General features: G+C 42.8%; 3 protein-coding genes across 3 annotated transcripts; 2 read left to right on the forward strand and 1 right to left on the reverse strand.

The window, feature by feature from the left end:
- Positions 1–1,408: 1,408 nt before the first annotated feature.
- Znf398 (zinc finger protein 398) lies at positions 1,409–33,516 on the reverse strand. Its single transcript, XM_027428514.2, has 6 exons — positions 33,350–33,516; positions 28,975–29,370; positions 12,698–12,824; positions 12,255–12,368; positions 7,477–7,590; positions 1,409–5,572 (listed from the first exon to the last, which is right to left on the reverse strand). The coding sequence occupies exons 1-6, from the start codon at positions 33,371–33,373 to the stop codon at positions 4,416–4,418; spliced, it is 1,932 nt and encodes a 643-aa protein (XP_027284315.1). The 5' UTR covers positions 33,374–33,516; the 3' UTR covers positions 1,409–4,415.
- Positions 33,517–46,319: 12,803 nt separating this feature from the next.
- Znf786 (zinc finger protein 786) lies at positions 46,320–60,104 on the forward strand. The gene is made up of 4 exons (XM_027428518.2): positions 46,320–46,422; positions 49,220–49,346; positions 54,310–54,465; positions 57,838–60,104. The coding sequence occupies exons 1-4, from the start codon at positions 46,405–46,407 to the stop codon at positions 59,871–59,873; spliced, it is 2,337 nt and encodes a 778-aa protein (XP_027284319.1). The 5' UTR covers positions 46,320–46,404; the 3' UTR covers positions 59,874–60,104.
- Positions 60,105–63,890: 3,786 nt separating this feature from the next.
- On the forward strand, positions 63,891–84,105 carry Pdia4 (protein disulfide isomerase family A member 4). Its single transcript, XM_027428519.2, has 10 exons — positions 63,891–64,201; positions 69,910–70,081; positions 72,253–72,458; positions 74,867–75,005; positions 77,784–77,989; positions 78,105–78,263; positions 79,570–79,721; positions 81,738–81,894; positions 82,599–82,832; positions 83,342–84,105. Exons 1-10 carry the CDS (start codon positions 64,114–64,116, stop codon positions 83,755–83,757), a joined length of 1,929 nt encoding a protein of 642 aa, XP_027284320.1. The 5' UTR covers positions 63,891–64,113; the 3' UTR covers positions 83,758–84,105.
- Positions 84,106–144,179: the final 60,074 nt, after the last annotated feature.

Consider the following 144,179-nt stretch of genomic DNA (forward strand, 5'->3'; position numbering starts at 1 on the left):
TATGTAGCCTTGGCTGGCCTTGAATTCTCAGCAATCATCCTGCCCCAGCTTCCCAAGTGCTGGGATAATAGGTGTGAGCCATCACACCTGGCCAAACCTTGGTTCCTAACACTTGGCACTTCCAGTTCAGCCTGGCTTTGTGATCACTTTTAAGGTTGGTTCTGTAAAATGTGTTGTGGTTGTTACGCCCTAACACATGTGAGATACAAGAAGCATTACCACTACCTTATAAAGAAACAAAGTCTTCAGAAGGTAAAATAATGTTCTATTGCTTGAGACTTGACTCTAGGTCTGTACTAATGATGAGCATTAAGTCCCTATACACTCCTTAACCCCACTCCCAATCAATCTAACCTTTGTGTCTTTGTGGAGACCAGAGGACTTTGGGAGCCATTGCTTAGGAGCCACTGACTTTGTTCTTTGAGACAGGGTCTCACTGACTTGAGGCTTACCTTAGGCTAGGCTGACAGGTCAGCAAGAGCCTCCCCAGTTCTGGGATCCAAGCCCATGGCATTGATCCTGGCCTTCTCACGAGTTCTAGGGATTAGACTCAGGTATTCATGCTTGTATAGCAAACACTTTACTGAAATATCACTCCAGTCAGTCCCTAATTTTGAACCTCTAAATATCTTATTTATAGAAACCTGAAATGTGCCAAAAGATTAGTCTATTGTATATGTCCCATATAGTAAGAGACTGGCCCATTGCTCCAGTGAACCAGAGTGAAATGAGCAGTCAAAAATATCCATCTAATGGCACATGCCTTTCATCCCAGAACTTGGAAGGCAGAGGCAGGAGGATCTCTGAGTTCAAGGCCCGCCTTGCCACTACAAAGACCAGCTTGATCTACAGAACAAGTTCTAGGACAGCCAAGGCTACATAGAGAAACCCTGTCTCAAAAAACCAATGTGTGTGTGTGTATATCCAAATATATATATCTATATATATATAGATATATATAGATATATATGTTGATATATATATATATATATATATATATATATATATATATATATATCAACATCAGGTCCTCATCTGAATGCCTAATTGCTACTCAGGCAACTGCAAGAGGCTGCTTTTTGTTGTCTAAGGAGCTGAGGCTTAATAAGAGGGAGGAATGTCCTGTCTCCCTCAAGAAATAACTTGGGATTTCCAACCTATTGAAATGAAAGGAACTTAGGTACCTTTGTTTCAGTGAGACTTTTTGAGACAGAGACAGTATTTGTTATTGTCTCATAAGCCATGGGAACTGGCTGAGGTAGATATGGATATCATCTCAAGAGAAGCCTAGGGGAACCCCTATCAGAAACTTTGTAGAGTTTATTAATGAAGGAAGTGATTAGAGCATGGCTGTCTCTGGAGGTCATGACTAAGGTGTTTCCATTATTAAATGGCCTGCAGGAAGGGATCAATCATCTTTCACTTTCTAAACAATTAACCATTTATTTTCATATTTGTGGCTGAACCAGAGGCTCATTCAGTGTTGACAATAAAAACTCCAGCAAGTAAAGAGTAGTTCTGGTTAGAGCCAACTCTTGGATGCACTCTGAGGAACAGTTTTTGGGCCATCATCTAGGGGACAGAGAGATTAGTAGGACACTTCTGGGGGTTCCTCTTCCCTATAGGAACTAGTCATGAGCACAAGGTTCCAGGTGCCTCTTTAGTTACAGGGTTAAATGTATAGTTTCTCTCAAGACACCAGGTAGACATTCTACTTGCTGAAAACTTCTGTTGAATTTTACATTTTCCAATGGGCCTCTTTTGAACTTTGACAAATAGGTTCTACTTGATAGATTGGTGAATGGAAAGAATTGATTATACAACAGCTGAAGTCCCTACTTTGAGCCAGACTAAGGATTAGTATTGATTCCACATGCTTCCAAGTTTCTGGGATGGCCCTGCACATTCCCTTTTATTTGGTTTTATGGCTCTTGTTTGGTTGGCATTTGAGCTATATTCAAGATCCCTGCTGGCTATGGCTCCTAACAGAACAGGCACTGGGATCCGTTGGTATCACTCTGGTACATAGGCCTCTCAATAACTTTTGCATCCTTGGTAAATCTGTTGAGTTCAGATGAACTTTAGATGTTATCTAGCCCCACACTGCAGCTTCAGTAGGTATCTCTTCTTCAGCTCACCCTGAGGATAATACTTTGATTCCTTCTTTTTCAGGTGCAAATATCACATTCAAGCCCCTAGTGGGCCACTAATGAAGCTGAACCTGATTTTGGGATTTCAGAATTCCCAAGTTTTCCTGTGGGATGGTCCAGATTCTGGCTAAGCTCTTTATCCCAATAGACCACAGTTCTGCCATCATCTGTCTTGTTTATCCCTTTGGGATTTTCCCTGCCAACAGGCTGAAAGTTAGAACAGCAGGCTAGGTCTCACACATACTTCTTATGTTTCCTGGGATCCTTGGTATTATTAATGTCATGAAACAGTGATTTATATATATGATTGTCCTGAAGAGCAGCATGTTCAGGTAGAACGTTGACAGGAGCACAGTAACTAGGCAAACACCATCATCTATCATGGTTACACCAACTATGAAAATTGAAGGTTGGGCCTAGTAATAAGGAGAAAGCATTTTCTTCCTTACCCAGAAAGTGTCATGTGTAAACAAACAGTTATAGATCGCATTCTAGATATCACAGAATATTCTGGGGGAATGCAGGGTGTGGGAGTAAACAGTTTCCTGTCCCAAATACAGGGCCTCTTCTACTGTAGGGCCCACTAAGCAGAACAACAAGACAAACTGATTTCCACCAAGTTTCTACACGAGTTTCTCTGCTTTGGTTTTTCTGCCTCATTTGTCTTTGTCTGGACAGAAGCCAAAGGAAGGACAGGATTTTGGCAAAAAAGAAAGTGTGTCAAGAGATTCTTTCTTTTTAAAAAGATTCTAGAGGTTCACCTTTTCTTTCAACAGCTTCATTCTGGTGACAGAAATGTGAGAGCTAAAAAAGGAAGAGGACACACCCGTTTGCACAGATACTTAGGGATAGAACTAGGTTCAGGTGCTCTCAGATGACTGAGTCCAAGAGAAGAACACATGGTAGCCATGACCCCTCAAAGTACAACAGATGGCTGAGCATGATAGTTCATGCTTTTAATCCTAGCATTCTGGATGCAGAGTCAGGCAGATCTGAGTTCCAGGCCTGCTAGGGCTACATAGTGAAGTCCTGTCTAAAAATAGCACAACAGGTAAGGCAGATATGATTGATATCTAGTTCTCAGTGACTGAGGAGGGGTCTCACTCTGTTCACTGCCAGGGGGGGTGGGAGCAGGCAGAGATGAAAATCCTTTCCTCAAGCACGTCACATTACAACACTGCTATCACACCAGGAGGGAACAAAAGCCCTGAGCTCAGTGGCACTTTCTGAAGTGTTGGATGCCTTGACAAAGTACTGTAAGGATTGTAAAGATTGTAAAGAGGTTGGGCATGATGGTGTACCCAGAACATGAGGCAGAGGCAGGAAGATCTCAGAGTTCAAGTCCAGCCTGGTCTATGAAGCAAGTTCTAGGCCAGGATATACAGGAGAGAGAGGTGGGCAGAAGGGAGGAAGAGAGATTGAGAGAGAATCAAACATCAGAAATGGAAAAACAAGATCACCGGCTTGAAGAAAAGGGATGACTCTAAACTCATGATTCAGGCAAACTTTTAGACCATGATCTCACTGTTGTATCTGGGATTTCTGGGATAGTTAGCTCCTAAACCTGAAAAAACTCTCCTCCTAATTTTCTAACTAGGACTGTGGTAAAGTTCTCTACCCTTTTAAAAGCTGATACAAGAGTCTGAATGTTTCAAATCAAGCTAGTAAAAACTAAGAACTGTCCCCTTAAATAAGCTAAAAAAGTCAGCTTTCTTGTTCATCAACATTAAACAAAAATGTATTAGCAGAATCTAGGCCTAGGAAGGCAGCCTCCAATAATCATGTTTAAGGGAAAGGTGTGAACACAGGTGTGAACAGAAAGTAGCTAGTTTCACAGTGACATAAGAAGCTAAAGCGCATTCTCCCAACAGTCATCTCATCACTGAGGGGTTAAAGAAAGGCTCGGAGCATTCTCATGCCTCCAGATGGCTTTGAGGTTTGGGGGCTCTTTCCATGCATCTGTTTCTACCTAGAGGCAACTCTTACCTGCTATCCTGACAGAATGACCAGAAGCTAAATCTCAATCCCAAACCCTGATTTTGTGGTATCTGAAAAGACATAGGTGCTGGATTCTCTTCCAGTTTTCAAAATATGGTATTCTTGTACTGTTGTGGACTTCCAAAGCACAAGCATGTCTCTAGTTGAGTATAGACTCCCAAATTCCTTTATGTACCAGATAATAATTACTGTGGGTTGTGGAGCTTGTAGGCTTTCTCCTTGACCTTCTGCTCTGCTGTGAACATAAATAACCAATGGGCCACAGGTCTACAAAACCACCCCTCCATTCCCTTCCCCATACCACTGACTAGATTCTAGACCTTCAGTGCTAACACCTAGGCCAGAGGTTTCCAGGGCCGTTAAGAGTGGACCAGGTGGGTCTGGTGGCTGTGTGGAAGGATCCCTATCACCGGCACAGCCTCCACTGTGACCGGTCCGCAGGTGGTCCTTGAGTGTCTGCTTGTAGCGGAAGCTCCTTCCACACAGTGCGCAGGGGTAGGGCCGCTCGCCTGTGTGGATGCGCTGGTGCTTTATGAGGTGGTGTTTGCGGATGAAGCTCTTGCCACAGTGCAGACACTGGAAAGGCCGCTCACCTGTGTGCAGCCTCCGGTGGTTTAACAAGTGTTCCTTACGCATGAAGCTCTTGCTACAGTCTGTGCACGGGTATGGACGCTCGCCTGTGTGGATCATCTGGTGACGAATCAGTGCAGAGTGGCCATTGAAGTCAATGCCACACTGAGGACAGGAGAAGGGGCGCTCCTGTGCATGTCCCCTCTGGTGCAGCAGGAGACTGATCTTCAGGCTAAAGCTACGACCACACTGTGGGCAACGGAAGGGCCTCTCGCTAGCATGGGCTCGCCGATGGCTGGTGAGTCGAGCCTGGTCAGCAAAGCGCTTGGGACAATCAGGACAGGGGAAAGGGCGGTCAGTGCTGTTGTGGACCCGAAGGTGGTATGTGAGTCTTGAGGGGTGAGTAAAAGTCCGGGCACAATGAGGGCAGGTGGGTGGTGTTTCGCTGGCATGGTCCTGGGAGGTGCTACCGAGATCCATCTGTGGGGCAAAGTGCTTAGGACACTGTGCACAGGTTAAGGGGTGTTCAGCAGCATGGCTACATTGATGTGTCATTAACATGTCTTGGTTGAGACTCTTGCCACAATGGTGGCATGAGAACATCTGCTCTCCAACTGGAGGTGGAAGTGGGTAGCTTCCTAACTGAGTAAAAGTCACTTGTCCTTCTGAGGCTTCAGGCAAGTCAGTGGCTGTGCGTCCAAAAGGTGTCATGGGTGCACACTGCTGGCTTTTGAAAGCTACATCTGAAAACGTATCCTTGGCTGCTTGTGGTAGGGGGGCAGAAAAGGCGACTGGAACTTCAGGACACAAGGAGGCTCTAGCAAGGTCTTCAGCTTTGATGACAAGTTCTTCATCTGAAAGAAGAGACTCAAGAGTTATGTCACCAGTACCTCTCACATTCCAACCAGTTCTAGCAGGTTACTCTAGGAGCTAACTGTTCAGATAAGCTCAGGAAAGAGTTCTCATTACTAACAAGGCCCCTGTAGACTGTGTGCCAAATCATTACAAATGTAAGACTGAATGTTGATGCTCCATTTTGAAAAGGAATAGCCTTAGCACCAATCTTCCCTTATTATTTTCTTTATGTTTCACTTCTATTCAATAACTTTCTCCATTGCCTGTCCTAAAATCATCTCTTTATTTCTATTCTACATCCTATAAGATAGACTCTTCCTTGAAGTCTGCTGACTCTGTCTTCCCAGAAATAAGAACACTTTCCTCCTTTTTATCTGGCCATTCTGTGCTCTCTCCCTTTTCCAGGATGTTTCCCATCTCTCTTCCTGTCTTCCTAAATCACAGTCAAGTCTTTTAGGCCCATTCTAACCTCACACTCTTTACTAGGGATGGGATTGGTGGTGGGGGAGGTAGCAGGGCATGAGACAAGGTTTCCTGTAACCCAGGCTAGCCTCAAATTTGAGTCTAGCCTTGAATTCCTCAAATGCAGGGATTACAGGTTGGCTTTACACACCCTTGGTTATGCATTATCTAAATACCTAAACTAAAACTGACACATTTTCCAAACCTCAAATGTCTTTAAGTCATACATCTAACTCACTGTGGTACACCTAACAACAGACATGCCTAGTTTGGTATGTATGTCTGTGGCATAAATTTTCTAAAGAGCAGAAACCATCATATTCCTCAGCTGTACTTCCTAGAGTCTAGAGAAACACTGGGCACAGACATATTAAAAAGCAAAAAACAAAACAACAACCCCCCCAAAAAAAAACCCAATAGATTCTATTATGCTATATAAACAATGGAGTCCTTTCTGATCTTCAGATTCTCTTTTATAAATTACATTGTTTATCTTATGGAACGGGGGATTTGTGCATGCCATCTGCAAATGTGGAGGTCAGAGGACAACTTGTAGAAGTTGGTTCTCTCCTTCCACCCTGTGAGTCTTGGGAAATCAAGCTTAGTCAGGTTTGGCAACAGGTGCCTTTACCCACTAAAGCCATCTCATTGACCAAGAATCTCTTATATTTCAAGAAGTAAATCACAGTTGACCCTAAATTTCATTATAGAAGGAAACACTTGTTTCTTTGTCTATCATTATTTTTTCTTTTAATGAAAATATTTCCATTTGCACTCCTCCAACATTTTTGCCTATTTCTCTCTACCCCACTCCCCATTTTTGTTCTATTATATTTTGGTTGATTGATCTATTAGATTGATTGACTGAGATAGAGTCTTGTTATATAACCCTGATTGGCCTAGAACTTTCTGCCTTCTGAGTGCCGGGATTACAGGCCACCACACCTGGCTCTGTTCTTTCTAAGTGATTTTCAAATGCTCTGTTTTTCTAATTCCCATATTTCCTTATTCACATATATACACTTACTATTCTTCCTTTAACAATCCCATTTTTCTTTTGTGCATGTACCACACTTTTATCACTGATATACCCAGTCCTAACACTTCTAATTTGCATGTAAGAGTATGTTTTCTGGGCTGGTAAAATGGCTTGGTGTATAAATGCATTTGCCATTGAGCCTGACAATCCGTGTTCAATCTCTGGGACCCACATGCCCTTGGATTTCTGCATGTGCCTCCCCACACCCTAATAAATTAATGTTTTTTAAAATGTGTTTTCCTACTTAAAATTTATCTTGGTGACCTTTTGGTTTCATTTCTAACCATTATCTTTCCTTTCTTCCTCCATGTTCCTTATCTTTCCAGCAACTTTTCAACTGCATTTTTCAGTCACTCCTAGTGTGAGCTGGATCTACACATCTCTGTTCCCTCTGTCACTCACCAGCATAGGAGCCTTTGTACAGCTCATTCTCTTTGGACTCCTGGGGGACTCCAACCTGAGGCTCTTCCTCTTGTTTAATCCAAGACAGGATATCTGAGGTTGAAAGGCCAGGCTCTGTTTGTGGAGAAAAAGAGAGAATGGTTTTCAGGGACTTGATTCAGAAGGTAAAATTGTGCTGGAGAGTTGACTCTAGTTAAGGCACTTGTTGTACTTGCAGAAAACCTGGGTTTGGTTCCCAGCACATAACTATTTGTAATTGTAGTTTCATGGGATCCAGTGACCTCTTACAACCTTATTGGGCATGCAGTACACAAACATAGATGTGGGCAAAATATTCATATACATAAATCACTTAAAAAGGTAATATAATCAAGTTCATTTGATAAGCATGACATTATTAATTTTTTGGTTTTTGTTTGTTTTGGGTTTTTTTTTTTTTTTTGAGACAGAGTTTCTTTGTACAACAATCCTGGCTGTCCTAGAACTTGCTTTGTAGATTAGGCTGGCCCTGAATTCACAGATATCCACCTGCCTCTGCCTCCCAAGTGCCACCACTTCACTTGGCATTATTAATTTTGTACTTTTTTTCCTTTTCTTTTCTTTTCTTTTCTTTTCTTTTTTTCTTTCTTTCTTTTTTTTTCTTTGCTATGTGACTCTGGTTGGCCCTGAATTCACACCTGCCTCTGCTTCTGAAATACTGGGATTAAAGGCATGCACCACCACATCTGTTTACTACTGCTTCTTTGTTTTTTCTTTTAAAGACATAATCTCATGTATCCCAGATTGGCCTCAAATTTGTTATGTGACCATGGAAGTCATTTAACTCCTAATCTTTCTGTCCCCACTCTACCTGTATTGCTGAGAATACAAGCTTGTGCCATCATGATTGTGAAATGTGACTATAAAACCCATATTTCTGATGAATAGAATTTCATTCATTTGGGACCTTCTCATAGCAACCAGCCCTCTACATTTTTTTTATTACATTTTTAGTGTGTGTGTGTGTGTGTGTGTGTGTGTGTGTGTGTGTACTAACCACAGTTTCCCCTCCCTCCTCTACTCCTGTTCACCCCCCACACTCTCATCTACCTCCCCTGCTCATCCTCTCCTCCTCCATCTCTATTCAGAAAGGTGCAGTCCTCCCATGGGCTTGAACAAAGCATGGCATATCAAGTTGAGATAGAACCAAGCTCCTTCCCTGGATCCCAAAAGCCAGCTAAGTACCAGGGACAGGTCCTGATCTCACTGCTAGGATCCTTATAAACAGACCAAGCTACACAACTGTCACACACATGCAGAGGGCCTAGGTGGGTCCTATACGTTCCTTAACTGTTGGTTCAGAGTCCATGTGCTCTCATGAGCTCAGGACAGCTGTGATTATCTACTTTCACTCTATGGGTTTTTGGGATCAATTTCAGAGCATTAGGCTTGACAGCATATATCTTTACCCACTGTCTCAATGACCCTACCTTTCTCTTCTTTCTTTCTTTCTTTCTTTCTTTCTTTCTTTCTTTCTTTCTTTCTTTCTTTCTTTCTTTCTTTCTGGCTTGCTTTCCTTTCCCTCCATTCCTTCCTTCCTACCTCTTTCTTTCTCCCTTCCTCCTTCCTTCCTTCCTTCCTTCCTTCCTTCCTTCCTGTCTGTCTGTCTTTGGTGGGGAAGGGAGGCAAAGTCTCAATTTGTAGCCCTGACTGACCTAGAACTTCCTATGTAGACAAGGCTAGCCTCAAACTCACAGAGATCCACCTGCCTCTACCACCACACCCCACCTTCGTATGTATGTATGTATGTATGTATGTATGACCAAAAATCAAGGAAGGAACAAAGATAAGGCTGTACTTAACTTACTAGTTTTGTTTGTAGCACACAGTAGGAAATAGAAAAAAGCAGGTTGCTGTTGCTGAAATTGACACTTTCCTGTTTTCCCTATAGCAGACAGTTTTTGGGCCCTATTCTTACTCAATCTCTTCTTTCTGCTCTGGGCACAGTTATATTCCACTAGTTTCTGGCTGATTTAAAAGACAATGGAGGAAGCAAGAGAGATGGCTCAGCAATCAAAAGCACTGTCTGCTTTTCCAGAGGACCTGGGTTCAATTTTCAGCATCTACATGGTAGGATAGTAGGTCACAGCTATCTGTAACTCCAGCCCCAGGGAATCCAATGCTCTCTTCTGTCCCCCATGGGCATTGCACACATTTGGTACACCAACAAACATTCAGGCAAAAGACCCATACACATAAAATAAAAATAAAGATAAAGCACTAAAGAAGTAGAGGCAGGCAGATCTCTGTAAGTTCAAGACCAGCATGGTCTACACAGAGAGTTTAAGGATACACAAGGCTGCAAAGAGAGACCCTGTGTCAAAAAAGGAGAAGAAGAAAGAGGAGGAATAAAGGGAGGAAAGAGGGTGAGAGGAAGGGAGAAGGGAGAATGTGTGTGTGTGTTTAAAAAGGCATTAAAAAAACTTAACATGGTGGTATATGTCTATAATCCTAGCATTGGGAGCTGGAGATAGAAGATTGTGAATTTGAGGTTATGAAGAACTTTATAGCTGAAGAACATAAAAAGACTGTTTCAAGAAACAAAACAGGGGCTGGAGAGATGGCACAATGGTTAAGAACACCGACTGCTCTTCCAGAGGTCCTGAGTTCAATTCCCAGCAACCACATGGTGGCTCACAACCATCCATTGTAAGATCTGGTGCCCTCTTCTGGTGTGCAGATTTACATGGAAGCAGAATGTTGTATACATAATAAATAAAGTCTTTAAAAAAAGAAACAAAACATACAGTAGTTATTTGTTTTTATTTGCAAGAAATAAAACTATAATTAACCTACAAGGCCTTTTGAAGAGCTAACTATAGAGAGCTTGCATTATTCTCTGGATATTAGCAGCTTTCTAACTAGCCCAATTTAGCAAAAAAAAAAAAAAAAAAAAAAAAAAAAAAAAAAAAAAGAGGCATCCCAGGCCTCGGCTATAATAACGAACACAACAGCTGTGAAAGAGTATGTGTGTGAGGGAAAGTGGAAGAAGGACTGGAAGAGACAGACAGACAGACACACACACACACAGAGTGAGAGAGAGAGAGAGAGAGAGAGAGAGAGAGAGAGAGAGAGAGAGAGAGAGAAAGAGAGAGAATGATGAAGCCCTTTGAAGGGGGAGAGTTCTTTCAAAAAGAATCCTTAAGTCCTAAAGGACTTAATATATCTCTTCCAAGGTTCTGAAAGCAGTGACCTGTGCCATTTAATAAGCAAATATAAGGATCAATCAAATGGTACACACTTATCAGCCCTTGGGAAGACTGCTAATTGCTAATCAGTTATCATTGCTTTTATATCTTTTCAGTTGACAAGGCTACAAAGTACACACCATTTATTTTGGATTCATATTTAAGATTACTGGATGTGATGATTAGCTGCAATTGTCAGTCTGACATAACCTAAGAAGAGTCTTAATAAGGAATGGTCTACACTGGGTTGGCCTGTGGTCATATTGAACTGTGTAAAATGAATAAATCAAGCATGCACTCTTGCATGCATGCATCCATTTCTTTTGCTCTTGACTATGGATGAGATGTGACTGACTACTGCAGCTGGAGCTTCTCCACAATGATCGACTGCCGCCTGAAACTGTAAGCTAAAATACATGCTTTCTCCCCTAAATTGTGTTTTGTCAGGACATCTTATCACAGTAATAGAAATGAAACTAGAACAAGAGGTTAGTAGTCTTCTCCACTGGAAAGAACCAGGACTCATTTCCTATGTCAGAAGGGAAATTCAGCACAGGCTGAGACTGCTCATCTTGAGAAGGAACTAGAAAGCTGTTCTTTATACACACAACACTTCCCTACATTGCAAGAGCATCTTACTATGTATGCCTCATCTGCCAGCAGTATGCTTTCTTCTGACTGCCTGCTTTCCTTTTACAACTCTGTAATTTGAGTACTATAAGCAGAATAGGCCTGTGTGGTAACTCCCAGGAAACCCCGAGTGTCTAATAAGCTTCTGTAATGGCATTTTGTATTTGTTGTCACATTCAGTGCTGGGGAATTAAATGTGTTTGGGAAGCTTGCTTCTGCTGCTTCACATCAATCTGCTGTAGTACATCTTAGCTGTGAGTATGACTGCAAGCTGAGTCCTGTGAGAGTTTTTTTTTCTTCAATGTTACACATTGATTGGTTCAAGTTACATGAATCACATTCTCAAGTTTTCATAAATATCTATACTGATAATCACCATTGCAAGCTAAAACTATAAACCATAAAAACAGTATTAAGAAAATCAAACATGACAGGTGGCAGCCTCAGTGTAAGGCTTTAATACTAGCACTCAGGAGGAAGAGGCAGGTGGATCTCTTTGAGTTCGAGGCCAGCCTGGTCTACAGAGTGAGATCCAGGACAGCCAAAGCTACACAGAGAAACCCTGTCTCAAAAACAAAAAGAAAGAAACAAAGAAAAAGAAAATCAAACACACTGTTTGATCACTTTCAGCAAATATGTACTGAACTAAATATATGCAAAAAAGAAAAATATATACCACAAAAGAAAAACAGGGAAGGGGCTATTGCTCAGTGGTAGAGTACTTTATTAACATGTAGGAGGTACTGATGTGTAAAGGACAATGTGATCATTGTGCTCCCTTAGTATTCAAATGTCCATGCAAAGTGTAAAGTATTTTAGCACTGAGTGTCTCTGGACACCTCTAAACCACACTTTCTTCATATTAAGCTCCCTTCTCTGACCAGGAAAAGGAGTTTAAGAGTATATACTCTTTTCTCTTACCTTCACTGGCATCTGCAGGAATCTCACTTGCCTCTGGTCTTGGCTGGTCATCTGTACTGTGTTCTCCTTCTGGTTGAATCTGAGATAAGACATCAGGTTGACTCATGGCATAATCTAGGAGAGGGAAATGGAAAGCAGGTATGACAAAGAGATAAATCAGCATGGTAACCAAGCAGCAGCTGAATGTTTGAGCTCCACAGTCAAGGAATTAATTCCCTTTAGATCCCTTATCACCTCTCTTCATCTATGAACCTCCAACTATTTACTCAAGAAAGGAGGTAAAAGAAAATGTAACATATGAGAAAATAACACAGCAGGTTAGCTCTGTCCTCTGTGGCTTAAAACCAGATTCTGAAATGTATGAGGACACTGCAGGAAACGCAACTATTTAAACCCTCTGGGACTGTCGGCACCTCCTTCAAAAGGTGCCCGCTCAGCCTCACCCATGGAGATGAGAGACTCGCAGTTGCCCTTCATGATATTCTTGTAAAGTTCCTTTTGCCAGTCTTCTAATTTTTCCCACTCCGGGGTGGAAAAGTAGATGGAGACGTCATCAAATGCAACAGGCACCTGAAATTACAATCACGTGGGTTAGACGGTCTCCCACCCAAGTCAGTCACTCAGTAAGGGCTTTCCTCCGCTCACTGGCTACTTCACTTACCTTTTACAACCTCAGAGGAAGGTCAATAAATACTCTAGGGCCCTGAGATGGCTCAATGAGTAAAGGCATTTGTCATCGAGCTTTGTGACCTGGGTTCAAATGCCACAACCCATGGTAAAAGGAGATAAGTACCTCCTAGTTATCCTTGGACCTTCATACATGTGCTGTGGTACATTTGCACCTGATATAGACACACAAAACATAGATGTAATTTGAAAAACACTTTAAAAATATTCTAAGCTGGGCATGGTGGCACATACCTTTAATCCCAGAACTTGAGAGGCAGAGACAGGCGGTCCCTGAGTTTGAGGCCAACCTGGTCTACAAAGTGAGTTCTAGGATAGTCAGTGCTACAGCCTGTTTCAAACCAAACATAATTTTAAATAACTTATGCTGTTTTTCCTTGGGTTTTTAAATACTATTTTTATTAATTGAGAATTTTATTTATTAGCCTAGTCTTTTTTTTTTTTTTTTTTTTTTGAGGGTTTCTGTGTGTAGCCCTGGCTGTCCCAGAACTTGCTCTGTAGACCAGGCTGCCTCTGCCTCCTGAGTCCTGGGATTAAAGGTATGTACCACCACCACTTAGCATTGAGAATGTATACAATGTATTTCAATCATATTTATCCCCTCTTCACAGATCTACCCCCACCTTCCTATCCACCCAACTTTTTGTTCTCTCTCTAAGTCCAACTTGTGATGTTCAAATATTCTTGGGTGTGAGGCCTGCCTGAGAAGCATGGTTGACCTACCAAGAGTCATACCTTTTCTTTTAATGTTCCCAAACTTATCACTGATCATTAATAAAACCCTAAAACCCTGACAAAACACAAAATAATATGTAGCTGGAACTCTTCCTGAAACATATTTAGATGTCTTGTAAACATGTGACATTGAGTGAAAACATCTCAATGTCACATGTTAAAACCTCAAGCTGTACTATCATGTTACCTGTTTGTATCTGCCATTTCTTAAAAACAAAACCAAAAAAAAAAAAAGAAAAAAAAAAACATTCCTCAGGATATCTGACTTTTCTAGTATTATGTTTGCCTCTAATTCTTCTAATCTTTTACCAATATTTCCCCTTGATGCAGTTTTCTCCTGCACATGGAATAAAGGAACATTCCATGTGTCATGACTAAAAATCAATAGGATTTATGTTAGAATAGCATGTATTGAACCAGAATTTAAATTTCTCTATATATCCTAAGTCTTTTTCGAAGCCTTGCATATTCTTTTCTTGCTGTTGCTTTTACAAACATTAATTTTCCTCCATATTTGTTGTGTTTTTCAGTCACTATGTAAAGTCTTCATTTGCCTTTTCCTAAGGATTATGTTGCTCAAAATGTCAGGTCTTAATCATAACCTTCACTCCTTCTATATCTTATATGTTGATTTAGCTTATATAAATATGTGTCTATATAGTGATTGTACTTTATTTGTATCTTCTTGGGCTGGGGTGTTACTCAGTTGGTAGAGTATTTGCCTAGCTTGTATAAAACTCTGGGTTCAACCCCCAGAACTACATATGCCAGGTATGGTGGTGTACTCTAGTAATCCTAACACTCTGGAGGTAGAGGCAGGAAGTCCAGTCATTCCTGTCTCATGACTTTATGTCAGCCTGCCACACATGATCATTTCAAAAAAAAAAAAAAAAAAAAAACATATATTCTTTCATACATCTCAACACTTGACAATATAATTTCATGTTTTACATAGCTGTTCTTCTTGGTAAAGTCATTTGTAAAAGAAAGTTTCTTCATTGGGTGAAGGAGCTGTGGAAGGATTCTCATTAGGTTTTTGCTTCTGTTCTGATATATTGGATCTGGAAATAGAAAAGCTTTGATGTCAGGACCAGTCCCCATGGCCAAAGAAACTCTTGCCACTTGTGTCCAGATTTTTCTTTTAAAGAGCATGCAGAAGGAACTAAGAAAGTCCCTTCTCAAAAGTATCTGGAATTATTTTTGCAACAGTGTCAAGCTATATAGTATAGGCTGGCTTCCAGTTCTCCATCCTCATGCCTTAGCCTCTCAAATACTGGGATTACAGGAATGCACTAACAGCTTGCATACTATTTTGATTTTTTAATGTGTTCATCTACTCTTTTCCTTAGGATGTCTTCCAAAGACATATCTTCTTTTTCTCTTAGTTTCTGTTTTCCACTCTGAGAGTGCTCACAGGAAAGGTCTAGGATGTGTCACAGGCGAGCTTGATATAGTCTTAAATGAAATGTTTTGCCTATTGCTTTGTTTTTGTTTTTTTGTTTTTTTGTTTTTCAAAACATGGTCTCACTATGTAGCCCTGGCTATCCTGAAGCTAGCTATGTAGACTAGGTTGGCCATGAACTCACAGAGATATGCCTGCCTCTGTGCACATGAATATAGGTGCCCTTGGAGGCCAGAAGCGGGTGTCAGATTCAGAAGCAGGAGATACAGGTGGTTGTGAGTTACTGTATGTGGGTCCTCTGAGAAGCAGCAAGTAGGCTTAACTGCTGAACTACTCCTCCAGTCCCTCTAATTCTTCATGGGCCTCTAAGACTTGTACTTTCTCCTACTGTCTCTTGAGTTTGCATTCATGAGAAGATTTTCTCTTTCTAGTCCACTGTAGTTTGTCTTCATGACTACACGTTTCTTCTCTGATGCATTCATTCAGCCCAGACTTTTCATTCAATCACTGTGTCTGTTTCTTTCTCTTTTGATGTCTTTCCAACTTCTAGTGACACTTTTTCAGCTTGGCTTCTTAAATTTTAGCATCCCTGTTTCATCCTCCTCTACCATGTCCTCTACCAACCAAACATTGGTTTATGTTTGGCAATTCATTCTTTGATTAAAAAATTAGGTCACTTAAATCTACAAAATACCTATTTGCTATATTGAGTCATAATTTTCATTGTTTTCAATGCATTTTCTATTTCCTGCATTTCAATGTTTGCAACTTGTTGATGTTTAACCAACACTCTGAAGTTCCTTTATGGCTAACTCTATGCCATCTGGAAAGTCTACAATTTTTTCACATTTAACTTTTTCAGATTGCTTCTAGACATCAGGCTCCACTTTCATTTTCTCTAAGTACACGAATCTGTTTTCATATTCTATTTTTTTTTCTTTTGGTGGGTGGGGTGGGGTGAGGTGGAAAGATACCCGTGGGTGCTGGGAACCAAACTCTTATATTTTTGGTTTCAAGCATAGCCTTTAACATCTAAATCACTTCTCCAACCCTCAAATTTGTTTTTCACTTATAATATAAAAGTACCACAAAGTACCATAATTTTTGATAAATGTCTACCTTTGTAGCACATATTTTACATTGTTTTAAGATTTTATTTATTATGTATACAACATTCTGCTTCCATGTATATCTGCACACCAGAAGAGGGCACCTCATAACAGATGGTTGTGAGCCACCATGTGATTGCTGGGAATTGAACTCAGGACCTCTGGAAGAGCAGTCGGTGCTCTTAACTTCTGCACCATCTCTCCAGCCCCACATATTTTACGTATTAATTCATGATCTTTTTTAAGAAATGGAGGTTTTACTATGTTGCCAAGGATGCTCCTCAGACTCCTGAGCTCAGGTGCACAGCACTGCCCTAAGTCCCTTTAAGAATGCTATGTAGAGCTGGGTGGTGGTGGCTGCAACAGGTAACCTTAGCACTGGGGAAGCAGAAGCAGGCCAATCTCTGTGAGTTCAGGGCTACACAGAGAACCCTGTCTCAAAAAAACAAACCAAACAAAACACAAAAAAACTCACCATGTAGTATTTATCAGCTGTTTTTGCACATTTTATTATCTGACTAGCTATCCATTTTATCTTGAATCTTATTCCTTTCTGTCCAGTTCACACCTAGGTCTTGTTACTTCCAGTTTTTTTGTTTTGTTTTGTTTTGTTTTGTTTTTATGGTTTCTGGGACTTGGGGTGTGTTTTTTTATTTTTTTTAAAGATTTATTTATTTATTATGTGTACAGTGTTCAGCATCAAATCTCGTTACAGATGGTTGTGAGCCACCATGTGGTTGCTGGGAATTGAACTCAGGACCTTTGGAAGAGCAGGCAGTGCTCTTAACCGCTGAGCCATCTCTCCAGCCCCTACCTCCAGTTTTTTGTTTGTTGTATCTAGTTTGAATTTTTTTAAAGTTCATTAGTCAATGTATTTCTTGTTCAGTTTTATGTGATTTACTGACTTAAAAGACATTTTGTCTGGCAGTTCTAAGTTTTGCTTTTTGCGATGCCTGGGGTCAACCCTAGGGCTTTCCACATGCTATACAAATGCTCTACCACTGAGCTACATTCCAAGACTCTTTTGTAGCTTTTTTTCTCCAAGCAGGTTAGCTTATAATTTAACTGACATTATCAGATGTTAGAGAACAAACTCATTTATTACATTGACAGTCTTTGAAGGACATTTTGGGTTGTTTTTTTTTTAGAGATGGAGTATTTGTATATAGCCCAGTCTGACCTAGAACTTGCTATGTAGCCAAGTTTGACTTGGATTTGGTGCTCCTGTTTCCACCTCCTGAGTGTTGGATTCTAGGGATGTGCCACCAAGCTCAGTCTCTTTGGAGATTTTCTACTTGAGTAAACAGAATTCTAACACTTCAGCCTCTGAATTTTTTAATTTCTAAAAGACTTAAGTTACTCACTCTATTTTATTACCTATTTTATTATTTATTTACTTAGTAATTGAGACAGAGTCTCATGTAGCCCAGGCTGGCCTTGAAGAAATGATCCTCCTACCTTACCTCTCAAGTGCCACAATGACAGGTCTATGTCACCATGCCCAGCTCATTGGGGTTTTCATTGTTTTTTTTTTTTTTTTTTCTCTTCCAAAATTCATTTAAATTCTTTCTGGCATTCAGATTTTTGGGTTTTGTTTTGTTTTCCTGTATTACAAACCCTTGCATGTACTAGGTGAGGTGCTCTACCACTGAACTGCATCCAATCACCGGTGTTAAGATTCTGATTTAAGAAACCTATATCCTGGGTAGTGGTGGCACATGCCTTTAATACCAGTGGCCCAGCCAGGAAAATAAAAAATAAATGAATAAAAAAAAAAAAAAGAAACCTAAGCCCCTGAAAGACACATAGAATAAATAAAGTTAAAAAAAAAAAAAACAGAAAAAAAACCACAAGTGTTAGCTGGAGGTGGTGGTATGTTACATGCTTTTGCTTTTAATCCCAGCACTTGGGAGGCAGAGGCAGGCAGATCTTTGTGAGTTCAAGACCAGCCTGATCTACAGTGTGCTACAGGGAAAACACTTATCTCAAGAGAGAGAAAGAGGGAGAGGGAGGGAGGGAGGGAGGGAGGAAGAGGAGGAGGAGGAGGAGGAGGAAGAGGAGGAGGAGGAGAAGGAGGAGGAGAGGAGGAGGAGGAGGAGAAAGAAAGAAAGAAAGAAAGAAAGAAAGAAAGAAAGAAAGAAAGAAAGAAAGAACGAAAAGTGCATGGAGAGCCCTGTTCTTTCACTCACAGGTCTATGCTAGATCCCTAGTTTTAGGTTCATGATAATTCAAGTTTTTATGGAGCTAGTACCTTATAGCATCATTTCTTCTAAGTCTTCATTTTTTTGTACTAATTCCCCCCTGAGCTCTTCAAACACAACAGAAATTTTTCTTGGTGACTTTGAGTTCATTTCATAGCATGGCATGTTCATTCCACATTCACTTTCAGAGTCTGATGCTAGTTTTACTTTATTCTTTGGTAGTTGGTTACTTATTATTTTATTTTTGAGACCAGGTCTCACTATGTAGCCCAGGCTGGCCTGGAACTTGATATGAACTCACTGAGCTATGCCTACCTTGAGTGCTGGGATTAAAGGCCTGAACCAGAAGTTGATACCTTTAGAAGCCCGACTAAGAATCTGTCAGCCCACTATCTTTTCCAGGAGAAAAACTAAGGAAAAGTGTCCATATTGAAAAGTGAGCTGGCAGTCATGAAAACTTCTGGCTTTCCTTCTTTCTTTTCAGTTTTCTTTCCAGGAATATTTCCTATTTCCTTCTTACTAAGGCAGAACCTACAGGCCACACTGTACCAGTTTATACATAGGCTTACCCAAGGGTAGGGAAGGGCACTTCCACAGCTCTAGCTACTCACATTCACGTAATCCATCTCACAGTACACTGGGGTTAAGCAATGAGACAATGGGTTAAATGATGTGGTCCTATACCTAACAGGTCTCCCAGCACATAGAAGGTACAGAAAGCAAGAAAGGAAAACAAGAGGGCATAGAAAGGAGGAGTCAGAGTAGCAAGAAGGAGAAAGTGGAGCAAGGAGGCACAGCAGCATGATGAGGAAAGGCAGAAGCAGGGAATAGATAAAACTCAAGTACCAAAGAAACCAGAGAAGTGAGGAAGAGCAGCAAGGGGAAGGCCTTGAAGCAAAAAGGAGGCAAAAGAGCAGCCAAAGATTCCATCTGCGGCACAGATGGAATCCCCAGAGAGTTCTGGAGGAAGAGAAGATGCCACTGGAGAAAGCCCCTTTCCATCTCAGCAGACCAGCTTCCGCAGGAGTCCCCACCCCAGACTACTGTCCTTCCTCCTCAACCTCCTTATTCAATAATATTTTCATTGTTTTATTAATTTTTCAGATAAGGTCTCATTATATAGCCTGGCTGGCTTAGAACTCACTGTAGAACTTAACTTGATCTGGAATTCATGACCCTCCTATCTCAGCCTCCAGAGTATTATGATTACAGGACTATGCCATCACTCCTGGCTTCACTAAATAAATCTTAGTATCTACTTAGCTACAAAGCATTCTGTGAGATAATGAAAAAACATGCTGGAAAACTTAAGGCACAGCCCATCTTCTAGGTCACAATGGAAAAAGGAGTTAACCTGTAGATCTATGCATTTTGGGAAGGTAGAAACCATTACTTACAGTCACTTCAAAACAGTTCTTTTTTTTTCTCTGTTCTGTACTTTTTAAAAATTTTTATTTATGATGTATACAACATTCTGCTTCCATGTATATCTGCACACCAGAAAAGGGCACCAGATCTCATAACGGATGGTTGTGAGCCACCATGTGATTGCTGGGAATTGAACTCGGGACCTCTGGAAGAGCAGTTGGTGCTCTTAACCTCTGAGATATCTCTCCAGCCCCTGTACATTTTTTTAATTCTTTAATTACTACTCATATTTTCGTATCCATACCCCCATTCCCTCACCCTCCCATCCTCCCATGTCCCCCACCAGCCCCCCAACCCACCCCCCACCTCCTCCCCAGGGACCTTCAAAGTCTGTCATATCATTTGGGGGAGGGCCTAGGCCCCCCTTGCTGTATCTGGGCTACAATAGTGTCCCTCCTTCTGAACATCCACTACAGGCAAAGTTCTCCCTAAGTACCAAAGTTATTAAAGTATAGTTTCTGTCCAAAAGAAACATATGATTAAAAGCAAATTGATAATAAAGACATGAAATTTTAGAAACAGATTTCTAATAGAGATGGGATGACCATGAAAGAGATGGAATTTGTATTTAGTCTATAAGTTTCAGGCTAGCCTGGTCTATATAGGGAATTGCAGGTCAGCCAATGATACATAATAAGACCCTGCCTCAATAAATCAAATACAGAGGGAATGAAGCAATGTCTCAAATTCTCTGAGAAAGAAGTATTTTTACAAAATCTTAAAGCTAGTTAAAATACCAACCTCACATTAAATAATTATTACTCTGTGTTTTTGTTGTTGTTTGCTTGTTTTATTTATTTATTCATTCATTTATTTATTTATTTATTTTGGATACTGTCTTGCTATGTAGCTCAGGCTATTTATTTATTTATTTATTTATTTATTTATTTATTTTGGATACTGTCTTGCTATGTAGCTCAGGCTAGTTGAGAACTCACAGCAATCCTTCTGCCTCAATCTCCTGAGTACTGGGATTACAGGTTTGTGCTACTATGTTTGTTTGGCACTCCCACATTAAATTAAAGACATTTCCCGCCAGGCGGTGGTAGTGCATGCCTTTAATCCCAAACTCAGGAGGCAGAGGCAGGCGGATCTCTGAGCTGGAGGCCAGCCTGGTCTACAGAGTGAGTTCCAGGACAGCAAGAGCCATACAGAGAAACCCTGTTTCAAAAAAAAAAAAAATAGTTAAAGACATTTCCAACATGAAATATGCCTCCTATGCATCTTTTTCTTAGGAAGTTTGAGGATGTACTCCAGGAAACAAATGAGTAAAAAAGTATACTGGTGCTGGAGACACACTACATGCCATAAAGGAATGAGTCTTGGGACAAGATAAGTATAGTAGGCTAAGAAAACAATGAATCCAGATTAGACTTAAGATCTGAGGAGAGTGCAGAATATGAATCCAGGCCAGCAAAGGTGAAGGACACCAAGAAGTCTTAACGAGAATATGCAGTAACAGAATACACAACAAAGAACTTTCAAAGACTTGAGAATACAATACACGTAGTGAGTTGAAAAGGATCATATCTCCTGGGAGATATAAGAACTATGTGAGCCATTAGAGAAATGACAGCAAAGGGGAGATGGCTCAGTGGTGAAGAACACTGGCTGTTCTTTCAGGGGACACAAGTTTGATTCCCAATATCTAAACAGCAGCTTGCAATTATCTGTAACTCCAATTTCAGGGAATCCAATAGTCTCCTCTGGGCCCCAACAGGCACTAGGCACAATGCACAGACACACATGAAGGCAAAACACCCATACAGAAAACAATAATAAAAGAAACAGGGCCAGGCATTGGTGGCACTCGCCTTTAATCCCAGCACTCGGGAGGCAGAGGCAGACAGATCTCTGTGAGTTCGAGGCCAGCCTGGTCTCCAGAGCGAGTGCCAGGATAGGCTCCAAAGCTACACAGAGAAACCCTGTCTCAAAAAACCAAAAAAAAAAAAAGAAAAAAAAAAAAAAAGAAAACAATAATAAAAGAAACAACTGCAATCCTAGCACAGACATTCTCTTACCTTTTGGTCTCAGCATCCTTTATGACCTCTTAAAAAGTTCTCAGACCTATGTCCAAGGAGATGAACCAGCATGTGAAAGTGCCTGACACTTGTGGTACAAGCCTGACAGAGTTGGATTCCTGAAACGAGGTGGAATTGGTGATCTTTCCACTATGTCGCCCTAGTCCCACCACCACGTGGGTGCCCAAAATAACACACAGAGATTAATATTAGTTACAATGCCAATGACTAGGATTTCTTACTTGCTAGCTCTGTCTTAATTATCAACCATAACTATTAATCCATATATTTTATAAGATTTATCTTATGGAGGACACCGGCAGAATGCGTCCTGTCTTTCTGGGATCATATGGCAGCTCCACAGAGAGGAGGAGGAAGAGAGCAACTTCCTGCTTGTCCCTGCTTATATTCTGAGTCTGCCTGCTATGTCACTTCCTGCCTGGATCACAAGACTTCTCTTTTACTACATTTCCCAGAATCCTCCTTGACTCCTAGTCCCGCCTAACTTTCTGCCTCATTGGCTGAGCAGTGCTTTATTCAACAACCAATAAGATAAACACATACACAGAGAGAAGAACGTCCCCATCAGATGGACCAGCAGCATGTGAAAGTGCCTGACACTTGTGGTGCAAGCCTGACAGAGTTGGATTCCTGGAAGGAGGTAGAATCGGTGATAAAACAATGAGACTCTGCCTTAAAAAACAAGGTGGAAGGAGAGAACTGACATCTGAAAAAGATGTCCTCTGACCTCTACACATGGGCTGTGACAAGCATGTGCTCACCTGACAAAATAAATATAATGATGCTTTAAAAAATACATTAATATAAATAAATAAATAGTACAGCATTCATTAACGGGAGGACCTGGCACACTAGAGGAAAGTGCTCTACCAACAGAGACACATCTCTCAATCCAAATCTTCAGTGAATTTTGACTAGAATTAAATGCATTTTAATTTCATAAGGAAATAACTAAGAGAAACTATTATTTTTATATATGTTTTTGGTGTTTAAAACAGTTTAAATGCTACTGACTTGTCTAGGTAGGATACTAACTTTAAATTACCTTTACTGCTATTCCATTAATATTAAATTTAAGTTATCCCAATGAACATCTGAAGGGGTCCAAGAGATGCAAGTAAAATACACAATAGAGAATTTTATATCAAAACCCAGCTCTGCCTGCTTCTGCCTCCCAAGTGCTAGGATTAAAGGCGTGAGCCCAGCCTTTTTGCTTTTTGTATTTTGAGGCAGTCTCATGTAGCACAGGCTAGCTTCACACTTTCTGTGTAGCTGATAATAACCTTAAATTCCTGATCTTCCTGTCTCCACCTTCTAAATGCTGGGATTACATTCATGTGTTAGCATATCTAGTTTTATGTAGTGTCAGGGATCAAACCCAGGGCTTCATGCATACTAGACAATCACTCTAGCTGCATTTTTGTCCAGTTTTTGGTGTGTGTGTGTGTGTGTGTGTGTGTGTGTGTGTGTGTGTTTGCTTTTGTTTTTTTGTTTGTTTGTGTTTTTTTTTGAGACTGGGTATTTCTGTATAGATCTGGTTGGCCTTTTACTTATTATCAGATCAAGCTGGCCCTGAACACACATAACTCCTTTTGCCTGAGCCTCCTGCATTCTGGGATTTACAGGTATGTGCTACCCTGCCTGACTCTGGTGAAACTCCAAGCCCTTATTTCTTTATAGAATACTAAAGTTATCAGATCTCACCTCAAAGGATTATTGTACTAAGCGAAAATATAAGAACCCCATCAGAGTACTTAATATTAATAAGACTTCAGATAACAGTCATGGAGAAAAGTGATTTGAAATTTCCTTTGCTATAACACCTTGGATAATTAAAGTTAGTTTTACTAAAGTTAATAATGGTTATGTCCCCATTTCATAAACCAAGATGTTAGCATCTCATAACAATAAAACACCGTACACTAAGCAAAAACAATGTGAATAATCTGTATTATATACAATTATGTAAAAGTTATATATCTCTAAATTATGTATGTATATAATATACATATCTGCTGCAGTATTAATAAATTCTCTCTGGAAAGATAAGGGAAAAATAATACTTACTTCTGAGGAGTCTTTGGAGTGTATTCTATGCTTCTACTCTCACTTTAAAATTTTTTTTTTATGTATATAGATTTTTGCCTGCATGTTTGTCTGTGTATCATATCCATGCCTTGAGCCTGTGGAGGTCACAGCAGATGCCTGGAATCTACTTGTGGGCCTCCATGTAGAAGCTGGGAATCAAACCTGTGTCCTCTAGAAGAGCAGCCAGTGCTCTCCAGCCCCCTGCTTTTAATAGCTCTACACTTAGAAAGAGAAAGAGAAAGAGAAAGAAAGAAACTAACTCTAGTCTTAGCATCCTTTTCTTCTCTTCCTATTTATTCTACAACTGTGTAATTCTGTCTTCTATCTCTATCTTGCCAGTTGAGCAAATTGTGTCACAATCTCCTCTGATAGCCATGTTGCAAATCACGTTCACTACCCTTACTTTTCTAGACCTCCCAGTGTTGTAACTCACAAATCACAGCCAGACTTGGAATGCTGCTTTCTTCCTTAGCCCTGTGGCACCACACACTCTGATTTGTTTTCCTGCTAACTCACTGGTGTAACCTGCTCAGGCTTCTCTACTTGTTTCTTCTACCTCTGAAGCTTGGTCTTTTGTTATTCAGTCTCTCTAGAGACAACTGTTCCATCTCATAACTGACAAGACTATCTCTGTGCCAAGGACTCTTCACCCTTCCTTGAGCTTCTTGAACCTAAACTTGACTGCCCAGTGATAACTACTCATTCCTTTTACTCCCTGAGGTACTATAATGAGGTGAGGCAGTGCATAGTTTCCTTCATCTTATAGTCTTGCTGAAGCCATTCCAGATTAAGCTAGAATCTCATCTCCTTGACTGTGAATCCCATGGAAAACAACCCAACTCTATTCTAGGAACCAAAGGTCAAGATGTCCCAGCTAACTTATCTAAGACTTTGTTAAAACTGTTTGTGAGGAACCCCCTCCAGCTGTTTATCTTAGCTGCCAGATTGTGAAAAATCCCCTCCAACTAACCACTTAGCTTCTGTTAAACTGCTTACTTCTTCAAAGCACCTCCCCCTGCACCTACTGAACAGGGTGCCAGGGTGTAGTCTTAGCCTTTAAAAACCCTATGTACTGGATGGGAATGCAGATGTAACAGGGATACTCAAGTTCCTGAACACTTGGATGTGGTCTCAGTCTGCCAGAATAAAGACTTCCAATTGGCTATACACAGTGTCTAAGTGGTCTGAGTGGGTCATCTCTAGTAAGCTCTCCTCAACAGTATCCTGAAGGAAATGTTACCATCTATTCAGTTCATTTTTTCTTTTCTTTCTTTCTTTCTTTCTTTCTTTCTTTCTTTCTTTCTTTCTTTCTTTCTCTTGGTTTTGAGACAGGGTTTCTCTGTGTAGCTTTGGAGCCTATCCTGGCACTCCCTCTGGAGACCAGGATGGCCTCGAACTCACAGATCTGCCTGCCTCTGCCTCCCCAGTGCTGGGATTAAAGGCATGCGCCACCAACGCCTGGCTCAGTTCATTTTCTTTTTCTAAAGATTTACTTTTATTTTATGCATCAATATGAGTATTTTGCCTGCATGTAAGTTAAGTGTATTGTGTGCATACCTGGTGCTTGCAGAGGTCAGAAGAGGGCACAGGTCCCCTGGAACCAGAGTTATAGATGGCTGGAACCTGAACCCAGAACCTCTGTAAGAGCAACAAGTGAGCCATCTCTCAACTCCCTCTCCCTCTCCCTCTCTTGTTTTGGTTTTTTGAGATAGGGTTCCTCTGGCTGTTCTAGAACTCACTCTGTAGACCAAGCTGGCCTTGAACTTAGAGATCTGCCTGCCTCTGCTTCCTGAATGCTAGGACTAAATATGTACATCACCACCACCCACCCAGAAATCTCTCAGTTATTAAAATAAGAGCCAAAGAGTCAGTAAATCTACAGAGTATAGGCTTCAGATCCAGATGGTTAAAAATACAACTCTGTTGTTTATTGTTAGTAGCCATAACTGGGTAAGTTATGACTTTTAAGAAAAGTATAAGCCTTGAAATAAGTAAAACAGAACACTAAGTTCTAAGTTAATTATCCCACAGTTAATTTACAATGATCATTATTCCTCATTTCAAATTCCCAACAAAAAAAATCCTATTGTCAGTCCCCTTGTTTCTGTCTACTTCTCTTCATCTTATTGCCATTGCTTTCTTCATTCAAAACATTCTCACTTTCTTGTTATTAATGCTCCCTCTCGATTTCCACTGTTTCTGTTCTTTCCCTGACAAATCTCCACAAAGCAGCCAACATAAATCTTTAAAACATAAGCCAGAAATAATTCCTGCACTCAAGTCCTGTAGTTTCATCCCATTGTACTTAGTTTCTAATTCAAATTCCTTTCCTTGGTCTTAAGGGTCATAATCTCAATCATATATTATAATGTCTATAGAGTTTATAAAATTATTCCACCTTGAACTCCAAAATAAAGTAAACCAAGCCAGTTGACTTTCTGTTGTTGTTGTTTTGTAAAGTCTTGACAGGCAGATCTCCATGAGTTCGAGGCCAGCCTAGTCTACAGAGTAAGTGCCAGGACAGGCTCCAAACCTACACAGAGAAACCCTATCTCAAAAAAACAAAACAAAACAAACAAACAAAAAAAAAACAAACAAAAGAATAAAGTCTTGGGGCTGGAGAGATGGCTCAGCAGTTAAGAGCACTGACTGCTCTTCCAGAGGTCCTGAGTTCAATTCCCAGCAACCACAGGGTGGCTCACAATTACCTTGAATGAGATCTGGTGCCCTCTGCTGGCATGCAGGCAGAAGACTGTATACATAATAAATAAAAAAATCTTTTAAAAAAAAAAGGTTTCAGGATAAAAAAAAAAAACAATAAAGTCTTGCTTGGGGGTGGGAGGACACACACCTTTAGCCTCAGCATTTGGGAGGCAGAGACAGGCAGATCTGTGTGAGCTCAAGTGTATAGAGCAAGTTCCACGACAGCCAGGACTACACAGAGAAACCCTGTCTCAAAAAATAAAATAAAATAAAGTCTTATTTTGTAACTCAACTCATTTCAAACCTTCATTTTCAGTACTGCAGTACTTGGGAATCAGAGGCAGGTGCAGGCAGACATCTGTGAGTTCAAGTCTAGCCTGCTGTATATAGTGAGCTCCAGACAGCCAGGACTAGGTAGAGAGACCATGCCTCGAAACAAAACAAAACACCAATTTCCATTCTCCTGCTTTAGCCTCCTAAGTGCTAAGACTAAAAGAATGTGTCATCATGACAAAGCAGGTGATTCCTAGGAACAATGAGAATTAAATAATGATTTCACTATCTATTTCTTCAGCCAACCATGCTTTTATTCAAGTATGCATACAGGCTAACTGGCCTTTTTCCTTTTTCTGTGTTATAAATCTACTGTGCCCTGGGGACTTTGTACCAATTACTCTTTTCTACCTGGAAAGCTCTTCCTCAGATCTTTTCATAGTTTTGGCCTCTTCCTGAAGTTCAATCAGCTCTAATACTCTAATACACACACACACACACACACACACACACACACACACACACAATGTGTCTATATGTCTATGAATTTTTTGCCTACATGCATGTACATTTGCATGCCTGAGTGGTCCTATAGAAGAGCAGCCAGTGCTCCTAACCACTGAGACATCTCTCCACTCCTGCATTCCTACCCCTCACTGTATATCCTTGGCTGGCCTGGAACTCCCTATATAACATAGGCTGGCCTCAAATTTAGAGAGATCACCTGTTTCTGACTTCCATGTGCTGGCATATGCTACCATACCTGGCTAAATCAAATTTTCTTAGTGAAACCTTCTCAGGCATACATATGAAAACAGACCATTAGAAAGCACCTGACTTTATTTTTAGCAAAGTATTTAAATATGTTTTACACATTACAGTTTTTTCTTCAGGAAGATATGTAAATAAGCAAAAATGTATTCAAGAAATACTTGTGGAAACCAGGCATTGTACCCCATGCCTGCAATCCCATTACTTGAGAGGCTGAAGCAAGATTCAAAGTTGTGAGCAGGTCTGGGCTACATATCAAACTCCTAAGCCAAAAAAAAAAAAAAAAAAGCAAAAACAAAACAAAACAAAACAAAAAACCCAAAAACCAGTTTTTTGAGGTTTTTTGAGACAAGGTCTCACTATGTATTCCTGGCTGTCTTGGAACTGTTATGTAGATCAGGCTGGCTTCAAACTCATAGAGATCCTCCTGCCTCTGCTTTCAGAGTTCAAGGAATAAAGGCATGCCTACCCTAAAAAATATATTTTTTAAAATTCTTTAGAATTAATAAAGGTCTGTGTCTATGAACAAACGTGTGAAGGAAAGAGTATGTTTGGAAACTAGGTGTCTCACTGTCAAACAGTGATCGTCAAAAGCTCCTTTCTGTTTTATGAACTAGCTCCTTCAGAAGACAGAGTGCTAGCATCTCAGTGTGCTCCCTCTATGAATGACAGCCCAGAGTCACAGGTGACTCCAGCCCTTATAAGAACCACATGACCATAATCCCTTACATTGTCTTCCTTCTGGCTTTTCACAATTGTCAACCAAATTCAAATTCACTGATTTAAATGAATTGAATTCAATTTTCTCACTAAGATTGCAGCAGTTTTACAAAGAGAGAGAAGTGACTCATAAATGCAAAAGCGAAAGAAAGTAAAAGAGGAAAAAGGACTCGGAGAGTTAACTGTGGATGAGAAAGAGTTTACTATCTGAAGCTTGACACTCTAAATGCGCACTGAGCCACTGATATCCAACTGATATCCACTGATATCCACTGATTTCCTGTAATCCTAACACTTGGGAGGTAGAGGCAGAAAATCAGCAGTTCAAGGCCAGCCTTGGCTACATGACTGTCTCACAAGCACAAAGAAAGGAAAGAAAGATATGAACATGGCATAGTTCTTAAGTGGACAAATATAAAATACCTTCAGAGTTCCATCAACCTAAGAAATCTTAAGAGGAAATTAAAAAAAAAACCCAAGTAACTGATTGACCAAGACTATGTTTTAAACTGCTAGTGTCCAAGCTAGGGGGACTGCTGTAACCTAGAAGTGGGGTATTACCTTTGGGATATCTCCTTTAATACCTGGGGGCAGCCGCAGGATCCAGAAGTTCCTATTTCTCAACAAGTTCTCCAGGTTCTCCAGCCGCCGCTGCAGCAGCCCATACTCCTGCAGCAAGGTCCCCAGCACAGCCCACTTGCCATCCAGCTGGTTCCCAAGCTCAGTCACTGTCTTTTCACAGCTGGCTAGTTTCTTCTCTGCTGTCCCTGTCCTGCCTTCTAGGTGGAGAAGTCGCCGGCTGTGGACCTCCACCTTCCTCTCTATGGCCTGCACAGCAGCCACCACTGTCCACAGGGAGATGGCTGCAGTCTGCAGATGTGCCTCATTCGCGGCTGGAGGCGGAGGAAGAGGAAGGGGCTGCAGGGACGTAAGGCATTCCGAGTCCCATTCAGAAGTCTACGTGCAATGGAGAGATGGGGCAAGACATTGAGAGTTAGAAGGAATCCTGACTCTAAACCACAAGCAGAAAAGTACTTAACTGTCCAGCTGATAGTAACCAAAATAGTTTCAGAATAGCTTTACAGTGTCTGTGTCAACCTTGTGGTCTGAAGCCTGTTGGCATCGAAAGCCAAGGGAACTGTTTTGGTGGGTTCAAGAATCGATTGGGAAAGTTAGCAAATAAATAAACTGGCTTCTATGGCCAGCCTGGCCCATTTCTCTAATAAAAGGCCCAGAAGTCCAGGCTGCTGCTTCCTCCTCTGGAAAAGGCAAACTTACACAAGTATTCTTACCAGTTTCACTGGCCTTAATGCCCTCTGACAAATCTCTCAGGAATTTAGACTGGCCCTGTCAATCATTCAGTTTATACACTACAACGATACCAATTGGTAATAATTGAACAGGCTGAGGATGTCTAGTCTAGAGAAAACAGGACAACTATTTTCAAATATTTGAGGGTTATAAAACTGAAGGGAGAACAAGTTTGTTTAGTCTTATACTATAAAAATCTAAAGGACACACTAGAAAAATACATGGAAATTTTCAACCTGGTAACAATGTTTCAATTAGATTTTTATTCCCAAGAAAGTCATAGGCTATTTGTTCATTACTGAATGTACTTTGATACAGAGTATCATCAATGGAAGAAATCCTACAACAAATAGGAGGTAGAACTAAGGCCCTGCAAGGCGGGGTTCTCTGAACCTGACAGCCCACTCTAGCCACTTCTGTGCTCACTTCATGTACTACCACACCCCATTTCATCTGATCTCCAATGCATTCATCGTAACTCCAACTCCAGCCCTATGACGACTCCTTCCATTTGCCCCTGGCCTACCATCTGTGTATGGCTTTGCTTTCTTCCCTGCTTGATCATTTCTGCCACTTTTCAACCCATTTCACTCATGTCTCGAACACCTCACTTCCTCATCTGACCTCCTACTCTGAATGAGTTAAATCATTCACTTTTTTTTTTTTCTTCTACAAGCAGTCAGGTGAGATCTACAAAAGAAAATCATACAACCATGTGAGATGCTGTCAGCATACACTAACTGTCAATGCTCAGTGCCTGGAGGTAGTATTTTCTACAAACTCTCAAACTAATGTGCAAAAGAATCAACTAGAAAAGGCTGGGCAATCAGTCAGGGAGGTACCATAGCAGATAAAGGCACTTGCAGTCAAACCTGATTATCTGAGCTCAATTCCTGGGACCCAAATGGTGGAAGAAGAGAATCATGCTATGCTCTGCACTGAGGAAACCAAGTCAGGAAGACTGCTGTGAGTTTGAGTCCAGTCTGGGCTACCTAGTGAGTACCAAGCCCAGCAAAGGCTACAATAGCAAGACCTTAATCCCAAGTCTCAATGAAAAAAAAAAAAATTGAAAACCCAGCTAAAACACATTTTTTCATTCAGTAAGTGTGAGAAAATGAATGGAGATGGTGTATTTTAAGCAAACTCTAAGGAAATGGATGTTGCATCTGCTGACCCAGGAAGTACACAGGAGGACAAAGACTTGTCAATGCTGTACCTTTACTCTCCAGAGATGACAAGGTGCCTTACTTTAAGAAAATGGCACTTGGGAGGCAGAGGAAGGTGGATTATCTGTGAGTTGGAGGCCAGCGTGTTCTACAAAGCTACACAGGGAAACCCTGTCTCTGAAAACAACAACTACAAAAAAGGAAACTGAAGTAATTAGACCTAACTTTTTCTTCATACTTCTTCCCACAACAAACCTATCATGGATTTATTTCTCAAAGGATTTCGATCTTATTTAAAGCCAGTCCACTTGTACTCTGAATGACAACCCTTTTGCCTTATAAGGTACATTTAAAAACAAACAAACAAACAAACAAAACAGCTAGTGTGATGCACATGCCTTTGATCCAAGCACTTGGAGAGGCAGGAATACTTCTGTGAGTTTGGGGCCAGCCTGACCTATATGTTGGCCTGTTAGGGCTACACAATGAGATTCTGCTCAAATAGACTCAATAGTAGTAGTAGTTGTTGTAGTAGTAGTAAAAAATTGTCAGTGAAGTGCTCAATCACAAATGGGGGCATCCACTCCACTGCCCAACCCCCAAGCTCAGAGACCGTTGAAGAAGAAGAAGAACAAGATTCTAAGACCCAAGGTTGGACTGGAGTGAATCAGTGTCTTCTGGACAGGACAGACTTGCTGCACTCATGAACTCCTATCTGCTGTGGCTGCCTGCATAAGATCAAGCTGGTCAACACAATAGCACAGAAGGGGAGGGGACAGGAGGGTCATAAGCCCCCACCCATAACTGGGGAGCATCTGGGGTAGGGAAAGTCCATGTTTAGGGATGTGGCCCCTGGTAGGTCAATGACATTCCAGTGGATGGCCTACACCAGAGAGTATATGAGAAGCAAATATTGGACTCCATGGATTATTTTAAAAAAAGAGACAAAACTGGGGGACACTGGTAAAGGAAGGAGGAGTGAATCTGGGAGGGGTTAGGAGGGTGAGTGGGGTGAACATGATCAAAATACATTCTATTAAATTCTCAAAGGATAAAAATATTTTAAATCATTTAGATGTATTTGTTTTATGTGTATCAGTATCTTGTCTTCATGTATACATGTGGCACCATGTGCATGCCTGGTGCCCTCAGGGGTCAGAAGAGGGCATCAGATACTCTGGAACTGGGTTACACATTGTTGTGAGTGCTGGATCATGTGAGTGCTGGAACTAAACCCCAGGGCCTCTGCAAGAGCAACAAGTGCCCTTAAATACTGGGCCATCTCTCCAGCCCCTAAAATTATTTCTTAAAATTAAAACAAAAAAATCAGTGTCTCCCAATTCTTCTTCATAAAACAGACTTGCCCTGGTCAGTAACCATAGCCACTGATACCATGTGATCAGCGAGGACCTGAAATCTGGTCAGTTCAACTGAGATATGCTGAATATAAAAAACAGTGGTATGAAGACTTAGTATGAAAATCTGTAAAATCTCATTAATAATTTTGTAATATTGATTGCTATTCAAATTTTGCATACATTACGCTAAATAACACATATCACTGAAACTAATTTCCTACTTTTACTTTTTTTTCTTTCTTTCTTTTTTAAGATACATAATCTGGCTATTTGGCCAAGGATATCCTAAAATATCTGATCCTTCACTCTTAGACTCCCAAATGTGAGCCATGGTTTTACCTCCTAAACATGACTACCACAGAATTAAAAGTATGTACACAGCTTTCAGCATATACCTATAGGATAGATGACGGTCTCTACTGTGTTTTAAATTATTTCTTAGTTTTGAAAAAAATAAATAAGTCCAGGAGTAAGGATGACATTCTCCTCTGCTCTATTCCCCACCCCGTTTCCTTCTTCCTTCTCTTCTGAACCGTTTCTCAGCGGACCTGCCTGGCTTCTGACCTACTAAAACGTCCCTTGGATCTGACCAGAGGCTTCTTAGGTGGCAAACACAAGCAATGCTTTCCAGTCAGAACGCTGCGTTGGACAACCTCTTGCTCGGTGGCTGTGTGCAAGGACTGTCCGGGTGCCCCGGCGGCGGCTCTGCCATCGTCTGTCTACCTGGTGCTCGGCTGGGCCGGCCGCAGGCCTGCAGCAAAGCGGCGCTCGCAGGACTGCGAGCCTGCGCTCGGGTCGGCCTTCCACGGTCCCCGCGGGCCTCGGCCTGTCCCGGCCGGCGGGCGCGCGCCTCGCCGCCGCCTGGCAGGTGACTGTCCCGCCGTCTCCCGCAGCCGCACGTAACGTCCGGCGGATTTCAAACCCGCCTCGAGCGCCTTCCCCGCGCCGCAGCTACGCGCAGGAAGCGGCACGGGCGAGCCAGGAACCCGGTGCGCAGTCCTCCGCGGCCCCTCCGGGCGGGCGGCAGGGCCCGCGGCCGTCCCCGGCCCTCGCCTCCCCCGGTGCCCGGCGACACCGACGCCCGCGCAGCATCGCCCTTACCGGAGCGGCGGTCGCCTCAGCCATGACCCTCCGCGGCCCGGTCTGGTCCCGGGAGTCGCCGCCGCCGCCGCCGCCGCACGCAGGCCGGGCTGCTCTGTGCTCTCCGCGGGCAGCGAGCCGCGGTCTCGCGCGCGCCGCTCGCACTGACAGTCCGGCTTCCGGGAGCGCGGGGCCGCGGAGGAGCTGAGGAGCCCGCAGCCTCCGCCCGCCACACCGCTGCAGCCACCTCTCAGCGGGCGCTTTGTGGACAGCGAGTACCGTGCTCGCTGCGCCGGCCTAGACGCGCCCCGCTCCTGTCAGTCCTCCCCGGCCAGCGCGCCCCCTGGTGGTCCTAGACTCTGCAGCACCCGTCCACCAGGGGTCGGCTTCTGGGAAGAGTTTTGGGAAATTCGAACCCCACTTCCTTTGCGCGTCCACCCAGAAAAAACAAAAACAAAAACAAAAACAAAACCCGCAAGTGATGGGTAGTTTAAGGCCCAGACGGCAGCGTTTGGGCTGGACAATAGCACAATCTACCACCAGTGTAGAATGAGTGAGTTAGGTGGGAATGATGAGGTTGTATCATTCGTAGAAACTACAAATGGGTGAAGAAAATCACATTCCACGTGGCTTGTATTGTCAACAAAGACCATTCTATTTGGATTACTGCTTTCCTTGGGCTTGGCTGAGAAGTGGAATTTTTATTAATATTTGTTTATTTTTGTTTCATGTGTGTGAGTGTTTCCCTATACTTGGGTGTCTGGTGCCCATGGAGGCCAGAAGGATAACTTGTCATTGGAGCTACAGACAGTTGTGAGCCATCATGTGGGTGCTGGGAACCAAACCCAGATCCTCTGCTGAGCCATCTCATCAGCCCTGAGAAGTGAACTTTTTGAAGCCAACAAAATAAAGCCTGTGGTTATATCTGCTGTATCTGCACTATGGGACAAGAGAAGACAAAGTTGTGTGTTTAACAGACTGTGGGGTAGAAAGATAACCGTATAGCCCTAACTTTCCAGCATACCTCTCCTTTTGAACATGTATGAAGCAAAGTCTTCTCAAACCTGTATTTCAGTTAAATGAATCCAATCAATGCCTTTAACAGCAGAAGTGTCTATAATTCCCCAAAGTATGAGGATCACCCTGTTGGGCCACTTCTACTTGAGCATACTGTGTTATTTAGCGTGCATATAAGGTGAGGACCTTATATGTAATTTGAGCGTGAACTGTGGTCAGATGGTGCATAGTTGAGAGTAAAAAATCACCATTCTTGGAACCAGAACATCACCATAGCAGAATGAACTTCCACAAGAAGAAAAGAAGACAAAGACGAAGAAGACTGACCTCAGGAAAATTATTTAGTGATTTTATTATTAAAAGTCATAATTTTAAAATTTGGACTTAAAAGGTAAGAACAAAGCCTGGTATGGTGCTATTTGCCTAAAAGGGTAGATCACTGAACCTACTCTGAAAAGAAAAAAAGGGGATACAGATATGATAGAATAAAAAGGTAGATTATTGAATCTACTCTGAAAAGAAAAAGGGGAGGCTGTAGACATGCTAAGACAAAAAGGTAGATTATTGAATCTACTTTTTAAAAAGCAACTACTAATTTTAATATTTTACATTGCCCTTCCCATTCTGCCGACCAATCCAAAACAAGAGCCCTCATCCAGTGGCTGATGGAAGCAGAGACAGTCATCCACAGATACACACTGAGCTGAAATCTGGAATTTAGTTAAAGAGAGGGAGGAATGAAGAGTGAAGGAGTCTGCACCAGGTTGGAGAAACCCACAGGAACAGCTGACCTGAACAAGGGAGAGCACATCGACCCTAGATGCTGTCTGGGAGGCCAGTACAAGACTGATCCAGACCCCTGAACATGGATGTCAATGAGGAGGCCTCTGCACTCCAGGGAGCCTCTGGAAGTGGATTAGTAATTTTCCCTGGTGTAAGAAGGGACTTTGAGAGCCCATCCCACATGAAGGGATGCACTCTGGCCCTGGACACATGGGGAAGGGCCCAGGCCCAGCACAGGAAGATTGGCAGACTTTGCAGAGCCCCCATTGAGGGCCCTACCCTGCCTGGGGAGTGGAGGGTGGATGGGGTAGGGGGTAGGTTGGGAGTGGAGGAGGGATGGGGGTGAGGGGAGGGAGAGGGAAAAGGGACTTACATGTGAAACAAGCTTGTCCCCTAACTTGAACTAATTAAAAAAAAAGAAAAAAATATTTTACATTGGATTGGACTTTTCTATATTCTATACAAATTTTGTATATTGATACAAAGTTGCAATTAATTTTGTTAGAACATGCTGTACATACTTTTCTAATCTTGTTCAAGGTATTGAACCTATACAGCTCATTTAACAAATGCAAATCTCTAGGTCTTTAAAGTTATTATTACCAACTGTTTAGGATAATAAGGAAATGCAGTTTAGTAATTAGTCACTTATTACAATTAAATTTGCAGTTTTCAAGGTCAAAAGAGATATAATTTAGATAGAAGGTCATCTTCAAACACTTCAGAGTTCTATAGGATGTGGCATTTAAGATGTTTTAATAACAGATTCTTTTTTTTATGACAATGAGACATGTCTGCTCCTGGCAGCACCAATCTACTTCAGAGATGATGGGCATTGAAGAAACTCCACATGGAGTTTACTTTCTTTGTGGCAGAAGTAAGCCACTGCGCAAGAAAGTGCCCCTGCATTGACTGCTGTCCACGTTGGACAAGCAGGACACAAAAGAGAGTGGCTTCAAACCTTGCCAAGAAAAGGTAGGACTGTCCTTTAGAAATCCTGCATCATATAAAAGCCTGTCCAATAATCTAGGCTTGTAGGCTGAAGATGGATGTCCCAACATTGCAGAGAAACCATGCGTGACTGTCCAGGCAGCCAGAAGTTTTTGTCATTTCTCATATTTTTTGCAAGTCTCTTGCTTGTACTTCCTGCTTACCCAGTTAATATTATTTCCTTCTCGGGTCTCTGAGGAAGTTGAAGACTGGATGGTTATAGTTTTCCTTGTTTACCAGATGCAGAAAAGAAACTCACTAAAGAGGTGCAAAGTGTAAAAGCTTGAGAGACATGAAGAGATAATTTTGAGTTGATAATGTAAGTTAGAATAGGAAGTGAATTAGGTACAACACTTTTGGGTTCACCAAGCTAGGATAAATATGGAGTATTTTCTCTGAATTTGTTAAATGCAAATGGACTAGACATTGTTGATACATTTATTGCCTGTATATATTATATATAGTTATTGTACTTATCGTATGTAGTTTTTCTTATATTAGTTATTGTTATGGTGGAAGCTGTGTCCCAGCCCCTACCCAAAGAGTCTGGAATGTTATGGTGGAAGTTCTACCCAAGTCCTCCTCCCCTATCTCTCTCCAAATCCTGCTGCATCTCAGAAAACCTGCCAAATGATGACCCCTCCCCCAGAGGAGCTCAAGACCACTGCCACAGGGTATTTTTAAATACCTGCCTCCCAGAGAACAGACTCATGGTTTTTCTGGTCTCCCTTTCCTGTCTCCTCTCTGGGGGACTGGAAAGCCATCCGGGAGTGTTGTATTCATTAAACATGGGCTTTTTCTTTTTTCTTTTTTTTTAAAAAGATTTATTTATTTATTATGTACACAGTGTTCTGCCTGCATGTATGTCTGCAGGGGAAGAGGGCACCAGATCTCATTACAGATGGTTGTGAGCCACCATGTGGTTGCTGGGAATTGAACTCAGGACCTATGGAAGAGCAGGCAGTGCCCTTAACCACTGAGCCATCTCTCCAAAATGTGGGCTTTTTCTAATTTGGTTTGATTTGGTCTGATTTGGATTGCTGCATCAGTGGAGAGGCTTATCTGGGTGTAGAAACTTTTCAGTTATAACCTTCTTTTTTATTTTAGACAAAAAGGGGGAACTGTGATGATATTTTGTTTATGATCTAATAATTAAAGCTTGCCTGAAGATCAGAATACAAAGCTAGACACACTAGTTAGCCTTAGAGGCCAGAAAGTGGTGGTACACACCATTAATAACCAGCACTTGAGAGACAGAGGCAGATGGATCTCTGTTAGTTCAAGGCCACCCCAGGCTACACAAGATTGAATATGTCTAAAAGAGGTATGGAGCTCGAACAAAGGTGATCGCAGCACTTGGGATCCCACTCCTTTAATCCCAGCACAGGAATGATATGGCTGGATGGAAAGAGGAATATAAGGAGGGAGGAGATAGGAGCTCAATGCAATCTGAGTCAGTCTGAGGTTTTATAGAAACAGATATAGTCTGAGGACAGGATCGCCCTTTTGGTTTGAACATTGGTAGAGGTGAGAACTCTTGAGTGGCTGGGTGTTTGCTTCTCTGATCTTCAGCATTAACCCCAATATCTGATTCTGAGCTTATATTATTAAGAACAATTCGAATTTGTATTACAGATTTCTTTACGTTTAAGTCTAGCCTGGCCTACATAGCAAGTTCCAAGTCATCTAAAGCTACACAGTGGGACCCTGTCCAAAAGAAAAAAAGGAGTAGTAATTTCTATGCCCTTTGTTCCCCTGTTAAATTACTAGATGTCTCTGTGGACACTGAATATGGGCATTTGTATTACTAAATAGGATTCCTTATCTTTCTATGTATTTTTGACTTTTGAAGTTTGTAACACAGGTCGTGGAGGATAACCTTAAACTCCTGATCCTCCTGCCTCCACATCCCAAAGGTTGGATAAGTGTAACAAGTCTCCATCCTGATAGACAGCTCCCAAATAATAACATGGACACTTCTTATTAATTATGAAAGCTTGGCTTTAGCTTAGGACTTTGTAAAACTCTTATAACTTAAATTAACCCATTTCTATTAATCTACATTCTGTCACATACCACCCTTCCTGCTTCCTCTGCCTCTCCAGTCTCTCTTGTGCATAGATTCATCTCCTCTTCCTTTCTCTCCCTGGAAATCCCACCTAAACCTCCTGCCTAGCTATAGGCCATTTTTTACACCAATCACAACAAATACATCTTCACACAGTGTACAAATATCCCACAACAGACAAGTAAGACACTTTCAACTGAGCTCCACCAAGTATCAGGACTAGCTCTGCCTGTTGGAAATGATGATACTATCACAAGCTCTTAAATGTTTCTTCCTCTAACAAGAATTATTAAAGATTTTCCTCATATTTAATTATTTGTTTTAAATATTTTCCAGGGGTGGGGCTGGAGCTGGAGAGATGGCTCAGCAGTAAAGAGCACTTGCTGCTCTTGCAGGACTGGGATCCCATTCCCAGAAGGACATGGCAGTTGGAAATCTGTAACTTCAGTTCCAGAGTACCCAGTGACCTCTTCTGGCCTCCAGTTCCTACACTCACGTGATGCACAGAAATTTACAAAAGGTCACACACATAAACAAAAAATTAAATATAAAAACAAGCAGATGGCTCAGTGGTTAACAGTACTTACTGCTTTTGCAGAGGACTTAAATTCTGTTCCCAGCACCTACATGACACTAATAACCATGTGTAACTCCAGTTCCAGAGGATCTGATGCCCACTTCTGGCCTTTTCAGTTGATTCAGACAAATAGGAAGGCAAAACACCTATATACATAAAAATTTTAAAAATCTTTTAAAAAATCCATGACTATATACTCACATTTTAATACATAATTGTAGCCTAGGGTTGTCATCTCAGAAAGTGAAAGCATATGCTTACCCAAAGACCTCTAGTGATTGTACTTGGTTTGTTTTTGTTTGTTTGTTTTGTACCAGATAGAAACTTGAAACAGGCAACTATCCCATGGCTGGAAAATGGTTGCTTTTAACTATACCTTGTAATATTGCTTACCAAAATAAAGGAAATAAACTATTGAATATAACAGTATACCAGTATCAATTAGAATGACTGCAAACCTTGCCAAGACAAGACAGGACAGTAGAGCATAAGACTCTTAATCTCAGGGTTCTGGGTTTAAGCCTCACGTTGGGTGCCAATTTGTAACATGAATTACTAAAAACCCAGAGACAGATATTGGGGCTCAAGCTGATAGTCAGGTAAGCAAAGCAGCCAAGCCCTAGCTCTTACTTCTACTTCAGACCAAAATGGGTGATCTTGTCTCCAGTTATCCTCAGAGTACAGTCCAGACTGCTATGCTCTCTTCAATGTGGCTGGAGAATAAGTCTCTAAGGTTGACTTTGCTTCTTTTTATACCTCTCAAATCCTTATATTAAGGGCTGGGGATACCTTTGTGTGAGCTGTTTCTCTTTTGGATTGGATCAATTTTGTGTAGTTCAGTGTGTCCTTGAACCAACAGATCTGTCTGCCTGTCTCCGGAGTCCTAGGATTAAAGGTACATGCCACCACTGCCTGGCTCTATGGCTTCCTAGTATGACTGCTGGAATTAAAGGTGTGTGTCACCACTGCCTGGATCTGTGGCTTGACTCTAGTTTTGCTTTCTGTACCCTCAGGCAAGCTTTAATATATATTGTGACCTCTGGAGGAAACTTGGTTCAGAAGATTCTTTTTTCCGAGACAAGGTTTTCTGTGTAGCTTTGTACACCAGGCTGGCCTCTAACTCACAGAGATCTGCCTGCCTCTGCCTCCAGAATGCTGGGGTTAAAGAGGTGCACCAACACCACCTGGCCAGAAGATATTTTTTGTACAATCTTTGTAACTTCCTGGGTCTCTGTAGCTATTCCAAAATAAAAAGGGTTGGTTTTTTTTTAAATTAACACAGCCACTAAATATTGGTCCCAGTCTTGCATGGCAATGGTTACTTTTCTAAATAAAGTATCTCCTTTTAGATGGGGTGTGTGTTCCAAGGCTTGCTAGTCAATCACTTTCTGTGCTTTATGTGTATGATTCTTTTATTATGTTGTTCATTGAGTGGAACCATTTAAAAGTAGCTATAGATATCTTATATAAGCATAAGGATGTTTTCCTGTCTTCTACTTGTTTTAATTTTATGTGTTGAAGTGTTTTGGCTTGTATGTATGTATGTACACCATGGGCATGCCTGGTGCATTGTAAGCCAGAAGAGGGCCCTTAGAACTGGAGTTACATAAGTTGTTAGATGCCATATGGGTGCTGGGAACCAAGCCCAGATCCTCTGCAAGAACAATGTCTTAGTTGCTTTCTTATTGCTGTAAGAAGACATAATGACCAAGGCAACTTATAGAAGAAAGAGTTTATTTGAAGCTTATTTTTTTCAGAGGCTTACGAGTCCATGACCATCACGGCAGAGAGCATGGCAGCAGGCAGGCAGACAGGTGTGGCACTGCAACAGTGGCTGAGAATTCATATCTGAGTGTACAAAAAGAATGGCCAGCATCTTTTGAGACCTCAAAGCCCACTCCCAGTGACAGACCTCCTTTACCAAGGCTACACCTCCTAATCCTTCTAATCCTCCCCAAACAGATCCACCAACTAGGTCCAAGTATTCAGTCGTCTATGGGGCAGTTATCATTCAAATCACCACAAGTAGCAATTGCTCTTAGCCACTAAGCCATCACTCCATCCCCTAAAACTCTGATTTTGTTGTTGTTGTTAGACAAGGTCTCACTACATAGCCCTGGCTGGCCTGGAACTCACTATATAGGCCAAGCTGGCTTCAAACTCATAGAGAACCACCAGCCTCTGACTGCCAAGTGCTGGAATTAAAGGTGTGCACCACTACACCTAGCTTTTACCTAGCAATTCTAACTCTGGGAAAAGTGAAATGCCCCGGCCTGCGGGGCTCCAGTAATTCATGGGTCCGAGGTGGACTAATAACGGGGGAGAAAGAAAGAGCAGGACCAAGCAGGGTCTTTGTCAAGGTCTCACTTTATTGAAACCAAGGGGCTTTTTAAAGAGAAAGGAGGAAGCAGAGAAAAAGGAGGTGGGGGGAGGAATGAATGTTAATTGCCCTCAGGCCAGGTATCCGGAATCTCCTGTTTATCTCAAGCCCTAACTAAGGAAATGAGGGAAGGTGTTAGTTGCTTCTCAGGCCAGGTCCCGGAACCTGAGGGGTGGGATGCTAGGCTAGCTGGCAGCTAGCTAGGTATGGGAGGTCGCCAAGGCTGGCTTCTGACAGTGAAAGAGGAATGAGGTGACTGATAAAGAATTCAGAGTTGAGCCAGGCATGGTGGTGCACACCTTTAAGCCCAGCACATGAAGGGCAGATGCAGGTGGCTCTCCATGAGTTTCAGGCCAACCTGGTCTACACAGTGAGATCCAGGCCAGCCAGAGCTATATAGCCAGTCTGTCTCAGGGAAGGGGGGAGAATTGCAACATAATCTAATTGCCCCTATAAGTGTATTCTTTTTATTTCCTTAACTAATACTTGGATGCCTGCTCATGCTGCCAGAATAAGACTAATTTTCTACTTAAGGAGTAGATTAAATAGAAATTCGGGGAAATTATACCTCAATGCTTCTCAAACTCATTATTTAATTCTTGTATTATGAAGGCTCTTTTTACTGATAAAAATTAATAAGTAATTCCATTGTAGCCTGCAGGCTATTCCTGTTTGGGGATTTATACTTCCTTTTATCAGAAATATTAATGGCAGTTAACCATGTGAAATCAGAGAGAAAGCATTCTTGACAGAAGGAAGAAACAATGCAAATGTGTGAAAATAGTTTTAAGGAGCTGGAGACATGGCTCAGTGGTTAAGAGCACCCACATTAGGCAGTTGCCTGTAACTCCAGATGATCTGATATCTCTCTGACTTCTTCCTGCATATATGTGTGAATACATGCCCATGTATGTGCTCACACACACACACACACACACACACACACACACACACACACACACACACAAATTTAAAAAGAGAATGGTATTGAATCATATTTGGTAGGCTTTTTTCAGGGAGCACTTCTTGATGCCACAGCTATGAACCTAGATAGAACAATGGAGAATGCTATTATTAGGCAGAGACCAGGGGTATTGCAACAAAACAAACTCGGCCGTTAGGCCTTGTGATGATGACCAGTTGGATTTGAAAAGTAGAGGTGACTCATCACTCTGTGATAAGATGAGCTTAAGATCACGAATCACTGAGTTTTCCCAATCTTGTTTCCTGGATCTTTCTTTCTGAACAGTTGGTTAGAATTAATAAGAAACATCTTGTTTGGTTGTTAGTTTGTTTTGTTTTCTGGAGACAGAGCCTCACTGTGCATCCCTGGCTAGTCTGGAACTCTCTATGTAGATCGGCTCACAGAGATACATGTGCCTCTGCCACAAAAGTGCTAGGATTAAAGAGATATACCAACACAGCTGACAAAAAAAATAATATTTTTAAATGTCTTTTTAAAAACAGGACCTGGGTTTGATCCCTAGAACTCACATAAAAATGCAGACATGATGGTAAACCAGAACTCATGTAAAAATGCCAGGTGTGGGTTTTTTTTTTTTTTTCTAGATGATTTGTCCTTTTTCTTCAGATGTGTCATTGTCCAGTGGTCTTTAGATTTTGTAGCTGGATGCTTTTATTCCCCTGGAAAGACAAAAACAAAACCCTGCCCCAACCCTAACTTTGTGGAGTGTCCCTTTTTCGCAGCTTATGTCTGATCAAATGAAAGGCATTTGTTAGTCTTATAAATTAGTTTAGATGGAACGGCCACACTGTTTGGTGAACTATTGCCTCTCCTAATCAAGAGGTCTCTCCTGCGTGAATCTAATCTTTATCAATTTTGATGGTATCCATAACTTTTCTTCTGTAGAAACAAAAGCCAGACCTCTCCCCAACATATCCTGGTTTACATTCTGAGTTCGACACATCTTTAAATTATATGAGCAGATTTAATTCAGCAGTTTTTTCTACTAGCCAATGTGTCTCTGCAGGTGTTGTTCCTTTCTCATTAACATTTAAAAAATTTAAAGTTAATAAAGTATTGTGTAGTCTATCTCCAAGGGTCTCTATTGCTCCCTTCATTTGTTTATCTTTTCAAGTGTTTATCTTTTCAGATATCTTTTCAAGTTATTTATTTATAACTGCTTGTCCTGTAGAATTGTGTGGTATACCTGTGATATGCTTTATGCTGTAATATGTAAAAAAAAAAATGCTTCATTTTACTTGAGATGTATGCTGGAGCATTGTTAGTCCTATTTTGTTCAGGTATTCCCATGATGGCCATAATGTCTAATAAATGTGTAATTTCACAAAGTAGTTGCCCATTCAAATCCTTAATAAGTGTCTATCGTATAATGCACAGTTGCCTCATGATCTTGTGCCCTGACCTGTACGTCAGATGAAGAGTTTATCTAACTATTCTTTTATCAATAAAAACTCAGGAATCAGCTATTGGGGTGAGAACCTGATTGATCAGAGAAGTGGTGGAGAAGAGACCAGTGACCTCCTCTCTCTCCTTCCTATATTCAAAAGTGCTGAGCCTCTTTCTAAGCCCCTCCCTACTACTCCCTTGTTTCTCTATATGTCCTGGGTCCTCCAAAACTTCTATGGCTAATTTTGGTTCACTAGTAGCTAGCTCCACTCTCTGTGGTAATATTTTGTTTATGATCTAACAAGATCAGGTTGCAATGCCACACTGGTTAGCCATAGAAGATGGGTGGTCACATGGATTTCTGTGAGTTCCAGGTCCCCCCTGGCCTATGTGACAGTGAATCAGTCTAAAGAAGAAACAGAGCTCATGCCTTTAATCCCAGCAGTAGAGAGAGTAAAAGGAGTTCCATGTATTCAGTGGAGTCTGAGGATTTGTATGTTTCTGAGTAGTCTGAGGTAGATAGAGGTAAGAGCTAGTGGCTTGCTGCTTTGCTTATTTGGTCTTGAGCTTAAACCCCAATATCTGTCTCTGGGTCTTTATTATTCATGTTACAGCTCTCTAATTCAAGGTAAACTTTATTGCCAGTCTTGGGATTGTAAGAGTGCAACCAAAATAACCCAAAACAGATTGCAGAAATGGCTCAGCTGTTAAGAGTGCTTGCAGAAGACCTGGGTTGGATTCCCAGCATCCATGTGTCAGCTCCTAATCATCTGTAACTCTAGTTCCATGTTATTTATACCCTTTTCTGTCCTCTGAAGGGTACTAGGTACATGGTGCACAGACATACAGGCAGCCAAAACACTCATAATAAAATAAATCTCTCTTTAAAAGGGAGGGGGTATTGGACATAGTGGTGCTCATATTTAATCCCTGAACTCTGGAGGCAGAGGCATGTGAATCTTTGTGAGCTGGAAGCCAGCCTAGTTTACATAGTGAGTTCCAGGGCAGCAAGGGCTATGTAGAGAGACCCTGTCTCAAAAAAGGGGGGAGGAGCATGGTGGTGCCTGTTTTAATTCCAGTACTCAGGAGGCAGAGGCAGGAAGAGCTCTGTGGGTTGAGGCCAGCCTGGTCTACAAGCAAGTTCCAGGATTACCAGGACTACGTAGAGAGACCTTATCTCAATCAATCAGTCAATCAATCAATCAATCAATCAATCAATCAGCTAGTGACATGGCTCAGCTGGTGTTTTGTTTACACATCTGCTCACCAAACATTGGATCCCATTGTGACTATAATTACGTATGATTGTGAGCCACCATGTGGGCTCTGGAAATTGAAATCAGGACCTCTAGAAAAGTAGCCACTCTTAACCACTGAACCATCTCTTCAGCTATCCCAACTGAGTTCAAAGATAGAACCCATTATACTTGGAAAACAGGGAAACAGGCCAGATAAAATGTTGCACACCTGTAATCCCAACATTTGAGAGGTGGAGACAGATTAGGAGTTCAAGGGCACCCTCTGCCACAAAGTGACTTTGAAGCAAGTTTCACCTAAATGAGATACTGTTTCAAAAAATCAGGGCTCTGGAGAGATGACTCAGTGGTTTTGATTCTCAGCACTTACAGCAGAGGAAGGTGGGTCTCTAAATTTAAGGCCACCCTGAGATTCATAGTGATTTCCAAGACAGCCAGAGCTACATAGTGAGACCCTATCTCTGGGTGGGGGGGGGGAATCAGTTTTTACTATACATTTAAATTATTTTTATTATTTTGTTAGGCAGGGTGGGTGTTGGAGGCTGGGTGCCCGAGAGTGATGACATGTGGGAGTCAGAGGACAACTTTGCAGAATTGTTTCTTTCTCTCTCAATCTCTACATGAATCCCTAGGATCAATTTGAGGCCGTCAGGCTTCAGCAGCAGGTGTCTGCCTACTGAGCCAATTCACCAGTCCCCATGTATGATATTTCTTAAACAAAGCACTCAAATAGCAATATGTATGTGTACATGCCACTATTCCGTGTCAAACAGTTATGTGCACACTGACATAACTATTTAGGGGCTATTTTATTTCTCTATTTACTGGCTCTATGCTGCACAGTTTTTCTTTACGATACTTTAGCCAATTACCTACCACACCAGGAAATATTTTGAAGTTAATCGTCCGGGGATACTGGCTGTCTTCCATTCCTACTCCCTTTCACACTTTTCTGTCAATGTCTTACTCTCTTGTTGTGTTTACATTTCTCCCATGTCCCCCTTTCTGTGTCTTTCTCCATCTCGCTGTCTATTGTCTTTAGAATCCAAGGCTTAGATGTTGTAGGTTCTCCGTTTTCACTCGTAGGGTCCACTTGTCACCTATAGCAGAAGCTTGAGGCCTGAGTGGCCACCTTCATTTTCTAAAGCTTCTCTGATCAAGGAGGGAACTCCACCCATGCTCATGGACAGTGCTCATGGGAAAACACGCACCTCTGGCCCTGACCAGGTATACCCCTTTTCTCTGTTCCCGAGGGGAGGCCCTTTTCCCAGCCATCTCCTTGCTAGTCTTAGTCTCCGTCTCCCCGTGTTGATTCCTGGGCCCGTTTCAAAGACGGACCTTGTGGGCCCAGTCTGTCTCAAGTCCACTCTGGAGGTCTCCGCCTTCTGTCCCCTGTCTCCTGCGTGATCTCTGTCACTGCAGGGAAAAGTGGGCTGTGGCCATGCGAGGCTCGGGGTGCTGACCCGGCCGCTCCTCCCGCCCGCAGGGGGCGCTGTGGGGCGCGGCGACCGCCGCCTCCCACCCGCGCTGGGGCTGGGGCTGGGTTTGGGGCGAGCCGGGGCTGCGGCCTGGGCTCGGGGAGGAGGGTGCCCGCCTCGTCGCCAAGGCCCAGGTTAGGCGAGTGCGCACTGGCCATGGCCGGACCTGCTCGGGTAGGGTCCCCGCGCGGGCCGGGCGCGGGCGGGGGCTCGGGCGGGGGCTGCACAGCCCCGGCTCCCAGCGCGGCCGGCAAACGCCTCCCGGTTCGCGTTGAGTGCCAGAGGGAAGGACCTCTCGCTAGCAGGGTACTGCATGGAGCACGCGCTGTTTGAGTGTTTTGTTGAAATCAGGGTGCGGAGGGAGTGGCTGCTTTTTTATTGTGCTGTCCTAACTGCTCTATTAAGTAGGGCGGAGATAACTAATTTTAAAACACTGTCCTTTCTTAATGAATGTACAGTTTTTTCATTCAGGGTCGCGTATGCAAAAAGATAGGCAGCACATTTATAAATAAAATTTTGGTAAGTGGGAGATGGCCATTCCTGTACATGGAAAAATAAACAAAATGTTCTTTCCATAAATCCTTTTCAGTTTCATGAAATGACAGTTGTGAATTTATTAAAATACATAATAAAGCTCAGTTGCAGAAATACAATAGTTCTTCCTAATCCACAGGATATGTTCTCCAGCCCCCAGTGGCAGCCTAAAATGGAGTGCGGGTAGAGCTCTAATGTAATACTTGACTATCTTAACCAAGCACTATTGCTGTGGAACTCTTGCAGTTTAAATTCTGACGGCAAAACTGGCATGGATTTTTGTTGTTATCATCATCACAATTTTACAGGTTGAATGTTCATTCTTGCTACAAATTTTAGCGACTTCAGCATAGAAATTTTTTTTACAGTGGGAAAGTGTGAAACTTTAACTTTTCTCCTGAAGGAAACACTTTGAAGCTGGACCTGGCTCTGGGGAGGCCGAAGCAGGAGGATTGCTCCAAGATTCGGGCCAGTTAGACTTGGGGCGTGAGACCTTGTCCCAAAAAAACAAAACAAAGTACAGCTTTACAGCTTTCCTTTGGCATTTTTATCAGAATTACCACAATACCTACTCTTTCACTTTGGTGGCATTATTAAGAAAAGTAAGGGTGTGTGAACACATATTTTGATATAGAAGAGTAGTGGATAATTTGTGTGTGTGTGTGTGTGTGTGTGTGTGTGTGTGTGTGTGTGAGTGAGAGAGAACTGGGCTGTGTTTTCTTAGCTGAAAACCTCTACATGCCAGTAGCACACCTTCTGGAATTGTTATAATCAAAACTGTCTCCAGGCTTTGCCTATGTCCCACGGAGGGCAAATTGCTCTGAATGAGATCTGTTAACCTAGTGTTTCTCACAGAAGAAACTGCACATAAGCAGATAGGAAATTTTCTTTTGTTTTTCCTTAATAATCAACCACGTTAGGACAAATTAAAGGGTTTGTTTTTGCTTTTGTGTTTTGAGACAGGGTCTCTCTACATAGCCTTGGGTGTCCTGGAAATCACTCTGTAGATCAGGATGGCCTGGACTCCAGAGATCCTCCTGCCTCCCAAGTGCTAGGGTTAAAGACATTTGTTACTACACCCAGCACAAAATTATTGTTTTAAAATAAATGTTGCTGGGTGTTGTTGGCACACACCTTAATCCCAGCACTTGGGAGGCAGAGGCAGGAGGATCTCTGTGAGTTTGAGGCCAGCCTGGTCTACAGAGTGAGTTCCAAGACATCCAGGGCTAAAGAAACCCTGCCTCTAAAAAAACTGAAATACATACTTTAATAGTCATAGAAAACAAATGCATGCCAATAACAAATGAAGTTAAACTAAGTTAAAAAAATCTGCAAGGTGTAGTAGGGTTATAGTCATATAGGAAGAGTATTTTCAACTAAAAATATATAATTTACATAGTTCTAATTATAAACTTCAGCATCTATTTTTCTAGTCAACCATGATAAACCCAATTTTGAGCTAGGGATATCACTCAAAGGTGAAGAAGTTACTTACCATGTGCAAGGTCCTGGGTTTAATCTCTCTCTCTCTCTCTCCTTCTCTCTCTCTCTCTCTCTCTCTCTCTCTCTCTCTCTCTCTCACACACACACACACACACACACACACACACACACACACTTTAAAATTCAGGTTGTTTATACCCGTTAACTTAATAATACTTCAATTTAGGCTTTATTCAATGAAAGTAAATACATGAAATTTCCAGAAAGTAACAGTGCATGGTATGGCCCCCTTAACAGGCTCTATCTCCCTGTGGAATATGATGTAATCATGCAATTTACCCCAATGTGAGTTTACTTCCTTGTATTGATCTGAAAAAAATGCCCATGACACATTAAGTGAATGAAGCTTCCCACTGATTTGGTTTCAGGTTCATGAAGAGCATACCATCCCATACACACAGATGTGTAGTCTGGAGACAAATCCAAGATGGATATAGTGGTGATAGTTGAGCATGGATTAGGGAAACAAATAATTTTGTTGATTTAACTAATTTTTCCTTCATTTTTTTATTTTATGCATATGGGTCTTTTGTCTACATGTGTATCTGTGCACCGTGTGTGTGCAGTGATTGTGGAAAGCAGAAGAGGGCATTGGGTTCCCTGGGACTGGAGTTACAGGTGGCTATGAGCCACTGTGTGGAAGCTGGGAATTAAACCTGGACCCTCAGGAAGAGCATCCAGTGCTCTTGACTGCGGAGCCATCTCTCCAGCCCAGAAACCACTTTGTGCTCTGTGAGACCATGGTCTCACTGTGTAGTCCTGGCTGTCCTGGAACGCGCTCTATAGATCCACCTGCCTCTGCAAATCCCTTTTGTGGAAGAGACTGCTGAGTGAAAAACAGCTGTTCACTACATGAGTCTCAAATGACGATGAGAATGAACTGGAGTCACCTGTAGCAATCATGACTGTATCTGTATAATGTCTTTCACTTCAGTTTCCGCTGACTTTTGAAGATGTGGCCATTTATTTCTCTGAGCAAGAGTGGCAGTATTTAGAAGCATGGCAGAAGGAACTTTACAAGCATGTCATGAGAACCAATTATGAGACTCTTGTCTCTCTAGGTAAGGAGCTTTCAACTTCTGGGGTGAGACTTGCAACTGGATTTTTTTTTTTTTTTTTTTTTGAGACAGGGTTTCTCTGTGGCTTTGGTGGCTGTCCTGGAACTAGCTCTCGTAGACCAGGCTGGTCTGGAACTCACAGAGATCCACCTGCAGGCGTGTGCCACTACCGCCTGGCTGTAACTGGATCTTTTGAGAGCTCCTCAGTCACTTGATACTCCAATTAGGCAGCAAGATTGCTTGGGTACTAACTCAGAAAGGCCCTTTATCTCTTTGTGTTGGTGTTGTTGCTAATAATAAAGTGCACATTACCCTTCTTTATTCTGGTGGACGTTACAGGACAGTATTTAAGACATGTGATGTCACATAGTCAGAGGTAACTAAGGCATATGTTAAAATGCTTCCCATTACAGTTTACTCTGAAATTGCCTGATTTTTTTTACCGGGAAGCACACCTGCCTCATGCCCATAAAGTACCTGTGTGTCTTACTGTAGAAATTGGCCTCCTTGCAGCTTTATAGTGGGGTTAAAGACTTCAAGAATCTAATGGTCTTCCATGTAGTGTAGTCGTGTAGTCAGAAAGAGTGCATACTCTAGATGGGATAATGGGTGTTTTCTCGTTTGGTTCTCTCATCCTCATCATCCTCACACTCACCCCACCTCTTCCTGTGTGTGATTCTAGAGATAACATCCTGGTCTTTGCCTATGCTTTACCACTGAATTAAACTTACATCATCTTTATAGTTCTTGTTTTTTGGATTTTTTTGCTGTTTTATAGTTTTTTTTTTTTTTTTTTTGAGACAAGTTCTCACTGTATAGCTGAGGCTGACTTGGAACTCACTATATAGACCAACCTGGCCTCTAATCCACAAAGATCTATTTGGTTTGAGTGCTGGGATTAAAGGTGTGTAGCAGCCAGTTATGGTGGCACACCCTGGTAGGGTATGCTGATGAGGCAAAGGCAGGAAGATTATAAATTCAAGGCTAGCCTGGGCTGCACATTTGTGGGCATGGTGATTCACACCTTTTAATCTCAGAACTTGGGAGGCAGAGGCATGTGGATCCCTATGAATTCGAGGCCATCCTAGTCTATGTAGTGAATTCCAGGACATGATGGGCTAGAAAGAGATACAAAAAAAAAAAAAAAAAAAAAAAAAAAAAAAAAGGTCTGAACTATATGCCTGGTTAGTTTTTCTTATTTATCAAATGAATTTTTAAATGAGTGTGGAGCTAGAGAGATGACTCAGTAGGTCAGTAGGGAAAGCACTTGCCTTGGCAGCATGGAAATCTGAATTTACATCATCAGGACCCACATAAAAAGATGGGTGCAATGGCACAGGCCTGTTTATAGTCCCATCCACGGGTCAGGTGAGAGGTCAAGACAAGCAGATCCCTAGAAGATTGAAGGCCATCTACCCTGACCCACATGGCAAAAAGTCTGGCTAATGACAGATGCAGTCTCAAAATTTAAAAGGTGGAGTGTAACAGGTCTTTCTTTGGACTGCCAGCTCCCAAATAATGACACAGAGACTATTTATTAAATGTGAAAGCTTAGCCTTGGCTTAGGTGTGTTCTCAACTAGTTCTTAAAACAAATTAGCCGACTTATATCCATCTGCACCCTGCTTCATGGCTCTCCTCAGGACCACATGTCTGATTCCCTCTGAGTTTGGTTGGTGAATTTCCAGCCTCAGATTCTTTCCCAGAGTTCGTATCTCTCCCAGAAGTCCCACCTATCCTAGCTAGGAGAGCCTAGCTATTGGTCATTCAGCTCTTTGTGAAACCAATCAGAAGATGCCTTAGGTGAGTGAGGAAGGGCAGAGACACATCTTCACAGAGTTTACAAAAGGATTATCCCAACAGTGGAAGGTGTCCTAAAAACCAATACCCAAGTTTGTTCCTTGACTTCCACATGCGTGCCATGTTACCCCTACATACACACGTACAAAATCACGCATAAAAGTTGGCCTGTTCAATAGGAGTCAAGGGCATGGTGGGAGACCCAAAGAATCAACTGACCCAAGCTAGTAAGAGATCACTGACTCCACACTGTTAACTAGGGAACCAGCATAGGGCTGAACCAGGACCTCTGAATACAGCTGACAGTGGTGTGGCTTGGGCAGTATATGAGACCAAGGTCTAACTATAATCATAAACTGACTTTGCAGAGCCCATTTTCTCTGGAGAGATACCTTGCTCAGCCTAGACAGACATGAGTGGGTGGTGCACTTTGGTCCTGCCTCAACAAGGTGACATCCTAGGGGAGGCCTCACCCTCTCTGAGGCTCAAACGGGAGGTGGAATGGGGCGGGGTTGGGGGAGCATGAGGAGACGAGGGGAAGGGCAACTGGAATTGGAATGTATAAAATAAATTAAAAAGATGATTTTTTTTTAAAAAATTAGTCTGTGCAGAGAAGCATAAAATATGAAAGACTCCTGTTTGGTGTTTTTTATTTATGTTTACAAGTGTTTTGGTGCACCACATGCATGTTTGGTGCCCACGGAGGCAAAAAGGGGGTGTTGCTGTCCCTGGAACTGGAATTACAGGTGGTTGTGAACCACTGTGTAGATACTAGAAACTGAACTGTGGTCCTCTGGAAGAGCAGCCAGTGCTCCTAACCACTGAGGCATTGCTCTAGCTCCAAAGCAGGAATTTACCATTTGTTTTCACTGGTAAAGCAGTTCCTTTGCACTAAATATGGTAACACTCATTTCTTGCCTTATTAAGTTTAGTAGCTTAATTAAGTAGTTGATCAATTACTTTGAAAAAATGAAATATTGCCTTATGCCATCCCTCTTTTATTTTTCACTTTCCCAGTTTTTGATAGGTTTTTGATATGTGTCTATTGGATACTTTTATAATTTATAATAATATATTTAAATGTCTAGACTATATCCTATTAACTTTTTTGCAGGATTTTAATTTTATTCTTCTTCTTCTATGTGTATAAATGTTTTGCCTGCATGTATATCTGTGTACAAATGCATATGTTTTGCACAGAGGTAAGGAAACGGTGTTAGATGCCCTAGAATGGGAATTCCAGAAGGTTATAGACTGCCATGTGAGTACTGGGACCTGAACCCTGGTCCTCTAAAAGAGCAGCAAGTACTCTTAACCTCTGAACTATTTCTCCAGTCCATAGATTAATTTAAAAGGATTTGCAGAGATTAAGCTTAATTTATTGTTAAATTTTTTTCTTTTCTTTTTTCCCCTTTTATTGAAGATAGGTGTTTTTTTTTTTTTGTTTTGTTTTAGTTTTGTTTTGGTTTTTTCAGACAGGGTCTCTCTGTGTAGCTCTGGTTGCCCTGGAGCTTGCTCTGTAAACCAGGCTAGCCTTGAACTCACAGAGAGCCGCCTACCTCTGCCTCCTGAGTGCTGGGATTAAAGGTTTGGCCACCATTGATTGGGAGATTCTTATTTTACGTGCATGCTGGTTACAGTTTCCCTCCCTCTATTCCTCCCAGTTCCTCCCACATACCCTCCTATCTGGATCAATGTCCTTTCTGTCTCTTATTAAAAAAAGGGGGGGAGGGGGCTAAAGAGACAGCTCAGAGGTTAAGAGCACTGGCTGCTCTTCCAGAGGTCCTGAGTTCAATTCCCATCAACCACATGGTGGCTCACAACCATCCATCTGTAATGAGATCTGGTGCCCTCTTCTGGCCCGCAGGCAGAACACTGTATATAATAAATAAATAAATCTTAAAAAAAGAACAGGCTTCTAAAAGACAATAATAAAATATACATGTTCTATTAACTTTATATCATGTAACTCAGTGTTTAAAGATGAGATAATTCCTTTGACATTCTCGTCCAGGTCTCCTGCTTATTCGTGGCAGTCATATCTATTTTCATATTCTAAAGTTTCTGAAACATATTCTTTCATCATAGTTAAGTTTTCTAGGTTCTAGCTATGGATTATTCCTGAAACATGTAATATAACCCATGACATTATTTTTATATAAGAACCAGTTAAAGCAATTGAACTGATAGATAAAAAAATGTAATCTACACTGTCAGCCCTGGGCCATCCCCAAATATGCCTCCAAATCATCAAGCACAATGGATACTCCTCGGTTATTAAAAAATCATGTTTTGTTTTAATTTGCTTTATTGTTAGGTAATGACTTGCTATGATTTTGATTTTTAATTGCTTTCTCCTTTACTCATGCTTTTATTTATTCCCTTAGATTATCCATCCTCTCTCTCTCTCTCTCTCTCTCTCTCTATATATATATATATATATATATATATATATATATATATACACACACACACACACCTTTATGCCTCTGCCAGTTATATATTCAAAGCAGTTCTACTCAAAGCCCAAGACTGACTTCTCATGGTCTATAAGCTGATCATAAGAAGCACAGAACAAAGGGCCAAGAGCAACCAAGGATACCAAGCCTGTGTTAGAGATAGGAAAATGTCTCACAGGACCCACATGGCCAGCATATGTTGCAACTGATGTGATAAAGCCCCACAGCCACCTGGAAAAGCAAGCTGGGGACACGTGGTAAAGTTGACACACACAGTTATATAGCAGCTCTCTTCAATGAGTATCAGTACCTATGATATTCTTTTTTAAAAAATTTTATGTGTTCATGAATATGCTGTCTCTAGAGCTATAGACAGTTGTGAGTTGCTGTTTGGGTGCTGGGACCTGAACACAGGTCTTCTGGAAGAGCAGATCTCAGTGATTTTGAGGTTAGCCTGAACTCCATAGTGAGACATTATCATCATCATCATCATAAAGCAATTGCCCTTTTGTTTTTGAATTAAATAAAATATCATTAAATATGTGGGGACTATGAAAATGGCACAGTTGGTATAACATGCCCTGGTTGATGGGTAAGTCTATTTGTTGACATCTCACATGTTGTTCCAGAAGTAGATTTTGAGAAATTTAAAAATGATGTGCTTTATAACACTCAAGCCAAACTACCTTGTTTGACTTCTCTGTACAGATAATGGACTTCCAAAACCAGAACTGATATCCTGGATTGAACTTGGGAGAGAGCTCTTCGGCATCTGGGGAGAAGAGCAGAAACTAGAGAAAGGGCTTTGCTCCTCTATAGATGGTGTGCACTTTCATCTAGTCATTGAGGAACGGTTATTTGAGAGTGAGTATTAAGAACCTAGTGTCAGCCGGGCGTTGGTGGCACACGCCTTAATCCCAGCACTTGGAGGAAGAAAAAAAGAAAAAAAAACATGGTCTTAATCTAAACACATCACATTCAGATTTCTTGTTTTGTTTTTGTTTTTGTTTTTGTTTTTGCTTTTGTTTTTTCCTTCTCTGATCTTTTCTTCCTGTTTGGCGGACCTGAGGCCTTTTAAAGAAAGGCAGTAAAGCATAGTGGTTAGGTCTGTAAACTCTGAAGCCTGAATCTGATCTCCTTTTGCAGGTGACTGTCACAGTTACTTTTCTATTGTTGTGACCAAGACAGCTGATAAAAGAAGGCATTTTCTTAAAGACATTTATTTACTTATTTTATTTATTTATTATGTATATAACATTCTGCTTCCATGTATATCTGTACACCAGAAGAGGGCACCAGGTCTCATAATGGATGGTTGTGAGCCACCATGTGGTTGCTGGGAATTGAACTCAGTCAGTGCTCTTAACCTCTGAGCCATCTCTGCAGCCCCCAAAGAAGGCCTTTAATTGGGGTCTGATGGTTGTAGAGGGCCAGAGTCCATGACCATCAGGACAGGGAGCATGGCAGCCGGCATGGCCCGGGAACAGTGGCTGAGAGCTCACGTCTCATCCACAAGCAGAGGCAGAGAAAGCCAACTGGGAATGGCATGGGCTTTTGAAATCTCAAAGCCCAGGGACACAACTCCTCCAATAAGGCCATACCTCCTAATCCTTGCCAAAAAGTTCTATCACCCGAGGACCACATATAAAAACATGAGTCTTTGGGGCCATTCTCATTCAAACCAGCACAGTGGCTTTGGGTCAGTTGATAGTGTTTAAATTCCTTATGTATAAAATGAAGCAAATCCAAGAACCTACAGTCTAGTGTTAGAAAGGAATAATCTGAACAGTGCTGACGTTCATTAATGGAAGTTGTTCTCACTAGTGGATGGGGAAGAACAAGGCTGAAATTGGCTTTCCTTGTCTTTGTGACCAAAGCAGTCTTTCATCTGTGAGCCCCTAAAATATCGAAAGAGAAGTTACATACTACCAATATACCATGGCACAGTGTAATAATTACTATTCCAGAAATGAAGAATGGGATATAGCAAGAAAATAGAGGACCAAAGCAAGACCCATATCCAGCAGGGCAAACTCTAAACCCTGCAGTTCCATATCTATCATCTGGGGATTATGATAGAATCATCTGGACTCCATTGGCCTGGGGCAGCTCTACCTCTGTAGTACATATGAACTCTCTCTTGGGCCAGCTCCAGTTCGTTCCTGAAATTTTCCTAAGTTGTGGCATCTCTAACATTATTGAGTCTGCGCTATAATCTAGGCTTTACCTTCCTAGCTTCACACAATGACCTGTGGAGACTCCTTGCAGGAAATCTGACTCTGCCACACATTGTCTGACCTCAGTAGCTTTCTAGAACTGTGTGGGGCAAACTTTCATCACCCTTTTATTCTTACATCATTCATGCTGACAAAAACCAGTAACATATGAAGAACACTGCAAAAAAAAAAAAAAAAAAGAAAAGAAAAGAAAAGAAAAAGAACACTGCCAAGTTCTATTGCCAACTTGAGTTGTAGCCCCTTAGCCCCCCTCCACCACATTGACGACAGCCTCTGTGTGCTGGCCATGTTTCTGTTGGCATTCTGGTCGGCCAAATTCCCAGCAGAATGGCCTATTAAGTTCTTCTTTTGTCATTCTATGGCTTCACTTGTCTGAAACTCCATTCTCTTCCACATTCCTCCCACAAACCAAGTCTGAGGGCCTAAGAACTACGTGGTCAGATTTATCACAGCAATGATCCCAATCCCCAGTGCCAGTTTTCTGTATTTGTTACCTTTCTAATTGTTGTGATTAAATACCTTACAAGAAGCAAGTTAAGAAATGAAGGGTTTATCTTGACTCTTGGTCTGTAGGGTTACAGTCCATCATGTGGGGTGGCTGATCACATTGCACCTATTGTCAGGAAACAGAGACAGGTGAATGCCTGTGCTCAGTTCTTTCTCTCTCTTTCATATTATTCAGTCTGGGATCCCACCCCATGAAATCATGCCATTCATATTTAGGGTGATCCTTCCTTAGTTAAATCTTGCAGAAATCCCCCACATATATCCAGAGGTATTTCAATGGTGATTCTAAACCAGTCAAATTGACAATAAAGAGTCACCATCACAAACAGGGACAAAGAACCACAAAAATAGCATGTGTCTGTGGTAAATGTTAGGGTTATGTTAGGTTCTCATTGCTGCTGTTACATTCTGATTCTAAGACGTTCGATGTTCCTGTGGTTCTAATACTGGTCAACAGTTATGAAAGATACAATATGTCAGGCACCATATTAACTAATTTACAACCCTCTTTATGTATTTTTTCCTGTTTTTATTTATGTATTTTATGTATATGGATGTTTTGTTTGCATACCAGAAGAGGGCATCAGGGCCTATGGAACTCTAGCTATAGATAGTTGTGAGCCCCCATGTGGGTGCTGGAAATTGAACTCAAGACCTCTAGAAGAGCAGTCAGTGCTCTTAACCACTAAGCCATCTCTCCAGTCCCATATATATGTGTGTGTGTGTGTGTGTTCTGTTTTTATTTTATTAGGCATGGTGGTGGATGCCTTTAATCCCAGCACTTGAGAGACAGAGACAGGCAAATCTCTCTGATTTTGAATCCAGCCAACACTACATAGCAAGTTCCAGGTTAGCCTGGGCTACATAGAAATACCATGTCTCAAAAAGAAATCAATCATTTATTGTATTATTTATTGTATTGTATTATGGTATGTATGACTGTCTGAGTTTATGTGCTTTGTGTGCATGCAGTGCTCATGGAGGCCAGAAGATGGAGTTGAATCCCCTGGAACTGGAACTATCATGTGGGTCCTGGAAACAGAACCTGGGCCCTCTGCAAGAGCAGTCAGCATTCTTAAACCACCTATCCATCTCTTCTGCCCTGTTTCTTTATCCTGTTTTTACAGGATAAAGAGCCCCAAACCAGAAGCAATCAGCTTGGCAAGGTTCTCACTGTGGGCAGATGGGGGTTCATACCTATGCTCTTCGTTTCCAGGCCTTAGATCCCACCTTTGAGACTTATATTTTCATTTTCTCACTTTAGTCATAGCCTAGACCTGCTCAGTTTAGTTTCTGAAAATCGTTACCGTGAAAATCATTACCGAACTCGTTTTGGTCATGAAGTAGAATCACGTATTCATGTTTTGTGGTTTAGTGGGAGCAGGGTGCTCCAACCACCACAGGCTGACTGTTCCATGGATTACTTTACTGGTAATGACTTTCAGTCATACCACAGACAAAACATAGACTGAATTCTTGTTTTCATTTCCAGGTAGCCAGCAAGCTGTGAAATCAAGAGAAACCACATGCCACCCCCAGTTAAACCCTCCTGAGAGTCAGCATTCCTTTGGACTTATTTTAGGAGAAAAGGAAGAAGTTTCCTTCAGGCATGACCAAGGCGTTGATCTTGTAAATGCACAGACACGCAGCCTTGGGGCTCTAGTTTCAACCATGCACAGTTCCAATGCGGCTGCCCAAAGAGAAGGACTCATGAGTCATAGAACTCCGGATCTCCCTGGCTTACAAAAAGTCCCCTCTTGGCAGAGTACCCAACACTCCTGTCCTGTCTGTGGGGAAAACTCTTGGGAGAAGAATCACGTAGTGAAGCACCAAAAGGGCCACCCCAAGAGCCCATCATGTAGGGTTTGGAAGAAGCTCAGCAAGCAGACTGATGCACAACAGCAGAGGCACTGCTCATGTCCTGAATGTGGGAGGAGCTTCTGCCTCGAGCAATATTGGGTGGGACATCTAGATGCTCATACCAGGAAGACCCCACCTCAGTGCGCTACGTGCAATGTGTACTTGAACCGTGAACATACCCTTTTCAGCCATCATCTCAAGCACAATTCTTCCCAGCACCCCAAATGTGACAAGAACTTCCCAATGGATAGTAATGTTCACCAATGCCAGCAGAGCCAAGAGAGGCCAGCCTCCTCGAGGGAAGACACCATTGTGCCCTCGAGACAAAAGCCAGATCCCAGCCTGGACTATGAGGGCTGCTGCCACAAGGGTAGCAAGCCGAAGGCCCTGCAGTGTGGCTGCTGTCTAGGGAAGGACAAACCCTGCTCATGCACAGAATATGGTACTTGCTTCCTCTCACAGTCTAAGCAGGCCAGCCTCTTCAGGGCACACAAAGGAGAAAAATCCTTTCAGTGTCCAGACAGCAACAAGTGTCTCTGCCTTAGAGACCTGCAGAATGTCCACCGGCATGTGCATAGCGAGGAAAGACCCTTCTCCCGTAGAAAGTGTGATCAGGGCTTCACCAAACATTGCAGACTCACAGAACTCACCCAAGACCTCAGCCAGGTGAAATCTTTCTGGTGTGCCCAATGTGAAAGGAACTTTAGCCAAAAGGAACAGTTGCTCAGGCACCAGCAGCTTCACCCAGAGGAAAAGCCCTTTCAATGCACAATGTGTAAGTTATGCTTCTGTTTGAAAACCAGGTTGAGAGCCCACCAACTGCAACATGGTGGAGAAAGGCCATTCTCCTGTAGTGAGTGTGGCCGAGCCTTCACCCATCAGTGCAAGCTCCGTGAGCATCTCAGAGTACACAGTGGAGAGAGGCCCTTTCAGTGTCCTGAGTGCCACAAGAGCTTCCGCTTGAAGGGCATCTTGAAGGCCCACCAGCGCACTCACAGCAAGGAGAGGCCATTCTCTTGTGGGGAGTGTGGCAAGGGCTTTACTAGACAGTCTAAGCTCACAGAGCACCTCCGTGTCCACAGTGGAGAGAGGCCCTTCCAGTGTCTAGAGTGTGACAGGAGTTTTCGCCTAAAGGGGCAGCTGCTTAGTCATCAGCGCCTACACACGGGAGAGAGACCCTTCCAGTGCCCAGAGTGTGGCAAGAGCTATCGTGTGAAGGCTGACATGAAGACACACCGGCTGCTGCACAGCGGGCAGATGCCGTTCTCCTGCCAGTGTGGGAAGGGCTTTGTCAAACAGTCTAAACTTCTGGAACACATGAGGACACACACAGGGGAGAAGCCTTTTCAGTGTCCCAAGTGTGACAAGAGTTTCCGATTGAAGGCTCAGCTGCTCAGCCATCAGGGCCTGCATACAGGCGAGAGACCTTTCCACTGCCCTGAATGTGATAAAAACTTCCGGGAAAGGGGTCACATGCTGAGGCACCAGCGCATCCACAGGCCCGAGAGGCCCTTTGCCTGTGGAGACTGTGGGAAAGGTTTTATTTATAAGTCCAAACTAGCTGAGCACATTAGAGTACACACAAAATCTTGCCAGGTTCCACATGAGCCTGGCATTAAGAAAAGGCTTGTCCAGCTGTTTGCAATGATAGAGGCTGACTGGAGTTGAGGTGGGGGGGGGGGGGCGGACATCAAAGCTGTGAGCAGAGCTTAGTTGTCAGGGTAGTCTGAAGAATGGTGGCTAAACCCACCGGCAAGCAGGGTTTAGGAAAAGGCGCTCTACATTGTTCAAAAAATAATACAAATTAAAAATGGGGAACTATGAAGAATTTTTTTTTGAAATACCACCAATTATCTTTTCTCTCCCTTGGTAAAAAGAAATATTTGTTCTTCCTACTGATTTGAGTGCTTTTCATCCAAATGCAATTAGTCCAAAAGTTCCGTCTTACACCAGAAGGGAATCTCTCCAGTACCACTGTCAAAGCTAAAAAGGGGAAGTCTGTTTAATATCAAATCTACTCTTTCGTTCTTTTCAGACTATGGTTCTAAATGGTTAAATGCAACAAATTTTATTTCTGTTATGATACACTTTTAGATTTGCTTTGGATTCATTTATTTTGAAACTGATAGCAGTAAGATGGTTTCTCTGAATTTCCCGTGAATGCTGAAGTTTCTCACAGGGTGCCTGGTGATTACTGAGTCGAAGAAACAAAAAAAGGTGTTGAGAGGTTTGGATACAGATCAGGGGTTAAATCGGTGGATAGAGATTTGAGAGTTCAGAGTGGAGATGCTATTTGGAACAAAAGTGAGATTCTCAAGAATGAATGAGTATTTAAGCAACTTATTAAAGTATACACAGAACACAAAACAGATATCATGATATAGGAATGACTTACACTCTCAAATCTTTTAAAACTATAGAGATCAGAAAGGGAATTTTTTTTTTTTAATTTCAAACTCTAATGTTATAGAGTGTGGCCGCCCACTAAGTCCGAGTATCGGACAAAAGCCTGGAGATTTGGATAAAGACAAGACACCTGGTCCTTTTCTGAGAGAATGTCTCTCACCTTTATTGTGGAGCACCCTTATATACAAACTTACAAAAACCCCAGGTGAAAGGTTCACAACAGATATTGATGCTAGCGGGGGTGAGGTCAGGAAAACAGGAGGTACCTGGGATTATGCTGGAAAACAATACTTAGAGACCCCGTGGGGGCTGGGTCCCAACAATAGAAAAGGAATCAAAAGCCACTATAAAGTCCCCCAGAGCCTCAGGCTCAGTTGGTGACTGTGTTGAGGTTCCCCCATCCTACCTGCCCAACAGATCCTATGTAGTCCTGGCTAGCCTGAGATTCACTATGTAGACCAGTCTGGCCTCAACTCATATACATCTACTGCCTCTGTCCCTCATGGGATTAAAGGCGTGGGCTACCATGTAGAGCTCACTGGACTTTTTAGAGATCTCATTCCAGGGCAGGGATTTCTTGCACTGTACTTAATTGAAAATCTAGAAATTTATGTGATGTTTTGTGGATAGTAAATACCTCAAACCAAACCAAACCCCACTACCTAACTAGTTAATTACAGAAGGAGAGGTTTTTTTGTTTTTGTTTTTGTTTTTTGTTTTTCAAATACAAAAGAATAGTACAGGGGAGAAAAGAATGGACACAACCAAATACTCAATGTGAAATCACAGGCACAGTTACCAGCAGCATCTCGTATGAGACCAAAAGGTGGGTAAGAGAAAATCTTGAGATAAGGAAGATAAGTCAGTGATTAATGAATTGTGATTTGGGATACAAAGAGAAGGTTTAGGGACAAAATGGAAACTTCTGTCCGCTTGAATGCAATTCCTTGCCTCACTCTTCATCAAGACAGGTTTTTGTTATTGTTTGTTTGTGGGATTTTTTTTTTTCTGAGACAGGGTTTCTCTGTGTAGCTTGGTAGACCAGGCTGGCCTCAAACTCACACAGATCTGCCTGCCTCTGCCTCCCAAGTGCTGGGACTAAAGGTGTGGGCCACCACCGCCCAGCTGTTCCTTTTTTTAAAATTAATTTATGTGTATGGGTGTTTTACCTGCATGTATGTCTGTGTACCATGTGCATGAATGGTGCCCACAGAGGCCAGAATAGGGTGTGTAGTATGCTCTGGATCTGGAGTTATGGACTTCTGTGAGCTGTCATGTGGGTGCAGGGATTCAAACCCAGGTCCTCTACAAGAACAGCAAGTGTTCTTAACTGGTGAGCCATTTCTCCGGTCCTCTTTATTGGCTTAATATTTACTTATTTTTCTGTATGTGTTTGTGTATGAGGGCCAGTGCATGTGCCGTGGTGCTTGTGTAGTGTTTAGGGGACAACCGTTTGTGTCCATCCTATTTTTCTACCTTGTTTAGGAAGGGCTTATTTTTGTTTGTCTCTGTGCTGGTTACTCCAAGTGAGTAGTCCCTTGAGCTTTAGGGTTGACCTATCTCTGCCTTGTACCTCACAATGGAAATGCTGGGATTACAGACATGTACCATGGTGTCCAGCATTTTTAAAAAATAAATCTAAAAGTTATTACATTTGTTTTGTGTGGGGAGGGCTGCATGTATATGCTTATCTGTTTTGTTTTTGTTTTTGTTTTTTTTGTTTTTGTTTTGAGACAAGGCATTATTGTCCAGCTTGACCTTGAATTCCTGGGCTAAATCAATCTGCTTTGTCTCCAGAGTGGCTGACACTCCAGGCACATGTCATCATGGGCAGGTAAAGGAAACTGTTTCTGAAAATAAATTCATTTCTTTAGGCTTCATCTGTTTCCCTTTCTACTGAAAAGAATCTCATCAGCATTTTTTAAAAAGAGTGGAACCATGGTTGAGTTCTTCAGGAAATACAAGAAACTTGTCATCTCCTGTGTCATAACCCTCATGAGTTCAGAGCACATAGGCTGTGTGCCTGTCTGGTCTGAACTTCTAATGGTGTACATGCATGCCAGAACTGTCACAGATTCATCTGCAGATAGGCAATATAGATGGTAAGGACTCTCCCAATTGGCTACTTCTCTAGAGAGTTCTGTAGGAGCAGAGGAAAATACACATTGAAATTGGCCTAGGAAACTAGCCTAATAATGTTACAATGACAACCCAGGAGAGTAGTCATATATATAGCTCACTTTCTCCTCTTGTATATGTAAGAAAATACTGCTGGACATGCATTTTATTTATTTAGCCTTGGTGGTCTTCTATATCGCTTCAGAGCTATTGAACCACAAGTGTTAACCCTAATAGCAGCACAAGCTTCTTCTCCAAAACAGTCACTGTTATCTCTAGATCTAAACCACTAGATTGGTTATCTATTTTTTTTATTTTTATTTTTTTATTTTTATTTTTTGGTTTTTTCGAGACAGGGTTTCTCTGTGGCTTTGGAGGCTGTCCTGGAACTAGCTCTTGTAGACCAGGCTGGTCTCGAAATCACAGAGATCCACCTGCCTCTGCCTCCCGAGTGCTGGGATTAAAGGCATGAGCCACCAACGCCCGGCTTATCTATTTTTTTTTAAAAAAAGAAAATCATAACACTAAGTCATGGAGTCCCAGTTCTGATTTCTCTCTCTCTCTCTCTCTCTCTCTCTCTCTCTCTCTCTCTCTCTCTCTCTCTCTTCTCTCTCTCTCTAAGATCTCACTAGAAGTCATGAGTCTCTGCCTCCAGAGGCGTGGTTCACCACTCAGCTTTGAATTAATTTACTTCATATTCTTCTCTCCCAACCTAATACACAGGAAAGAAACTCAAACTTTAATATGCTCAAACAGAAAAACCAAGAAGCCAAAGAACACGAGAACAGAGGTAGGGGCCCCGAACTCTCCTTTTTCCACTTTAGTTTCCAGTCTTCGCGGACAAGGGCAGGCGGGACCCTAGGAGACTTAGACTTGCACCCCACCATCCCCCTGAGTTACTTACACGTGTTCTTCCTGTCTAGCTTGGCCGAAGGGAGCGGACCTCCCACCCCTCCCCTCCCCTAGGAGGGCCCAAGCCCCGCTCCCCAGGCAGGGCTGGTCGCCTTTGTTCTGCGCGCACTCCTTCTAGGCCTGTGCGCTCCCGGCAAACCGAGTGGCAGCCGGTGATTGGTGGTCGCGGCGCAGCCAATCAGAAGGGGGCACCTCATGCTAGGGCTTGGAGGTTTAAACGCCGAGCTGCCAGGCGCGCCGACGCACTGAGCTTAGGCAGCGGGGCGAGCGGGCGAGTGGGCGAGCAGGCGAGCGGAGGGCGTCACGGCTCTGGTTCCATTTCGCGCGGGGATTGGCTGGCCCGTGGCTTCCTCGCCCCTAGCCAATCGGCGGGCAGAACTTCCTGGAGGTTTTGCTCCACTCGGCGTTGCTCGGGAGGTCGGTGAGAGCTCGGCGTTGGCTGGTGCCTGCAGGCCCCGCTCCGCACCCCACCATGAAGCTCCGGAAAGCCTGGCTGCTGGTCCTGCTCTTGGCGCTGACACAGCTGCTGGCTGCAGCGAGCGCCACAGACGCGCACGAAGGTGAGCGGGTGGGCGGGCCGGAGCTGGCTCGGAGCAGGTAGCGTGGGTTGCAACCCTTGTAGGGGCCTGACAGGGTGGTACACACACACACACACAGACACACACACACACACACACAGACACACAGACACACACACACACACACACACACACACTCGCGCACACACACACACACACTTGCGCGCACACACACACACACACACACACACACACACACACACACACGTAAATATACACACACACACACACACTCGCGCGCACACACACTCACACACACACTCGCACACACGCACACACAGACACACAGACACACACAGGGTGGTTCACACACACACTCACACACACACACAGGGTGGTTCACACAGACACACACACACTCACACACACACAGACACACACACACACACTCGCGCGCGCGCACACACACACACACTCGCGCGCACACACACTCACACACACACACACGCACACACACACAGACACACACACACACTCTCACACACACACTCACACTCACACTCACACACACACCCTTGCGAGATGAGCGACTCGGTCGCAGCAAACTTGCTGGAGTTTCAGTGCGGCACCCAGTCAAGGGGCTTGGCCCTCATGAGTTCCTACTCGTGACTAAGACGGGGAAGGACGTGCAGAGTGCCTGATTTGCAGCTTCACCCTCGCTGGTGAGTAAAATTTCCTGGAGAATACTCCCATGGAGGGAGGTCAGACGCTGTTTCCAAAGCCGTTCTAGAAACGGCACGTAGGCGGGAGAGTCACTGGGAGGACCTGTACGGTGCAGTCGCAGACATCGGGCATTTCCTTCAAAAAGTGGGATTTGGAAATAACGCAAGCTTTGTTTTCGTCTTTCATGGAAACGGGAGCCACCGTTCCTTCTAAAAACTTGTTCGGCGCCTGTTTGCATGTACTCTAGTAGGAGGAGTGTATGTAACTTACAGACCCCACCTTTTCTTCCAACTCCTGTAGCAGAAAACAGGAGAACTTTGAAATTAGGAAGTACTAGTTAAAATCGCTGTTCCTAGAGAGCAGATCTGATCGACACCTTTGTCCTCCTTCCCACTAGCTTGTTTCCTGCTGGGTTTATTCTAATACAAACAAACCCCATTTTCTAAGATTAGTGTATGTGGAGAATGTGAACTTTATACTCATGATCCGTGTGGATTCATGAGTCTTTGCTCAGTCAGAAAAGAGCAGAAATGAAAAGGCTGCTTTTTTTTTGGGGGGGGGGAGCCAAGTACCTGTCCTGCCTGCAAGAATATCTTGGCACTTTTATTCAAATCTGATGAGTGCTCCTTTGGTATAGAGACCCAAAATACACAGAACCAGGAAGAGGGCAGACTGCATTTTAAGCAAAATTTTCACTTTTCATGGCAGAATAGACTTGGGGGGATTGCACCTTAAAGTTTGAGAATCAGTGTGATTTGGTGGGTACTTTTAGAACATAGCTAAAAAAAAAAAAAACACTTGTTTTTTTTTTTTTTTTTGAGACAGTAGTCTGTTTTAGGATGATTTTTGCTTGAAACAGGGTCTCATTATATGGCTTGGAGCTCAAGACTGGCCTTGAACTCAAGAGATCTGCCTGCCTCTGCCTCCAAGTGCTGGCGTTAAAATTCCATGCAGTGTGGATTCTTGAGAGGCCTGGGTGAATGGATTTCAAAGACTGTTTAGACTAGCCAGTGTTGTATCTTTTCGGTCATTGGTGTAGTTCCTGGGAAACAGTTTGCTCCTGGTGAACTCTGGAATCCCTGGGGTGTCTGGGCCAAGGACAGTCCTCCTGGGCTAGGTCCTCAGGTTTGGTAGGGCTTCAGTGATATATTGTTACTTATCTGATATGTACAAGGTATTGGATTCCACCCCCAGCACTGCAAAGGAGGGAGAGAATTCAGTTCCACTCACTGGTGTGTGGTCCATACTAAGTGTCATCTGTAACGATCCATCATTAATTACCTTTTTGTTGTTGTTGTTCACTGTTTACTGTTTGATGTTGGCCTAAAGGTTGTTTGTCCAGCTGATAGTAGCTCCTCCTTGGCAAGGTGGAGTGTGGCCACTGAAGAAGTGGGCATCCTTACAGTAAGTTATTGCCGGTACTTGGCCTGGTCAGGATACAGTGTTATCTTTAGGTTTGTTCAGTGGATTTCAGTAACCTTGTAGGTTTCCCACCTTGCAGGAGTCTCCAGCCTTACCTTGTGGGCTAACTAATGTCAAGGGGATGTGGAATGTTTCATGCCAAGGAAGACTGCACCCTTTCGGAAGGTGCTGGGACGTTTTGGATCTATTTTCTAGGCTAGTATGTCAGACTTTAAAAGTGAAATCCAATCTAGAGTTGTAGCTGAGTTTGTGGAGTGCTTGAATAGTGGGTGTCATGAAGCTCCTGAATCCAACCCCTAGTCCCACTTAAAATAAGCATGGTGGCACACACTTGTATCTCAGCCCTCCAGAGTTGGAGACAAATTAGTTCAAGGCCAACTTCTGCCGCATATGAAGTTCAAAGAGAGCCTTGGATACTTGAGATTCTCTAAGGAAAAGTGAAGCCTAGTGAGAAGTAATTGGTACAGTAAGACATGGGGTGGTTAGCTTGCAGGAATGTGTTGGTTTCTGATAGACAGGATTAAAAAACTGTTGATTGAAAATGCAATTCTGTGGGATAGCACTTACCTCAAATGTACAAGGCCCTGCCTGAGTTTGATCTCTGTCATAGCAAAAACAACAAAAAAGACTAATAGAGCTAGCCCCCTTCTCAAATTGCAGAGGAATCAACCTTTTAGCTTTCTGAATTGGGGGCAGGGTTGAAAAGATGAAGTGCTTTTAACCACTAAACTGTTGGTCCAGCTCCTAAAACCATCTTTTTAATTGTTGTATTTATTTATATATCTATTTGGTATTTTGAGCCAGGTTTCTCTGTGTAACAGCTCTGGCTGTCCTGGACCTCGATTTCTAGACCAGGCTGGCCTTGAACTCACAGCGCTGGGATTAAAGGTGTGCACCACCATCATCCATATTTATTTTGTAAATTTTTTGTGTTTGGGTATTTTGCCTGTCTGTATGTCTGTGCACCATGTGTGTTCAGTGCCTGCAGAGGCCAGAAGAGGGAGCTGGAACCCCTGGAACTAGAGTAAAACAGTTGTGAGCCACTATATCATTGCTGGGAATTGAATCCTAGACCTTCCAGTGTTCTTAACCTTCCTCTGGAATGTTTAATCAGGAGAGGTCCCCTGCTAGTAGTGGTGATGAGAGCCCACTTTGGGCTAAGCATAGGCAAAAAGTCCCCTGGGTTTAAGGAGTTGGGCCACAGAAAGGCTGTTTCAGAAAAAGAGAAAAGTCTTTGTATTACTTTTTCTTCATTTTTAAAATTCACTCTGAGGGCTGGAGAGATGGCTCAGCATTTAAGAATGTGTTCTGTTCCTCCAGAAGACCTGAGTTTGATTCCCAACATCCAACATTAGGTAGCTCACAAACACCTGAGCTCTAGCTCTGGGACAGCCTTTGGATACCTGCACTCATGGGCACATACTTAACACATAATTTTAAAAATAAAAAATAAGCAACTTGGTTATAGTTTTAAAATTTTAATCTGAGATAATCAAGCATGCAGCTGTGTTTTAAGTATTTTCTTTTTTTAAATTCTGATTTTTCTTTTAAACAAGTATTTATTTATTTTGTTTGTTTGTTTTTTGTTTTGTTTTGAGGCAGGGCTTCTCTGTGTAGCCTCAGACTCAAAGATCAGCCATGTTTCCTAGCTTGAAGAGTGGACCAAATTCCCTAATGCTTTCTTTCTGGTCCCTGAGTGGAGCAAGTACCCTGCAGCCAGAATGAATATGGTTAACCACAAACCCTGCTTAACTTCAGCCTCCTTAATACACAGAGGAGATGCCTACCAGGCATCTACTGGAGCAGAGAGAAACTACAGTTCATCCTTGCATCCAGCAGATCACTTAGGGAGTGGGAAGTATCGGTCTGCCTTTTAAAAAGTCACTGACTAGTGGGCCATTTGTGTAGCATACTTGAAGTCCTAGCATTGGCCAGTAAGTGCTTTCCCTGTTAGGTTGTTGTAGGCAGAGCTCTTGAAGTACCAGCAGCATTGGGCTTGGTGAACTTAGTGTTAAATATTGAGGGTCCCAAAGGATTGGTGGCTGTGATTCAGGAACACCAGTACATATGGTGTGGACTGTCAGTCACAGTTGGGAGTGGATTCAGCCTGATGTGAGTATAAGGGAATAAACCACCATACTCAAGCAGGGACCCATAGTCTCTCCACTCTGCTCTTCCTGGGTACCTGAGAATCTGTCCCCTTGGTTCTTCCCTATCCTTAACACCTGTTTTAATGGTGCCCAGAAGGAGGAAGAAATGGGCAAGAGAAGCACAAGCCAGCTTGGTTTCTACTCTGAAAATGGGCATTTTAGAGCTATTTCTCTTACCTCTAACAAAGGAAGAATGTAGGCCCAAATTGCAGGAGAGGGTTTGCAAGGCAGGAAAAGGTAGTATGGAGTTGTAGAAAAGTGAGTAAAATGTGACTAATAGATGAAATGAAGGTAGAGTTCTTATAATCATTTTACACATTGGTAAATTTCATTGATAATGATCAAAGCTGACCCCACAACTCCAGAGCTTCAGAGTTGTGGAAAAGCGTTATGATGGGTATGTGGGCGTAACACAGGGTCCCCTTGTACCCACAATTATAGAGCCAACATTGAATTACTTAATATATTCCACAAATCTCGGGGTTCCCAGGATCGGGGAACGGGTTTCAAGCCTTGAGTACACTCACAGTTCCAAACAGTAACTAGCAGTTTTCTTGACTGAGCTTCTGAAAAAAATAATTGGCCCTTTGACACATTGTGGCTTTAGAGTGAAAGGAATAGTGTACTTGCTGAATATAGATCTGTTTACTGCCATTTCAGTCGGTATAGAAACTAGTTAATGAGAACTGGAGTTCTGTGCTTTCTTGTATCCTCAGTTTAGAAACAACAAGAACAGCTTGAAGTTAACAGCACAGCTGGGTGGTGGTGGCTGCGGCAGTGAAAGCAATACACACCTTTCATCCCAGAACTTGGGAGGCAGAGGCAGGCGATCTCTGAGTTTGAGGCCAGCCTGGTTATAGGAACTAGCTCCTTTTAGTGTATATTTAATGCACATTGGTTCCATAAGTCAGTAAAGTTGTCATTGTCTCAACATCTCTTTCTGTATTACTCAGAGTTGCTTTTCTAAGAAAAGCAAGATATCTCTGTCTTCTTCCCCTTTGGCCTTCTCCTAAAGAATCAGACCTATGGGCTATTTTTAAAGAATATGAGGTAAAATATAGCTTTTTCAGAAGTAGAACTTAGGTACTTACAGAGAGAATCTTGTGTTTTTGCAAATTTAGGGGGAATAGGCAGGTAAAGTATCACTGGGGAAGGTTTACTGAGGTCCTGGAAAACAGAAGGACAGTGGGCTTTGAGTCCATGGCATGCCAATCCTACATGAATGTCCTCGGACATTTGGATTATATGGAATTCAAAGTGGCCATACAGTATGCAGACATGGAACAGAATGTCTAGGGTAAGGAAATTACACACACACACACACACACACACACACACACACACACACACACACACACACCCGTGCCCCTTGACTTGTTTTTTGAGATTTGGGCTTCTAGCAAAGTTGTGGAAGAGTTGTGAGTTTCCTAACCAGCATGGATATTTTCTGGTCAGATGCTTCAGACACAGAAAATGCCATTGAGGATGAAGAGGAGGAGGAGGAAGATGAAGAGGAAGATGACTTGGAAGTTAAGGAAGAAAATGGTGTTTTGGTCTTAAATGATGCAAACTTTGATAACTTTGTTGCTGACAAAGATACAGTGCTACTGGAGTTCTATGCACCATGGTAAGCACCAGCATTTGGCTCTTACAGCTGGACATCCTATGTTATGCTTGGCCTCAGTCATCCAGGGGCATGGTTGAAATGAAGGGTCTGATTGCAATAGTCCCAACTCTTTCCTTTTTTCTAATGCTTTACAGCTTGCAGGAGTCATTTCTCCTACCATCATGGGTCCAGGGGATAGAACTCAGATCATCAGACTTGGTAGCAAGTGACTTGACCTGCTGTGCCATCCCACCAGCCCTAGAACTCCAACTGTTGATGTCAGAGTGTTGGGAACTAGAGCTTGGTCCTTCATCCAGCTGGCATCCGGTAGCCTTACATAGGATGGCAGTCTCAGTTTCCAAACAGGCTGGCAAGGCAGCCCCAGGTGCAAGCTGTTGACCATGGGGTTATTTTCTTGTTTTGTTTTTGTTCTCCTGTACAGAGCTTTGGGGAAACAATACAAATTCTTTTCCTGTTTTGCCCCTTATGATTTAGTGTGTGGAAACTGTTGTATCCCCCACACTTCTCTTGTCCTGTTTTGCATTTCATAGCCCCTTCTGTTCTTTTCTCTTCCTCCTGTGATCTCTCTGTTTCACTTCTGAGGTGGTAAGATGTTTTCACATTAGTTTTCTAATATGTCAGGTAAAAACATAAAATATATATATATATATATATATATATAAATAAAATATATATAAATATATAAAAAATATATAAATATATATATATATATATATATATATATATATATATATATGAATGATAGGGTTTCTCTGTGTAGCCTTGGCTGTCCTGGAACTTACTCTGTAGACCAGCCTGGCCTCAACTCGAAGAGATCCGCCTACCTCTGCCTCTGGAGTGCTGGGATTAAAGGCGTGTGCCACCACCGCCCGGCCCGTATTTATTATTATAAAATGTGTGAGAGTATAGTGTACATGTACCATATAAAGTGTGTATAGCAGATAGGACAACTTTGGGGGTCAGTTTTCACCTATCTCAGGATCTGACTGAGATCATCAGGCTTGCACAACAAGCTCTTTTACACACTAAGCCATCTTGACAACTCTGCAAAAAAGATGCTTATTAGTTCATTTTTAGCAACTTTCTTTTTGTGATTCCGGGAATTTAACTCAGAGCCTTGAGCATGTTAGACAAGTGCTTTACCACTGAGCTGTACTTCCAAACCTAGTAGTTCATTTCATTATTATTATTTAAAGATTTATTTATTTTGTGTATATGGATGTTTTACCTTCGTGTACATTTGCACACCAGAAAAGAGCAACAGATCTCACGGGGCTACAGTTTTATAGACAGTTGTGAGCCTCCATGGTGGGTGCTGGAAATTGAACTCAGGACCTCTGGAAGAACAACCAGCGTTCTTCACCTCTGAACTATCTCTCCTGCCCAGTAGTAGTTCATTTTCAAATAACAGTAACCTTTTACATGTTAACAGACTGCTAATGTCTTTGTAAGTCGGGAAGCATCTGGAAAATTCCATCGTGTATTCAGATTGAATGTAAAAGATTTTCTATGTGAAAAAGCTAACCTCATAGACAGACACCATAAAGAAAGTCAGTGAGCCAAACTTTGAGATAGAGTTGCACATTAATCCAACTTTCCCTGTCCCCTGTAAACAACAAAATATATAGATGCTTAAATTCCTTTCATAAAATGCACTGTTACCACATATGACTTGTCTATATCTTCTCATATTCTTTAAATCATTTCTGGATTATTATCTAGCTCAACTTGTTTCTTAAATAGTTACACTGCTCTAATTAAGGAATAATGATAAGAAAGTCAAAATCTGCACAGATGCTGTAGTTTTTCTCTGTGCTAGAGATCAAATGTGGGGCCTTGCACACCAGGCAGGCACTCTACCACTTGAGCTACAGTTACAGTTCTCATTTAATTTTGAACCATTCTGTGGATAGTTTTGATCCATTCTGTGAACAATTTTGATTCATTCTGTGAATATGGGTCTTATGGACATGGAGGATCAAGTGTAAATGGAAACAATCATTTAGGTTTAGAGTTGAAAGTATTTGCCTAAGGCTAAAGCTAGCATTCACAGCTCCTGTGGTATGTCTCAACCACAAGTCTTTCCATAAAGCCTCCACTTTTTAAATGTCTTGTTGTATTTCAATTCTGTGGATACCAGTAATTCTTTTCTTCTTCCTTAAAATTTCTAGGTGTGGACATTGCAAGCAGTTTGCTCCAGAATATGAGAAAATTGCCAGCACTTTGAAGGATAATGACCCTCCCATTGCTGTTGCTAAGATTGATGCAACCTCAGCATCCATGCTGGCCAGTAGATTTGATGTGAGTGGTTATCCCACCATCAAGATCCTGAAGAAGGGACAGGCTGTTGACTATGAGGGCTCCAGGACCCAGGAAGGTGAGTGCCAGGACATAAGGACACACAGTTAAAAGAAAACACATGCATATGTGCTCTCTCTCTCTCTCTCTGTTACACATACGCACACTGTTAGTCTTTTGTTTAAAAAGAAGAAAAGAGAAATGCTGAGACATGAGACATATTGACTATAAGTTTATTATAAGGCCCGGCAGAATGGGGAGACTAAGAGGAGGAACAGGGTAACGGCTGACCACCATGGCCGGTTGCCATACAGAGAAGAGAAGAAACAGAGAGTAACAGAGAAGAGAAGCAGGAGAAGAGAGTGAAAGCAGAGTTAGTTGGAGCTTTACAGGGAAGACTGTGCATGCGCACTGAGGTTCCACGCATGCCCTGACTTGTCAGGGGGCAGGGTCTGTCTCTTAAAGAGGTAGAGCCAATCACCTTTCACACACTGCTGTCACACACACATTCCTCTCACACTCCTCTCTCTGTCTTACACACACACACACACACACACACACACACACACACACACACACTCCTCTCTCTCTCTCTCTCACACACACACACACACACCTCTCTCACAAACACCTCTCTCTCTCTCTCTCAAGCACACACGATTGCCTTTAGCCAAAAACATGCTTCCTTTCATCCTTTAAAAACATACATCAGATGCTGCTAGAAAGAATGTTAAATAGGTCTAGATCTTTATAGCCATGAAATAAACACATGACCTAGACAGGCCCCTTCTGTATAATTTTTGTTTTGAGACAAGATCTCTTTAATTCAAGCTTCTGTCTGAGCCTTTGGATCACTAGCATTGTAAGTATAAGCTGCCATGTCTAACTTCCTTTCTGCAGAGAAATGGCTCTTCCACTGATGCAGAGTGTGTTTGTCTGATGATTAGGTAGTGTTTATTTGCCTCATAATGTGAAGTGTTTGATTAATGAAGAGTCTGTATTCCCTCAACCTGGGTGATGGAACTTCCTTTTATGAAAAGGAAATAAATTGGTTTAGTAAATTGCTTCTGTAGTCTGCAATGATATTTTTACCCCCACCTCCCAAAGCAAATATTTTTGCGTGAGTATAAGAATAATTTGTCTCATTTTTACACAACTGTTAGAGTATCTTTTTACTTATTTATTTTCCACTTCTGAGAAATGAAGTCACAAGTAGGTATTATCATATATATATATATTTAAAGATTTTATTTATTTATTTATTATGTATGCAACATTCTGCTTCCATGTATATCTGCACACCAGAAGACGGCACCAGATCTCATTACAGATGGTTGTGAGCCACCATGTGGTTGCTGGGAATTGAACTCAGGACCTCTGGAAGAGCAGTCAGTGTTCTTAACCTCTGAGCCATCTCTCCAGCCCCTTACCTATATTTTTAATTAAAATTTGTATTACATGTATTTGTGTGCATGTGTGATTATGGGCATGCAATGGTGTATATATGGAGACTGAAGACAACTTGTAGCGTTTGGTTCTCTCCTGCCATATATATGGGTCTTAAGGATTGATCTCATGTCTTCAGGTTTGGTAGCAAGTGCCTTAGATTTCGAGTTGTCTAACTAGGCTCTAGGCATGCATTTATAGTCACTTTCCAGATGATTCTGCTGCTGCCTGTGTGGTAGGAGCTTCTGCTCTTCTTTTGAAATTTCCTAGATTTTTTTGGCCCACATTTCATGATGCCTGTGATGCTTGTGCTATATACGGTTGAACACATACACAGTTTATATGTGTTGCAAGATTGATTAATAGCCATCTGTCTTAGTCACTGTTCTGTTGCCGTGAAGAGACATCCTGGTCAAGGCCACTCTTAGAAAGCATTTCATTGGGGGCTCACTTGTGGTTTCAGAAGTTTAGTCCATTATGATCATGGTGAGGAGGGTGGTGCCTGATCCGTAGGCAGAGTGAGACTGGGCCTGGCATGGGCTTTTAAGCCCACAAAGCCCACCCCCAATGACACCTCAGCCAATAAGTCCACCCCCAATGACACTTCGTCCAATAAGTCCACACCTAATAATCTTTCTCAAACTGTTCCACTAATTGCAGACCAAGCATTCAAACCTAGGAACCTATTGGGGCTATTCTTATTCAGACCACCGCATTAATCTTAATGAAACTCAGCCGGAGATGACCACTGAGGATTCTCCTACAGTTGGTTCAGTCTGGGAATAGAGGAAATTACTCACTAAAGAAGATTGCATACCACCAAGAGAATACTACAGTCAGCAGTGACAGTGGAAATGAAACCTTTACTCTCTTCCCAAATTCTGAGGTGGCTCTGATTAAAGACCAGTTCAGCAAGTCACACACTTTCTACTATGACACCTTCTCCCCACTCCCCCTCAGCTTGTGGGATGAGGTAAAGTGCCAGCTAGCTTGGGTGGCAATACATTCAGTCTCATTTGTTTATGTTGTTTTATTTTTTAGAAATTGTTGCCAAAGTCAGAGAAGTTTCCCAGCCTGACTGGACACCTCCACCTGAAGTCACGCTTCTATTGACTAAAGATAACTTTGATGATGTTGTGAATAATGCAGACATCATTCTGGTGGAATTCTATGCCCCGTGGTATGTTGGCAGTCAGATTCCTGATACTAAGATAGTGAGTGTTCAGCACCCTGCTAAACATTGGTAAAGAGTTGCAGGCCACAGCCAGCACAGGTTAACACAGGGGCAGCAATCTGGCAATGGTGATGGTTATAGGGGAAATCATGGGAGTGCATACAGAAGGAAGGAAGTTCTCCTTTTAAACTGTTATTGTGTGGGTGTGTGTATGTGTGTGTAAGAGTACAGGTGCATGTGTCACAGCATGTATGTGTCAGTAAGAGACCAGCTTTGTGGAATAGGTGTTCTCCTTACACCTTTGTTCTAGGGAATTGAACTCAAGTTGTCAGCCTTGCACAGTGAGCACTTTTACCTACTGAGCCATCTTTCAAGCCTGCTTTTTGGTTTGCTGTGTAGCCCAGGCTGTTCTCCCAACTTGGAACTGTCTTCCTGCCTGGACCTCCTGAGTTCTGGTATGCAGGCATGTGTTACCACACCTGGCTAAGAAAAGACTTGGGAGATGAATATAACCCTGGGGGGCCCTGAACTCCCCAGTAAATGGACTGTGGCACCATTTGTCTTGGTGAATTCTTCAGCCCTCAGCCAGGGGTTCTGATTTTTGAGCAGGCTTGGCATTTTTCAGGATAGTGTTGCAGTGTGTTTACAATGTAAAGATGTGTGTCTGCCTAAGGCACCTTCTGATTGGCTTAATAGAGAGCTAAGTGGCCAATAGCTAGGCAGAATAGTTGTGACTTCTGGGCAGAGAGACATAAATTGGGAGGAGGGATCTAGGTGTGATTTCTCCAGAGATTCTGAAGAAATCGGACCTATGGTACAGAACAGAGGTAATGTGGCAATACGTATATTAAAAGAGAAAGTTTAAGTTATAAGAGCTAGTTGGAAAAAAGCCTAAGCAAAGGCCAAGCTTTCATAATTAGCATTAAATCTCCATGTCGATATTTGTCAGCTGGTGGCCCAAAGAAAAGTCCGACTACATGAAGGGCCATACAGACTAGAATAGATACTAAATTATGAATTCTGGATGTGAGCAGAAGGCATTAAAAGTGCCTGTATGGGTGAGGCCTAGAGTATCAGCAAGGAAAGGAAGCTTGTGGGCCTCGAATGAGCAGGTGGAGCTTGTGGCTGATACACCGCAGAGGGGTACGGTGCCTTGTGATGTTCTGGATTCTGCAGCAGAGACCACTGTATCTGTTCATTCTTGGGTGTACAGGTGAAATGACAGCACAAAGGGGTGGCAGAAAGCAAAATGAACTGTGGAGAAGGAAGGAAGCAACCTAGTGTATTGGGGGAGCAGAAAGCCCATGGCCCCTTTGTAACCCTACTTCAGTGCTGGAGAGCCTCAAGTCCTTACATGGCTATAGAAGGGACCTGGGATGGTAGATGGGACACGGCATTGTTCCAAGCGGCCGCTTACCCATTGTGACTATTTTTTGTTGTGAAGAAACGCCATGATAATGACAGCATGAAGAAGAGAGGGTTTATGGTTCCAGAGAGATAAGCGTCCATATGATGGCAGAGTAGGGAGCTGAGGGCCCACATCTTGAACCATAAGAATGAAGCAGAGAGCAACTTGAAAGTGGTGGGAGACATTTTAACTCTGAAAGCCTTCTTTAGTGACACAAATTCCTCCAACAAGGTCAAGCTCCTAAGCTTCCCCAAACAGCACCACTAAATAGGGACCAAATTCAAATGTCCATTCAAACCACCTCAGTGAACCTTCAGGAGCTATGTATAGCAGACCCTGAACCTAACAAGCTCATTAAGCACCTCATAAGCTCATGGCACCTGAGAGTTACTCTTTACTTGCAGATAGTTTACATGTTATAGGATGCATCCTTTAATTAATTGAGTTTCCTAAAGACCTGGACAAGACTGTTACTGAGAACCTGAGGTGTCTGGGGAAGATAAGAGTCATCAGGTCTGATGGTGCAGATTGTCTATTTTGTTCGTTTTTAGTGGTGTGTGTGCTGCCACAGGTTAAACCCTGAGGGCCAGGCCTGTGCTCTGCTGCTGCTCTGGACCCTAGACAGTCTATGTTAACCTTAATAATCTTAATTGCAAGTGCCTCTGGCTCATGGTTATCTCCTGCTCTGGTTGGTTTGTAGGTTAAGAACTTGTCACATTCTAATTCTCTGTGCCTTTGTTAACATTGTTGCCTCTCTCTCAGCCTTCACATTCAGCTAACCTGTTGCCATGTCTACACTTGATAAAGGTCAAGAAAGTAATAGCTGTCAGTGAAGCCTTTCTTGACTTGTATCAATGACAGCCTCCAGTTCCCCACCAAGAAAATCTTCTCCCTTCTTAGGACATTGGCTCTCTTGGCTTTTCCCTTCTTTTACCTTGTACCACAATTATGCTTCTGTCTACAAACACATGGGCCCCTAGCATGTGGATGCCATGGCAGAAAGCTCATGTTATAAAAATTGGCTAGCTAGGCAATAGTGGTGTAGTGGTGCACACCTTTAATCCCAGTACTCAGGAGGTAGAGGCAGGAGAATTTCTGAGTTTGAGACTAGCCTGGTTTACAGAGTGAGTTCCTGGACAGCCAAGGCTATATAGATAAACCCCCTGTCTTGGGGGAGATAGGGGAACTCAAAACAAACCAAAAACTTGGTATGTACTGTGGGACCTGTCTTGCCATTCTCACCTAGGAGATATTCCAAGATTTGGTGGGTGTAACTGAGTTGCTTGGGAACTTGAGATTGGTCTATGTATCTCATTTAGCTAGTAAATGAATTCATGCTGGGATAAGTCCTAATGGAATTGACTTCCTTTTGGCAGGTGTGGACACTGCAAGAAACTTGCCCCTGAATACGAGAAGGCTGCCAAGGAGCTCAGCAAGCACTCTCCTCCAATTCCTTTAGCCAAAGTTGATGCCACTGAACAGACAGACCTGGCCAAGAGGTTTGATGTCTCTGGCTACCCCACTTTGAAAATTTTCCGAAAAGGAAGGCCTTTTGACTACAATGGCCCACGAGAGAAATATGGTATGGCTGCTACCTCCCTCATACTATGTGGAAAGGGAACTTCCTTTATACAGCTGGGAGCTAGAGGATGTGGTCAGCTGCAAGGACCTCCCTCAGACATGTGCTCTGCTCCTAGGAATTGTCAGCTACATGATTGAGCAATCTGGGCCTCCCTCAAAGGAGATTCTGACCCTGAAGCAGGTCCAGGAATTCCTGAAGGATGGAGATGATGTAGTCATCATTGGGGTCTTTCAGGGAGACAGTGACCCGGGGTATCTGCAGTATCAGGATGCTGGTAAGTACTGACGAAGGAGCATGCCCTGCCGTACTCCTGAGTCTTGGGAAGTAGGCTGTTTTGTACAAAATTAGTCATAGGGTCTAGTACACATCAGGTCCTGGACTCAAACTGTAGCACCACGGAAAGAGTAAGGTAGCAAATGGCTTGATGGAAGAGCCAGGGTAGTACCTGTGGGAATAAGCTTTCTAGCCTTGGCCTGGGGCTATAGGTCAGGTCCCTATGGCTGTCATGGTTGGTAGGTTGTATAATCACATGCTAACTAAAGTCATAAGACCAGCTGCACCATCTCCCACATCCCACACATTAATTCAACTGTGTGCCTCCCTCCTCCCCTGAGTCCCTCTGCAAAAAAGAACAGCTCTGACCGTGAAACAGCACCTCTGACCTGGGTTCAAGTCCTGCTAGTTATTAAAAGTGTGGCCACAGACTCAGTCCATCAGCCTGGTGTTTGTGAGTTTTTAGGATCCTCCTTATCACCTTTTCCTCAGCTCCCCTGTCACACACCACAAAGCTTACTCTACTCCATTACTGAGTGACCTTTCAGCTTAGCGCTTGCCACCTCATACTGATTTTTCTGTGGTAGAGCAACAGGTTGTTCCTACTGACAATTTAGGCTGGTGATTTGTTTGTTTGCTTAGAGACATGGCCTCTCTGTATATGTAGCCCTGGCTGTCCTGGAACTCATTATGTAGACCAGGTTGGCCTCAAATTCACAGAGATCTGCCTGCCTCTTCCCTCAAGTGCCCAACTCACTCTGGTGTTTTGTCAAAACTGCAGAGAGAAGCTCAGTTTAATTCATGTTTCTTTGGTCCTAATTGGTTAGTTAACTATCATCTGTTCTTGACTAATCAGGAAGAAGTTACCCAAGGAAAGTCCAGGGCTTTGGCCAAATGCAGAATCCCTAATCTCAGAATGAGCACTTGAAACCTCTGTGAAGGGCACTGGGTATGAAACCTTAGTGTAAGGTCATAGGAGTTATGTGGTACTTCCATGTCCTCTGTGAGGTACTGTTTTCCTGAGTGCCAGTTTGCTACTTGTCATAGACATGAGGTGACATTTACTCAAACAAATAGCTCTAAATTTTTGTGAACATGATTTTTATATTTATGAAAAGTTCTAAGATGGAAGACTTAGATATTATATCTGTGCTGGGTTTTAAAAACAGGCTCCTTTGTATTCCTAAGCTCTGGATATTCTCCATTCAGAATTTACAGTGGCAGTCATACCCTTCAGACCCTTGCTTGGCAAATGAGGGTCATTAACCTGTTATTTAACAATTTAATATATTCTGTTAATTTGTCAGCTAACAATCTGAGAGAAGATTACAGATTTCACCACACTTTCAACACTGAAATAGCTAAGTTCTTGAAAGTCTCCATGGGGAAGCTGGTATTGATGCAGCCTGAGAAATTCCAGTCCAAGTATGAGCCCAGGAGCAATGTGATGGATGTTCAGGTGAGTGGGGGCTCTTCAGGGATGCTATGCCTGGGTACTCTACACGCTCAAGCATCTGGACTTTGAAATGTGAGTGTGTTCTCTGCCCACAGGGTATGTGGCATACCTATCTTAGTTATTGTTTTATTGTTGTGAAGAGACACCATGTCCAAGGCCATTCTTAGAAAGGAAAGCACTGGAACAGTTACTGAAGCTACATCCCAATCCATAGGCAGAGAAAGAAAGACTGGCCTTCCATGGGCTTTTGAAATTTCAAAGACCATGTCCAGTGACACACTTCATCTAACAAGGCCACACCTCCTAATCCCTCTCCAGTAGTGCAGCTCCCTGATGACCAGGCATTTAAGTATATGAGCCTGTGGGGGCCATTCTTACTCAAACTGCCACACATTCCCAGAAAGACCGCAGAGCTCTATGTATTTGGCTCTCCTGTCATGGTCGGTGTACCATTGGTTCCTCTGCCATGCAAGCTCTTAGGTCCCTCGTCCCTAGACTCAGAGTGCTGCCACCACTCCTAGTCACAGACCATGTGACCAAAGAAGGGTCCTAATTGGGGCTACGGGCCCTATGGTCAGACATAGCCCTCATAGATGTGTGTGCTCCCAAGAAAGAGTCTAGAACATTACATTTTTTTATTATTGATTTTTTGAGATTTTTGAGGCAAAGTTGAAGACTATTTTAAAAGGAGATGGATTTGTTTGTTTGGTTTTTCAAAACAGAGTTTCTCTGTGTAACAGCTCTGGCTGTCCAGGCTGGCCTCAAACTCACTGAAATCCACCACCTGCCTCTACCTCCCAAGAGCTGGGACTGAAGACGTGTGTCACTGTTCCTGGCAGTTGAGTACATTCCTGAAGGGATCTTTACCCCAGAAAGGTTACAAGGGTAAGGTCCCTGTCATCTTGCCTGCAGCCCATCATTGCTGCCCTGCTCTTGAGTTTGCTTCCTAGTTGAACCTTGTCTCAGGTAATGGTGATGTGATTACAGACTTAATGTGGTCTTTTGCCGCCTGGACCTAGTTTATGCCTTAGTGCAGCCTCCAGGGCATCTTGCTTGCTTTTGTAGCACGTGTGACACTCCCATTGACATCAGAGTAGACCCTCCGGCCACCTTGCCCTCTCTGCACTGCTGCTTCAGCCCCGTGTGCCTTCTGCTCCCTGACTTCCCCATTACACAGGAACCCTGGGTTCTCTGTGTTGTCTCTATGCTGTATGACCAGTGTAGAGGCTTGTGCCAGCAGGTTAATAAGCTTGTACAAGTTTCTTAGCCATAAAGGAAGGTGGTTGTCTTTCCCTTGGTGGTTGGGAGGTGGTGTCTTTAAAGAGCCCTAGGGATCTCCAGTCTTCAAGACAACTGCCTGAGTTCTGTGTTCCCTTAGTAACTGCTACTCGGACAGGTGTCAAAGGTGCCATGTAAACTTGTTGGATATCTCACCTGAAGAACCAGTCAGTGTTAAAGGGCTCCATTGTTGAGTGTAGCGAAGCACAGCAACTTGTTTATGACTGCACTAAGTTAAGCCCTCAGAACACAGCCCCCAGAGAAGAGATGGTCTCAGTGGTTGAGCAGCTCACCAACCGTGTAGCTTTGTCAGGCTCTAAATTCAAATTTGAGGCTGCGCTGCTCTCTAGTATAATCTGAAGGTTAACGGTATGGTTACTCGTGGCCAACTGCAGAGCTTTGCCTGGCCACTTACTAGCTGGAGTTGACTTCAGGGCTCTTGTGGAGCTCAGTTAACTGAATATGGAAAGACCTGCACAGGTCAGTCCATGTATAGTTAGTGTTTAAGACTCTTAAACACTTTCTCATTGGCCTTTTGAGTTCAGGTCAAAAGAAGAGGTCTGTTAATGTTGGCTATGGGGAGTTTGTACAGTGTGATTGGATGGGGATGTGTGAACAACTTCACTGGCCCTCCTGTTCTGAACCTTTCAAAACATCTATGCTTGACAGTGACTCTGAAAGCAATTAGCTAAAGCCCCTCTTTTGTTGGGCTTGCTCTCACCCGTGCCCTCTTTGAAACAGGGTTCCACAGAGCCATCAGCCATTAAGGACTATGTGGTGAAACATGCTTTGCCTCTGGTGGGCCACCGAAAAACCTCCAATGATGCCAAGCGGTACACCAAGCGCCCTCTGGTGGTTGTATACTACAGTGTGGACTTCAGCTTTGATTATAGAACTGGTGAGACACCCAACAAGCCCTTTCTGGGATGGGTGCTACTATTTTTAGAAATATTTCTCTAGGGCCGCTAAAGTTAGTGGTGTGGACATAATTTACTTACAGCATTGGATTTTCATTTCCGAGCCTTATAATACCCCTTTTTCAAAGGGGGAGTTAAAGAGTCAAACCTAGGGCTAGAGAGATGGCTCAAGAGGTTAAAAATTCAGTGCTGACCATGAGGACCTGAGTTCAATCTCCAGGACCTAGATGGTGCACAGAACCAGTTCCTACAAGCTGTTTTCCAGCCTCCACACACTACCTCTTACTGCATGTGCATATTCACACACACACCCACAAAATCAATAAACACTGTAATAAAAATGAAAACAAAGTGGACAACAACAAAGAAAACAGATTTTAACAAGAGTCAAGCCTAGTACCTCCTTAGGGATGGTGGTGCAGATGTGGCACTGAGCCAGCTTCTGACTCCAGACAGTGCTGTGTTGCCCACACACAGCTCTGCTAGGAGTTAGTTGGGTTTCCACCCTAAGGCTGCCTGCTCACACATTGTGACTCTACCAGAATTCCTTTTCTGCCCAGTTGAGGTATATCTGGGACCTGTGCCTTGCCAGAGACCCCTCAGTGCCAGAATCTTAAATCTCAGAGTCCAGGGCAGGACAATTACTCTGTTTAGCCACTTGGTCCACAGCCTTTGTCCATTTCAGCTACTCAGTTTTGGCGTAACAAAGTCCTGGAGGTGGCCAAGGACTTCCCCGAGTACACCTTTGCCATTGCTGATGAGGAGGACTATGCGACAGAAGTGAAGGACCTGGGTCTCAGTGAGAGTGGCGAGGACGTCAATGCAGCCATCCTAGATGAGAGCGGGAAGAAGTTTGCCATGGAGCCAGAGGAGTTTGATGCAGACACTCTCCGGGAGTTTGTCACAGCTTTTAAAAAAGGTGAGTTGGGCCAAAAGTCTCCCTTTGGACAGAACACAGAACATGGGTCAAAGGAATATCTGGTATCCTGTGGTGTATAAGGGAGTGTGGATATGGGGTAGTAGGTGCTTGCTGTGGAAGCAGGAGGAATACTGTTCAAATCCCCAACACTCATGTAAAAAGTGCATATGGCCTTGCATGCTGTAACCCCAGCACTGAGATCCAAAGACAGGCGAGCCCCTGCAGTTGTGGCATCAGGGCTTTCAGGCTCTCAGTCCTAGTGCCATCAGTAGCTCTCAGGCATTGGTCAGTATTTATGTTAGCCTGGACTTTGCAGGGACTGGAAGAGTGGAAGATACTTTTATCATAGCATTGCCCATTGTTTGGGAAAGGTTTTAGTGGGGCTACCTGAGAGTGGTGCTAATAACTTCTGAGAGCCACTGATTCAAGTTGCCTCAGTGCCTGGTTCAGATAGAGTACCAGAATCCATGGCCTTTAAGTACTGACACTCCTCTTCTTATATTTGGCAGGAAAACTAAAGCCAGTCATCAAATCACAGCCAATACCCAAGAACAACAAGGGACCAGTCAAGGTGGTAGTGGGAAAGACCTTTGATGCCATCGTGATGGATCCCAAAAAGGATGTCCTCATTGAATTCTATGCACCCTGGTGTGGGCACTGCAAGCAGCTGGAGCCCATCTACACTAACCTAGGCAAGAAATACAAGGGCCAGAAGGACTTGGTCATAGCCAAGATGGATGCTACTGCTAATGACATCACCAATGACCGATATAAGGTGGAGGGCTTCCCCACCATCTATTTTGCCCCCAGTGGGGACAAAAAGAACCCAGTTAAATTTGAGGGTGGAGACAGAGATCTGGAGCATTTGAGCAAGTTTATCGATGAACATGCCACAAAGAAAAGCAGGACCAAGGAAGAGCTTTAAAGGCCTGGTGGTCTGCAGAAGGTGAAGGGACCAGACACTGTAGTGGACATCATTAGGCACCAAGCAACACAATGACAGTATCTTGACTTCTTTTTTTAATGCTTTGTTGTGCCACCTCATGCTCTGAATACTGAATAGCCATGAATGACTTGATAGTTTCAACAAGAATTTTTTGGAGGATACATCTATTTTTATCATTTGGGGTTTGATTGGTTTGGTTTGGTTTTTAACCTTTTACTTTAGTATTTCCTCAAAGAAATAAGTTTGGATCTTCTGTGTGAGAATGTTTTTTTGTTTGTTTTGTTTTTTGTTTTAATTTAAAGTTTAAAAAGTCTTTGCCAAATCATGTTCGATTGCCTTTTATTTTCTTGTTCACACATTTTTTTATCTTAAAAATAGGTAACCGTTAGTGTGGTTGTTTTTGTTTCTTCCTGTTAATGGTGCCAAGTGAGGGTTCTCCCGCACACCTGACCATGATGGCATTTCAGCCTGACCTCAGAGCCATGTCCCTGTCCAGGCTGAAGCAGCGTCTCATGCTGGATGGCAGGTAGTGACAGTATGGCCACTACTGGTTTCTCAAACCAGTTAAAGTGATCTTGGGCTCTTTAGAGAAGAAGACTTAGAAACCTTCAGTTGGTAGAAAAGTTGTAGTAGGCTCCTAATAATGAGGCAACCATATACCTCAATAACTGCTAGAAAAGTGGGCATGGTGGCACACCTTTAATCCCAGCATTTAGGCAGAGGCAGGCAGGTCTCCGGTTTCAAGGCCAGCCTGATCTACAGATCAAGTTCTAGGACAGCCAGGGCTACAATGAGAAACCCTGTCTCAAAAAAAACAAAAAAACAAAAACAAAACCGCAAAACTGTTAGGAAATAGCTACCCTTTCCTAGGATAATTAGGGTAGAATAGAAGCGAGAGAGGCCAGGCCTGGACCTAGTAGGCACACTCTTCAACCTGAAGAAGGTGTCTTCCATCTGACCTCCTGATGATCCCTGGGGAATTTCATCCAGGGTGCCAGAGAGGCCTTGGCTCTTGATTGAAGCAGGGGATGGCGTGACCGCTGCCAATGGGCTGAGAGGAGGAAGGGGTGGGCTGGCATGGATCTAGAGGCCCTGCTGAGACATAGGTCTGGGGGATCTGAATAGTGCATTTCATCTAAGTTTTTTCTCCCCAACTCTACTTCTGCCCTCCCTAAGCACTCACCTGCTTTTTGACAGAAGACAAAGGCAGCTCTGTGCAGTGACTGGCTTGGCAGGACATCTAGTGGGGAGATGAGCTTTCCGTGTGATCTGCCGTAACTTTGAGTCTGACAGAATTGAAAGTGCTCCGATGTCCAGGTCTTTGGTCCCCAGTGTGATGAGTCTGCTGTCTCAGGTTACTCCTATCCTAAGAAGAAGCTCTCCCTGTCCGTTAGCATACATCTCAGAGGAGGGAAGGTGTGGACAGTGCTCAGAAATTTCAATGTTGCCAGACCTAAGTGCATCTCCCTGTAGGGCTGCCTGATTCCAAAGGGCCAGAATGAAGAGAATTAATCTCTAAGAGAACAGCCATGTGACTTCATTTCTGCAAGTCCTTCCTGGAATGATAAGTGCTGAGACTGAGCTAGCTTGAATGGAGATCCTGGAACCCGCACTGGAAATACCTGGGTGTTTGCCAGAAACACTGAAATCCAGACTGTTCACACCAATTTGCATATAAAAAGATACTGAGTGAGGATGGGATGTGTGGCTCCTTTGGCTCCCAGGGCTAATTCTGCTGATCTGGCAGTCCACACCTTCCTTGTCACTGCCCATGTCTTATGTCTCCCCAGAGGCTGTGCACTTGGAAGGGGTTGGGAGGACCATTTCTTAATGAAGGGTATGTGAGCAGTTACCCCTGTTAGAAACTTCAAAATCTCGGGAAGAAGCAGGCTGCACCTGCCTGTGTCTTAACTAAGTCATCTGCCTCTTGAAGCAGATGGCAGGACCCTGTTCTACCAATCAGTCAGCAGAGCGCTGATGGACTGACTACCCAGACAGACCTCCTGGGTTGGCAAGAAGCTCTTCAACTGTTAGTCCTTGGCACCTTTTCATTTTGTTTTGTTTGTTTTTGTTTATTGCATCTGACATCTTTATTGCTTTAATAAGTTATCTGCTCAGGGAAGATTCCCCCCTACTCCACAGTGTTTCTCTGTGTATCTTTGGAGCCTTCTAAGAACTCGCTCTGTAGACCAGGCTGACCTGGAACTCCCAGAGATCCACATGCCTCTGCCTCCTGATTGCTGGAATTAAAGATATGCGCCACCACCACCCGCCTTTGAAGATTTTATTATGTGTAAAATACTGGCATAAATTGTGAGGAGAATTTTTGTTACTTTGATTGATTTTTCTTTTATTTTTCCAAATTCTTTTTTCTCATTTCTTTTATTGAAAATAGATTGTTTTTTCATGCAATATATCCTGATTATAGTTTCCCCTCCCTCCACTCCCAGTTCCTCCCCACAGCTCTGGATCCACTCCCTTTTGTCTTTTATTAAACAATAGGCTTCTAGGAGATAGCAACCAAACATGACAAAATTAATAAGATGAATCAAAAACAATCATGGAGGTTAGACACCATAACCCAACAGGAGGAAAAGAGTCCCAAGAGCAGTCACAAAAATCAGAGATAGGCTTGTTCTCACAGTTCATAAAATTACTAAACTAATAGCTAAGCTACAATGTATACCAGAGGACCTGGTGCAGACCCGTGTGGGCCCTGTGGGCCCTGTGCTTCCTGCTTCAGTCTCTGAGAGCTCACATGTGCCTTGCTCAGTTGAGTCAGAAGGCCTTGTTCTCTGGGTGTCCTCCAACCCCTCTGGCTCTTACAATTTTTTCTGCCTCCTCTTCTACAGGGTTCCCAGAGTCTGAAGGGAGGGATTTGATGAAGATTTCCCATTTATACTCTTTCCAAAATGTCTGGCTGCTAGAGGAAGACTCTGATGATTACCCAATAAGGCACTGATCAATAGGAGTCATTGATTTTATTTATTTGCTTATTTACTTGTTTATTTATTTATTTATGATCACTAATGCTTCCTTGGCACCTTTTGTATCATTTGCAATCTTGGAGTAGCAGGTAGGAGCAACTGCAGCTGGTACCCTCTCGTGTTGGAGCCCTAGTGGTCCCTGGTAGCACATAGGCTAACTCCACCTCTGTGCTAGAGGTCTCATGTACCTAGGCAGTCAGGAATCCTTAGACCTTGACAGCAGTTAGTCCTGTAGCTGCTGAGCAGGTTTGGCAATGGGATTTCTCAGATCTTGACAGCGGCCAGTGTTAACTCTCAATCTTGGATATCTGAGACCCTTGGCTCTAAAAGCTTGACAACTTTCTGGAACTCCAGTGGCCAGGGCCTATAGTTTCTCTTTACATACCTCTTCCTTTGATTCTCAGATTTCTATTCTTTTCTGTCATCCTTGATCCTGCCCAGAATCAAACAAAAACCATGTTATATATACATATATTATGTATTTTTATCTCTGACCCCCAGTTAAGCAGCTTTTTTCCTTATGAGTGTGCTGTGTCAGAAACATGGATATGTTTGTTTCTTTTCGTGATATCAGAATGTATTGTATAACAAATTGCAAGGTATGTGGTTTCAAGGACAGCAATTAGCTAGCTACTTCCTGGCTGAGGTGAACACAGATTCTTTTTTTTTTCTCTCTCTTCCAGTTTTCAAGACATGGTCTTTCTGTCTTGAGCTAGTCTACTGGAACTAGCTCTGTAGACTAGACTGGCCTTGAACTCAGAGATCCACCACCTGCCTCTGTCTCATAGGTGCTGGGATTAAAACCGTGTGCCACAACTGCGTGGAAAACAGAGTCTTTATTTCCAATCTTCATTATTAATAAGAACACTCAGATCACACATTACACAATAAATATGTATGTTTGTGTATATGTGGGTTGAGAGTCTACATAGGGCTACAGAGGCAAGGAGCTTCAGTGAGGCCCAAAAGCCAAAGCTGTAAAACTGAGAGGAATGCAATGGAGACAATGGACTGAAGCAGCTTCAGTGGCTGCAAATCAGGCCATTGCATGTCAGAGGTTTGAGACTGCAGCTGCAGAATTGAGTGGGCCACAGGTGAACAGGCAGGGCCCAGCCAGATAAAGGAACAGGCTGGTGGTTAGACAGCATGGTCCAAAGGAGGAGTCTGGAGAGACACCAGTTTGAGTAGGCCATGTCAACACCAACACTGGGAATTGGGCCTTGTTTTTTGTGTATGGGTGTTTTGCCTGCATGTGTGGCTGTGTATCACATGTGGCTGGCACCCACAGAGGCTGGAAGATGGTACAAGGCATTTGTAAATTGTCATGTAGGTGCTGGGAATCGAACCCAGGTCCCCTGGAAAGATCAGCTAGTTCTCTTAACTGCTGAGGCAGCCCTTAAGCCCCCAAGTGTTGGTTCTTGGCTCACACCAGGTGATCAGATGACAGGTTTGTGGGGGCTGTGGGCATCACAGTTCTAGGTGTTCATATCTGTATGGGGCACATTTAGAGAAGTTATAACCTTTCCTTAGTCTAGTGTGTCATTTATCAGTTTGTGTCACATGAGTGGTGCTGGGCAGATGGTGCCAAATCACACAGGTGCACAGTTATCTTCTGTCCTCAGAATGGAGTCAAATGCTGCTTATAAAATGGAGTTCCAGGGAGATGGCTCAGCAGGTGAAAGGACTTGCCAAACCTGAGAGCTTGAGTGTGATCCCAGGGCCCACATAGTGGAAGTAGAGAACTGACTTGCAAGTTGTCTGAACTCTACAGGTGTTCCATGGCTCATGTGCCCCCCACACATTCATACACTAAGTTAGGTTAAAAAATTTACATAAAGTCATGGAGAGGCCCAGTCTGAAAAATAAGTTTTATACAATTATTACTCAGAGCAGGGCACAAGCTGATCTTAACAATCCAGGGGCCATTTAGGGGCCAGGTATTTTCAATACTAGCATGCTATTTCCTGTTGAGAGCTGGAGCTGAGAAAGACAATTTCGCTCTAAATATTTTATTTTTGAGGCTGGGGAGATGGCTTAGTTGCAAGAGTGCCTGTTGTGCCAGGCACTGGTGGTGCATGCCTTTGATCCCAGCACTCAGGAGGCAGAGGCAGGCAGATCCCTGTGACTTCAGGCCAGCATGGTCCACAAATGAGTTCCAGGACAGCCAGGACTACACAGAGAAACCCTAATTCAAAAAACAATGCTTGTTGCTGTTCCAGAGAACCCACATGGTGGCTCATAGCCATCGATACCCCAGTTCCAGAGGGTCCAATGACTTCAACACACACACACACACACACACACACACACACACACACACACACACACACACACACGGCTATGTGCACATTAATTCAGTTGCCCATTGAGACCAGACCCATGAGCTAGAATTTACAGTTTGTTGTGAGCCACCTGATATGAATTCTAGGATTTGAACTTGGGCCTTCTGGGAGAGCAGCAAGTGCTCTTAACCACCCAACTATCTCTTTGGTCCAAGAAAGAGAATTTTTAAGTACAAATCCTAATTCCTAGGGCGTCTTTATAGTTCTACTACAAGTCTGAAGTTTGATCTCATCTTCAAAGTTTTGCAAACCTATTAATGATTTTCAGCAGGGGAGTAACACAATCAGAAGGAGATATCAGTGAGAGAAACAACATAGAATGCTTAACAGAAGACAGACCTGGTGCTAGAAAAGAGTTAAGTGAGCTGGTAGAGTCTGTGGTATTCATCTCCCTGGCCGAAGACAGAAGGGGTGAGACTAAAGTAGCTCAGGCTTGTTTGGTCATTGGAGAGCTAGAGTTTGAATGTAGGTCTCTTTTTTACTGTTGTACCTTCCTTGTAGAAAAATCCAGCCTAGTAGCCAGAGAGACTGGCTTCTTGCAACAAAGTGGCATCCATCAGAGATAAAGGGTAGGACCTCCAGAACTCTAAGGCACTAACAGATGTTGAAGGAGGGCACATACTCTGGCAGATGGGAGTGGACCAATGAAAGGGTAGAGTGGGCACTGGAGACCACACCTGGCTTGGAATCAAATACTTGTTAGAGACCTTCCTAATCTGCCACCACTAGCTGAGCAAACCTTGTAGCTAGCTGATAGAATTTCTCAAAGAATTGAAATTCACCAGTGATTAAAAAATATCATTGTAAAGTGATTTATCTACTGTTATTCTGTGGGTGTATGGTACGTGTGAGTGTGAATGCACTCATTCCACAGCACCCCATAGAGGCCACAGGCAAGGTTTCATGAGTCTCTCTTGTCTTTGGTCTTGCACTTTTACCTGCTGAGCCATCTCACCAGCCCCAAGCACACAAGCCAGGGGCATTTATCGAATACATTTTCAGTGCTATGCAATTGTCTTTTCTGTCACCAATTTTCAGTCTACTTAGATTTGTTCATGTTGGGCACTTTACAGAAATGCACATAATTTCATTCAACACATGGTCTTTTGAGTTAGGATTCCTTCATTAATATGGTATTTTCAAGATCCACAGAATAGTGTTATGAACCAGCTATGATGAACTCTTAGCCCTCTAGAACCATAAGTCAAAATATGCTGGCTCTCCACCCTTTTGTAAGCTGTCCTGGTCATGGAATTTTGTCACAGCAACAGAAAAATAGTAAATACATCCCTCACCCTCATTTATACATTCATTCCGTCAATATATTTACTGAGCCCCTGCCTTATACTGATGATGGTCTGCATTTCTGTTTTCCTGGGATCCTCAGAGGGCTGTTTGAAGCATGAGGAAGATATTTCATCAGAAACAAGTTGGATCTGACATTTTTATGGCCCCAGTGTTAGAAAGCCCTGGAGGTTCTGTTCCTTCTACCAAAATACTGATATTGGTATAGTTTGGGCATAGGAAAATGAGGTACAGACTGCTCCATTTTAAAATACCCTCTTTTTGTTTTCCCTATCTCAAAAAACAAAAGAAAACAAAAAGGGGAGGGTATTTTAAAATGGGACAATCTTTTGTTTGTTTTTCTCTGTATGTAGCCCTGGTTGTCCTGGAATTCGCTCTGTAGACCACACTGGACTCCAATTTACAGAGATTCGCCTGCTTCTGCCTCCTGAGTGCTGGGATTAAAGGCGTGCGCCATCAACGCCCAGCTCAGAGCCTGTTTTTTAAAGTTCCCTGGGAGGGAAGTAAAGATGAAGGGTGTTGTATCTCCAGGAAATGGGTCCAAGTTTGGCTGACGTCACCTAACTAGATTAAGTGATGCTATTTTCTACCGGGCAGTGGTGACGTATGCCTTTGATTCTACAGAGCGAGTGCCAGGACAGGCTCCAAAGCTACACAGAGAAACCCTGTCTCGAAAAACAAACGAGAGAGAGAGAGAGAGAGAGAGAGAGAGAGAGAGAGAGAGAGAGAGAGAGAGATGGTATTTTCCATTTGGGACTGAGACAGGTGTTTGAAAAGTCTCAAGGACATTTCTGGGGAAAAGGACGTCTGTAAGAACACAAAGCCCAGAAAAGGATTACCAGTCTACAATCCACACTGCCAGAGGAGCTAGGAAACAAGGAGAATCCCAAGAGAAGTTTCATTGTCCCTCGAAGAAGGGGAGGGGGACAAGAACCCCTGAACAAAGTGGGAGCACGGAGCATGGGTGGAGAGGAAGGGAGTGGGAAGGGAAGAAGGGGAGAGGGAGGAGAACAAGAGGACTGAGACAGGGGAGGGATAGGGTTGGGCAAGAAAGGAGACGCCTTGATAGAGGGAGACAGTACAGGTTTGGAGAGAGGTCTGGCACAGGGGAAATGCTAGGGGATCCACAGGGATGACTCCAACTAAGAATCCAAGCAGTGGTGGAGAAAATGCTATTGATGCCCCTTCTCTATAATAAGATTGGTGTCTACCTTGGTTTCCATTCCTAGAGCCTTCATCCAATAGCTATTCCAAGCAGAAGCAGACACCCATAGCTAAGCACTGAATCATACTCCTGGAATCCAGTTGTGGAGAGGGAGGAGGGATGAGCAAAGGAGCCAATACGGTGCTGGAGAGACCCGCAGAAACAGTTGACCTGACCTAGTGAGAGCATGGAGACCCTAGTCGTAAAGCTGGGGAAACAGCATTGGACCGAACCAAGCCCTCTGAATGTGGGTGCCAGCTGGGAGGCCAAGACAGTCTATGGGTCCTCTAACAGTGGAGCCAGTGTTTATCCCTAGAGCCCAAATGGACTTTGGGAGCCCACTCCCTATGGAGGGATACTATTGCAGCCCAGATACAGCAAGGAGGGCCTGGGCCCTCCCCCAAATGATATAACGGACTTTGAAGGTCCCTGGTGGGGGGGGGCTCACTATCCCTGCGGAGGAGTTGGGGGATGGGTTGGGGGAGGTTTGGTGGGGAACATAGGAGGATGGGAGGGCGAGGGAATGGGGGGATGGATACGTAAATATGAGTAGTAATTAAAGAATAATAGTAATAGTAATGAAGAATACAGAGCCCAGTTGGTATGCTATATAACAGTGGTCACTAACTGTTCTTCGTCTAGGGTCTTGTTGTTTGAAATAATGGGATCCCAGGAAAGGTAGACAGGTTCCCTGCTTATGTAATCTGGCAATTTTCAGTTTGTTCCATTACAACCCTGTCCTTGCTCCAGAATACTCATGATGTCCTGTTTGTCACTTTTCACATTCAGGTGGACCTCAGGTCCCTGGCTTCTGACTTGTCTCTGCCTTTTGAACCTGTTAACTCCCAATTCCTCGGGAGCATTCAGGCTGCTTGGGCATTTCCCTTCGTTATCGGTTGGTGGAGCTGCACTGTTTTGTTTGGGTCGGATCACTTGGGGCTTGGAGAGGAGCTGGTAGTGCTGAGTTCTGAGAAAAATGGTGAGTTTCAGGGCACAGAGTTCTGCTGAAGGGGTTACCTTACAAGCGAGACTAAATGCCTTACTGCAGCTGAGTCACTCAAGTAGATCTGGAGAAACACACCAATGACCAGACGCCAAATTTGCATATCTTTTTTCCCAAGATGCTCAGCAAAAATCAGCAGCATCGAGTTTTCATGTCCAACGCTCATTAAATTTATTAATGAACATATGCTTCCGGATTGTTACATAACAAATAATATTTATATTATGGATATAAGATATACATACAACAAAAATCACCACAATGAAAAAATGTTTAAGTGATTGGGCTTTAATTACTCAGGAGTGAGCAGCTTGGTCTTGGCTGGTCCGATGGTAGTGAGTTATCTCAATTGATTGTTCACAGTCAGTTACAGATTGAACTCCTGTTCTACACTTCCCCCCTTCTCACTACTGCACTTGACTAGTCTTTTGTCGAAGCTTTCACTCCCCAATTTTATTTTAACATAGTAATTTATTTTATTTTATTTTATTAGTTCAAATAAGGAACAAGCTTGCTTCAGATGTCAATCCCTTCTCCCTCTCCCTCCCTCCCCCCAACATCCCACCTGCCCCTAGCCATCCCCCCTCCACTCCCCCCGGCAGGGTAAGGCCCTCAAAAGGGGCTCCCCAAAGTCTACCACATCATCCTGGGCCAGGCCTAGGCCCTTCCCCATGTGTCCAGGCCAAGAGAGTATCCCTTCACATAGCATGGGCTCTCAAGATCCTTTCTTTTTCTTTTCTTTTTTTTTTTTTTTGTAGACCTTACATATTTAATACAGTGTGTTACCTCTGTACAAATGGAAAAAAATTAAGTTCAACATTTCTAGACCAATATGGCTGTTAATTTTTGTACAATGCCAACTCAATACGGTAAACTGGGATACTTTTTTCCAAAGTTGACAGCACAGCTAAAGTTTCCAAAAATTCAAATTATATATATATATATATATATATATATATATATATATATATATAATGCAGTATGTTATGCATCAATAGCAGCAACAGCTTTTCCAGGTTCTGCAGTCATTTGAACAAAATTGTAGAGACATCCAGCACTCTCCATTTAAAAAAAAAAGTAAAAAACAAAATCCCAGAAAAACAGCACAGTTCTGTTACCCTTGTGGTACTTGGCACCATTTTTTTTTTTTTTAAATTAGCTTCTCAGTCATCATCTGGGAGGAAACCATTCTGAGCAACATCATTAAAAACAGCTCTGATAAAGCATGGTCACTACTATGTATCATAAAGCAGGTCCACATATGAGTGAGTACATATCATGTTTGTCTTTTTGTGATTGGGTTACCTCGCTCAGAATGGTTTCTTCGTGTTCCATCAATTTTCCTGCAAATTTCAAGATTCCATTGTTTTTTTCTGCTGAGTAGTACTCCATTGTGTAAATGTACCACAATTTCTCTATCCATTCTTCGGTTGAGGGGCATCTAGGCTGCTTCTAGTTTCTGGCTATTACAAATAATGCTGCTATGAACATGGTTGAACAGATGTCCTTGTTATATGAATGTGCTTCTTTTGGGTATATGCCTAAGAGTGGAATTGCTGGATCTTGGGGTAGACTCATTCCCATTTTCTTGAGGAATCGCCATACAGATTTCCACAGTGGCTGTACAAGTTGGCACTCCCACCAACAGCGGAGGAGTGTTCCTCTTTCTCCGCATCCTCTCCCGCATAAACTGTCATTGGTGTATTTTATTTTAGCCATTCTGACTGGAGTAAGATGGTATCTCAGAGTTGTTCTGATTTGCATTTCCCTGATGACAAAGGATGTTGAACACTCATGTGTCTTTCAGCCATTTTAGATTCCTGTATTGAGAATTGTCTATTTAGTTCTGTACCCCATTTTTTAATTGGATTGTTTGGTGTTTTGGAGACTAGCTTCTTGAATTCTTTGTAAATTTTGAAGATCAGCCCTCTGTCAGATGTGGGGTTGGTGAATATCTTTTCCCAGTCTGTGGGCTGTTGTTTTGTCTTGCTGACTATGTCCTTTGCCTTACAGAAGCTTCTCAGTTTCAGGAGGTCCCATTTATTAATTGTTGATCTCAGTGTCTGTGCTTCTGATGTTATGTTCAGGAAGTGGTCTCCTGTACCGATTAATTCAAGGGTAGCTCCCACTTTCTGTTCTAAGAGGTTCAGTGTGGCTGGATTTATGTTGAGGTCTTTGATTCTTTTTGACTTAAGATTTGTGCAGGGCAAAAGGCTTGGGTCTATCTGTAGTCTTCTACATGTTTGCATCCAGTTATGCCAGCACCATGTGTTGAAGACGTTCTCTTTGTTCCAGCGTATATATTTGGATTGTTTGTCAAAAATCAGGTGTTCATAGGTGTGTGGGTTAATATCAGCGTTGTCAATTCTATTCCATTGGTCTACCTGTCTCTTTTTGTGCCAATGCCAAGATGTTTTCAGGACTATAGCTCTGTAATAGAGCTTAAAGTTAGGGATGGTGATGCCTCCAGAAGTTCCTCTATTGTACACGGTTGTTTTGGCTATCCCGGGTTTTTTGTTTCTCCATATAAAGTTGAGAATTGTTTTTTTCAAGGTCAGTGAAGAATTGTGTTGGGATTTTGATGGGGATTGCATTGAATCTGTAGATTGCTTTTGGTAAGATTGCCATTTTACTATGTTGATCCTGCCTATCCATGAGCATGGGAGATCTTTCCATTTTCTGGTATTTTCTTTAATTTCTTTCTTTAAAGACTCAAAATTCTTATGGTATAGGTCTTTCATTTTTTTGGTTAGTGTTACTCCAAGGAATTTTATGTTGTTTGTGGTGATTGTAAAGGGTGATGCTTCTCTGATTTCTATCTCCACCAATGTGTCATCTGTATATATTAGGGCTACAGATTTTTTTGAGTTAATCTTGTATCCTGCCACTTTGCTGAAGGTGTTTATCAGCTGTAGGAGTTCCCTGGTAGAGTTTTTTGGGTCACTTATGTAGACTATCATATCATCTGAAATAGTGAGAGTTTGACTTCTTCCTTTCCGATTTGTATTCCCTTGATCTCCTTTTCTTGTCTTATTGCTCTTGCTAGAACTTCAAGGACAATATTGAAGAGGTATGGAGAGAGTGGACAACCTTGTCTTGTACCTCATTTTAGAGAAATTGCATTGAGTTTCTCTCCATTTAATTTGATGTTGGCTGTTGACTTGCTGTATATTGCTTTTTTTATGTTGAGGTATGTTCCTGTTATCCTTGATTCACTCCCCAATTTTTTAAAAAAATCTTAAAAATTGCAGAAATCAAATGGCAATGTAGTGGTTATGATATCATTGAGGAATACATGAAAATACTGTATGATGGTTCCCCTTTTAGACAAATGAATAAAAGGGTTTGGTGAAACCAATCAGACCAAAATAGATAGAGCTATAATAATAGCAATTGACAAAGATATTAAATGTTTTAAGACAGTAAAGGAAGGAGATTGGGTGATGATGCATAGTTTCCTGCCCACTTCCTAACGTAAGAATTGTTTTATTTAATTTCTACAATGTTTGAATCATTTAGGAAAAGGAAGAAATTAAAAGCTTTGTAGACATTTGAGAATTTTAAAGTAGGGACTGTAGAGATGGCTCAGAGGTTAAAAACACTGTATATTCTTCCTAGATGTCCTGAGTTCAATTCCCAGTGACCACATGGTGACTCACAACCATCTGTAATGAGATCTGGTGCCCTCTTCTGCTCTGCAGTCTTGAAAAACAAAACAACTACATAAAGCTGTAAAAATGCATGTCTCAAAAGGAAGACCTTTGGAGGTAGAGAAAGAGAAAATTATGGGGACATCAGATGAATCCTTCCCACCTGTAAACCTGCAATTTTCTAGGGAATTTCATCAGCAATCTCCTTTACAGGGAAGAATGTATACCAAATGCTAGTGGCTTTGGTCTTTTACAGGTTAGAATTTCATTTAAAGCATCTCTGGAACCACCCTATCACTTCTTAGAACCTTTTAAGACATAACTCAAGAGAAACCAAATGGTCTTCTATGTAGCTGATAGTAAGAAGCTCTGAGAAGATCACACCCACACTTAAGTGTGTCTTTTTTTCTGAACATCTCTCCTTCTTTAACACTTGTGTTTAAAGATCTTTAATAAAATGTCTAACTGTGATTCATACTGGCTTATCTTGAAATTCTTTCCTGCAGTGAAGTCACAAATCCTAGTTAGACTTGAGTTGCAGTCCCTAAAAGAGTGGGCAACTCCTAGGGATCTTGTTCGGGTTCATTTATCTCTGATTCTATCTGTGGGGCTTGAGACTTTTCTTAATTCCTTAACTAGCAGAGAAAACAAACCCAATCAAGATTCCTAGAGTGTATCAAAAGGGAAGCCCATTGATGGCTCTATGATCACAAAGAGTTAAAAAAAGGACAGTGATTGTAAGAGAATATGTATGTCAGCTAAAGTCAGAAAAATCTTTACAACTCTATTGTTCCTTAGGAGATATGGAATATCTTCATGTTGCTTATTTCATCTAATATTATTTGCAACCTAGTGAGGTTAGTAGGACAAGTGAGAAACTGTGACACCACACTGGTAGCTCATGACCAGTTACAGAGTCATTACTTGTAGATCTCTGATGATCTCTTATCTTCCTCAGCACTGTTTACTGCTCTATGTGTGAATAATGTTACCAGGGACACTAAGAAATTCAGAGCAATGAAAGCTTTGGGCGTTTCAATAATGCTAAAAGATCTCATTCTATAGGTGTTGGGAGTGTATAATCTCTTTAGACTTGATAACAAACCAGATAATGATATCTGTAAAGCAATGAGTAGTCATTGCAATATTAATCATTTCCCTCAAAATATAACATGCTAATTCTGAACAGTAAAGAGTTTTGTGTTGATTTGTTTAATTAGTTGATTAATTAATTGCCCTGGTTGAATAGGAAATTGCTATGCAGACCAGACATGGAATTCAGAGAATCAACCTGCCTCTGCCTCCCAAAGCCTGGGATTAAAGGTAAGTGACACCATATCCAGACAAAGATAGGGTCAATAATTACTTTTCTTAGTGTGTCTTGTGCTGCTTTAGCAGAACACTCTAGACTGGATAATTTATGAGAAAATAAAATTCTACTTCTTGGGTTTGAAGAGATCAAAGGTTACATGTGAATAAAGCTTTCTATGTTTTCACAAGGCAGCTAGTGGAAAGACAAAACAGATGGATTCTATGTCCTGGAATCCAACAAAAGGCTGGTCAAGTGAAGCAGTGGGAGTGGAGAAGGAACAAAGAAATCTGTAACTGGTTGTGATCAATTAGTTGTAAACACCACTACTCTCGGACCAACCAAGTACTGGGGCATACAGAAAGATATATAAGGTTGCAAACAATAAAGTCTTCTCACTCATGGTGAACTATGATGAGAACACTTTAGAAATATGCACTCGTATTCCAAAAATAAACCTCGTACTCAATAAGAAAAATACAGAAAAAGATTTAATATAAGAAAATCCACTTAAAATTCAAAGAATTACAGGGCCATTCGATAAAATCTGGCTCAAAGCATGCTGGGTGATGGTTATGCAAAACAGCACTGCCCTACAAAAGGAGGAATCTTCAGCGTCTTAAAAGTGGTGAAATAAAAGTAAAATTTAAATCAAGAATAGTCTCAGCATGTGACGACCGAGAAATGCATTTTCCTGAGAATGAAAGAAATAGCATGACAATATGGGAGACCCGGGCATTTGTCAACTCTATGGTACACGGAACCAAGATGGATTGATTAGAGGGCAAAGACCCTCACACAGCTGAAAAGAGTTTAAGGATTAACCACCAGGGTAGAGTGTAAAACAGAAACTCTATGAGGGAAGAAAAAGTACGAATTTCCTTGCCAATCCCTTCTGAAGCCACCAGTGTTTAACAAAAAAGGGAAAAAGTAAACAACAATGAAAAACAATTGTGTGTGTGTGTGTGTGTGTGTGTGTGTGTGTGTGTGTGTGTGTGTGTAAACTTTGATGACATTTATCTGAAATCGGTGACATGATATTCTTAGCACTGCTCTGGAATTCTCTTCTTGTTTTTATTCTAAAGAGGAGTCAGGGGCTAGCACACCACAATTAAGGACCGGTGGTCCAACATAACAACCAGAGTGCCAACACCAAGATACTAATGGTGGAAGGAAAACTGACTCCCCCAGTCTTCCTCTGACTCCATACCAAAACAGACTGAGAGACGAATATAGAAACAGCAAGCGCACGCGCGCGCGACACACACACACACACACACACACACACACACACACACACACACAGAGAGAGAGAGAGAGAGAGAGAGAGAGAGAGAGAGAGAGTAATTTAAAGAGGAATTCAAGTAAGTTAGAACTTACATAAATATTACAGAAAGTAGGGAACAAGGATTTTAGGACACACATTTTTAATCCCAGGACTAGGGAGGAAGTGGCAAAAAGATCAGTGTGAGATCTACATCAAACACAGCTAGCTATATGACAGCCAAGTTAGATATTACTATACATAGAGACAGATTAGGATAAGGGGAAAATGTTGGATTGGAAATAGGGTAGTGCTGTCTCAAAAAGAAAATGCAAAAAAATAAAAAATTGAGTGATAGGAAAAATAACATAGATGAGTATATTAAAAGTTGTTCAGATATCAGACCAGCAGAAACTAAAGTTAAAAATATGTTATACCTAAAGAGAAAGCAAGGCATAGGGAGGAAGAAATGCACAGAGAGCCTTCTAGAGTTTGCTTTGGACATGGTCAGGAAGGGCACTGAGTCAGACAAAGTCCCAACAGAAAAGGAAATAGAGAATCAGGCTTATGCCTAAAATATAGGAGAGGAAGGCAGCTACAGATCAACTACAGCAGGTCAGCCCAGGCCCAGAGGGCAGAAGGCAAGCTAAAGGCCAAGGTCAGAATTTAGAAAACTTGCAGCCTCAAGAGCTGCCACTGTGGCTGACACCCAGTCAAATGTATAGAAAATGCTATTAATACAACCAGTCAAAATGTTTTAAGACCATATGGAGAAAGAAAGACTACATAGATAAAATTTGAATCTGTTCAGATTTTGGGTGTTCATAATTCAAGGATTGGCTATAGCTGCTATGTTATGAGAAATTTAAATTAGGGATTATTTTAGTTCAACATACGAATCATAATCTAGGCAAAGGGAGAGATGAGAAATGTGTACATGCTCAGCATGTATGGTGTGGCCACACCTAAATGTATGAAATGTGATTGTAAATGTGTAAATGTTGACCAAAAGTAGTTGCCTAAAATGCCTTGGATATGATTAAAGAGATACTTAATTTGCCTCAGATATAGTAAAAACAAACAAACAAACAAAAAACCTACTAAAATTGCATTAAATATACTCAAAAAGAGCATCCAATCAGTCGGTCAATGTCTTAACAGGAAAGGTTGATCATTTGAGTCCTCAGAGACAGTTGATGAAAAAATAGCAGAAGCCTATAGTATTGACTTAGGGGCAGGGGCAATATGTGTTGATGATTCTCTGGAATTTGGCAGAGGAGAGGATACAGAGATCCTTCTAAATTTTTATGGTTAAAAAAGAAAATCTAGAAAATAAAAGTTGATACTTGATTTGAAAAAAGGTTTTTGAGAAGCCTCAGGAGACAGCTGCCCTCTTAGACCCACAAACTGAAATGGTGCCTATGTAGATACAAATTAGGCCATGTCAGCTAGATGCAAATGAGGCCTTGTCAGGTAATGAGAGCTTCAAAGGTTAGATTGAAAAAGACTACTCAGAAACTTTAAGTAAAACTCAAAAAATTGTTTGGGACATATGTTGTATTCTAAAAAAATTAAGGCTTAAAAGATAGGAATTAGAAAGGATAGTTTACAATCTTTGAAGGATTTTTTAGAAGTTGTTAAAAAAATCAATGGTTACGTCCCTTTTTGGGGGCATCTCATGATGATTTAAAACCTTTAAATGAGATTCTAGAAGGAGATAATGACCCCGATTCACCCAGACAGCTAACTAAGAGCGTAGGCTAGTTCTTCTACTGTTAGAGAATGTAATCTTAGCAATGTAAAGCCATGGGAAGCTTATGTGCTCCCCACAAAGCATAGTCCGACTTCTGTTCTGTGGCAGGAGGGACCAGTACTATGGTTGCACCTACCTGTCTCACCACCCAAAGTATTAAATCCTTATTTTGAAGTAGTAACTTAAATGGTACAGAAATGCCATGTGAAATCTATGAAGTACTTTGGCTGAGAACAAAGTATGATACATGTCCCTTATACCAAGCAACAAGTTGATTGGTTGTTTCTAAATAGGGATTCATTGGGCAATTGTTTTTGCTAAATTTTCAGGAAAATTGATAATCAATCTACAGCTCATAAGCTGTTACAGTTTATGCTAATGCATTTTTCACATTCCCCAAAATAGTAAAGAACAGTCCCATATAAATACTATGTCAATTTTTTTCTGATACAAGAGCAGCTTATGTTATAAATGGTAAAAAATATTTGAAACAGAGGGCCCCAACCACAGCTCAGGTCAAGTTATGAGCTGATGCAATGGTCTTTCAACATCTAGTAAAATGATTCATTTAATTTGTATATTAATAATCATTATGTTTTTAAGCCTCTTTAAATAATAGAGACAATTCAGTACATAGGAACTAATAATGATCAGGTTAAAAATGTTATTTAAACAAATTCAAAATGCTATTCACCTAAAAAATTGCCATGTTTTGTGGGTCACATTGGGAACCCATTCAGGCCTTTCTCTGCCTACTGGCTAAAGGGAACAAGTCAAGAGATTGATTAATAAAATTGGTCGATTTGTCTCAGGTAGAGAGAACTCTACAGTCTCATAACTTTCATCATTAAAATAGAAAATGTCTAAGAAAACAATTTGGTTTAACTAGACAGACTGCTCATCAAAATTGCCAAACAATGAGATGTACCTACAATGTTTATCTGTAACTAATTTAGGAATAAACCCTCGAGGTCCACTTCCTAATCATGGCAAATGTTACTCATATTACAAAGTTTGACAAGTTAAAATATATACACGTGGTAGTTGATAGATATTCAAATTTCTAAACATCTTACAATATAATAGCTGTGACTGGGTCTTTTTTCTCTCTGCTACCCAGAATGATTTTGATAATCATTACCCATCCAATAATTTGGTTTACAAGTTGTTCAAATAATTAAGGATTGTCCTAATTATGTAGAATTTCTTTCTGTGCCTCACTTGGGAATTTATCCCCAAGGACTGTTGCCCAATCACATATGGTAGATGGATATAACACATGTGCCATCCTTTGGTAAATTACAATTTGTCCATGTTTCCATACATAGTTTTTCCAGACTAATATTTGCCTCCACCCATTGCCTCTGGTGAAAAGATAAAATATGTTAAGAGCCACTGTTTACAGGCTTTTGCTTACATGGGAGTGCTGAAACAAATTAAGACCGATAATGGCACCATCTATGTCAACAGAGGTTTCACTCACTTTTGTCAAGATTTTGAAATTACCCACCAAAACTGGTATTCCTTACAACCCCCAAGGGCAGGCTATTATGGAACATGCCCACCACACTTTGAAAGCCCATTTAGCTAAAGTAAAGAAGGGGGGCCTTGAGGGTCACCGTGGCTCCCCTCACTCTATCACTTATTCTCTATATCTTAAATTTGTTAATTGTGGATGCTTCTGGTAACTCGACAGCAGACTGTCATTGGCGGTCTTCTGCACAGAAAAGACCTTTGGTTAAATGGAGAGACCTTTGGAAAGGGCCAGATGCGGTTTTGGTGTGGGCCTGGGGGTCTGTCTGTGTCTTCCCACAGGATCGTGAGTCCCCAGTTTGAGTTCTGGAGCGTTGTGTGCGCCCAGTTCCTGCTGATGTGCATCAGCTATCAAAAGACCCTGATGCCAGTGGGTCTTCAGAGTCAGCTGTGGCCGGTTATGGTCAGCTCCAAACTTAGCCTGGGAAAGGCAGCCGGCAGAAAGGATTTAGAGAAAACAAAACTCCCCTGATAGTTGGCCTTAAGATCATCCCCTCAATCTGCCCCAAGGTGTTGGCTGGATCTGCTTAATTAAGCTGGAAGTCACACCAACTTTTTCGGGCATGTTCCTTTGCAGGCTTTATGCTTGCTTAGATGTGGTCTCTTTGGTGAAATATCAGCCTTGGTGGTTCGTGCTCCTGGTATCATGCCTACGCCAGTGGAACACCCGGGAGAGAACTAGCTCACCCTTATACGACTCCAGAGAGATTTTTGACATCATGGCAGCCATTATGGCTGCTATTGTGGCTGCCGCCATGACAGTTATAGTTTCTGGCATAGCTGCCTCTCAGTCAATTGCCACAGCAGGCACACTGGATAAGCTCTCAGGGGAGATTCCCTCTGCCTCAAGTTCCCAAAATAATATCAATTCTCTAGACAAACTGGACACTTTAAATCTTAATCAGCAAACTTCTCTCTTAAATTACCCAAATTACGTGGCTCAGTTGGCTACTCAATTTATTTAGACTTGTGAGACCAGGGTGCCTCCCCTTTTGGGAGATTCCCTTTTTTAGGGACTCCTGCTGTCAGGTCAATTAAGGAATGGAATGGATCACCAGCCCTCGGGATTATAGCCCTTAGCAACACCGTTTTTAGTCCTAGTCTACCCTTGCCCCATGGGAAGGAGGCGAGTCCAGCTCCATTTGCAAACAAAGCAAATCATGCTTTCCTTGGCAATGGATAACCCCTCAATGCAGATCTAGCAGAGCCTGCAAGACAAATAAGCAATCAATAACAGGTAAGAGTCTGGGGACATTGACAGGTAAAACAGATGTTGACGTCCCAGGTGACCTAAGACAGATGCTTATTTTTTGCTTATAGATAAAAGGGGTGACCTGTTAGGAAGTTCCCATTGGGGTCTGCTGATCGATCATCTTGTGACTAACGATGACCTACTCTGCCCTTGGGGTCCGTTGACCATCTAATGACTAGGAATTTACTTCCATGTTTCCCTCCTTCTGACTAGGCCTGAATGCAAGAATGCAAACTATCCACCCATCCCTATTGCCAAGGTCTTGGGGACATGAACCTCTGACCTGAAAAAATTTCCACTGTGTCTGCTGTCTGGTATATAAGTCTGCTTTCCTTTGATTACGATTAGTGTTAGAGTTAGAGTTAGAGTTAGTGTTAAGTTTAGGGTTAGAGTTAGATTTAAGGCTAGTGTTATAGTTAGGGTTAGTGTTAACGTGAGGGTTAGTGTTAGGGTTAATGTTAGCATTAATTAGTGTTATGTTTTGGGTTAGGGTTATGGTTATGGTTAGGTTTAGGGTTAGTATTAGGTTTGTTAGGGTTTGGGTTAAGGTTATGGGTACGGATAGTGTTAGGGTAAGATTAGTGTTAGTTTTATTTTTAGTGCTAGGGTTAAGAATAGAGTTTGGGTTAGGGTTTGGGTTAGTGTTAGTGGTTAATTCTAGGGTTAGGGTTAAGGTTGGGGTAAGTGTTAGGGTTAGTGTTAGTTTTATTTTTAGTGCTAGGGTTACGATTAGGGTTTGGGTTAGGGTTTGGGTTAGGGTTAGGGTTAGTGGTTAATTCTAGGGTTAAGGTTAAGGTTGTGGTAAGTGTTAGGGATAGGGTTAGTTTTAACTTTAGGGTTAAGATTAGTGTTAGTGTTAGGCTTAAGGTTAGAGTTAGGTTTATGACTAGCATTAGGGTTAGGGTTAGCGTTAGTGTTATGTTTTATGGTTGGGTTTGGTTTAGGGTTAGTGTTAGAGTTAGGGCTATGCTTAAGCTTAGGGTTAGGTTTAGGGATTTGGGTTAGGGTTAATGTTAGGGTTAGGGTTGGAGTTAGGATTAGGGATATGTTTAGGATTAGGATTAGAGTTGGGGTTAGTGTTAGTGTTAAGGTTAGGGTAATGAATAGTGTTAGGTATAGAATTAGGTTTCGAGACAGTGTTTGTGTTAGGGTTAGTATTAGGGAGAGGATTAGGGTTAAGATTAGGTGTAGGATTAGTATTAGGTTTGTTAGGGTTGTTACAGTTAGATTTGGGGGTAGTTTTAGGGTTAGGATTAACGTTACATTTAGGGTTAGGGATAGATTTAGGGTTAAGGTTATATATAGGTTTAGAGTTAGTGTTAGGGATGGGGTTAGATTTAAGGTTAGGGTTAGTATAAGAATGAGGGTTAGAGTTAAGGTTAGGATTAGAAGGTGAATTAGTGTTAGGTTCAAGGATTCAGGTTAGGTTTACTGTTAGAATTAGTTTTAGGGTTAGGGATGGGTTTAGGTATAGAGTTAGGATTAGGGTTAGAGTTAGGGTTAGGTTTGGAGTTAGTGTTAAGGTTAGGGTTAAGATTAGGGTTAGAGTTAGGTTTAGGGCTAGCATCAGAGTTAGGGATAGTGTTAGGTTGAAGGTTAGTGTAAGGGTTATGTTTTGGGTTAGTGTTAGGGTAGGGTTAGGATTAAATTAGGGTTAGGGATAGTGTTAGGGTTAGTGTTAAGCTTAGGGTTAAGATTAGGGTTAGGGTTAGAGTTAGATTCAGGGATAAGGTTAAGGTTAGGGTTAGGGTTATCATTAAGGTTACGTTTTGGGTTAGGGTTATGGTTAAGTTTAGGCTTAGGATTAGTGTTAAGGTTAGGGTCAAGATTAGGGTCCAAAGATATAGAGAAACACCTGTCTCAAAAAACCAAAATTAACAACAACAGCAACAACAACAACAATAATAATAATAATAAAGCTCATGTAATTATTTTATGCATAAGTGCTCTATCCACACATATGCCCATGCACCAGATCCCACCATGTGTTTTCTGGAAAGTCTAGAAATTCCAACTCTCTGGGACCGATTCTTTAACATTTTTCTGCAGTGGGCCCATGTGTGCATGTGTAGTGAGAGAGTGGGCACCTGTATGGGGTGAGGGAGGAGGCTTCCAGATGCTGTGTGCCTGTGGTTCCTGCAATGGAAGCTCCATTCAGGTCCCTTTTATTATTTTGATTTTGATTTATTAAAAAAGGAAAAGGGAGAGAGAAAGAAAGAAAGGAAAGAAGGAAGGAAGAAAGGAAGAAAGGAAGGAAGATTCACTTTGCAATAAGTATCTAGGATACATCTTGTGCTGCCCCAAGTACAAACAACCTCCAGAACTTGCTGTGTTCAGTGTATGCACCCACTGCTAGACTTGCTCAGCTTTCCAATTCAACACCTGAGGCTTCGTCCCATGCCCAGGCCAGGTTCCCCCAGCTTTTATTCACTTATTTTTGCTGTTTTTCTTCATTAATGACAGGTTAATTGTTTTAACTTTAATTATTTTTGATTGTGGGGGGGGGCAGAGGATTTGGATTCTCAGGACTGGGCAGATATAATAGATAAGTAAGTAAGTAAGTAAGTAAGTTTACATACATACATACATACATACATACATAATTTGAAAGGTAAAATTTCCTGGGCAGGGGTGATATATGCTTCTAATGACAGCACTCTGGAGACTGTGTCAGGGAGATGAGTTCCAGGACAGCCCAGGCTGTCTTGAAAAGCCAAAAGAAAAGGAGGGAGGGAGGGAGGGAAGAGAGAGAGGGAGAGAGAGAGAGAGAGAGAGAGAGAGAGAGAGAGAGAAATAATGAACAGAATAATGAAATGCAGTTTGGAAATAATGAAAATGCAGTTTGGAGCAGAGAATTTTGGCAAATGCCTTTAAAGTCACCACTCTGAAGGCAAGAGCATCTCTGAGTTGATGGCCAACCTGGTGTACAGATCGAGTGCCAGGACATCCAGAGCTACACAGAGGAAACCTGTCTTGAAAAACTGAAAATGCTATCTCCCTGCACAAAATCTAACTCTAAATGGGAAACCTTCTAAACTGAAACTGTGAGCAGGTGAGAGTACCCTTTAAGTAAAAAGAAAGAAAAATTCACAACTACTTGTTTGATGTGGATTTTGGAAACCTCGAAGTGAAGTAGAGTAACTGATACCCACTCTTACTGTTTAGGCCAGACTGGTATTTGAGATAGCTTGGTGGGTCCTTCTAACTCAGCCCCATCTGCTTGAGCTACAGATTACTTAAGCTTAGATCCTGAAGCGGTCCACTTTTTAGATCAATACCAGGAAAAAGGAAGAAAGAAAAAAGAAAGGAGGGAGGGAGGGGAGAGAGAGACAGAGAGAGAGAGAGAGAGAGAGAGAGAGAGAGAGAGAGAGAGAGAATATTAGAGCTGTTGTGTAAATGAGAGCTAGAACCCCTTGAATTTCCCTATTTTTAACTTTTACCTTACCTGTGGAATTACCCAGATCATGCTAAAAAAAATAGAGGATGGGACCCAAGGCCAAGGAAAGAAAACTAACAAAGCAAAACAAACAAACAAACAAACAAAAAAATCATACAATCCTAATTTGACACATTGTCCCTCCTGTGTAGTTTGGATTCAACTTTCTGTTATGAGGAAATTATACTCAGTACTGTCTTCAAAGGCAAGCCAGCTGCCTCTGTGCGGGCAGGCAGTCAGTCAGTCAGTCAGTCAGTCAGTCAGTCAGTCAGTCAAAAACTAGGGCCTGCCTGCACAGATCTATCTAAGCCAGATGGGGCACCAGTGCTGAGAAGGGCAATGGACAGAAGCCCAACCCAGAATTTAGCTCCAGTTGATAACCACTTGAGAAAGAAATATTATTTTTCTACAACAAGAGTCTTACTGAGTCTTCTAACAAACCACACCTAAGGGCAGGTCCCAACCTGGTGAATTTGGCTGGGTGGGAGGAAGGAGTTGTGGGAAGGGAAACTGTGATCAGAATACATTGTAGGAAATTTAAAAAAAAAGAAAGAAACAGAGAAAGAAAGAAAGAAAGAAAGAAAGAAAGAAAGGGTGATGTTTTTGAAGAAAAAGAGGAAAAGAGAGAGGCAGATGAGACATATTGACTAGTTTATTATTTGGGCCCGGTACAGTAGGGAGACTGAGAGAGAAGAGGAACAGGGGTAATGGCTGACCGCCATGGCCGGTCGCCATAGAGAGGCAGAGAGAGCGTGTAGGTGGGAGAAGAGGGAGTGAAGCAGAAGCAGAGAGAGAGTAGAGAGAGCAAAGAGGGAGAGCAGCAGGGAAGTTGGAGCTTTTAAAGGGAAGACTGCGCATGAGGTTCCACCCATGCCCAGGGTCCTCAGCAGGCCATAATGCGTGTCTGGTGACATGGTGATGGCATAGCATATTTTCCTGTGCGTGCTCTGACTGCTGTCAGGGGGCAGGGTCTGTCTCTTAAAGAGGTAGAGCGGATTAGCATTAAAGCCTGAACCTTTCAGAAGATCAATCATCCCTACCCCATCCCCCTCCAAAAACAAAAATAATGGATAAGCTGGGTAGTGGTGGCACATGACTTTAATCCCAGAGCTCACTAGGGAGGCAGAGACCAGTGAATCTCTCTGTGTTGGAGGCCAGCCAATTCTCCAGAGTGAGTTCTGGGTCAGGCTCCAAAGACACAGAGAAACCCTGTCTCAAAAAACAAAACAAACAACACAGCTGAACTTTGTGACTGTAAGCATTCCTATTCTGCATATCCAACGACTCTCATCTAGCTAGTGAGCAATTCTGTCCCAGCAGCTCTAAGTTTGTCCTGAATGCCCCAGGTAAACTCTGTAGGCAAACCTTACAAATCCTTCATTTCCTTAATTTATTTATCATTTCATAAATAAATATGAATTTTAAAAAAGCAAGATTTTTATTAACAAATATTAACTTACAAAGAGATGAGGCCTTCCTTTGACTTATCCTCACATAGAGGAGAGGCATTAATTTGCAGAAGGAAGACTGACTGCAGGGGCCAGGGAGATGATGAGGCCTTTCTTCCAACTGCCATAATTCATGTTGTGATTTGCAAGGGGTCCTCAAATACAATTCTCTACCTAATATGAAAATTAATGTCTTTTAGAGAAACATTTTTATAATTCTAATTTTGGTTAATAAAGGTTTGAGAATTTAAAAATATGTTTCTCTTCCTGACACTATTCTGTCAAAGCCATCATGTGTCACACGCTGGGTGGAGGCAAGGGAGTCAGGGAGAGGAAGGGGGAGCGAGGGAGCAGAGCGGCACAGCCATCTCTGTTGGGAAATGGCGAGCGAAAGTCACAAGGCCAGCACAGCTGTTGGCCTGGCATAATCTGGCAAAGCTGAACCATGTGATGGCTGCCTGGCTACATTTGGTTTTCATCTCCACCTGTTACATACATACATACATACACACATACATACATACATACATACTTGGAAGACTTTTAATATTTGTATTATTTAAGGATATCAGCAGATTCATGGAAAATTTCTTCCAGAATTACTGCTTCTAACTTTCACCGAGAAAGTCCTAGACACACCACCCCTCCCGCTTTTAGGGAGATATATATCCTTATCTACTTGGAGGTTTGGATTTGATGCACACAAAGAAGCCAGAGGTCTCTTTATGAGGCCACAAGGAGACACTCTTGCTTGAAACATCTGTTATCCCTGTACTTATACAGGAACAAGATACTCAAAGAAGAAAAACTCAAAAACTGGTCTAAAAGATTTGTTGAGATAGAGCAATTGCCAAGAGCCTCCATTCATCCCCTCAGGAGGAACCTGTGGCCCTTCCATTAACATACGACTGTTGCCTATTGTCAAGGTCCAGGATAGATTTCTCAACTCCCTATCTCAAAGCCATACCTCAGCTGCCAAGCCCCTTGTCTCCCATTGAATCCTATGTGTGTGCAAGTGTACAGTCTTAAAAGATAAAAGATTTTGAGGTTTTTGTTGCTGTTGTCTTTTTTTGTTTGTTTGTTTGTTTGTTTTTGAGACAGGGTTTCTCTGTGGCTTTGCAGGCTGTCCTAGAACTAGCTCTTGTAGACCAGGCTGGCCTGGAACTCACAATGTCTGTCTATTTGTTTGTTGGTTGGTTGGTTTTTGTTGATTTTTGTTTTTCAAGACAGGGTTTCTCTGTGGAGATTTTGAAACTATCCTGGCACTCACTCTGTAGACCAGGCTGGCCTCGAACTCACAGAGATCCACCTGTATTTAATTATATTTTCCTTGTTGTTTTGTTTGTTTGAGAGAGAGAGAGAGAGAGAGAGAGAGAGAGAGAGAGAGAGAGAGTTTCTATCTATATCACTCCAGCTGCCCTGGAACTAGTTACATACATCAGGCTGGCATGCAACTCAGAGAGAGACCAGCCTGCCTGTGCTTCCCAAGTGTTGGGATTAAAGGCATGTACCCACCAACCCCCAGCCAGTCTTAAAAGGTATCCTATTTTCTCCATAAAATGCTGCTGGCAGGCAGGCACCCTGCCCAATTCACCCTCAGATCATGTCTATCCAGAGAGTCCACACATCCTCTTTGGGACCTGGGATCTCTGAGTTCGAGGGCAGATTGGTCTGCAGAGCAAACAGCAGGAAATACATTAAATGTATTAAATTTCTTTATTTTTGAGCAGTTTTAGGGAATACAATGGTATAATAGTCACTCGTTTCCATCCCTATTGCCAGCACCTTCCACACTGCAATGTTCCCCATAGCCATCTATGTGTGTGTGTGTGTGTGGGGGGGTCTGTGTCTGTGTGTCTGTGTCTGTGTTTGAGTCCCATCCCTCCATCTGTCTGTCCACAGTTCAACCAGCACTGAAGGATAGGAACAAACATCATTAAATAGAATGCCAGGACCTGGGAGTGGTGACACTTAATCTTTAACCCCAGCACAAATTATGTTTCCACAACAGGCTGGCAGGGCCAAACAGTGTGTGTTTCAGAGAGAGAGAGAGAGAGAGAGAAAGAGAGAGAGAGAGAGAGAGAGAGAGAGAGAGAGAGTGGAGAGGTGGGGTCACCAGGCAGAAGGAAGAAAGGAAGAAAACAAGGAAGGAGAGAGAGAGTCTGGCAGTGGTGGTACACACTGTTAACCCCAGCCCTCAGGAGGTAGAGGCAGAGGCAGGCAAATCTGCCTAGTTTACAGAATGAGTTCCAGGATAACCAGGGCTACACAGAGAATACTCTTTCTCCAAAAAACAAACCAAAACAAAATAATTTAAATATTAATAAAAATCAGATATCAGTTGGATATTACTTTGAAGAAGAAAAAGTGAAATGCTAACAATGTAACATTTTGGTTATAAAGCAGCATCTGTAGTTTTATAATCTTACGTGACAGCTTTTTTGTATTAAGCAGTAAAGAATGGGCTTACTTATGGAAGTTAGTACTTTAAAAGATGATCAAAGTAATTGGTCTACTGTACTTGGAGTAACTTTTATACTGAAGAATAAAGTAAATATGTCCACTTAATAAAAAGTGTATTAGGGTTTTCAGGTCAGCGAGACACAACCGCTCCTGGACTGCCAAAACTGCCATAACAAAATGGAAGGGTCCCGAAGCAGGGTTCATGCTTCATGGAAGGGTCTGCCAGACATTGTGCAGGGCCCAATACAGGTGGCAGCGGCGGAACAGAAACCAACCGCCATCTTCAGTGCACTCCTTTATTCCAAGCAAGCAGGAGGATCTATCTCAGCCAGGGAGTTTAAGGCTAGCCTGGTCTACCTATCAAGAGAATTCCAGGAGAGCCAGAGAAACCCTGCCTGGGGAGAGGGAGGGTGGGGGGTGGGGTGGGGTGCAGGGAAGAATGAGGAAGAATATAAAGAAGCCAAACCATCAAAGCTGAAATATAAAAAGCAGAGAAATTCTTTGATGAAATCCAACATGCCTTCACGACGAAAGTTGTACAGTCATTAGGACTAACTAGGGGGAACAGGTGTCTATCATTATAAAAGATGAGAATTTTTTGTTGTTGTTGTTATTTGAGACAGGGTTTCTCTGTGGCTTTGGAGCTTGTATGGATTCAGCAGCAGACTGACAGGTTCCCAGTGAACCCTCCCTTTTCTCCAGGCCCCATCTAAGGGTAAAATTTTGTCTGTCCCTGAGGTGGGTTTTTTTTCAATCTTATTTTACATATGGAAGCCTAGGTCCTTCTCCGTGCTGTCCACCCATCACTTCCACCAGCCCCCTCCAGCCTATCCCCATTGCCATCCACTCCTCAGGGAGGCTGAGGCCTCCCACCCATGTGGGGAATCATCAGTCTGTTGCTTCATTTGTGTCAGGAGCCTAGGCTTCTTTATCCGACCCCCACCCCCACCCCTACCCCAGGGTATAAGTATCCCTGCATAGGGAATGGGCTGGCTCCCGGTGTCCATTCGTGCACTAGTGATAAATACTAGTTCTGCTTCTAGAGGCCACATAGACTGCTCCGGTCCCCCAAATGACACCCACCCATGTTCAGGAGACCCGGTTCAGTCCTATGCTCGTTCCCCAGATATCAGACTGGGGTGGTCCCTCAGCTGTTTTTGTGGGTTTCCCCAACATGGTCCTGACTGACCTCTTTGCTCATCACTCTTCCTTCCCTCTCTACAACTGGATTCCAGGAGTTGGGCTCAGTGCTTATCTGTGAATCTATGCTTGCTTCTGCTTCCATCAGCTACTGGATACAGGCTCTATGATGGAGATGGCATTCATTTAAGGTAGTTAGTCATCAATCTCATAATAAGGGGAGAACATTTAAGGTAGCCTCTCCACTGTCACTTGGATTCTTAGTTGGGGTCATCCTTGTAGATCCCTGGAGATTTCCCTAGTGCTGGATTTCTCCTTAAACCTATAATTGCTCCCTCTATTAAAGTATCTGTTTCCTTGCTCTCCTTCTCTGCTATCTTTCCCCAACTTGACCTTCCTGATGTTTTATGAGTCTGCCCCCCCCCTTCAGTACTCCCAATTTACTCAGGAGATCTTGTCACTTTCCGCTACCGGAGAGGGGCTTCCTGCCTCCTTGTTTTCCCTTCCCCTGAAAGGACATCTTGACATTTGGAAGGATTTGTTTTTGTTTCCCCTAAGTAGGAGGCTCCTCAGACATAATTCTGAAACACTTAACATGGAATATGGCCTGTCCCTCCTGTCTGTCATGTCTCTGGTCTGTTGTCCATTCACGGTCCACCACCCACAATGTAGCCAAAAAAGCACTGACAGCCATTCATAACTCTAATTTCATCAGACCCCCCACCCACCCCCTTCTTCTGACTTCTGAAGGTGCCAGGCACTCCTTCAGGGTCCACAGCCAGATATGTGTACTTGGGTGGTGACCAGCATGAGTGTGCCTTGTGCCTTCATCCTTTATGATGGGCCAATGGCACCATCATTATAGTGTTTTTGGACTCAGGAGACCTCCCCTAGAACACCCATGCACTGTCTCTCACAGGCAGGCAGGCCATCACCCAAGTCTTCTGGGCTCTTTGAGACAGACATTCTGGGGTCTCTCCTCTTGCTAGCGCATTCAGGTCGACTGAGCCTGCCATTCCCCAAGATGGAAACAAAATGGTCTGCAAGTGCAGACAGGTTGGGTATACTCCCACCACTGTGGCCATCCCAGCTCCTCTGTGTCCATGACTGACCAGGACTGACTGGGTGGGCACTACACCTCTCTTCTTTCCAACAAGGGGCCAGGCAGGCAGGCAGGCCCCTCACTTGAGAATCTCAGGAGGAGGTGCCCAATTTTCCAGCTCAGGTGTGTCTAATGGCTTGCTGAACCTTGGGAAGAGGCAGGAGGCAGGAGGAGCCTGGGAAGGCATAGCAGGCAAAGTAAGGAGGAGGCTTTCCCTGTCATCACAGAAAACCCCTCCTTTATAAAGAAGACACCCCCCACAAGCACTGTCTTCCCTTGTTCCTTTGTTAACTTTATTCCAAATTACTTATATCGAGTCCTCCTTTTCCACCTCCTCCTCCATGCTTTGTTTTTCTATTCATTGATTTTATTGAGGTGGGGTGGGGGTGGGAACATCTGTGTACGTAGTCCTTGAAGTCATGACCTAGAGCAGACCAGACCAGACTTGCCTCGAGTTCACAGACTTTCACCAGAGAGAGAGTGTGTGTTAAGATATAAAATTATGCTTTTCAAAAAATTTTCAGCAAAGGTGTGGTGGCTGGCTCACCAAGGTAGAAGCAGATAAACCAGAATGGTAGCAGCACCAGTTTAAGAGCTAGTATTCCCACTGAACCTTCTATTGATCATAGTATCTTTCTCTTTTTAAAATTAGACCAAAGAGGCAAGAGGCAATACCAGGCCCCCTGAGTTCTTTCAATGTCTGGGTCTCAGAGTATTGGGTGGTGTTTTTTATTTTGTTTTCTTTTTCCTCTTCTTCTCCTCCTCCTCCTCCTCCTCCTCCTCCTCCTCTTCCTCCTCCTCCTCCTCCTTCTTTTCCCTCTTCTTCTTCTCCAGTTAGTTAGCAGACAGTCGGGCAGGGCCTGGCCGCCCTGAGTTGGAAATAATAAGTGACATGGGGCACGGGGGAGGGTTGAGGGAGGAAATATCTAGCTCCAATGAAATTAAAAGTCAATAAACAACTGGAAATTTTCATTTATATTTTTATTTATTCATTCATTCATTCATCCATCCATTTATTTATTTATTTATTCACTTGTTTACATTATTGAATATACATTGATGAGGAAGGGATGTGGCATGGACCACCATTGGGTGACTGCTGCCATTTGACAAAGTTCCAACATTTCAACATTGCAGACAGACCACACTTGTCCAGTACTTTTTAAACTTTCATCCCTAACTGTTCTCGACATCATCAATGCTTTTCCCTTTGGGAAATTCAGTGTGGGATAAAAAATGTGTATAGTGTTAGCCTAGACTATCAAAGCAAAATCCCCAACTCCAGGGAACTAGAAATTCCACTGTGCCCTCCTAAAGAACACCAAGAACAGGAATGTCAGAGATTTTTACTAGACACACCTGACGCCTACAGTTCAGATGCAGAGGAGACCAAGGGAGCCTGATCCCATTGAGAATTCAGTTTATTAATAAATACAGAGAAATCAGGATCAGGATGGTACGTCATTATTCTAGTAAAAGACTGAGATGTCAGAACCTTGCCTTTTGGGCGAGTTAGTAAAGGGAGAAATGGCAGTGTCATTAAGCGTCTGCTCCCCAGAAGTTCTATTCCTGAGATCATTTGTGTAAGGGTGATTCTCCATTCACCCACTCCTTCCCTTGGTAGGAACTCAACGGCCCTGCCATTAACATATGACTGGTGTTCCCTGGCAGGGTTGGTGAATGCCTTTAATCCCAGCACTCCCTCACTCACTCAGAGAGGCAGAGCCAGGTGTATCTCAGTGAGGCCAGCCTAGTCAAACACAGCCAAGTTGTTCCAGGACATCCAAGGCTACTCAGAGAAACAGAGCCTCAAAAACAAAAATCAAAAAAAAAAAAAAAAAAGCAAAACAAACAACAACAACAAACACAGAAGCCTGTGAGACTGGTCCCTGTTGTTAGACTTCTGACTGCAAGCCACATGCACAGTTCATATCCCCGCTCCCCTCCCATTTAATCCTAGGTGCAACTATAATATATGGTGGGGTCATTTTTCAATGAAATGCTTGCTATGGGCAGAATCCTGATTCCCCCTCAGACTCTACACAGCTTCTTAGGACCTGTATCCCCCAAGTGAAGCAGGAGTCTTTTTTTTTAGGTTGGAGTGATGAAGTTTCTTCTTTTGCATGTCGCTGACAGGCTGGCTGGTGTATAGTCAGTCCCAGAGGCAGGCGGATCTCTGATTGATCAAATCAAATACAAGAAAAGAAAATGAATGAATGAATTGCTTTATTTGAACAGTTTTATAGGAAATATAATGGCTTAGTAATAGTCAGTCCTCCTTTCTGGCCTTAGTTCCACTGGCTCACCAAGCCAGTGGAAATTTCTCACCACAATGCTACCACCCTTTGTGCATGTACACATGCGAGTGCACGCACGCCCCATATGTTCAGTCAGTACCTACCAGCACTGACTGAAGGATACAAACAAAGAAAGAACATCAAACAGAATGTCAGGCTGCTTTGCAGCAGGGTCTGCCAACACTCACCTTTTAGCCCCAGCACGAGTGATTTGGAGGTCAGCCTGTTCTTCTCAGCCAGATATGTTTCCAGGATAGCCAGCAGGGCTAGAGAGAAAGGAAAAATGAAAATAATTAGAAATATAATTTAGAAAATAATTAGAAAATAATTAGAAAATAAAAATGAAAAATGAAAATAAATTTATAAATAAGCTATGCACAGGTTCAGGACTAGAAAAGCCCTATCTTCAAGAAACCAAAATGAATTACTACTACAACAACAGAAGAAAACCAAGCAAGCTAGCAAGAAAGAAAGAAAAAGAAAGACAGAATCCACCACCACCAAAGGATGGATGGATGGATGGATCAGTGGATCGACTGATAGATGATTCAGAAACAGCTGGCATGGTCTCATCTCATGTCATATTTCATCTGGCCACATCACAGGAAACAACCCCAAATTAAGAAAATCAATCTGAATTTCTAACATTCAAAAACAATTCTTGCCAGGCATTGGTGGCACACGCCTTTAATCCCAGCACTCGGGAGGCAGAGGCAAGCGGATCTCTGTGAGTACGAGGCTAGCCTGGTCTCCAGAGCAAGTGTCAGGATAGGCTCCAAAGCTACACAGAGAAACCCAGTCTCGAAAAGGCAATAAATAAATAAATAAATAAATAAAATAAAATAAAAAAATTAAAAAATTAAAAAAAAAAACAGCCAAACCAAACAAAACCACGGGGTTAGTGTTAGAGGACACTTGTCTTGAAGAAAAAAACTAAATAAATAACTGTGAGGTTCAGGACGACCGATGAAAGATCCCCTCCCCCCCAGACACAAAAGAAAAACTGAGATGTCCATACTTCCCCATGATTGCACACATTCAGTCAAATCAATCAGTCAATCAATCAATCAATCAATCAGTCAATCAATAAGTAAAGTTCAAAGGGCCAACCGGTCAACCTCCATTTAAAAGCAAAATATCCACAGGGCTAACTGGTTGACCTCCACACATGATTTTAAAGAAGACAACTGGTCGACCTCCGTTTATATTACATATAAACCTGTCACTATCTAGTCTTCAACTTCCTCAGAGACTGGAGAAGGAAATAATATTAACGAGTAAGCAGGAAGTGCAACCAAGAGACTTCTAAACAACGTGAGAAATGATAGAAGTGTCTGCTGCCTGGACAGTCAGCCAGGCTCGTCTGCATTCATCTTTGGCCTATAGACCTACAGGCCTAGCGTATCTGACAGACTTTTTGTGTGAAGCGGGCGTTTTGAAGGTATGTCTGGCCTTGTCTTCACATGGTTTTGCAGTCACTCTCTTTTGTCTTGCTTGTTCAGTTTGGACAGCATACTGACAGCAGTTGAGGCAAGCACACTTTCTTACCCAATCAAACTTTGCAGGATCAAGTGGTGATATCTTGTACAAATCAAGCCTGTCTGGGGGGTTAGAGGATGGAGCTTGCCACTAGCTAACCATAGCGGTCTGGAGGTCCATACAGATACACAGGAAGTAATGTAGCTGGGTGGTAACAGTATATGAGCAAGATCGAACAGGAAATCGCTTAGGAGGTAAGGTGTGCTGTGGTTTGCTCCTTCCCTCCAATTTGTCAGCATTTCCCTCTACATCTGACTCTGGCCTCTTATTATCTAGACCAATTTAGGGCTCAGATTACATACCGGTGCCCAACGTGGCCAGAGCATTAAAGGCAGGACAGGGGCAAATTTCCCCGTAGGGTCCCTGACAGGCCCTGAGAAAGCCTCCAGCTGCCTGCCATGAGCTTGCTCTGACAAGCGGGCCACACCTGATTTCCTGCTAGTCCCCTCTACCCAGCGCCAGTGGTTTATACAATCAGTAAAACCTTTTTCTTTGAATTTTGTTTCACCCAGCTTTTATTTAGACAAAGGGAAACACTCCCAGACCTTGAGACTTCCCAGTGCTGGCACATCCAATCCAGCTCACAGCTTGGATCCTACCGTGTGCCTGCCTGCCTAGCCCCAGCAGCACATAGCTTCAGCCTGCTGAGTCCGGATTGGTGATTGACAATTAGTGCACACAGTTTTTCCTGTTTTTTCTTTTCCTTCCTCTGTAACAAAACTCTGTTAGGAGGTTTGGTTTGTTTGAGTTTTTGCTTAGCATTCAAAGATTGGACAACATTGGAACAAGTCAAACAGGAGCTCCTGTGTCCTTGGACTTGCTTTGGTGGTACACCTACCACACTGGACCAGTTTCCGAGTATTTAATTTGAGGTAAATCATTGGATATTTTTTGCGATTTAAGCTAGTAGATCAATTAATTAAAGTACAATCTTTTTTTCTAGTTACTTGGTTTTTTATATTTATTTTTTATTAGTTAAAATTAGGAACAAGCTTGCTTCACATGTCAATCCCTTCTCCCTCTCTCTCTCCTCCCCCCAATCCCCAACATGCCCCCTTCTCCATACCCCTTCTACACCCCAGGGAGGGTAGGGCCCACCCTGGGGGCTCCCCAAAGTCCACCACATCATCCTTGGCCGGGCCTGGGCCCTCCCTCATGTGTCCGGGCAGAGAGAGCATCCCTTCATGTGGGATAGGCTCTCAAAGTCCCTTCTTACACCAGGGAAAAATACTAATCCTCGGCCCATAGAGTGCCGAGGCCTCCTCATTGACATCCACATTCAGGGGTCTGGATCATTCCTGTGCTGGCCTCCCAGACAGCAGTCTGGGGTCCATGTGCTCCCCGTTGTTCAGGGGAGCTGTTTCTGTGGGATTCACCAGCCTGGTCCCGACCCCGTTGATCTTCATTCCTCCCCCTCTGCAACTGGATTCCAGAGTTCAATTCAGTGTATAGCTGTGGGAGTCTGCCTCTGCTTCCATCAGCCACTGGATGAGGGCTCCTCATGCTCCAAATTAGCTTAGGAGATCCTGCCCCTTCCCATTCTCTAGGGTCCATGCATTCTTCTCTTAGAGTCCTTCTTGTTTCCTTGTTCTTTGGTGATGAGGATTGTAGGCTGGTAATACTTTGCTCTATGTCTAAACTTCATATATGAGTGAGTACATACCATGTTTGTCTTCTTGTGACTGGGTTACCTCACTCAGGAAGGTTTTTTCTAGTTCCATCCAATTGCCCTTGAATTTCAAGATTCCATTGCTTTTTTTTCTGCTGAGTAGTACTGCATTCTGTAAATGTACCACATTTTCTCTATCCATTCTTCATGCATCTAGGTTGTTTCCAGGTTCTGGCTATTATAAATAGTGCTGCTATGAACATGGTTGAACACATGTCCTTGTTGTATGCATGTGCATTATTTAGGTATATGCCCAAGAGAGGAATTGCTGGATCTTGAGGTAGACTGATTCCCATTTTCCTGAGCAACCTCCATACTGACTTTCAAAGTGGTCCTAAAAGTTTGCACTCCCACCAGCTATGGAGGAGTGTTCCTTTTTCTCCACATCCTCTCCAGCATAGACTGTCATTGGTGTTTTTGATTTTAGCCATTCTGACTGATGTAAGATGTTATTTTGAGTTGCATTTCTCTGATGGCTAAGGATTTTGAGCACTTTCTTAAGTGTCTTTCAGCCATTTTAGACTCCTCTGTTGAGAATTCTCTATTTAGTTCTGCGCCCCACTTTTTAACTTCATTGATGGTGTTTTGGTGGCTAGCTTCTTGAGTTCATTGTATATTTTGGAAATCAGCCCTCTGACAGATGTGGTGTTGGTGAAGATCTTTTCCCATTCTGTGTGCTGTCGTTTTGTCTTACTGACTGTGTCCTTTGCTTTACAGAAGCTTCTTGGTTTCAGGAGGTCCCATTTATTAATTGTAGATCTCAATGTTTGTGCTACTGGTGTTATGTTCAGGAAGTGGTCTCCTGTACCAATTCACTCAAGGGTATCTCCCACTTTCTCTTCTAGAAGGTTCAGTGTGGTTGGATTTATGTTGAGATCTTTGATTCATTTGGACTTAAGTTTTGTGCATGGTGATAGATATGGATCTATCTGCAATTGTCTGCATGTCCGAATCCAGTTGTGCCAGCACCATTTGTTAAAGATGCTTTCTTTTTTCCATTGTATAGATTTAACTTCTTTGACAAAAATCAGGTGTTCATAGGTGTGTGGGTTAATATCAGGGTTTTCAATTAGATTCCATTGTTCTATCTGTCTATTTTTGTGCCAATACCAAGCTGTTTTCAGAACTATGGCTCTATAATAGAGCTTAAAGTCAGGAATGGTGATGCCTCCAGAAGTTCCTTTATTATACAGGGTTTTTTGGGCTATCCTGGGTTTTTTGTTTTTCCATATAAAGTTGAGTATTGTTCTTTCAAGGTTTGTGAAGAACTGTGTTGGGATTTTGATGGGTGTTGTGTTGAATCTGTAGATTGCTTTTGGCAAGATTGTCATTTTTACTATGTTGATCCTACCTATCCACGAGCATGGGAGATCTTTCCATTTTCTGGTATCTTCTTTAATTTCTTTCTTTAAAGACTCAAAGTTCTTACTATATAGGTCTTTCAATTTTTTGGTTAGCATTACCCCAAGATATTTTATGTTGTTTGTGGATATTGAGAAGGGTGATGTTTCTCTGACTTCTTTCTCAGTGCATTTCTCATCTGTATATAGTAAGGCTACTGATTTTTTTGAGTTAATTTTGTATCCTGCTACTTTGCTGAAGAGTTTTTTGGGGTCACTTATATAGACTATCAAATGGAGAGAGTGGACAGCCTTGTCTTGTTTCTGATTTTAGAGGAATTGCTTTGGGTTTCTCTCCAATTAGTTTGATGTTGGCTGTTGGTTTGCTGTATATTACTTTTATCATGCTTAGATATGTTCCTGTTATTCCTGCTCTCTCCAAGATCTTTATCATGAAGGGATGTTGGTTTTTTTCAAAGGCTTTTTAAGCATCTAGTGAGATGATCATGTGGTTTTTCTTTTTCAGTTTGTTTATATGGTGGGTTCCATTGATGGATTTTCATATGTTGAACCATCCTTGCATCCCTGGGATGAAGCCTACTTGATCATGGTGGATGATTTTTCTGATGTGTTCTTGGATTTGCTTTGCCAATATTTTGTTGAGTATTTTTGCATCGATGTTCATGAGGGATATTGGTCTGTAGTTCTCTTCTTTAGTTGTATCTTTTTTAAAGATTTTATTTATTTATTATGAATACAGTGTTCTATCTGCATGTACACCTGCATGCCAGAAGGGAGCACCAGATCTTATTATAGATGTTTGTGAGCCACCATGTGGTTGCTGGGAATTGAACTCAAGACCTCTGGAAGAGCAGCCAATGCCCCTAACCTCTGAGCCATCTCTCCAGCCCCTTTAGTTGTATCTTTGTGTGGCTTGGGTATCAAAGTAATTGTAGCCTTCTAAAAAGAATTTGGCAATGTCTTTTCTGCTTCTATTGTGTGGAACAATTTGAGGAGTACTGGTATTAGCTCTTGTTTGAATTTCTGGTGGAATTCTGTAGTGAAGCCATCTGGCCCTGGGCTTTTTTGGTTGGGAGGCTTTTGATGACTGCTTCTATTTCATTAGGTGTTATAGGTCAATTTAAACTGTTTATCTGTTCTTGGTTTAATTTTGGTAAGTGATATTGATTCAGAAAATTGTCCATTTCCTTTAGATTTTTGAATTTTGTGGAGTACAGGTTTTCAAAGTATGACCTGATGATTCTCTGGATTTCTTCAGTATCACCCTTTTCATTTCTGATTTTATTAATTAGTGTGCTCTCTCTCTGCCTTTGGTTAGTTTGGATATGAAAGGCCCGCTGCCTCTCTGTCTCCCCCCCCGCCTATGCTGATGCTGGGTGTTCTCTCTGGAGCAGCCGGGATGGGCTGGGAAGGATGGGGGCTGGAGAGTGCAGCGCGGGCGATGCTGCTTGTCCGGGAGCTGCGAGCTGCCGCGGAGCCGCCCTGCTTCCCCCTCATCCCGCTGTCCCTGCCCCCGCCGGCCTCCACTTCCCCCGCCGCCACACCCCCGGCTGCCGTCTTCCCTCCCAAGCCGGTTCACCCAGGCAGGGCCGAGCGGGGAAAGGGCACCCCCCTGCCCCCACGGCTCCCCCCCATGGGGAACCTTCGTCCCAAGGTCAGCCACCTGGGCGCGGAGGGAGGAATCAAGTCTGTTGTACCAGACACCAGACCTTGAGAATATGCTGATCTGGAATGGCTCTGTGCCTCATTTGAACCATCCAATAGAATCCCTGTTCCTCGCTTGCGTTTTTTTCTATAAAAAGGCACCTCTCCCTTGGCTCGGCGCGCTTGGCCTCACAGAAGCTAAGTCGCCCGGTACCCGTATCTCCAATAAAGCCTCTTGCGGTTTTGCATCCAAGCTCGTGGTCTCGCTGATTCCTGGGTGCGGGTCTCCTTCTACGAAAGTACCTCTTCGGGGGTCTTTCATTTGGGGGCTCGTCCGGGATGAAGACCCCCCACTCAGGGACCACCGACCCACGTTTGGGAGGTAAGAGTTGTGTGGATCCGCTGTTTTGTCTTGTCTCGTCTTGCCTGTCTGTCTAAATCCGTCTTGTGAATTGCGCTTGCGTTTGTAGTATACAGCTGTGTACATTTGTAGGCGGATCCGAGGAGGGACTGATGGGTTCGAACTCCCGACCGCGGCTCCAGGAGACGTCCTGGTAGCGTTTGTAGCCCTCGGCGTGAGGGATTTGTACTTTGGAGCCCTCGGCGTGAGGGATTTGTACTTTGAACTTAGATCTATGACTGGATATCTTCCCAGTCTCTTTGGAGAAGGCCCTCAGCTTGAGGGATTTGCAATCTTTACTGGGGATGAAGAAGGATGGCCCCCTTCTTCGACCCCCCTCTCAATTCTTCCTTTCGACTCTCTGTCGAAACCGCGCTGCGAAAACCTGTTCTGTGTTGTTTGGTCTTTGTTTTGTAATTGATGTGCATAAACGCAAATGGATTGCTCTTTGTTCCTCAGAATGGCCAGCTTTTGACGTGGGCTGGCCACGGGATGATACCTTTAACCCCCCCCTTCCTTTCCCCTCTAATCGCCCGCCGCTTTTCTAGAGAGACTAAAAGAAGCATATAGGATGTATACTCCCTATGATCCGGAAGATCCAGGGCAGGCCACCAGCGACCTGGACAGGGATCAATGTGCTTTTTGCTATACTTCATAAAAAGGGGACTTTGACAAAATTTTTATGTTGACTGAAAAATGAAAAAAAAATGTAGGAAACTTAAATAATAAAAAGGAAATTTGTCTAGGAATGTCTAAGAGAGTCAGAGAAATGAACTAAAAGGTTATAGAAAATTAAAGCAAGCAAGTCATAGCAGAGAAGATTGTTACAGAAAGTTATGGAGGGTCAAAGCAAGTTGTAAAAGGTCAGAGGAAAGTTGTTAAAAGTCAGAAAAAAGGTTATTATAAGTCAGAGAAAAATGTAAACTGTGCTATGGTTTCTCATGTCTAAAATTTTAACCATATTAAGCTAATTCTGTTTTATATATACTTGTTTTAAAATGTTCACATGACTTGACTGGTCGCCATTTTGCTAAAATTAAAAAAAGAATACTTAAACCGCCATCTTGACTAAAGATGACCGCATGGAAATTAGAGGTACCATCTTAGAAACAAGTTTTTCAATTGAGATTTACAATGTTAATGCTTCTATATATTACAGAAAGACCTTAAGGGAATTTAAATTTCTTTTTAAAACCAGTTTTTTTATGTTTGTTTTTATTAATGTTTGTACTTAAAGAGCTTCAATTTAAAATTATTTTTGAGCAAAGCCTGACAATGTAAAGTTTTTGTTTTATGAAAGATGCTGATCTATTATAAGATATTACAGTTTATATTTTAGAAATAAGTTTAGGATGTTGATAACACACACCTTTAAGCTCAGGATGTTGGTAGCACACGCCTTAAGTTTAGAACATTGGGGATACACGCCTTTAATCCCACCACTCGGGAGTAAGAGGCAGATGGATCTTTATGAGTTCAAGGCCTGTCTGGTCCGGCAGATCGAATTCCAGGACAGGCTCCAAAGTCACAGAAAAACCCTGCCTAAGAAAGAAGTTAAGCTACTGTTTAAGGAATATAAGGTAGCTCTATGCAGTTTTAAGTTCAGCTGTGCTGTTTCAAACATCTTACTAAGTTAAAACCAGTTACAGTCAGACTAAAAATTATTTACAGAAATAAGACCTTACCTAGCCACCTGTATACTTAATGTGTGCTTAAGGCAAGTAATTAAAACAGACAAACAGACCTCTAATGCTTCAGAGATCTTCAGAATATGGCATTTAAATTGTTATCTTTAAAGTTTATAATGTCAGACAGACTGCCAGATCCTGACAATGACCCGAAGATTACAGGCACCTCAGTTCCTGCACCTGGACCAATGAGCAGATGCTCAGATATGAAACCTGCCGCCTGCCAGAACCTGGCCGAGACTGTGGACAAAGCTGCTGGACACTGGAAAATTGATTGTACCCCTTTGCCTAGACAAAACAAGGTCAGTCTTTTCCATGTCCCTCTTCCACAGAGAGAAAATAAAACCTCTCACAATATAGGCCTGGCGAAGATTGCTGTTCTTTGAGACAGCTGCCTCCAACGGTGATGGAGAAACTTGGGTTTGGCTAACTGTATATGGACTTGCTTCTAACTGGCTTCTGTCACTTTTTAGTAGATTCGGATAAAATATACCCTTCTCAGATCTCTGAAATATTACTGGTTGTCAGCTTGACAGCATCAGACAGTCAGATCCACTATAGACTAGTCAGTATGTTAGCTGATAAAATAATGACTATCTACTGTTCAGGCACAAGCTCAAGGTTTTTAAGTTTATTTTGGTTGTCATCTAAGTACAAACTTAAAGGGCTTTTCATCAGGCCAAAGGCACCTCTGTCCAATCCATACCTGGCTCTCTGGACAGAAGAAAAATGTACATGCTTATAGCCCAAATCTGTAGTTTTTGCTAGGACTCAAAGTTATAAATATGTTCTTGCTGTTTGAACAGATATCCAGATATCTGCTTTTTCTGCACTGTGGGCTTCTATAAATAAGTTTTAACCTCTGTTCCTAGTTTAAATATGTCTTAAACAGGTTTCTGCTTCTGACAGACATCTGAGTACCAGTTGCTGACTTCAGACTGTTCTAAGTAGACTGCGAACCCTAGACTTGCTATGGATGTGAACCAGTCTGCTGATATGGACACCCCCTATCTCTGCAACAGTGTCTGCTAACCAGAAGCCCCTGATGGATTCCCCATTGCCTAAATTCCTTTTTGTTTTTGACTAGCATTTCAACCTTCTGGGGTCCCTAACTTCGTCCCAAAGTCAGCAGGAAGCAGTTTGGAAAAGAATTTCGCCGTCCATTCTCCCTGGTTGAAATGCTAAGTCAAAGGGAACTCCCTTGCGTGGGGATGCCAGTACCTATCACTCCCTGATGGAGACACTAGAGACTGGGTCCTCCTACTCCCCCTAGCATACCCCTAGGCCATATGGGCTCACACCTTTTAAAAAAACTTATAAAGACCAGAGGGACCATCCTACCATTCCCCATTCCTACCAGATCGGGGACACTGTCTGGGTCCAGCGTCACCAGACCTCAGCGCCTACCAGTTGTGAAACTGCCATGCAGCACAAGCTCACATTGTCTGAGGTCTCAGGAAAGGGGCTATGCATAGGCAGGGTTCCTCCCTCATATCAAGAGTTATGTAACCAAACAGAGCCATTATTTCAGGACAGCCAATACCTTGTTGCCCCCTATGGAACTTATTGGGCTTGCAGTACTGGTTTGACCCCCTGCGTCTCTACTACCGTTCTCAATGCCACTATTGACTTTCATATATTGACAGAACTTTGGCCCAGGGTCACATATCACCAACCTGAATATATTTATAGGGTACTAGAGAAGTCAACCCGACATCAGAGGGAGCCAATGTCCTTAACCGTGGCCCTATTATTCGGGGGAATTACTATGGGAGGTATAGCAGCTGGCATAGGAACCGGTACGGTTGCCTTACAGGAAACTAGTCATTTCAAACTTCTACAGCAAGCCATGCATACCGATATCCAGGCCCTAGAAGAGTCAATAAGCGCACTTGAGAAATCCTTAACATCACTCTCTGAGGTAGTCCTGCAGAACAGACGAGGGTTAGATTTGTTATTTCTACAGGAAGGAGGACTATGCGCTGCCCTCAAGGAAGAATGCTGTTTTTTATGCAGATCATACAGGTATAGTTAGGGACAGCATGGCCAAACTTAGGGAAAGGCTTAAACAGAGACAACGGCTATTTGAATCTCAACAAGGATGGTTCGCTAAGTCCCCCTGGTTGACTACCCTTATATCCACGCTCATGGGACCTCTGGTTATCCTATTTTTGATCCTCATATTTGGTCCCTGCATTCTAAATACAGGCCTTAGTCTTAACTCAATAATACCACCAGCTATCCAGAATATCCAGAGACCTCTGAATGAAAGATTCCATTCAGTCACAAGAGAAATGGGGGAATGAAAGGCCCGCTGCCTCTCTGTCTCCCCCCGCCTATGCCGATGCTGGGTGTTCTCTCTGGAGCAGCCGGGATGGGCTGGGAAGGATGGGGGCTGGAGAGTGCAGCGCGGGCGATGCTGCTTGTCCGGGAGCTGCGAGCTGCCGCGGAGCCGCCCTGCTTCCCCCTCATCCCGCTGTCCCTGCCCCCGCCGGCCTCCACTTCCCCCGCCGCCACACCCCCGGCTGCCGTCTTCCCTCCCAAGCCGGTTCACCCAGGCAGGGCCGAGCGGGGAAAGGGCACCCCCCTGCCCCCACGGCTCCCCCCCATGGGGAACCTTCGTCCCAAGGTCAGCCACCTGGGCGCGGAGGGAGGAATCAAGTCTGTTGTACCAGACACCAGACCTTGAGAATATGCTGATCTGGAATGGCTCTGTGCCTCATTTGAACCATCCAATAGAATCCCTGTTCCTCGCTTGCATTTTTTTCTATAAAAAGGCACCTCTCCCTTGGCTCGGCGCGCTTGGCCTCACAGAAGCTAAGTCGCCCAGGTACCCGTATCTCCAATAAAGCCTCTTGCGGTTTTGCATCCAAGCTCGTGGTCTCGCTGATTCCTGGGTGCGGGTCTCCTTCTACGAAAGTACCTCTTCGGGGGTCTTTCAGATAGAGGTTTGTCTATCTTGTTCATCTTCTCAAAGAACCAACTTTGTTTCATTGATTCTTTGTAATGTTTTCCTAGTTTCTATTTTTTGGATTTGAACCCTCCACCAGCCCAACTTCTCCTGAGGTGAGTGTACCTTGTGCTCCTGCCCAACTCCCCAATCACCACCCCCAAATCGCTCTGTGCCTGGGCCTGGCATAGAGTGGACCCTCTCAGACAGGGAGGATCTCCCTGAGTTCAGAAACACCTCACTCTTCCTTCCCCTTCTGCCACCCTGACCCCTGCTGAGTGAGGAGCCTACCAGGAGAGGCAAGGCCATCCAGAGCTGCAGATATTGAAGTTTTTTTCCTTCAATTTGTCAACTTCTGCTACAAAAATGATGGAAAATATTACTATCCAGGAATTTAAATTTCTTTTTACTCTACTATGGATGGAATTTTAAAGGAGGTACATGACATACACACTCTTAGCCACATTTGCTATTAGTTTGGTGATTCAAGAAATGGTTTGATAATAGAGCTAAGAGTAAGCAACTTATAGAAATGATACAGACTTTACAGACTGACAATCAGAATGTGACAAACAAAATTCACAAAATGGAACACGATAATGAACTCTTAATGGAAAACATTCATTCCACGTCTAAGAGTATACATAAGCTTTCAGACAGAACATTGTTTTAGAAAGGTAATCTGCATACCATAATCTCTAAGGATGAGAATATTAAGTCATATGTAAATGATGAGAACAAGAAACTGACTGATTTAATAAAATCCTTGAAAGCTTTCACTGTTCAGGAACTTCAAACGCTCCAAGAAACAATGGTGAATAGATTACAGGCCATAGAAAACCTTCTTAAAACTGATATACCCGGAGCTAAGGTACAAATGAAAGAGAATAAAAAAGATTTAACATTACCTGTACCTTTTAAAGTCAGAGATGATTTACCACAGGTTGTATCATCACCTGCTTTGGTCTATCATATTACTATTAAAAAACAGTCAGCAAATGATGAACACCCAGAAGGATATACAGATTGCCAATGGGAGATGTAGTTTCTTATGACATGCATATGTGAGGCAATAAAGTCATGGGATACAAGAAATAGAATAACTCCAAATAACTGGCTTCAATTAATCTCAGCTGTTCTAGAACTTGGTCCACAGCTGCAGTGGAAGTTATATTGGAGTGAGGAGGCCAAAGCTCTTGAATGTCAAGGCAGAATTAAAGGTTATGAGACTTCCCAGGATCAAATTATTGGTGAGGGTCCTTATGCAGATGGAAATAGTCAAGATACATACAGTGAACACATCTTGTCCTTATGCTGTACAGCAGCCTTGAGAGCTTGGGACAAGATTTAAGAACCAGGGAAAAAAGTTGAGTCATATATTAAGGTTATACAAGGCCCAAAGGAATCTTTTAGTGACTTTTTACAAAGACTGACTAAAGTGGTATAAATAGGAATAGCAGACCCAGAAGCTAGATGAGTACTCATTGAATCTCTAGCTTTTGAAAATGCTAATATAGAATGCAAAAAAGTGTTTGGGTCCTTAAAGATCAGATCAGCACCTACTCCACCCAGGTATCGTGACTATTCTTCTAAGGTTATTACTTGTACACCATTAGTGTACCCAGCTACCATGGTAGAAAAGCCAGCTTCTAAGAAACACCCTCATGGACGAATGGCTTATGAATAGCAACCTATACAGCTGAAGGAACTTAAGAATATTAAAGAATCAGTTGTCTCATATGGTCTCCATAGCCCATGCGTAAAACAGCTATTACATTCATGGGCAACCTTTAACAGGGTGACACCCACAGATTGGGAACGATTGGTAGCAGCTGTACTTGAGAATTCATGCCAAATCCAGTGGAAGGCATTGGTAAGGGAAGAGGCAAAGCTCCTTGAGCGTCAGGGCATAAAGGAAGGTTTTGAAGCCCCTCTAGATAAGCTTCTTGGTCAGGGTATTTATGCTGACCCACAGGTTCAGGCTGAATATGATGATGATATACTGTCTCTATGCAGGAAAGCAGCATTAAATGCCTGGGATAAGGTTCGTGAGCCAGGAGAACGCCTAGAAGCTTATACCAGAATAGAACAGGGACCTACAGAACAGTTCCAGGATTTCTTACAAAGGTTAACTAGGGCAGTAGAATTACAGGTAACAGATCCAGAAACAAGACAATCAATTATATATACAATAGCTTATGAGAATGCAAACCCAATATGCAAAAGAATACTTTTGCCTTTAAAGATCAGATCAGCTCCGTTAGAAGAATGGGTTTTGTATGCAGCCAACATTGACTATAATGTGCAAGATACTGGAGCTTGGGTAGGAGAAGCCATCTCCAAAGGTTTAAAACGGCAACAGGAAATTAAAAGGTCTAGAGGTGAGGATGTAAGGGCTTGGCAAGGAGAAGCACCTTACAGAGGTCAACATAGATACCAAGAGGCTAGAGGTTACTACTACTATGAACCAGAACCTTGGGTAGGAAGAGCCTTCCCCTGGAGACCACGAAGGCTCCAGGAACCTAGATGTTTCAACTGTGGTAAAATGGGACATACTAAGAGAAATTGTAGACAAATGAATTCTAACAATGCCTCATATGGAAGGCCACTGCCTTCTGGATTGTGTAGAAGATGTGGTAAGGGCAGACACTGGACCAATGAATATAGATCGACCAGGGACATACAAGGAAACCCCTTAAGTTCGGGAAACCCCGAGGGGGGGGCCTCAAGAAGTCCCCCACATCGAGAAAGGTCAGGTCATTCCCAATAGCAGTGGAAGATAATCTCTCACAGGAACAATAGATAGTTCTTTGCCTATTGTGAAAAAAGATACTGCTCTAGATGGTAGTTTGAATAGTGATGAAGAATCAAGTGTGAATGGACAAAATGAGAAACGCATATTTTGGCAAGCTTCTATTAATGATAAAAGGCCTCAGTTGAAAGTGAAAATTAATAATAAAGTTATTTCTGGCTTAGTGGACACTGGGGCGGATGTAACTATTATTACTCAAAAGTCTTGGCCTCAGAAATGGCCTCTTAGAGAGGCAAATGTACAATTTTTAGGAATTGGAACTCTATCTAGAGTTCGACAGAGTGTTAACTCAGTGGTCTGCATTGGACCGGAAGGACAGAAAGGGATACTGAAACCATACGTGGCAGATATAGCTATAAATCTCTGGGGTCGTGATCTCTTACAGCAATGGAATACTCAGATTAATATTCCTCCAGTGTCAGATACAAATTATGTACAATCTTTAGATAGTAGAAAAGATCTGGTAAGACGCTATGGAAAACGGTTACCAACCATCCATGCTGTACAGAAACTAGGTACAAATGATGGACCTTCAGAGGAGCCAAAGGCCCTGCCATTGAAGTGGCTTACAGATGAACCAGTTTGGGTAGGACAATGGCCTATGACCTCTGAGAAGCTAGAGGCTTTAGAAAAGTTAGTACAGGAACAGCTAGATGCTGGACATATAGAGGACTCTACCTGTCCTTGGAATTCTCCTGTATTTGTCATCAAAAAGAAGTCAGGTAAGTGGAGAATGCTGACAGACCTGAGAGCTATAAATAAGGTAATTCAACCAATGGGCTCTCTGCAACCTGGAATGCCATTACCTTCCTTAATACCTAAAGGATGGCCTATCATAGTCATTGATCTAAAAGACTGTTTTTTCACAATACCGTTACAGGAAAATGATAGAGAAAAATTTGCATTTACTGTACCAACTCTTAATAATTCACAGCCAGTTAGGAGATATCAGTGGAGGGTTTTGCCACAAGGAATGCTAAATAGCCCTACTTTGTGTCAACACTTTGTACAGCAACCTTTGGGAATAATTCGTAAGAAATTTTCACAATCTCTTGTTTATCATTACATGGATGATATTCTTTTATCAGATTCTAATAAGGAAACTTTGGAACGTATGTTTGAAATGGTGAAGGAAGTTCTGCCTCGTTGGGGATTACAGATTGCCCCAGAAAAGATACAAAGAGGAGATTCTATTAACTATTTAGGTTACAAGATAGACTTACAAAGAATCAGACCTCAAAAGGTACAAATTAGGAAAGATCGGTATCAAACTCTTAATTCTCTTCAGAAATTATTAGGGGAAATTTCTCAACTACAGACAATTATTGGAGTGGAAGGACATGACTTAAAGCATTTAAAAATGGCCCTTAAAGGTGATAAGGACCTAAACAGTCCAAGAATATTATCTGCTGAGGCAGAAAAAGAGTTACAATGGGTAGAAAACAGAATATTGGATGTGCATGTAGATCGGATAAACCTTGATTTAGACTGTATTCTGGTTATCTTGCCATCCAGAGAACACCCTTCTGGGATTCTGATGCAAAGGGAAGACACTATATTGGAATGGATATTTCTGCCACATAAACAGAATAAAAAATTAAAGACATATATAGAAAAGATTTCTGATTTGATTTTAAAGGGTAAATTAAGACTTCGTCAGATGACTGGAAAAGATCCAGCAGAAATTAGAGTACCTTTAACTAATGAAGAAATTTCTTCCTTATGGAAAGATAATGAATATTGGCAAATAGCTCTTACTGACTTTTTGGGAACAATTAGCAACAACTATCCCAAAACTGACAGAATTAAATTCATAAAAAAGACAGTCTGGATTCTTCCACGTATTGTAAGACAAACTCCCATTTCTGGAGTTCTTACCTTCTACACTGATGCCAACAAATCAGGTAAGGCAGGTTATAAAGCAGGTGAGGTAAGTAAAGTAGTTCAAAGTCCATATACATCTGTACAGAAGGCAGAATTATATGCAATTCTCATGGTACTTAAGGATTTTACAGAACTTCTTAATATAGTTACTGATTCTCAATATGCAGAGAGTTGTGTTACACATTGAGACTGCAGAATTTGTTCCTGATAATACAGAATTAACTTCTCTATTTTTACAATTACAGGAAACTATCAGAAACAGAAGTAATCATATATATATTACACATATCAGATCCCATACGGGTCTGCCTGGCCCACTAGCACAAGGCAATGATGAGATTGATCGTTTATTAATTGGAAGTGTGCTAGAAGCCTCAGAATTTCATAAGAAACATCATGTAAATAGCAAAGGTTTGAAAAAGGACTTCTCCATCACTTGGCAACAAGCCAAGGAGATAGTGAAAAACTGTCCTACTTGTTCCTTTTATAATCAAACTCCATTGCCAGCAGGTTGTAATCCTAAGGGCATTCGGAGGAATGAGGTTTGGCAGATGGATGTCTTTCACTTTGCAGAGTTTGGAAATTTGAAATATGTGCATCATACTATAGACACAGTCTCAGGGTTCCAATGGGCTACTGCTCTTAACTCTGAAAAAGCTGATTCTGTTATTACACACCTTCTAGAGGTGATGGCAGTTATGGGTATACCTGCACAAATAAAAACTGACAATGCTCCAGCATATGTCTCTACAAAATTGGAACAATTTTTCAAATATTATAACATAAAGCATGTTACTGGTATACCACACAATCCTACAGGACAAGCAGTGGTTGAGAGATCTAATAGAACACTTAAGGAGATGCTCAACAAACAAGCTTGGAAGACTAAACCCCCCAAACATAGGTTGCATAATGCTTTATTAACACTAAACTTTCTTAATGCCAATGAAAAAGGACAAACAGCTGCAGAAAGACACTGGACTATGGAGAAAACTGCTGAACTCAATCAGCCGGTATACTTCAAAGATGTACTAACTTCTGAATGGAAACCAGGACATGTGTTATGTTGGGGTAGGGGTTTTGCATTGGTTTCTACAGGAGAAGAAAAACTTTGGATACCATCAAAGTTGATCAAGATTCGAGTGGAAAAGGAAAAACCTCTCGACGAGGACAAATGACAGGTATTCTACTAAGGTATATCTTATAAACTAAATAGAAACCCCCCCCAAAGGAAAGGGAAGTGTTTTGCTTTTATCTTCACAGGAAAACTCATCTCCAGAAGGCAAAGGACACTGCATGGGTAGATACTTAAGAAGAAAAGGTAGCTATAACCATCAAACAAAAGGAATGTGCCATACGGTAAACTTTACAGCTGTCTCTCAAAATACTCTATTTCTCTTTATTTCCTAGTCCCTATTCAATTAAACCAATGCTGGATTTAGAGGTGGATTTGGCTTTCCTCCTCTAAAATCCAAGCACGTTATTTAACTAAGCTTTAGTGTTTCTGTATTGTATCAAGAAGCCAATTGATGTAATACAGAATAAAAGAAGAATTTGGGGACTGTCTTTGTCTTTTCTTGGATCTTTCTCTCAAGGTGTACACCCTCTCATAATTGTTATGCTCTCATGGTTGCATTCCCCAGCATGTGTACATACACAAGCAAACATTTCTCTGCTTTGAGTCCCACACAGCCAATGACACCCTGGAAAGAATACGGGCCACACCTCCTCGACTGCACTGGATCCAACTTGCTCCATTTCAACTGGCACTCTGGCCAAACCTTCGGATACTGACTTCAATCAAGTTGAGGATTTCAAGCGAGATCTTCAATCAAGTGAATCCCATCTAACATGGACTGGATACTAACATTTTCTTTCTACAGGACCCCACATGACTATCATCGTCCCATTTCAGCAGGAAGTAACTTGGAGGATGCTACGCCCCCTTTCCCCATTGTTGTCACTTAGGATAGTGTATATACCTAGTTAGGGATAACTTCCTATTGTTTATGGTTGGGATTGGAAGGAGGTGTTCAGGCTTGGATACCTCTTTCACAGCAAGATGACTTTAGGGTTTAGTTAAAATAGATAGTTAGGATGTGACATAAGCAGATACTTTATACTGTTAAGTTTTAATCCTCTTTTAGACTAAAAGGGGAATTGTAGGGAAAGCTGTAGCCACGCCTTCTTAGGGACTGGCTACAGGTGTGCCTGACCAGGCTTGTGAGGGCGTGGTCAGAGTGACGTAGTGGGACTGCGTTTTCGGTTTCCGTTTCTCTTTGCTTCTTGCTGTACAGACCTCTACCACGCCAGCTGGCTAGGTTGCTCTGTAAGTAAGGCTTTTCCCTATTAAATACCCTTATATTTCTACCTGACTCTGTATTGGTAATTTCCCACAATAACAGAATGTCTGTCAGATGTGCTAGGCCTATTGGCTGAAGATGGATGCCCCAACATTGCAGAGCAATCTGTCCAAGCAGCCAACTTTTTCTGTTACTTCTCACATTCTACATAAGTTTGCTCGCACTTTCTGTTTATTCAGTAAATATTATTTCCTTCTTAGGTCTTTGAGGGAGTTGAAAACAAAATAGTATATTTATAGTTTTCCCTGTTTACCCAAATCAGTAAAGAAACTCACTATAGATGTATTAAGTGTAATAGGTTTAAAAGACATTAAAAGATAATTTCATATGCATATTAGAATAGAAAGTAAATTAGGTACAAAAATTTGGACTCATCAAAAAAGAATAGATGATGGAGTATTTTCTCAGAATTTATAATATGCTTATAGACTAGACACTATACTTATTGACATGTAAATATTGTATATAGTTATTTTTATTATTGCACATAGTTTTTCTCATATTGGTTATATCTTTTTAAAATTTGTTTAGACAAAAAAGGGGAGTGTGTGGTGGTATCTTGCACAAATGAAGCCTGTCTGGGGGTCAGAGAATGTAGCTTGCCACTAGCGAACCATAGAGGTCTGGAGGTCTGTACAGACAGGCAGGAAGTGAGGTAGCTGGGCAGTAACAGTATATAAGCAGGAACAAACAGGAAATCGCTTTCTGTGGAGATGCTTAGGAGGTAAGGTGTGCTGTGGCTGCCTTTCTCTCTGATCTCTCAGCATTTTCCTCTGTATCTGACTCCGGCCTCTTATTATCTAGACCAATTTAGGCACCCTTTTACCCTGCTGTGCCCAGGAATGTGCTAGTGAGGGCTGGGCTCTGTTACTACCCTTTGCCTTGTACATAGACAAGTCACTGGGTTGCAGGCCAACCCCAACAAAGGCAGAAGTGAGTGTCACACAGGGACTGCATTCCATCAGCAGCCCCTCTGTTCCTTTTACCAGGTCATGTAAGTAGGAGTAATGTGGCTCAAGGTGCCAGTTCCACATCTGACCCCACTTTCAAGGTAGGGAACCGTTGTAGGTGGCTGTGGGCAGCTCTAGCTGGGTGGTATCTAGCATTACCCGCTCACCTCTGCCATGGGGCAAACTTCCCGTGCCCAGCTCTTCCCTTCCCTTCAGCATCTTTCTTCCCTATCAGCTGGTCATCTCTCACTGCACCCAGCAAAGTCTCTGTCCTTGATTTCCTGGAGCTGGCCACAGGCATCACAAAGATCCCAGACTTGCATCCAGGTGGTGGGTGTGACCCGGGTATCTGCAATTAATGCCCCGACACACACACACACACACACACACACACACACACACACAGCACACACACACACAGAGAGAGAGAGAGAGAGAGAGAGAGAGAGAGAGAGAGGTGACTCACACCTTGAGAAACTTCTTAGTGTCATTCAGTCAGGCAGGCTATGCAGTGACCCTGCCACATGCAGTCTCATGGCCACATGAACTGGGGTTGTCTTCTTTGCACTGGGGCTGCATGACTGCACCCTCTCATGGTACTAGAAGTCCCTACCACCGCTTCCAACCAGAAACCTCTTCCAGAGTTCTGCAGCTGGTCCACAGCAGAACTAGTCGACCCTCAGCCCACCATCCCTTCAAACCTTGTCCTCACTCTGGAAATCTGTGACTGACAACTTAGCCCATGTTGCCTTTCTCATCCCCATATCCTGCCGCCCACTGATTTTATATCCTGAAGGTCATGAGGTCCCCAGCCAGGCACTGGGAAGTCACAGGAAAGCCCCCACCCTACCCCCAAGTCTGATGCTGCTTCAGCACTGTGAGGTTAGTAGTTGAGGAAAACATGCAGGCCCAGCCTGGCATAAGCACTGCCAGGTGTGGCCAGGTCACATAGGGAAACGCTTCTGTCAGCGTGAGATTGTGAGGTTTCCACATTATCCAAAAAGCCCATAGAAAGTGGCTGTCAGACGTGAAGTGCAGGGTCTGTTTCAAATCAGAGGCATAGCATGTACAGGCCAGAAGGGGCTGCCACTGTCCAGTTCAGATTGCCGGTAAGGAGGGATGGAAATGACAGTCTGCATAAGCAAGGGCCAACCTTTCCGAATGAGTGGCTATGGGAGAAGTGTTCAGAGGAGGCAGCTGTGGAAGCCCTGCCCCAGTGTAGAGAGGGAGAGGCAAGCCTGAGCGCCATTGTGATGGTGCCAACAGCATGGGAATGGACTCCGCAGGTGTCAGGGGTAGAAGCTTCTTTGTGTCCCACTGTCACAATGGGGGTGGACCTACAGTGGCTGGAGAGATGGAAATGACAGCACTGGCTGAACACAGCTTCAGACGACAAGGCAGGCACAGAGGCTGAGCTCCTAAGCAGGAAGGACCACAGATAGTAGATAGCCAGAGAAAGGGATGCTAGGTAGGCTGGCTCTTTCATGCTATTAGGGTCTTGAGCAGATTGTGTTAGGGAGTGGTTGACCATGAGGAAGAAGAGACTTGGGGAGAGCAGGGCCAGAGCTTTGGCTGGTGGCTCTATGGTCATGTGAGTACTCAGTGGCAGAGGGCAGCACCCTTGGTTCAGATGGGTGAGAATCCAGGACAGCCAACAGCCCACACACCAGTGTGTACCACAAGGAGACTGCTACAAAGAGGATGGCTGGAAAGACCCCATTAGGTCCTCTGCTGCACCTGAGCTTGAGGATGAACCTTCATGTCCTATCCTCACTTCACTTCCTAGAGAAGCTTCTAGACAATAGGTTCCTGTCCCCAGGGAGGGTGAGAGGCTACAGGAAGCAGGTGACAGGCATAATGAGTGAGCAGCACTGCTGTTTCTACCCTTGCCTCCTCCTAATGTGAGCATCCCGACATCCTGCCTTTGTCCTGGTGCTGGTGGACCTGGGCCCTCCTGGTTCTGCATGGCCCTTCCAGGCCCAGGGCCCAGGACTCTAGTATAGGTATGCAGCCTCTGTGGGAACTTGTGACTTCATTTCTGTACCCTGGAGTTCATCGAGGTAATTCTCACTAGCAAGCATTTCTTCAAGACTGGCAGGTTTTGGAGAGAAGTCATGGCCTTGAGCTTTCAGATTGTCACAGTGTGCCTGTGATGGGAGCAGGCTAGACTCTAGAGAAGGACATGTGGACAGTGCTCAAGACTTCAGTGACAACCTCAGCAGGTGCTATTTCCTGACCGCTCACCTTGCTGGCATGTGACAGCCTCAGCTTTCCAACCTCCTACAGCAAGGCCTCCTGAGCCTCAAGATAGTGAGTGGGTCTCCTGAATGTCAGGAGGTTCCTCCAGGCATCAAGAGATGATCTCAGAGCTCACTCCTGTTCCCTGAATCTCATGATAGCTCCTCATCCTCCACTGCCCTTTGATCTGAGCCCATGGAGTCATGGTCCCTTGGCTGAGAGCTCTAGGTTCCTGTCTGAGGAGCCTTTTGAATCTGTTGTCTTCTGGGTGTGGTTGGCTTCTGCTTCTGTCTGTTCCTTGGGGGCTTCTGCACGGCACCTGAACCCACACAAAATCTTGCAGATGCTTCTGCTGCCACCATGGACAGCTGCTGCCATGTGCCTGACTGGATGGTGGGTAGACTGTCCTCCAAGGCCCTAGGACCTGCCCCTTTTGTGTCTATCAGACACCCAACTCCATCTTGTAGTTGGATTATATCTAGAAAGTTCTTCCAGCTTGAGTGTCTCAGAGCAGACCAAACCTGGGCCTCCCAGGCCTCTGGAGAGCAACAGTGACTTTGGGTGGTGCCATTCTGTCTAGATTCTTCAAGAGTGACCATTCCCCATCCTGGCACTGACCACCAGAGTTGTGGACCCTCCTACCTCCTACAGGGTCATCAGAAAAACCAAAACCCAGGGTAAAAGGGACCAAAGCCCTTCCCAAGTTGTCAGTCCAGCTTTCTAGTCTGCTCAATGCCTACAGACTTAAGTTCTTAAAGCAATATTTGTTTCTCGTTTTTTAATTATACTTATGTGTGAGTCCAGGTGACCGGAAAGGCCAGCGGCATCGGACCCCCTGTTGCTGGAGTTACAGCTAATGTGAACTGCCCCATGTGGGAACTGGTAATTGGCCCCCACGCTGGGCGCCAACTGAAGGTGGGGTTTAAATGAGTTCAGCAGACACAAGATAAATGATAAATAGGTATTTTATTGGGAATGAACTTACACAGGTACAGTAAGTAACTGTTGCATCATCCCTGCTTGAATAATGCTGACCCTGCCTCTCTGATCTCTCTGAGACCCAAGGGGACTTCCGTCCCCAGCTCCTCTACCCTAAATGGCTCATGTCAACACCTGAAACCACACCCAAAGAGCATGGCCACTGTTACAGGTTCACAGACAAGATGCTGCTACAACTTTTTCCTCTGTAAGAGCAACATGGGCTCCTAAACACAGCTATCTCTCCAACCCCAGATGAATATTCTTGTCTCCCTCCTTGAATCTGTGTGCATCCTCATTTCTACTACAGGGCAGTGCTTTCATAGGCCCCGGCCTCAGTCTCCCTACTCACTGTTCTCTCTTATTCTACATCACAGCCCCATTGCCCAGTGCAGACATAGGTAATTGGTCTGGGTGTCATCACCTGTAATACAGACCCATAGGGTGAGGAATGTGTCCCCAGTCTTGATGACAGTGGAAGAAAGCTTACTAATATTTTCAAATTTCATTTGAAGTAATTCTAGATTTATAGAAAGACCACACAACACGTTCCCACCCTACCACAGTGTTACCACATGCATTCACTATGAGAAGTGCCCACCCACCCTTTGCCTTGCTCAGATTTCCCCATAAATCCTTTATATGGCCCTAGGCCCAATTCAGGACCCCATGTAACCCTAACACACTTGTCTCTGATTAGTGCCACTTCTCAGTCTTACATTTGTTTAGTGACCTTGAGCCAGGCCAGTTATTTAATTGTGGTTTGTTCCCCCATTTGGATTGGCCACCTGACATTTCTTGTAATTAAATTGCATGAGTCGGTAAAATTAGTGCACAAGTGTTCTCCATAGTGTCACGTGATGGGGGTGATGTTTATGAGTTGTCGAAGGTGATGATCTACTTAACTTTTTGGTTAAGGTGGCATTTTCTGAGTTTCTCCTCCCCACTATTGATTCCCCCATACACACCCCAAAATACTTTGAATTGAATGGCATGTTTCAGGGAAAAGCAAGCACTGTCCCAGACTGTCCACCAGATGGCAGCCTTCACCGTGTATCTTCATAAGCAAAGTCTAGGTGTTAGAAAGCAGGTGATGAGCTTGGAGAGACATTGTGGGACTGGTGGGAGGCCACCAGAGGAGCCATGGCTTGGGTGGACTGACAAAGTGACAGACTCATGCCTGGGCATTAGGGGGAAGGGGGCTTTCTACTGCTGTTTCAGTACCAATTATCTGATCAGAATTTAGGAAGTAGAGACGGCCTTCCTGCCACCTACTACCACCTGCCTTGTAAAAGACCCATGCTCAGGGGTAGACCCTCATGCTTTTTAGTGCAAGTGCAGGTTGCTGCAGTGTTCAACATCAGAATGGGAGGATGATACAAGTCAAGATCAGAGCAGCTGGTATGGCCAAGAAAAACAAAAGGAGTGTTCTAGTAAGTTCAAGAGTTTGAAGCTTAGAAGCTAAACAGGGATCATTTTTAGCATATCACCAGCAGGTGAGACCATGTGCTGCTAAGCTATCTGCCGTCTGGGATGTACTGCTGTGACTGGCCTCATCCGTATCAGCGTCTCATCCACAGCATCATGACATCAACGCCATCAACTTGTCAACACCATTGTGTCAGCCACATCATCGTGTCATCCACACCATCATGGCATCCACATCACCATAGCGACCACATCGCCATAGCGACCACATCGCCATAGCGACCACATCATCAGATCATGCACACCATCATCTCATTCACACCATCGTCTTATCCACCTCATCATCTCATCCACAATCTCATCTCATCCACTCCATCATCTCATCCTTGCCATTATCTCATCCACACCATCAACACAACCATGCCATCATCTCAACCTCACCGTCATGTCATCATGCAATCACCTCAAACACCTCATGTTCTCATCCACATCGTCATCCATCCACAGCATGTTCTCATCCACACCGTCATCCATACACACCATCAACTCATCCACACCGTCATCTCCTTTATGTCATGGTCTCATGCATGCAAGGCACTAGAAAAGGGGGTGTCTCAACTCCAAACAGAGTTGGGCTCTAAAGGCACTGGAAAATGGGTGCCTCAATTCCTAAGAGATTTGGATTGTAAAAGCACTGGAAAAGTGGTACCTCAACTCCTAAGAGACTTGGATTGGAATAGAGATCACAGTCAATCACACAGAAAGTTTAAAGAGACAAGGTACTGGTAAGATTTCATTTTAACTTTGGATCAAGTAATAATGCTAAGAAAATTATTAAACAAATATGGGAAATCCTCCACTGAGGAATCCCTCCTCCACGAGCTACCCACCAGCAGCCAGCTGACCCAGCAGCCTGTGCTTTTGTCCACTGGAGCCTGCTGCAGGCTCCAGTCAGACAGCAACGATGTGGTGTGCACAGGCTGGCTGGAGAAATCACCTCCTGAGAAAAAGTTGGGGCTCTATGCTTGGAAGAAACACTGGTTTATCCTGCAGAGAGGTCAAATGAGTGGTGACCCAGATGTTCTGGAATGCTACAAGAATGAACACTCCAAGAAACCCCTGCAGGATATCAAGACCAATGAGCTCACCTTCTACCTGGTGGCTGAGACAGAGGCTGACATGAATAGGTGGGTCCAGAGCATCTGCCAGGTCTGAGGCTTCAGTCAGACTAAAGAGAGCACTGACACCCTGAGAAACCTTTCTTCAGTCAGTCATAGTCTCTGCTCTTCTCCAGCTGAGCTCACCGGCTCCAGTCAGCACCTGCTCTGAGCAAGGAAGTCCTCATCTCCTCCACACTCTAGCCAGCCCCCTGTGTCAAGCCACATTCAGCCTGCCTTGTCCACCAGTGAACTTCAGGAGTATCAACACTTGAACCAACACCCCTTGACCTGAGAAACAACACTGTCATCAATGGGCTTCCTTTCAAGTCACCTGTCACCAAGTATTGGTCCTCAGTCAACCACACCTTTAACTCCAGCTTCTCTCAGTACTGCCGTTCCATCTCCACACAAAGCATCACCAGCACAGACTCCAGAGACAGTGAGAACTATGTCCCTATGCAGAACCCAATGTCTTCATCCCCTGTATCCAGTGGCACTTAAAACCCCTATTCAAAAAAGAGTACTGGCAATGTGAATTACATAGCCCTGGACTTTCAGCCGGTCTCCCAGAGCCCTCATAGCAAGCCATCCACATCATCTGTCACATCGGATGAGAAAGGAGAATATGTCCAAATGGATAAAGTAAAGACCCAGGCCCTACAAAAGACCACACAGGAATGGACAAAGATGCTGCAGTCCTTAAGACCCTCCAGAGATGCCAAGCTATGGTAAGGATGGCCATCCCCCAACACCTCCTCTCCTTTGTGACTTTTGTTCAAAAGATGTATGTATTTTCTGTATGTATGGTGTAGCCACACGTGTGTATATGAAGTGTGAATGTGTAACTGTTAACAAAAGAATGCTATTGTGTTGTCTTTAAATAATTAATTGCTGGGGAAGGAACGACAGTTGTTAAAGTACAGGTTACTTGGGGGGGGATTTCTGCTTCTATTTCCATGGAGGGTGAAGGGATGGTATGGTACCAGGGCTTCCTGAGTGGTATGGCTTCATGGGGTAGGACCCCCTGAAGCAGTGGCCCAGGTGATACTTTTATTTGTTTTCACTTATAATTGGTCAGTTAGAAATGGTAGTGGTCACAGTCAATCACTTTTAAAAGGAAAAAGGAGGAATATGATATAGAAATGATACTTTGTATTGGAATGGATCCTCATTTGTTGATACTTTGTATTGGAATGGATCTTCATTTGTTGATACTAATTAGGTTTTCTAGATATATAGATATTCTTCATACCATTCAAAGACCAATGGAATATATGGCATTTAAGTGGTTTAGGGTTTTTCTTGACAGTGAGACAGAACTGCTCCTGGCACACCAATTACATCTGAGAGGAAGATAGGCATCCAAGAAACTCTATAGAGTTTGCCTTTGACATGGCAAGACCAGCCATGTGGGCAAGAAGCTACTCTTGCCTAAACTGTTTCCAATGCAGGACAGTTTAGAATTTCCTGCTTTGCTAAGAAGTCTGCCAGACACATTGTGGTCTGTAGGCTAAAGATGGATGCTCCAAGGTTACCAAGAAACTTTGGGTGACTGTCTAGGAAGCAAGATGTCTCTGTCAGTTCTAGAGTTTATATATTATCCTTCTATGGCCTTTGATGGAGTTGAAGATAGATAGTTATAGTAACACACTAAGAATGGTTAAAATCTTATAGTTCTTTCTTGATAACTTTTTTTGTTATATATAAGAAGGGGGAGATGTTGGAACCCAGCCCCCAAGGGGTCTCTAAGAGGTGTTTTCCAGCATAACCACAAGTGCCTCCTGTTTGCCTGACCTCACCCCACTGGGATCAATATCCTGTTGTGAACCCTTTGACCTGGGGTTTTTGTAAGTTTGTATATAAGGCTTCTCCACAATAAAGGTGAGAGACATTCTCTCAGAAAAGGACCAGGAGTCTTGTGGTTCATCCAAATCTCCAGGCTTTCCCCCAATACTCGGACTTAGTGGCCAAGAGCAGCCACAACTTTTCTCCCCCGTGTTTCCCACCTCTCCAATCATCCTAGTGGTATTGGGAGCTGCTGTGTATCATGCAGGTCCAGTGTTGATGGGGTACCAAAGCCAGAGGAGTTGACCTGACCAACATCTCATTACATGATGACCATTTGCAAGTAAAGCTGTTTGGACTTTCTCTCTTTTTGTTCAGTTGACTCCCATCTCCCCCCATTAATCTTGGATTTGTCAGTTTCTATCCACCTTCACATCCTCTATTGAGGATTCATAATTAAATGCTTTTTAAGTAGAGTGTTCTATCTACCTGGAAAGTTGATTCCCATTCATTACCCACATGTATACTACAGTATTTGTGTTATTCATAATAGATGTTGTCCCAAGTATACCTCATTGTGCAGCAGTTTACTTTGGTAGTAACATGGGTACTAAAGCATTTTAGAGAACTCTTACTTTTCCTTCCTCATTATGCTGTCACTCTGCCCATACTTCCCATAGAGTGAAATCGTGTGTGGTTGTTTAAATCTGCCTATTACTCCCATCAAAACCTTTACATTTAATGCAAATACATGGTTAGCTTGAGTCGTCTGTCTTGATCATTTTAACTTCACTGGTTCTGTCCAAAATGTCTTTCTCATTTTGGAGAAATATCAGAATAGCAATGTCTGAGTCACAGTTCAGCAGTGACATTCAAGGCCTTGATACCTGGTGAATGTGAGCAACCTGGAAAACTATTCATGTCCTCTAGTGCAGCCTAAACAACACTGCAGAGAAGGCTTTGATTATTCCAAAAGCTCAGACCCCACATGGGATCAACTTGTCAACTACTAATCTGTTTATGACCAGAGAAATCTCACAGGAAACTGATTAACCCTGCAGAGAGCCTGTAATCAGCCGGAGTGAGCTGCATGCTGATCTGCTGAAGAGTAGAAACTTATCTCTAACGGTGCTGTTCCTGCAGGAAAGTAAAGTGGCGGAAGACACACTGTTCTTGACAATTGACCCTCCCCCTGCTAGGTTTGGGGATACCATGTGAATATTTGTGGGGAGAGCTAACCTAAGGGATGAGATACCCAGATAATCCTAGAGATTTCAGAAGGTGAAAAGGGGACACAATCCCCATAATAATAAGGAGCAAGCACATTGTTTCCTGGACAGAAGTTCCTGTTGACTTAGCAAGCGTAATACTCTGAGATATTCTTTCCCTGACTTTGCCTGGGAGCCTTGCTAAATGAACAGAAACCCAAAGAGGATAGAGACTCAGGCACAGGGACCCACTTAATTCCACCTGCTTCTGTCAGCCTGGGCTCCTACCTCCTCTGGGACACAGTGAAGTGATGCTGTAGCTTTGCTGCCAAGTCTTTTTGCTGGGTAAGCAGTTCTTTCTGCTTCACCAGTAACTGAAGATTTTCCTCCACTCTTTGATGTTCCTGCTCATTAGAAGATTGTGTTCTTAGGGCACAGTTGTGCACTCATGTACACACATGTGCATGCACACACATACACACTCCTGAACACACACAGGTACGTGGATACACACATACAAACACACTGCATTGAATCCACATGTTTACTTCCTAGATACATTAATGTAAGAAGAGATCCCTTGGGATACCATGGAGAAGAGAGGTAATTTTCATTAGCCCACACCCCTTTTACCCATATTCCCACCCAGATGCAGAAAAACATAGGATGCTCTGAGCAAAAGAATGTGGTGATGTGATGAGGATTGTGTACTTTTTCTCTGTGTTGATAAATTTTCATTTTATTTTTACTTTAAATGTACGGGTGTTTTTTGTGCCTATGTGCCTATGCATGCCTGGTAACCTGGGAGAAGAACCCAGTGGGTAGATCAGTCAATATAGTGCTTATCTTGTAAATC

This window comes from Cricetulus griseus, chromosome 8 (genome assembly GCF_003668045.3).
Source record: "Cricetulus griseus strain 17A/GY chromosome 8, alternate assembly CriGri-PICRH-1.0, whole genome shotgun sequence".
Classification (NCBI taxonomy): Eukaryota; Metazoa; Chordata; class Mammalia; order Rodentia; family Cricetidae; genus Cricetulus; species Cricetulus griseus.

What these genes read in the sequence shown, in the direction of transcription:
- Znf398 (XM_027428514.2), bottom strand. Translation starts at nt 33,373, where the DNA reads ATGGCTGAGGCGACCGCCGCTCCG. An exon ending in TTAAAGGAGATATCCCAAAG is followed by an intron (nt 12,825 to 28,974) that starts GTAATACCCCAC and finishes TTGTAATTTCAG; the next exon opens with GTGCCTGTTGCATTTGATGA. An exon ending in CGAGTCTCTCATCTCCATGG is followed by an intron (nt 12,369 to 12,697) that starts GTGAGGCTGAGC and finishes TCCCTCTCCTAG; the next exon opens with ATTATGCCATGAGTCAACCT.
- Znf786 (XM_027428518.2), top strand. An exon ending in TGAGACTCTTGTCTCTCTAG is followed by an intron (nt 49,347 to 54,309) that starts GTAAGGAGCTTT and finishes TTCTCTGTACAG; the next exon opens with ATAATGGACTTCCAAAACCA. An exon ending in TGAGGAACGGTTATTTGAGA is followed by an intron (nt 54,466 to 57,837) that starts GTGAGTATTAAG and finishes TTTCATTTCCAG; the next exon opens with GTAGCCAGCAAGCTGTGAAA.
- Pdia4 (XM_027428519.2), top strand. Translation starts at nt 64,114, where the DNA reads ATGAAGCTCCGGAAAGCCTGGCTGCTGGTCCTGCTCTTGGCGCTGACA. An exon ending in CGCCACAGACGCGCACGAAG is followed by an intron (nt 64,202 to 69,909) that starts GTGAGCGGGTGG and finishes TTTTCTGGTCAG; the next exon opens with ATGCTTCAGACACAGAAAAT. An exon ending in TGGCCCACGAGAGAAATATG is followed by an intron (nt 77,990 to 78,104) that starts GTATGGCTGCTA and finishes CTCTGCTCCTAG; the next exon opens with GAATTGTCAGCTACATGATT.